This window comes from Rhinichthys klamathensis, unplaced genomic scaffold (genome assembly GCF_029890125.1).
Source record: "Rhinichthys klamathensis goyatoka isolate OS25496 unplaced genomic scaffold, OSU_Roscu_1.1 h1tg000019l_1, whole genome shotgun sequence".
Classification (NCBI taxonomy): domain Eukaryota; kingdom Metazoa; phylum Chordata; class Actinopteri; order Cypriniformes; family Leuciscidae; genus Rhinichthys; species Rhinichthys klamathensis.
In genome coordinates this window covers 6,667-150,845 of record NW_026606570.1, presented here as the reverse complement: position 1 = coordinate 150,845, position 144,179 = coordinate 6,667, and positions in this window count along the sequence as shown.

Sequence of the window (144,179 nt, the reverse complement as noted above, 5' to 3'; positions counted from 1 at the left end):
GCACACCTGACGATCTCTCACGGCACACTAGTGTGCTGCGGCACACTGGTTGAAAATCACTGCTCTATGTTACCACAGGTAATCAAGAGAATCAGGGAATCGCACAGCCCGGTGCTCCTCATAGCCCCGCGATGGGAGAACCAAACCTGGTTCCCGGAACTAACACGGCTGTCACACACAGCCCCGTGGCCGATTCCGGTGAGGAGGGACCTCCTTTCTCAAGCCTGCGGCTCGATCTGGCATCCCCACCCAGAGCGCTGGTCTCTGCACGTGTGGTTGATCAACGGATACCCGTTATCCTGCCAGAAGGAGTTATGAACACGATCACGCAATCTAGAGCCCCCTCTACGAGACGGGTATATGCGTCTAAATGATCTGTGTTCTCCAAATGGTGCACCGACAAAAATCTGGACCCCAGAACGGGTGAGGTTTCACAGGTGCTCGGTTTCCTTCAAGAGCTGCTGGATAAGGGCAGGTCCCCATCCACGCTCAAAGTATACGTGGCGGCCGTTGCAGCCTTCGCTGAGTCGAAGCAAGGCCGGTCACTAGGAAGGAACGAGCTGGTCATCCGCTTCTTGAGAGGAGCCAGAAGGATGAACCCTCCGCGCCCACCTTCGGTTCCTATTTGGGATCTCTCCGTGGTCCTAGAGGCCCTAGAGGCCCTAAAGATGCATCCCTTCGAACCATTAGATTCAACGAATCTAAAAGACCTCTCGCTCAAAACCGTTTTTCTTTTGGCTCTGTCATCAGTTAAACGTGTGGGGGACTTACACGCGCTATCTGTTAGCGCAGCGTGCCTTGAGTTTGGCCCGAATGACTCTAAAGTCATCCTCAAACCGAGACATGGCTATGTCCCGAAGGTGATTGGCACTCCCTTCAGAGCGCAGGTCATTTCTCTGTCGGCTCTGCCAGCATCCGACAGCGTGAGCAGCGACAGCCTCCTCTGCCCTGTCAGGGCACTGAGAGCTTACGTTACGCGCTCCGCCCCCTTCAGACGCTCCGAGCAGCTCTTCGTTTCGTTTTGCGGGCGCACCAAAGGTCTCGCCGCCTCGAAACAGTCCCTATCCAGATGGATAGTGGACGCGATTTGTGCTGCCTACGCGTCAAAAGGTCTGCAATGCCCTCTGGGCATCAGGGCTCATTCCACAAGAGGCATGGCCTCGTCGTGGGCATGGTCCAGTGGAATTTCCATTCACGACATCTGTATGGCGGCGGGCTGGGCCTCCCCGTCTACATTTGTGAGATTCTATAATCTGAAAGTTCCCGCCTTGCAGGCTAGACTTCTATCAGTCTAATGTGTGTATGATCTGCCCACATCACTGGTGCGCAGGCTACCTCAACGTTAGCTCTCCTGGTTGAGCTGCACTAATATGGGTTGGCGCCGGCGCTCTGCATTCCCCATGGGTGCTTATGTTTATACATGTGTCGGCCCGCTTGCTGGCCGCCTGAATTTCCCACTTTCAATGTTCCCCGGGTTGGGACTCATAGAGTGGATGCTGGGCGCGTACGGCGTTGACAAAGTGTTGCCGTAGCGTAAGCTAAACTTACGCAATACGAGAGAACCTCTCGTAAGAGAACGTACTCGGTTATCTAACGTAACCTCGGTTCTCTCTAGAGAGGGAACGAGTATTGCGTAACCGGCCGTGCTAAGCGCCACGAGCGATTTTCGCTTCAGATCTTGAAAACCAGGGAAGCAGCCTCTGAGCCCCGCTTTTATACGCTAAGCCACACCCCCTTGCGTGGGTTGTGACGCGTAGTGGGCGCGAAGCGCCACCATTGGGCGTGACGTCACGCCAGGCTCACTGGTAGGCTGCTGCAGTTGCCGCAAGGCAGCCAATGAGCACGCTAGACAGCCTGCTCTAGGTCTGCAGCTGCTGCACTGCGTTGACAATATATACAAAATTAAGGATAATTTTGGCTTCAATATCTCGAGCAAAGATGAACTTTACCCGTAGCGTAAGCTAAACTTAGGCAATACTCGTTCCCTCTCTAGAGAGAACCGAGGTTACGTTAGGTAACCGAGAACGTTTTATTTAGTTATCGTCTCATTTTCGTCTGTGAAAAAATGTCGTTGACGAATAATTTTCGTCATTAATTTCGTCAACGAAATTAACACTGTACCCTTGTTACTTACCTACACTTTAATTTAATTAATTTCATTATTTCATTATTTAATACTGCACAGTGTTGCCATATGGCAACATACCCTTTCTTTGGACATTTCTTGAAATTTGAAAACAAACATGAGCTCTGATTGATCTTAAATTCATAATAGAACCTGGTGGTAACCAATGATATGCTTTGATGACATCAAGACACTACACACACCCTTGCAACGTCATTCTTTTCACACACTTTTGATGACTCCAGCTGCTGAAAAAGTGCTCGTGTATATGTGAAGATTTTCCTCATTTATTTCATATTTCTTCGGAATAAAAAAATACATCAAGCATCTGGGATAAGTTCTAATCTTTTTTCAATCATTGTCACATTGTTTTGATACTTATATTACCTTTTTATTTAATAAAATAGGTATGTTGCCATATGGCAACATTGTGCGGTAATGGAACAATATTTTGCCCATGCTAATGCAGAGTAGCTTTGTATGAATGACAATGTATGGATGCACTGATATAGTTGGATGGTTGTATTCTACTCATATATTTATATATATTTGTATATATTTATAAAGTAAAGTAAAAGTAAAGTTTAAAAGTAAAATATATATCCGTCTTGACCGCTTTAAACACTGGCCAGAGATGGGTGCACCAAAAGGAAGGTGCAAGAATCCTGGCTGCAAGGGCATCGTCAGAGTTGTTTGCTCTAAGTGCAAGGTGCACCTCTGCCTTAAAGGTGGGGTATGTGATTTGCAAAACGGCCGGCAAATTTTGAAAATACACAACTCAAAAGGTCCTACCTTCTTTTCTCCAACGCTGGCCCTGACTCCACCCACTCCACCCATTCGAAGAGGGGCATGGGGGGATGGGGGGTATGGTACGACCGTTTGATTGACGCACTTACTGTCCAATGATTCTAGGTGGTCTTGGAAATGATTGGCTGGAGTTTTTCGAGTCCTGCCCGTTCCACAGATGATTAAATTTTTTCATTTTCATGTCAGTGCTTCTAACTCAGTGGCTGTAAGTGGGTTAGGCATAGGATTTCAAGTGATTTTGAAATGTTAATTTGAGTCTATTTTATATATAAAAAACACTGTAAATTTTTTTTCCATGATTGCATAATAATGCGTGCAGTAGAGGGTTAAAACCATGAAAACATAAAGTGTGAAATAAATATACATTATATGAAATGTTATTGTGTAAAAAATTATTATCATATTTTTTTTTTTACACAAATTACAACTGTCCCTCAATTATGAAGTCATTTGCACCATGAGCAACAATTTTTTCTCTAATAAAGTATTATCAAAATTAGACAGTGTTCATGAAAGGAGAACTCCGGCGCAAAATGAACCTTTGGTCTAATAAAACATTGGTACCTAGTCAACCATTCTCTGAGATTTGTTTTCATGACAATCGAATGTAAAGAGTTTTATCTCTAAAAACTGTTTAGCGTATAACCAAACCTGGTTATATTATTATATTATACCTGGTTCCCTACATGCAAAACGAAGCATTGAGAACTTTGTAAGTGTACAGACCGTTTAATAAGAAGATAAAGATAAAGACAGTCCACTTCGTGTATACAGACAGGAGCCATCCTATACACGAGTGGTTTGATTAGTCGAGACTGTTTTCCAAAGATGGCTCCTGTCTGTATACACGAAGTGGACTGTCTTTATCTTTATCTTCTTATTAAACGGTCTGTACACTTACAAAGTTCTCAATGCTTCGTTTTGCATGTAGGGACCCTCATTATGTTACTGTGTTCGTGTGGGGCTATTTTGAGCCTTGTTAGTGGTATAAACTAGCGATTTCTTTTTACTTATTATATGCCCCCATTACTAGCGTTATACGCTAAACAGTTTTTAGAGATAAAACTCTTTACATTCGATTATCATGAAAACAAATCTCAGAGAACGGTTGACTAGGTACCAATGTTTTATTAGACCAAAGGTTCATTTTGCGCCGGAGTTCTCCTTGAAGAGCTTGGGATGAAACATCAAGGTAAATATCACTTGAAATATGAACAGAATATTTTGTGGTGTTTTTATTGTTGGTGTCATTTCAAACCAACACATCATTTTGTTACAATTATGCAAAAGTAGGCTAGCAATATTGTTTCATTTTGTGTAATTAGGATAGCCTACATAAAATGCTAGTTACAATTAAGAATTACAATTAATCAAAGGAGCCATTTTTGTTTGAGATTATTTGGCATAAAAGGTAGCAATACAATTGCGTTACAACTTCTTTGTCAAGGATAACACAATAAAGTTGTATTAACTTATTTCCATTGTGGCCCTTGATTTTAGAGAGTCATTCTCATGATAACAGTTTTGTTGGCATGTATCTTCTCATATATCTGCACATATATCTGTTGTATCTGCACATACAACCAATAATAAAAAAATAACCCTGAAAAAAATATATCCATTTTATTATGACATCCTATCTAAAAACAATCTCTTCACTCTAAGGCCACATGCATCCACACGAAGCTAGAGCTTTCCCTATCCAATCTTTTTTTTTTCCTCGTTCTAAATTTTTTTTGGTAAACGGCCAAGAAATAAATGCGAACACACGAAACCACTGAAAACGATGTGGTATACATGCCAAACCAGTATGTGGCGCTGTAATTCTGCCACAGAGATACACTAAACAAGGAGAAGAAGACTTGGAGCATGCGCATAACCTTGCGCGCTCTATACGAACCCAACACGACAGCAAGGTGAAGACGTAGATTGCTCACCGTAGTAGCATAGGAGCAGAAGATTTTGCTTTAGTAAAGCTAATAGGCTCAGTAGCTTCTGCAGCACGAACACAAGCATATAGTCCGCCATTGTGGTTGCTGTTACGTGTGACGTAGCGGTGTGTGACTAATGCTGGTGTGATGACATCATCATTTCACAAAATGTACGGATTGGCCGTATACATGAAAACGCAAGTGTGTCGGTTTCAGATTTATCCACTCTGGAACCCGGTTTAAAAAAATTGTGGTTTCAGTGTCCCAAAACGCCAGATCCGTCTGGACGAAACGCCAATACGATACAAAATTTGTACGTATACAGCTAAACGCGTCTCCGTGTGGACAGGGCCTAAAACCAACACTATCCGTCCAATGGCAAATAATTCACCTGTATTCAAAATACCTTATACCATACAAAGTCTTACACCTATAGATTAAGATCCATAATACTCTGCCTAGAATAATGTCCATAAATTACATTAACCAGAGAAAAATATGAGTTAAAATACACTATTATTAATTATTTTATGTACCATTTGTAGTTTCAGGAATGCTAATCTTCTATATCCAAGCTGCCGAAAGGGTCTATTCGAGTAAACCAATGAAATCCTAAAACTATTCCAGAAAACCAGAGAGAGAGAGAGAGAGAGAGAGACAGAGACAGAGAGACAGAGAGAGAGAGAGAAATTCAGACCATATGATTTTTAGAGCTAAGAGTTATGTATACAAGTACCTCCATTCAGAACTTTAGAAGACCGCAATGAAAACCTGACACATTTAGGGTTTGATTCTTTCATATGTTCAGATTCATATGAAAAGCTAAAATGAAGCTGAAAGTTGTACTTTTCCCTAAGGCACAATTATGTGAAAAATCAGATCCTGCTGTGCCTGAGTTGAGAAAGACTGTCTGTGTTTGTCCACAGTTTCAACAATCTATTGCTCTCTACAGAGGTTGTTCCAAAGAGAATTGTAGCTGGATTCTAACCGAAATCTCTTAACATGCATTTGAGGAATGTGAGAGATAGGTTTACCAGCTGGAGGAAACAATTGAGAAACCTCTTTCACCAGCATGAAAGAAAAACACAAATGTATCCCCACTCAGTACTCAGTGACTGATATATGACTTTTATACAAAATGGTGGGATAAGAATATTCACAACCTATAAGTTTCAGGTTTTGGGTATGGACTCAAGTTCAGGAAACAAGGGTTCCCCTTCAGTCGCTCACGTTCGACGAGACGTCGACGTGACGACGTTAGGGGATCATTCCAGGGAGCCCTATCAACTTCGAGTATCTAAGAACAAGCCAATGAACGTTGGCATGCGTGAACGCGTCACGCGCCCCCGCCCCGCAGCGCGGGTATAGGAAGCACCCACCGTCTTTCATTTCGGAGCGCGAGTTTCCTGTGACTGATGTCTAAAGATTCAACGCCTTTGAAGACTTCAAGGAAGATCTCTCTGTTCCAGTGTTGGTGTGACGGCGCGATCAGCGGTGGCCGCGAGCAGTGCAGCTCTCAACTGCTGTTCTCACAGCACTATTGTTTGTGTGTGTGTGTGTGTGTGTCCACACAGTGGCTACCCCTGGGCGCCTCAGCACTGTGAGAGTAATTTCCTTTTTTATTTTTACTAAAAGAGCAACACAAGCAACACAAGCGGACCCTGCGTCTTTTTCAAGATGCTTGTGCGTTTCTGGATGCAGTCGTTCCCTGGCGCCAGCAGATGGTCACAATAGCTGCATCTCGTGTTTGGGCATTCGGCACGCTGAAGCAGCTTTTGTGGATAGTTCATGTTCCCATTGCGGGAATATGACTATCACAGCACTTAGATCGAGACTCGCTTACCTCAAGGAGGTGCAGTCCCCTTGCCTATGCCCCGATCTAGTGCTTATTCTGCCCCGCAGAATAGGCCTACTTCGGCGCATGACCAGGGTGATCTGAGGATTACCGTGAGGGCTTCCCCGCCGAGGCAATCTCCGCGGGCCCCTCACGCCTCTCATGTGCTGTTGCCATCGGCGCCCCTTTGCGAACGGCTCGGTCCTTCTCCGGAAAGACCAGTCGTTTCCTTTGGGGCACCAGCTGATGATCAGATGTCGATCGCAGCATCGGAGGGGGAGCGGTCATCTGGAGATGACGACTCGGCTGCGTTGCCCCCTTCGGGGTGTGTAGCGTTGTCCGAGCCGGATCCAGAATGGGCCGCTATGCTGTCCCGGGCCGCCGAGAAGGTCAGGCTTGCGTGGAATCCTCCACCACGTCCCGAACCTTCTCGGCTGGACGATTGGTTTCTCGGGGCGGGCCGTGCTGGTTCTCAGTGCGCCGCCCCGGTACCTTTCTTTCCGGAGGTGCATGAGGAGCTTTCTAGGACGTGGAAGGCACCGTATAGTGCCCGAAGCCGTCCTAGTGGCTCCTCTCCCCTCGCCACCCTCGACGGCGGGGCAGCTAAGGGGTATGTGGGGATCCCCCCTGTGGAGCGGGCTGTCGCGATGCAGTTGTGTCCGGCATCCGCCTCCTCCTGGCGGGGTGACCCACGCCCCCCGTCCAAGGCCTGTAAGTTCTCGTCCGGTCTAACGGCGAGGGCTTACAAGGCCTGTGGACAGGCTGCTTCCGCTCTTCATGCCATGGCGCTCTTGCAGGTCCACCAGGCCCAGGCGCTCATGGACATGAACGAGGGTGGTTCTGACCCAGAGCTCCTCCGGGAGCTCCGTGTGGCAACCGACCTCGCCCTCCGGGCGACGAAGGAAACCGCACGTTCAGTCGGTCAGGCGATGTCCACCTTGGTGGTCCAGGAGCGCCACCTTTGGCTCAACCTGGCGGACATGAGGGACACCGATAATTACCGGTTCCTGGATGCCCCTCTCTCCCAGGTTGGGTTGTTCGGCGACGCGGTCGAGAGCTTTGCCCAGCAGTTCTCGGCCGCACAGAAGCAGACGGAGGCCATCCGACACATCCTGCCCCGGCGGACCGCTGCTGCTCCCACCCGCCCGCCGGCCGCAGCTCCTCCGTCTACTCGTCGCCGAGGTCGGCCTCCTGCGGCGTCCTCCGCTCCCGCTGGGCCCCAGCAGCAGCCATCATCCAGGCCTCAGCGTGGAGCAAGCCGCAGGAAGTCGACCCCGCCCGTCCAGGCCGCTGCCAAGCCAGGAGGCAAGCGCCGGTGCAAACGTCCCTGAGACGGGCGGCCCAGAGGTGGATCAAGTTGCTCTTCAGGAGATGGCGGACGTGCCACTCCTTCCCCCGGTGGAGGGCCGGGTGGAGAATCCTTTGTTTCCTTTTCTTTTTGTTCCGCCTTTTTTTGTTCCGCCTTTTTGTCCCACCTTTTCAAAGAAAGAGCAATTTCTGAAACCTCTGGGCCCCAAGAGGGCGCGCTTGGCAGTCGACGACGCTATGCCTTGTCACTCCCGAGCCCCTCTTCCATCGCCAGCCGGCAGCAGTGGCTGTGTCCTGGACGCACTGTCGCCTCCGCACACTCACTCTGTCCTCCGGCGGAAGCAGGTACGTCTCGCACCACAAGTTCAGACCCCACTCCGGGCCGCTATGCCGCCCGAGTCGGGTCCCTGCATTCCGTCACGCTGCCCCACTCCGGGTACGTCTGTGGTGCCGTTGGTCCCGCTTGCTCGGTCTCTGGGAGCTTGGCTAACGCTTCCCAGTCCGTCTCGCTGGCTCATCCGTACTGTCAGACTCGGCTATGCGATTCAGTTCGCCCGGCGCCCCCCTGTTTTCAAGGGCATTCTGTTCACCCGTGTTCTGGCGGACAGTGCCCCTGTTCTCAGAGCGGAGATTGCAGTCCTATTGGCGAAGGACGCAATCGAGCCGGTCCCTCCAGCCGATATGAAGACCGGCTTCTACAGCCCGTACTTCATTGTACCCAAGAAAGGAGGTGGGTTACGGCCAATCTTGGACCTGCGCGTCCTGAATCGGTCCCTTCACAGGCTACCATTCAAGATGCTTACGCAGAAACGCATTTTCAAATGCATCCGTCCCCAAGATTGGTTTGCAGCGATCGACCTGAAGGACGCGTACTTTCATGTCTCGATTCTCCCTCGACACAGACCGTTTCTTCGCTTTGCGTTCGAGGGACGGGCATATCAGTACAAAGTCTTACCCTTCGGGCTGGCCCTGTCGCCCCGCGTCTTCACGAAAGTTGCGGAGGCGGCCATTGCTCCCATGTGCGAGCGTGGTGTTCGCATTCTCAACTATCTCGACGACTGGCTTATTCTCGCCCAGTCGAGAGAGCAGTTGTGCGAACACAGGGACATGGTGCTCAGTCACCTCAGCCACCTAGGGCTTCGGGTCAACTGGGAGAAGACCAAACTCACCCCCGGGCAGAGGATCTCTTTTCTCGGTATGGAGTGGGACTCGATCAACATGACAGCGCGTCTCACCGAGGCCCGCGTCCAGTCAGTGTTGAACTGCGTGAGTACGCTCAGACGCAGAACAGCGGCACCACTGAAACTGTTTCAGAGGCTCCTGGGGCATATGGCATCTGCAGCCGCGGTAACGCCGCTCGGATTGCTTCATATGAGACCGCTCCAACACTGGCTTCACGATCGAGTCCCGAGATGGGCGTGGCAGAGCGGCTCGTGCCGGGTTCCAGTAACCCCGCACTGTCGCCAAACTCTCAGCTTGTGGTCGGACCCTTCGTTCCTGCGGGCAGGTGTTCCCCTAGAACAAGTGTCCAGGCACTCTGTGGTCTCCACGGATGCCTCTATCACCGGCTGGGGGGCCACGTACAACGGGCATGCAGCTTCAGGTCTGTGTACGGGGCCTCAACTGCATTGGCACATCAACTGCCTCGAGTTGTTAGCAGTACATCTTGCGCTGGGCCGCTTCAAAACGTCGTTACTAGGCAAGCATGTACTGGTCCGTATGGACAACACTGCGACCGTTGCGTACATCAACCGTCAGGGTGGTCTACGCTCCCGCCGCATGTCACAACTCGCCCGCCATCTCCTCCTTTGGAGTCAGAAGCATCTGAGGTCGCTTCGTGCCGTTTACATTCCGGGCCTGCTCAACCGTGCAGCCGACGAGCTCTCACGGCAGCAGGTGCTACCGGGAGAATGGCGACTCCATCCCCAGGTGGTCCAGCTGATTTTCAGGCGCTTCGGGACAGCACAGATAGATCTGTTTGCCGCCCCGGACACGTCTCACTGCCAGTTGTTCTATTCCCTGACCGAGGGGACCCTCGGCACGGATGCTCTGGCACACAGCTGGCCCCGGGGTCTTCGCAAGTATGCGTTTCCCCCAGTGAGCCTTCTGGCACAGACCTTGTGCAAAGTCAGGGAGGACGAGGAGCAGGTCTTGGTAGTTGCGCCGTATTGGCCCAACCGGACCTGGTTTCCGGAACTAGTGCTCCTCGCGACAGCCCCTCCCTGGCCCATCCCTCTGAGAGAGGACCTGCTCTCTCAGAGACGGGGCACACTGTGGCACCCGCGTCCAGACCTCTGGAAGCTCCATGTCTGGTCCCTGGAACCTATTCGTTGAATGGTGTTCTTCTCACGAGGAGAACCCCCGATCATGCTCGATCAGAGCCGTGCTTTCCTTCCTGCAAGATGGGTTGGAGCGAAGGCTGTCTCCCTCCACCCTTAAAGTGTATGTTGCCGCTATTGCCGCACATCACGATGCTGTTGATGGTAAGTCCTTGGGGAAGCACGACCTGATCGTTAGGTTCCTGAGGGGAGCGAGGAGACTGAATCCTCCTCGCCCACTCTCTATACCCTCTTGGGATTTGTCTCTGGTCCTTTCGGCACTTCAGGGACCACCCTTTGAGCCTCTGCGATCAGCTGAGTTAAAAATCTTGTCCTGTAAGACAGTTCTCCTGGTTGCATTGGCCTCTATCAAGAGGGTAGGGGACCTACATGCATTTTCGGTCGACGAATCGTGCCTGGAATTTGGCCCGGATAACTCTCACGTGATCCTGAGACCCCGGCCCGGATACGTGCCCAAGGTTCCTACCACTCCCTTCCGGGACCAGGTGGTGAACCTGCAAGCGCTGCCTTTGGAGGAGGCAGACCCAGCCCTGGCTTTTCTCTGTCCCGTCCGCGCTCTGCGTTTGTACGTGGACAGAACGCAAAGCCTCAGGACCTCAGACCAGCTCTTCGTCTGTTACGGAGGCCAGCAGAAGGGGAAGGCTGTCTCCAAGCAGAGGATGGCCCACTGGATAGTGGATGCCATCGCCTTGGCTTACGAAGCCCAAGGCGTGCCTTGCCCACCCGGGTTGAGAGCCCACTCCACTAGGAGTGTCGCTTCTTCTTGGGCGCTAGCACACGGCGCCTCGCTGACAGATATCTGTAGAGCTGCGGGTTGGGCGACACCTAACACGTTCGCTAGGTTCTATAGCCTACGTGTTGAGCCGGTTTCTTCCTGTGTGCTCGCTTCAACCAGCCGGTAACACCGAAGTTCCCGCTCTAGTGTCGGCTTGCTGCGCCACTCCCCTCTACGGAGCGGATACGTGCGCTCTTTTGCTCCAGTCGAGTTCCCCACCCAGGTGAACCCTGTGAGTTCCTCCACACCCCTTCGGCAGTTGGACGTTGCGGAGCGTCCGACGCCAGGCCTAGTGCTCGTATGCTTGTGTAACTTGTACTAGGCTGGGTTCCGTATGTGTGATCCCTGCGGCGATCCCATATGAGTATTTTTCCACGATCAGCTCCCTGCGGTGAGCCCGTGTCTTCCCTTGGCAGAGCTCGCTCTGCTGTCACTGTCTGGTGTTGCCTCCCCCTCCTTAGGTGGAGCCACCGCAGTGACATTCCATATGTTGCACAGCCCCAACTGGCCAGTCCATATGTGTATTCTCCACATGGTACCTCCCTTCGGGCAGGATGTGGCTCCGCAGCGTCCCTCTCCCCTGGAGAGGCACGCTTCCCAGTGTTATTCAAGAGTTCACTGCGTGGGTATGTGGAACAGCAGGTTCTCCCTCTACGCAGGTCTTCCGCCCCAGCTTTGGGGGTCTGAGAGTCTTGCGTAGGGCACTGGATGTGGCAGCAACCGGTGGCGTTTTCCATGGGATCCCCTAACGTCGTCACGTCGACGTCACGTCGAACGTGAGCGACTGAAGGGGAACGTCTCGGTTACTGATGTAACCCTCGTTCCCCGAAGGAGGGAACGGGAGACGTGACGTCCCGCCGCCACAGTTGCTGACCATCGCTGTACGGCCGTCATTAAACTCGGCTCCTCAGTGAAAAACGGTGGGTGCTCGCGCCCGCTTCCTGTTTTATACCCGCGCTGCGGGGCGGGGGCGCGTGACGTGTTCACGCACGCCAACGTTCATTGGCTTGTTCTTAGATACTCGAAGTTGATAGGGCTCCCTGAAGTGATCCCCTAACGTCGTCACGTCAACGTCACGTCTCCCGTTCCCTCCTTCGGGGAACGAGGGTTACATCAGTAACCGAGACGTTTTTTATTAATAATAAAATAAAACAAAATACAATCAAAAACTACCCAGAGGGGGATGATTTGACACAGGAGGAACATAACAGGGTAGATTTACGACGTACATACGACAACGAACCAGCATAGGACTGCAAACACAGGGAGAATAAATAGGGAGAGCAAACAAAGCAGGTAACGAGGGAAGACAGGTGGGGCAAATGAATCAATCTGGTTTAGTGACACCACAAGTGACAAAATCACAAGCACATGGCCAGTAAAAAAAATCACAAGCCATGTGCTCCCACAAAACGAGACATGAAACCACACAGCTAGTGTAAAACACAAGCTGCGTGCTACACAGTACAAGACAAAACATGACATGAAAGCACATGCAACAAGGCACACAGACAAGAAAAAACAGGAGTGTCAGGGCTCTGTCACAGAACCAAGAAATCGACTAGACAGAAGTGACAGAACCCTGACACTACCCCTCCTCCCCACCTGGCGTCCCTAAGGAGGAACACCAAAAAACAAGACAGGAACATGACAACTCACCAACAGAAAACACAAGACGGGCAGATCAAAACACAGACAAAGAGGGGAGGGAGGGAAGCCAAGACAGGGCCATCATGACAGTCCAGGAAGTCTTTAGCAGAGACCAGGGAGGGGCGGGAAGGTTGAGCCAGGGAGGCTGAGGTAGGGCTAGAGTCCTGGCAGAGGGCCAGGGCTGTGTCGGAGGGACGGACCAGGGGGACTCCGGCGGGTCTGGGTTCCTAGCTGAGTGCAAGGGCGATGCCGGAGGGACAGACCAGGCAGGCTTCGACAGGTCTGGAGTCCTGGCTGAGTGCCAGGGTGGTGCAGGGAGTTTGGGTGAAGCAGGCAGGACAAGACACTCGGGCTGCTCTGGAACGGCCTCCTTGGCTGTTTCTGCGAGAGCGGACAGCTCTGGGACGTCCTCCATAGCAGTTTTTTGAGAGAGCGGATGGCTCTGGGACATCACAGGCTGCTCTGGGACATCCTACATAGCAGCTTCTGTGAGAGCGGGCGACTCTGGAACGACAGCAGGCAGCTCAGGGATGGCAGCAAACTGCCCTGGAATGGCAGTGGGCTGCTCAGGGATGGCATCCAGGGTGCCAACAGGACTGGAGGAAGCCATTTTTGAGGTGTGCTGCCCAGGCACGCAGGACATCAACTACATAAAACGTGAAAATCACCCTCTTGGCCAAGGCAGGACTGACAGGAACAGCCTCAGTGGCTGAGACAGGGACAGTTGGCGGCCCTGGGATGGGCTTCTCGGGGACGGCTTCCAGAGTGCCAACTGGACTGGAGAAAGCCAGTCTTGAGGTGTGTACTGCCCAAGTACGCAGGACAGCAACTACATAACAGGTGAAAACCACCCTCTTGGCCAAGGCAGGACTGACGGGAATAGACTCAGTGACTGAGACAGGGAGAGTTGGCAGCCCTGGGATGGCCTCCGGGCCTTGTGATGAGGAGGAAGCTTTCTTCCTCTTCCTCCGTTTATGAAAGCGAGGCAGTAACAAGGAACTTACCGCCTCAGGGGGCGCTGCAGCCACTTCGGCACCAACTGGGGGTGCTGCAGTCACTTTGGCCGCCTCTGGATAGTAGGCAGATGAGGACCTGTTCTTCCTCCTCCCTTTCCCCGAAGGGGTCATCGGAGGACTGGGGACTTGGCAGTTTGTGAGGTGAATGGGAGGTGGGTCTAGAGGCGGAAGGCCACCCTCCTCTCCACGGTTATATACATACCCCATAAACTGCCAGAATGACAGTATCCCCATCTCCCTGGCACGGACAGGTTTATTTGTTGAATACGTCCTTGAGCACTGAGTCGCTAATGTTGAGCCCCTCCGCTACAAAAACAAACTGGTGAGCAAACTCCTTCACACTGGCTCCCCCTTGTCGATGAGAAAGGAGTTTGCATCAACGTCCACCTTAAGTAAGGCATATCAGTAATATTGTTGAATATTAAATGTCCCCAACTAAGCAAGCCAAAAGCCAAGGCAACAGTGGCAAGGAACCAAAACTCCATCAGGTGACAGAATAGAGAAAAAAACATTGGGAGAACCCAGACTCAGTCGGGGGCCAGTTCTCCTCTGGCCAACGAAGGAACAGTGTATGATTCGGGCAGCATTACAAGTCAGATTGGATCGGAACATTTAGAGTATTTATCCATTTCCATCTGGTTGGAAGTCGAAGTAATCACGCCGGTATGGAGACGAGTTGTTGAGGATCAGTGTCGATGGCTGTCGTGTCGATGAGGCTGGCACTTCAGGATGAGTTGGGATGGGTCCAGGCGCAGGTCCACCATAGAAGGTCCCTCGGGATAAACAGAGAGACTAATATTAGCGTGGACGCCATCCTTCTTATGATGTACCAAGTACATCAGGATTTACGGGACGTGTTCCTGGTTCCGGCTGATCTAAACTATGCAGCCTAATTTTGAATTAAGGAAGTCTATAGTGTGTTATGTGTATGCTAGGCCAAAGAGATGTGCTTTTAGTCTAGATTTGAACTGACAGAGTGTGTCTGCTTCCCGGACAATGTTAGGAAGATTGTTCCAGAGTTTTGGTGCTAAATAGGAAAAGGATTTACCGGCAGCAGTTGATTTTGATATTCTAGGTATTATCAACTGGCCGGAATTTCGAAAACGCAATAGGCCTATAATGCGTTAAGAGCTTGCTCAAGTACTGCGGAGCTAAACTATTTAGTGCTTTGTAAGTAATCAGCAATATTTAAAAATGTATATGATGTTTAATAGGCAGCCAATGCAGTGTTGACAGAACCGGGCTAATATTGTCACGGATTGGCCAGGTTCTTCCACCACAATCACCCAGCGATCACAGTCACCTGAGTTCTAACGAGACACACCTGCACCCCATCAACCACTCTGCTTCATAAGCACACACCACGCACCTCTCATTGTCCGGGCTCGTTCATACGAAGCGGACTCATAGTGCTTCTCTCTACGAGTGTCACTAACCAAACTAACCTGTGTTTACTTACCAGTTCTCTGTGCCGAATTCCAGTCTGTTCCAGTCTGTCCAGATCTTCTCTTCAGCGGTGTGCGAGCCGTAAGCCATTCAGTCCAGCCAAGTGGTGCGTGAGTGTGTGCCGTCAGCCTCTTCTAACGGAGTGTGTATCCACTCTGGAAATCTCCTCCCGCCGTTCCTGCAAAGGAAACATCGATTATCCATTCACGGATTTCACTCAAGATTTATCCATATCTGAACTCTGATACTTACCCATTTCTGCACGTTGAGTTATTCTGATACTCTGCTGTTTAATTAAAACTTCATCTTCACTACTTACCTTGTTGTCCGTCTGCTTCCGTAACAAATATGGTCATATTTCCTGGTTCTGGTAAGAACTCGAGCTGCTGCGTTTTGAACTAGCTGCAGTTTGTTTATTAAGCGTGCAGGGCAACCACCCAGTAGAGCATTGAACGCATTGAACGCAGTCATGAACGCATGAACTAATTGTTCCGCATTTGTCAATGAGAGCATGTGGCGTAATTTAGATATATTTTTAAGATGGAAAAATGCGGTTTTACAGATACTAGACACGTGATTTTCAAATGAAAGATTGGTATCAAAGAGCACACCAAGGTTCCTAACCGACGACAAAGACTTAACAGAGCAGCCATCAAGTGTTAGACAGTATTCTAGGTCATTACGTGTGGATGGAAGTTTTTTGTCCAATAATTAGAATCTCTTTTTTCAGAATTTAGTAGTAGGAAATTACTAGTCATTCGTACAAACAAAAACTACCCTGAGGGGGATGACTTGACACAGGAGGAACAACAGGGTAGAGTTACGACGTACATACAACTAGTGATGCCATCACTGTGATGGCAATTTCAAAACTCTGCTTCATGAAGCTTCGAAGCCTTTACAAATCGTTTATTCCGAATCAATGGTTCGGAGCGTGTATCAAACTGCCAGAGTCACGTGATTTCAGTAAACGAGGCTACATTACGTCATAACTGTTTCGAAACGTTCGGAACACTTCGGAATTTCAATGGTTCACCACTGGGGGCGAGGATCTCTGTCAATCCATAGACTAGACAGAATTGACCTTTCACTGGCCCCTCCCCCAAAACGGCCATTGTCCAATCACACATCATAGCAACCGTTACTATGTGAGCAGGTCCGTCAAACATTGACTCCAAGCAAGATGGTGAAGCGGTGCGCCCACGGCGTTTGTAAATCGGACACTAGGTACCCCGAGAGATTGTCTGGAGGAGTTGTGTTCTTTCCGTTTCCAAAGCCTAAAACACAACGTGAGCGGTGCCTACAATGGATAAAAACAGTGTGGACAGCCCCACTCCCAGTTAAATGTGTCGAACATGGTTAACTCGCGTGCAGCGTGCGTGAGACTGAGACACTGAGATTAGTCAAAGAAACAGGGAGAAAGCAGATCAAGAGGATCCACAAAGGAATTACGTTTTCTAAAGGGTTGTTGTTAACATGATATTTTCGGGGGGAAATGAGCAGCAGTCAACTAGCAGTGCAGCACCCGTAGACTACAGTTTAGAGGAGTGCACGTTCGCAACGGGCGAAAGCATGAAGCTTACTTGACAACATCAGTTCATATATCAATATCGTAAGGAATAGAAATAACCTTAAATAAAGTAACTTATGGTTATCTGCATCTTTCCGTCTCTTATGTATAGTTACTTTTTAAAAACGAAAATCGCATTCAGCATGACACGCAAGCTGTTGCCGTGGTAATGAACAACCTGCTTGTTAAAGCGAATGTATAACATTAATCCTGTATCTGAGGCAACATTACTAAATATGCAGCGCAAGTTATATATTTCTAACTCCAAACAATTAGCCACTGAACCAGCTGATAAAATCTTCTTCAAGGCTGTGCTGGTTGCATTTGAGGTACAGGTCAGGGGGTTTCTCAGATTTCGCTTGAGACCGGTAAGCATTAGCCTCGATAGTAGTCGTGTCTCCTTCATTGCGTATTTTTATATTTTGAATATATCCCTCCACTGCATACTGTAACCCCTTTTGCCTCGATCTGGAGGATATCACTGAGGTATTGCTCCAAAAAAGGTCACTGACACGCACGTGTATACCTCTTCCCGTCATGGCAATCTGTCGCGCTGGTCGTGTTTGACCATTTGTTTGATGGGCGTAGTAACAATAACTAGGGGGTGTGGCTTTTGCAAACGGTCAATAGACCAACGCTACTTTTGCGTCATCGAAAGGTAACGCCCCTTTTTGGGGGAAACAAACGGATTCCCCTGAGAACAGAACTCGCTCTAGATCTGCTAGGTTTCTTGATAGCAAAAATGGCACAAACATACACACTCTCTTTGCCGGCCGAGGACCGTGAGCGGTATTTAAAGAAGCTACTGGATACGGGGTTACAGAGGTGTCCCTTTGAAATGGTCGAAAACTGGATTAATGACCCCACGCAGTGGCCAAATATGGACTATTCAGACATCTAACGTTACCACTATCTCGTGGAATCACCAAGTAAGTAGCCTATTTTTTTTGTCATTAACACTCACAGTATGACAAACTAGACGATGAGGCCATGTCTGTCACGGTTTGTAAATCCTAGGTCTCCTCCTTGTCATGTGCTTTTGTTGTGTTTTGAGTGAGTGCGGATGTGTGTGTGGGCGGGTCTACTCGTTACCATGATCCAGCAATCAGCTGCAATCACTTCTCTCCACCAGCTGCAACTCATTCCATCTTTGATCCCTCTACGTTCCAGTTTCACTCCTTCATTGTTCCTGTCGTGTTCCCGTGGATGTTCTGGATTTGTCGTGTTTGTTCATCACCTCTCATCACTTCCTGCACCTGTTTCATCTGACCATCGGAGTCCCTGCGCCGCTAGCCTGTCTCACCTGGACTGATTTATATTTATACTTCTTCTATTAATAAACTGAGTAACTTGCACTTGCTTCCGATTGTTATTCGTTACAGAGTCACTTGGATAACTTGATTTAAGCTATTGACATAGTTTTGTTGTCGATTAGCTTTACTGTACTGTTGAAATAGTGGCAGGCTAGGACTAAAGTGGACTTGGCTGGTTTCTGCTTGTGTCTAGAAAGTGCTAGGACTTCGAAAGTTGTGAAAAGGTTTACAGTGTACGGCAAAATATGTATAGGACCTATGTATGTATGGGGCTATCAAATTGGATGTTGTGACATTACGCTATCCTATCTAGCCTAGAAGGCCTGATCTACTGCCGTTCGTGTTGTTACATGTAGCCCAGAGCAGTGGTCGTCGAAAAGTCATATAGGCCTAAAGCACTTTCTAGACACAAGCAGAAACCAGCCAAGTCCACTTTAGTCCTAGCCTGCCACTATTTCAACAGTAAAATCAGTTAACAGCCAAGGTAGCGTGCCTAGTGAGAGCTAATCACGTAACGTTAGCTGCTAGCAGCTTCGTCTTTCTACCTAGTATAGCTAGTCGACAACAAAACTGTCAATAGCTTAAATCAAGTTAAATATGATCCAAGTGACATGGCCTCGCCGTCTAGTTTGTCATACTGTGAGTGTGTTAATGACTAAAAATAATAGGCTACTTACTTGGTGATTCCACGAGATAGTGGTAGATGTCTGAATAGTCCATATTTGGCCACTGCGTGGGGTCATTAATCCAGTTTTCGACCATTTCAAAGGGACACGTCTGTAACCCCATATCCAGTAGCTTCTTTAAGTTTGTGCCATTTTTGCTATCAAGAAACTTTGCAGATCTAGAGCGAGTTCTGTTCTCAGGGGGATCCGTTTGTTTCCCCCCAAAAGGGGGCGTTACCCTTCGATGATGCAAAAGTAGCGTTGGTCTATTGACAGAACCCTGACAATAAGACACCAAAAAAAAGACGTCCATATATATATATATATATATATATATATATATATATATATATATATATATATATATATATATATACCTCCTCTCGTGCTAATTAGGTTTATCTGAATGTGCTCCTCCCGAACTTTGTTAATAAAACATAATTTATGTTCATTTATCAACTTTGTTTCAGATATTAAAAACAGTTTTTTTTATTTTTCTTTCCTATGCATGAGATGCTACACAAGATCAAATAAGAATCAAACAGTCAAACTGGATTAAACAATATGCACAATTCTCTTTTTATTTTCCCACAATTTCAGTTTATTCAGTATCTTAGCAGATTCTTATTTGATCGCTTTAGGATTGTTTCCAAACTATGCTAAAAAATTCATTTGCATAATTTTTTTGCCTATTAAAACCTTTGACAACGTATTGTAATGGGAGACATTCAGACCAGTTTTAGAAGCTATATGTGTGTTGTAATGGAAAGTACTTTCAAGACTTGACAAACTTAATGTTTTCAAACTTTTTCAAGTTTCCAAACATCTATCATACTGTTGGCCTATAAGCCATGTTCTCAAGAACTGTCAACAAATCACTAGCAACCTCTGGGACACTGAGTAGCTTCAAAAACGTCAGTCCTCCTAAACCAGCAACAAGGTTCTCCCAAAGCACAATGCCATTACTATTTTCCCTGGTTTAAAAATAGCATGTCTATTAGCCAAAGAGTATGTGCAAGACCTTCTCAAACGGCACTGTTTCTAACACTCACAGCTCCAGGGGCTTAAAACAACATTTCCCCACCCAGAATTCACAGTGTGTCTTGTGTGTGGTCATTCATGCTGGCAGTGTTTGGTTGGGGATCAGATTTACCCAACCTTAATTAATTCTTCCTTCGCTTTATGGAGAGACGAGTCGGATGCTGATTGAGTCTTTGGCTCATCACCTGACCCCCTCCACTTTTCCATGACCTGTGAGAAGCTCTGTGTATTTGCACCGAAGTGTCACATATGAAGATAAATAATGATATACACTTGCACACATACACACACACACACACACACACACACACACACACACACACACACACACACACACACACACACACACACACATTCACCGCTTACAGAAGCTGCCCGACAATGATTTTTTTCCTTCTAAGAATCTAATCCTCACTCTGCTTATAATTATTTTGTGTTGTGAAAAGCAGTGTTTGGCTTTTCTTTCGTAAAACCACATGCAAGTTATTCCGGATTAAAGTTAGAACAAATGCTTTAGGTTCATTTTCTGAAGATAATGTTAGTGGTGCTTGTCCATACAAAACTCACATGGTGCTAGTGTGTTGTGGTTGATTGCCAGGGTGTTTGTGGTTGCCTAGCCTGAGACTTATTATTAAAATGAGAGTAAATAATGCTAAATTACTTTATAGATAGTGAATTTAAGGACATTTTTGTAGACAAAAGCTTTTGGTTTGCTCAGTTGGGGTTTGATCAGTTGGGGTTTAACTGTCACCGTCCTAACTTTACTTCACTATATTTCTATTAAATCCTAATCTAATTATGACAAATTATATATCGTTGGAAAGGTCAAAGACTTCTAAATAGATATTCTACCCCTGTTTTGTGTTACAAATTATGTAGGAAGAGTAATTAATGAATTTATGACAAGAGTGCACCTCAAAAAATCTGCATCATAATAGGAGGTCTGACCTTTGTCACAAAAAGTCGATACACCCACTTTTAATGATTGAAACTTCTGTTTTTATGCTAAAAGTTCATAATAAAACATATAATCTAGTATTTTTCAATGAAAAATTATAATATAATATTATCCTCTAAAAATTATAATATATATATATTATCCTCTAAAATATAATATTATCTTTTTTATCGCCTTTTTTATTATATCACAGTTATCATAAATTAGGTATCATTTGAAAGCTTATAAACTCAGAATTCATCCTGTGAAAACCGTTTTATAATTGAACGTTGCGTTACCATAGAAACGGTACTCTAAATTATTTTATCAGGCTCCTCCCCTTTTAGGCATCATTATATTTCATAATTTATGATCAAAACCTTTTCTAATCTTGACAAAACACATATTGTCAGAAAGGTCTGTGTCTCAAGGTTCCAAATTTTGTGCCAGAATTGATATTTGGACAGAAATTTATTAATTTGTTAAGGCAGAATGTATACAACTAAATTCAATGGAATTCAATGGCACCCGGTGGCTATTTTTGGTACTACGCCTAAACAAAATCTCATGGGAACTTCAATTTTTGTGATATCAACTTCAAATTTGGAACATAACTTGGTTAGATTTATGGCTTTGATTTTATAGTAATTTTAGACTAAAAATATTTTGTAAAATATATATTATATAAAATAAAAAATATATAGTACAGTATATTTGATTTACTGTAAATTTAAACATCCATAACTTTTTCATACTTTAATTTTTTGAAGTGTTCTCACTTCAGCAATAATCTGCTGAGTGTTTTCTTTAAAACAAGACCAAACTTGGGTATATATTCCAAAGCATTCTTGAATTACAACCATTTAAGTTTGAATAGTGCATTTTAACCCCCATTCTCAAAAAGGGGGGTGACAGCTAAGGGGTTAAAATACAATTAATATTCAATAATATTATTGATTGAAATGAAAGCTTTAGCATAAATTTCTGCCAGGAAGACTCAATGTTACGTCACTCATTACTTTCTGGTCTATCTAATCACTATCTAATACTTGGAGACTAAAAGATCGTTGAATTAAATAAATTGAATTTCAATTTCATAATTGAAAAACTTTGATCAACATTGATCAACAACTTAATCAACATTGAACATTGTCATAACTAATGAATTCTGCAACATTAACAGCTTATTTTCTTGTTTATTACTGTGAAGCTGCTTTAAAAATCTGTATTGTATGCTATATAAATTATTGACATTTTTGCAGTGGTTTACTACACGAGCATTTGGAATTGATAAGTGCATATGATCCGCTTTGATATCAAGTATTTGAACTGTAGCACAGTGAGTGTGAGGGGGAAGAAATGTAGATTAGGATTGTTAGTTTCACAAGAGAGAGTTCAAATGGTAATTTTCAGCAAGGTTCTTTGTCCTCTCAGGGTCTGGTCGCTCCTCAACCAGACTGCCCGGCAGTTTCTAGTCTTTCCAGTCTTACAGTTCCAAAAACCACCAATTTGTAAAGTTGACATGCCCCCAACAATTTTTTTTCCAACAAAATCATTCACATTGCAGCTGTTCCATGAACATCTCATGGAACAGCTGCAATGTGAATGATTTTGTTTCTTCCTGCTTGTGTTTGTTTTGAGTACACTACATCACAACAATGTTTGACCAAAATCCACAGTTCATATAGATAAATTGTTAGCACTGATTGCTTATAATTAGATTTGTTATTTTTATTTTTGTAGGAAAATACAACTTAAGCTGGTAGCCTTTTTAGTGTGTATATAGTATATATATATGTGTGTGTGTGTGTGTGTGTGTGTGTGTGTGTGCGTGTGTGTGTGTGTGTGTGTGTGTGTGTGTAAAAAGGCTACCTGCTGGAAAAGCAGCAGGTCTGTTTTTGATAGGATCGCAGATAGCAGAAAAAACTGTGCTAAATGCAAATTATGCAACTAACCACATATTTGTGCATAGTTAGGGTAGCAAAATAGCCTCATAAGCTTTTTTTGTTGTTGACGGCAATAAGTCTAATTAAATTCTACAGTAATGGAACAGTATTTAAGTGCATGATTAGGTAGATTCTGATTCCTTCATCCTCAAAAACCATAATTTGAATGACTTTTTCTGTTTACATTTTTACAACAAACAATTCTTGTAGTGTGCTGAGTCCACTTGATGACCAACGTAAAATGAACCAAAACCAAATGAGCATTAGCGTTTCCATCAATGTAAATGGACATTCAATTTTGAATATGCCTCCTGTTTGATTTTAGAGTCTCTGGATTCCATCGATGAAGGTTACACAAACATTATTGAGCAAACTGGAAAGCATAAATCTTGGAAAAGTATTTTACAACTTCACTATACACCGCTGTGTTACCTTTTCAGGCAGAACATATAAATTACTTTGCTCTCTTTTTACATTTCATAGATTTTGAGATGTCAAAACTGTCACAATTATTGAAGAATCATAAAATGTGGTCCCTATCCCAGCTGAGGCAGCAAACTACTTAGAGCTGTCAAAACATATACCCCCTATAAACATAACTTTATTTCACCCTTGAAGGACACGGCTGCTTATTGTTAGCCTCGTGAGACCATCCTGATCTCGCGAGCTTTCAAGGTTTCACTCGCAGATCAGTCTGGATACTTTCCGTTAAAGAAAATTTGGGAGCAGTTCACCAAACGAACGTCCAATCAGCGTTGGCTTTGAGGCGGGTTGAGGTGTGACGCAACGAGAAGCGCGTCAGATTAGTCTAAAGAACATGTCGGCTTCAGCGGATGAAACTAGCATCAGCGTGGCTATCGAGCAAGTTTTATCGGAATTACTGAGTATTTCTTCACTGAAAGAAGAGCAAAACACTGCTCTGGAGGCTTTTCTCAGAGGAAAAGATACGCTCTGTTAGTACGTCATATGCTTCGTTGATCTGATTGGTTGATTTGGCCCGTCTATCACCAACATAGGCCAATCAGCTAACCAGTATTTTCGCCCCTTACCAAAACTACTTCAACGGAAGGTTTCCAGATGGATATGCGGAGCAAATCCATCTGGCGGAGTCAGGTTAGCTTATTGTGTCTTCAAATATGATCAGAAAGTGAATAAAACCTGAACATAAAAGTTTGATAATTTCTATCCGTATTGGCTTTTAGCAAACTGCCATACAAGAATCTCAGGAACATAATTGAATTTGTGGCTGTTAATATGTGCTATTCATCACACGGAAAAGGGAGCTCTATTATTTACCTAGCTGGAATAACACTTCAGCTCGGACGATGGTGCGGGCTGCTTCTTCATGTTGTTTTAACAAAGTTCTGCAGCCGTGGGCCGAGTGGTGGCTCAGGTTATGTGAGAAGCACTGTCTCCTCTCCAAGTGAGGCTAAGTTGCCTTTCCTCCAGCCCCTGAGCCAGGGTTTTGTGCTTTGCTTGGCAGCTACTGGTATAATCAGCTGGTGTGCACATTTCAGAGCAGAGTGTACGACCTCGGAAACTCTTTTCTCTGGTCGGGATGGTGAGGTGTGGTGGCAAGGTTAACTGGGCGATTCTATAGCACACAAACACCTTTAGCTGCAGTCAGTGAGTGCTCAGGGTCCCAGGGAAAGAAGAACTGAGAAAGACAAACTGGTATTTGTTTAATTTGAAACAAGGTTTAATCATAAAAAATAGCTGTGCATTAGTTAAAGAGCAGAAATATGCAAGTGCTTGTATGTGTTGTTGCATCGCTTTAGGGGTGACAAGACAACCATACACAGAACATGACGGTTTAGTGGCGTTAGTAACACAAAAATTACAGACTTCACCTTTAAAATCTACATTCTGACCTCTAAACAGATTGCAGTGCCCTGCTTCCAGTTATGTTCAATAGAGGGAGGGTTACAGTCCAGTTGGATAAAGACAAACGAAGCATGGTTAAAATTCTTCAACTGTTCCATCCTCAATTTATAGTTGTAGAAACAGCTCTGTTATGAGCATATGGCCTGCAGCTGTCCTTAAATAACCAAAAACCGACCCATAAACACCTGCCCAAGACACACACACACACACACACACACACACACACACACACACACACACACACACACACACACACACACACACACACACACACACACACACACACACACACACACACACACTCTCTCTCTCTTTTAAACATACCGAAAGATGTTGTGACAACAGTAACCATAACATGCCTTGATTCACAGGGGTCTGTACCTGTAAACCTCCACAACCAACAAATCTATCTGACAAATGAGCCATTCAAAGTAGATTATTACATTTTCAGAAGAAAATGTGAATAGTGTTTGCCCCTGCAAAACACATGATGTCATTGCCATAGTGTTGTTATATAACTACTAGGACATTAGGAGGTTGCTAGGTTGTTCTGGGTGGTTGCTAGGTAGTTACATACATAAGTAAAAAAAGAAAAGCCGACCCCAAGTATGTTGTTTGATATGTCTCCCACCTTCAGTGGAAGTCAAGTTGCATCCTAAATGGTTAATGCGATGTTAAGGTGTTTTGTCATTGGATGGTGATAAAAATATATTTATATTTGAATTATTATAACACTGGTTGACAGCCAAAATGCTTCTGAAATAAATGTAGTCAAACTTTACGGTAACACTTAATTTCGATAGTCCACTTTAGACATTCTACTAACTATAAGTAACTTTGAAACTACATGTCAACTAACTCTCATGAGATTATTAGTCGACTGCATGCTTAATATCTGCAAACACTTTATTTTGATGGTCCCCTAACAGACACTCTACTGACTATTAGTAACTTGGCAACTACATGTCAACTTATTCTCCTAACCCGAACCCTTACACCTAACCCTAACCTAACAGTCTACTGCAGCCTACTAATACTCTAATGAGAGTTAGTTGACATGTAGTTGCAAAGTTACTTAGTAGAATGTCTAAAGTGGACTATCGAACTTAAGTGTAACCAACTTTACTAATTCTGGGTCACTGAAAATGAAAATGATGCTTAAAATGGTTGATTGGCTAAGATATGCTATCCGGTCAGTATTAAGACACTTGATTTGGGAATCGCTGCGAATAAGTGAGTTGTAAAGGGAAGGGATCATGTTTTAAACCAGAAATGACTAAAATACATCTTTGACTGGATCTATGAATAAATCTATGAATGGGTTTGGACAGTACTTGATTTTTAGGCAAAACAATGAATAGATGATGCAATCATAATGAAGCTTACATCACTCTGCTTATATCGTCTCTAGAAATCATACAGCAGGGGTGCAAAACTCAATTCATGGAGGGCCACAGCTCTGCAGAGTTTGATTTTGCAAAGGGACACATTTCTGTTTAGCCAAAGTAAGCAGAGATGCCACTTATGTGAACAGTGCAGATAATGGTAACACTTCAGAATACTGTTCCTTCATTAATGAATAACTACACAGGAACAAATGAGTAAAGCACTATTAACATTTCAATGTTAAAAAAATAGTAGTTACTGATTAGTTAATAGTGAACTACCACATTCAACTGAGTGCTATTACTTACTAATTTGTTAATCAGAGTTTCTTGTTAGTTAGTTACTAGAATGTTAATAGTGTTTTACTCATTTGTTCCTGTGTAGTTATTCATTAATGAAGGAACAGAATTCTAAAGTGTTACCCAGATAGCTTTGGAGCCCATCAATGCTTGCAGATTATTGCTGGATGGTGACAAGAGATGCTACAATTTATGAATACAAGAGTCGAGCCAAAAAGAACTGTTTAGACACTGAATAGGACTAAACGTCTAGGTTATGACTGTAACCTCTGTTCCCTGAGAACAGGGAACGAGACACTGCGTCAATGACGCTATGGGGAATGCCATCCACGTGAACTGGTGTCTGAAAAGCTATCCAATCACGGCAATCGATATTGACCGGCGACAGCCTATGACGTCACTATTAGTGCGACCCGGAAGTATAAAAGGGGCGCCTAGAGAACATGTCATCCCCTTATCGTCTAAAGGGACTGTTCAGCAGGCATCCCCGGGCATGACGAACGACGTGTCTCGTTCCCTGTTCTCAGGGAACAGAGGTTACAGTCGTAACCTAGACGTTCCCTTTCGAAAGGGAACTCGCACTGCGTCGATTATGATTTGGGGAACAATGTACAATTTCACCATGCTGAGGGGAGTGCATATGGGGTCAGATCCTGTTCCCCAATGGCATCTTCTGAAGACTTATTAAGCAAAAGCCTCCTGACCCACTCGAGGCATATGTACCCCTCAGGTCTCAGCAAGATCTCACCATGGTGGTAGGGTACAGCGAGCAATTTCGACACTTAAAGGGATACTTCAGGATTTAGCATTAAGCTTTGTATCAGTAGAAAACTAGTTGTATTTTCGAATTACCGTGCTCCCCCCACCTCATATCCCCCTGATATGAGAGAAAAATTAATTTTTAGTCTGGAAAAAATCCTCCGATGACGCAAAAATCGCCATTTTGTGTCATCGGAGGATTTTTGTGCCAGAGGCTAAAGACTACAGCCAGTGTTCCGCATGTTTTCACCACGCCCATATGGGGCGGGATCTCACTCACAGAATGTAAAGAGAGTGTCAGCCATCTTTCTGTAGAAGCTAAGCTAACAGGCTCTTGCCTCTTGGTCTGTGTAAAAAGTTTGTATAGTAGGCTAATCACGATGGCAGAAGGTATTTTTGAAGTTGAAATGGCAGAAGGGGATTTCGAAGATCTGTTGCGAAAATCTGATGCTTGCGTCTACCTGTACGAGCCGCAATACAGCGATTAACAGTTGCGGGAGATGGAGGAACAAGAGCCGGAGCAGCTGCTGCAGCAGGGGAGCGAGACCTGAGCCCAGCCAGACTCGAGCTGGGGCGGACTGGTGGTGTCAGTGCTCTCGCTGTGCGCCTATGGTAACATACATAGCGTCCTATTGCTGTCGCGAATCTCAGCGATGCCATTTTCTTCTGGACGAGATCGCTGAATCCGCAGATCTTTGAGTGTAAAAGTGTTAATATTAATAATTTTTTAATTAAAAGTTATATGACTCACATTGGTTGTGGTTCTTTTTATAAACCTTTATGGTGTGTTCAAACGCGAATTTAATTATTTGCGCGAGTAGATTACATACATACAAAGTCAATGCAAAGACACGAATAGACGCGTCATTCGCGCCGAATTGGGCGACGCGTTTGCCGCGAACGTCTTCCGCGCAAGTTGAAAAATTTGAACTCGAGCAGAAGATTCAAGCGTCTAACTAGACGCGTATTTGACGCTCTATTCACGTTCAGTGTGAACACACCATTAGTGTTACTAGAGTATGGATTAGCCTAGATAATGCATTAGCTTAGAGAAATGGTGATTTCAATTGGGGGAAAACAGTTCATATGCAGAGCTACTAAGCTAGGCTACTCTGTTGACATGGTCCTGCCTTGCATCATATTTTTAATGTGAAAGTCTAAGTCGTGTTATACATTAGGCTAGTACATCCCGGTACAACGTACGCAATAGCACCATTTCTATGGAAATGTATCAAATAACTCACGATGTATCAAAGCAAGCCTAGTTGTATCCATTTTTCGGATTCTGCCGCCTGTAACCGGTAGGCGTGGTTTGGGAGTGGCCTCGTAAGGGCAGCAAAGCAAGTGCTTTCTGGGAGTTGTTGTCTTTCAGCCACATGAGTAAAAAATACATTTTCTGCCTTTTCTCAGTCTAGAATGCTTCAATTTCAAAAATAATTTCACATTTCTACTATATAAATGACCAATATTAAATACACATTCATCTTCCCAGAGGTGAAGTATCCCTTTAACATACCTTGTTTATTTGTGTAGCCTGCCTTCCAGAGAATATATATGCACACGCTCTGGAATTCATCCATTGAGTTATCATGCAGTTAAACTAATCAAGAGTTCTAGGCTTTGATGGGTTGTTCTTATTTATTTAGTGGTGCTTGCCTATGGCGAAGCAACACTATTGTTATCTCACATACTTATTAGTGGTGCTTGCCTATGGCAGAGCAACACTATTGTTATCTCACATACTTATTAGCGGTGTCTAGCACCACGATCACTCGTCCGCGACCCCAGCGTCCTGAAGAAGAGGATGACACGGACACTTCTCCATCTGGAAGCTGCATGTTTGCGTCTAAAGCCGCACAACCACAGCGTCCTGAAGAAGAGCATGGGAAAGCCCAGAGGCAAGAAGAAAGTAGGAAGTTGAGACGGGAGGCTGCTCAAAAGGCAATGAACGAAGCTAGGACAACACTCAAGCCGGTGTGGGATCTTTTGAACGACCCCCAAGCCTCCTTTGACAGCTTGTCAGCGCTACTGACAGAGTGTAAGTTGTCCATCGATGACTACGATAAGAACGTCGAAGCATTGTCCAATGCCAACGTGATTCTGCTGAAGCGTGATCCAAAGGAGTCCTGGGTGAATGGATACAATCCCGATTTGTTGAGGGCATGGAATGCTAATATGGACATTCAGTTCGTTCTAGACGCTTTTAGCTGCGTTATGTATATGCTTTCGTATATTTCCAAGCCGGAGCATGAAATGGGCGATTTACTTAAAAACGTAATCAAGAGTGTGCGCGAGACGAACGTTAGCGAGGAAGATGAGATGAAGCAGATAATGCAAGCATATTCCAAACACAGGCAAGTTAGCGCTCAGGAGTCTGTGGCACGAACATGCAGCTTACCGTTGAAGAAGTGTTCACGAAGTGTTGTGTTTCTACCGACGGATGATGACGCGCTAAAGATGAGTCTTCCCTTAAGCGTCCTACAAAATAAAAATCCTGATTCCGAGGATGTGTGGATGTCAGGGATGATCGATAAATACAGAGCAAGGCCTCTAGCGCGTGATTTTGAAAAGATGTGCCTGGCAGATTTTGCTTCGGAGTGCCGCATCGTGTATGGTCAGCAAACGGAAGGCAAAAATGTTCACCGGCTGCTGAACGGCATGGGTTTTTTTCAGAAAAGAACGTCTGGGAAGGCTGCAGTCATTAGATTTGCACGTTATTCTGAGGAAAAACAACCGGAAAAGTTTTACTGTAGATTACTGAAGCTTTATATGCCACATCGGAACAACGAACAGCTAAAACCTCCAGGATTTCCAACATACGAGACGTTTTACAAAGGTGCAAAGGTGGAACTACCTACTCACCCTGGTTTGCTGATCCCTGTCTGTGCCATAGTTCAAGCACACAAGGAGAAGTTTGAAAAACACAGCGAAGAGTTGGACAAGGCATTCGATCAGCTGCAAGAGCAAGGACCGTCTGAGAACGCATGGAACGCTTTTGCACCTGAAGTAGAAGTGGATCGCTTGGAGTGCATTGCTGAACGACAAGACATCATTCCGGATGATGAGGACGTACAAGATGATGTCCCAGAATTCCAGGTTCTTGAACACGGAGATGGGGTCGTGCCACAAATCGAGGCACCGCAGATGAGCGTCGAATTCATTAGGAGTTTGTTTAGGAGTCTAAACGAGACGCAGGCAGCCATATTCTACACGGTCTGCCAGTGGTGTCAGAAGCGTGTCTGGGGTCATAATCCAGAACAGTTTTTCTACTTCGTGTCAGGTGGTGCTGGATGTGGCAAATCACACGTCATCAAGTGCATATACACGGAAGCGACCAAGATTCTGCGTCAACTGCCTCGACTGCGGGAGGAAGGAGATCTGTCCGTGCCTACGGTGCTCTTGAGTGCGTTTACCGGAACCGCGAGCTTCAATATTAACGGAAAAACGCTACATTCAATTTTAAAACTTCCTAGGAATCTGAAGCCACCGTATCAAGGACTTGGAAATGCCCTAGACGAACTACGAGCAAGACTACGCGACGTGGAGATTCTTATCATCGATGAAGTGTCCATGATTTCAAAGGATCTTTTTGCCTACATAAACTGGAGATGTCAACAAATCAAAGGCAGCAAGAAACCTTTCGGGGGAATCTCTGTCCTCGCCGTGGGAGACTTTTATCAACTGCCACCTCTGGGTAAAGCCAAACCACTCTGCGTGTACGAAGACGATGTTTTGGACTTCTGGAAAGACCATTTCCAAATGGTTACTCTCTCCGAGATCATGCGTCAGAAAGAAGACCTGGCTTTTGCCCAACTTTTAAACCGCCTACGGGTAAAGCAGAAGACAGACGATCTTGCCGAAGAAGATAGAGCTTTGTTACTCCAGGCTGTGAAGGACCCCAACGACTGCCCGTGTGATGCACTCCACGTATTTGCCACCAACAAGGAAGTTCATGGACACAATACTAAAACAATCCATGCTCTTCATACTGACATCATTACCATCGATGCCGAAGACTACAGGAAAGACCCAAGAACAGGAGGGATGAAGAGACAAAGGAAGCCCATCACCGGAAAAAAGGACGACTTGCCTGACAGCATACAAATTGCGTTGGGAGTACGCATAATGCTGACTAGGAACCTGGATGTGGAATGTGGAATGGTGAACGGGAGCTTTGGAAAAATTTCAAACATTGTCCGTAAGACAAAAGATGGAATTGACACCGTACAAATGCTAGGACTTCAGCTTGACAATCCAAGCGCAGGCAAGAACCACCGCAAAAGGGTGCAAGGTGAAGAAGACGACTTGGCGTACATTGAGAGATCTGAAGAACCTCTTAGAAAAGGAGCAGTTCGTCGACAATTCCCCATCAAGCTAGCCTACGCCTGCACAGCTCACAAAGTCCAAGGCATGACAATGGAGAATGCCGTGGTGTCACTGAAGAAGATTTTCGAGCCGGGAATGGCCTACGTTGCCCTCAGCAGAACGACCTCGCTTCGTGGATTGCACATCACGGACTTTAGTGAAAAGAAGATCTATGCTGATCCTACAGTCACCGCGTCGTTGGGAAACATGACAAGAGCAACATTCGACGGAATCATGCCACTTTTGCAGCAGGTGAGGGAAACCAACATGGATCAAACACTCACCATCATTCATCACAACACAGAAGGACTGTCAACCCACATCGAAGATATCAGATGCCATCATGAACTGCTTCTATCGGACATTCTTTGCATGACGGAAACTCACCTGACCGGATCGCTCATTACACCCCAAGTCCAATTGGAAGGATACAACGTGTTTCTGCGTAACAGACACGTCTCCTACTCGACACACCGAGAAATTGCGCAGAAAGCTGGCGGTGGAGTCGCAATATATTGCAAAGAGCATATTTCAGCTCAGCCTAGGCAGTTTATTCAAAATGTGACCGATCTGGAGTATGTCGTCATCAAAGTAGATAGCCCGATCAAAGCGACAATCGCTGCTGTGTACAGGCCTCCACACTACGGTTTCGAAGAATTTCTGAAAAACTTGAAGAGTCTGCTGGATTATTTGGACATCGTGGACGAACATCCCGTAATAATCTGTGGCGATTTTAATGAGGATCTCCTCTGCGCTGGGAATAAAACTGTTCTGGAATTGTTTCAATCTAAAGGATACACGCAACTGATCACCACAGGAACAACCAAAAAGAACACTCTATTGGATCACATTTACGTCTCTCATCCGGATTTGTGCCTTCAGTCAGGTGTGTTGCATAGTTATCATAGTTATCACAATCCTGTGTACTGTATTTTGCGTAAATGAGTTTTTGTGATGGACCGGCATTGTTGTGTGTTGCGGTAGGTAGTATGCCATACGGAACCGTTGGCCACTGAGTGCTTTTAAACGACACAAGTGGGGGCTTCGACGGCCTTAGTCAAACGGTTGGGCGCGTATGGTCGGGTTGCGGTGAGATTGTGGTGTTAGAGATTAGGGTTTGGAGATTGTGGTTAGGTCATGTCAAAGGGTTTATGCCACTGAGCTACGAGGAAGGAGCAACCGCAGCAGCAGGAAGGACGGAGGAGGAGTGTGACAGCTTCAAGGAAGACACAGACAGTCAGAGCAACAGTGGCAGTAAGTTATAAAAGACACAGCAAGGTAAAGAGAGAAGTAGCAGGGCACCAATGTAATGTATTTGATTTTGACCGTATAACATTTTACCTTGAATTTATGTTCAATCTATACAATTTGTGACAATCTATGCAGTCCTCTGCTATTCTTATGATTGATATGTGCCCTTCTGTAAAGTTGCAGGAAGAACTGGCAGACCATAGCAGTCCTGTCCGGATATGAGTGTGCAAAGCTAAAGCTAAGTGTTAAAAGATTTTGCTTTAGTCAGTGTACTACTGCTTTTCATGACCACATTTTAATGTAAATGTTATATTTTAATCTAATTTTGATTTTTATATTTTTCAGGAACTGGCCAATTAAAGTCAGATTGCCTGAGAAGATCACGTGTGCCTCAACTGGATACCAGCTTATGTGCTCATTTCTTTCCGTAAGTTTTATTTCTGAGTGTACTTTCTTGTTTTTTTTTTAGTTTATTAGTATTAGTGTATGTAGTGATTCCATTATTCATTTATTAGTTTCATGCCCAGAGGACGGGAACAAATGTCTATGACATTGAGGACAATGCTGAAGAATAAAGAAGCACACTGAGGTAAAGTTTGTCAATATTTCTGGTAAGGTCTAGTGTTTCAGTGCATTTTATTATACAATGGTTTGTTTAAAAGCTTAGATTTTAAAGTGTATGATGTTCTTCTAAGTGAGAGTTCAAAAATTGTCTCTTGCGAGACATACATCTAACCTTAAACTTTATGCTCCATAAGTCTTGGAGAATCAGAAAACAATTCAAATAAATTCACTAATATTATCATATCTGTTTTACCTCCTCTACCTCAGGGTATCCAGCCTGTATGCAGGGTCAGATCCAGTGGCTAGATGGCGGGAGATGCTTCATTACACCACATTGCATATCATCATTGAATTAATTTGAATATATTTATTAATGGTTTTACTATCATTAATCATTTACTATCAATTAAATAATTGCTTACAATGTCTAGATATATTAATATATCAAATATTAGCTTAAATAATAAAGTTATTATAATGTGTACGCCGTGCCAGAGGAGAATGGGCCCCCCCTGATGAGTCTGGTTTCTCTCAAGGTTTTTTTTGTAATCTCCCTTAAGGAGGTTTTTTTTCCTTGCCACTGTCGCCACTGGCTTGCTCACTGGGGGTGTTGTGCCAGGTCCTGTCCCCCCCGGGTCCCTACCGACCAGGGTTTCCAAAACAACGGTTTGCGAATTGACGAATATGTTATTATTTAAATCATAGAAATGTAAATTAAATTAATTTGAAATCAAAATTAAATCATGGTATAGCTTAGTCTCTTACAATAAAGCTCGTGTGAGCCCTGTGAAGCCATTGTATATAGTGATTTCAGAACAGCTAAGGGGCGTTGTTAAAATGTTCTGAAATCAGTGTAAATCATGACTTCACAGGGGTTATGAGATTATTCCTTTTATAAATGCATACGCAGCAATACACCAAATCATCGACAATAAAACAGAGTATTTTATTTAAAATGTACTTTAGTGAGTAGAAACTTTTACCAGTATTATGCCAAAATTAAAGTTGAGGGTTAGAAATTTGAAAGTGAAGGATTTACAACATATTGTGTATAAGTTATCAGATACGGTATGTTATCATCAAATACTAATTGTATTAATTCCTTAGAGTTAATGCTGTACAAATAATTTTAATATGAATTAGATCTAATAACTAGTACAACACAATAGGATCGAATCCATTTGCTGGGTGGGATTTGGCACAACAGGCGTTTTTCTAAATCTTTTAAATAAACATTTTGGTTGAATTGGCAAATCCAGCATTTTTGTCTTTATTGAATTTTACACATTAAGAATATTTTCTTGTGAACTTCAGAGAAGACAGGTAAGATGGTAAGAGGGTCATTTAAAAGCTTACATTTAAATTATCTTTATATACTTAAAAATCAAGACCACAACATTTACAGGATATCAACAATCAAAGTTTGATGTTTTTAAAAGAATGACAACATGCATATATGCAGATACGTTTGTTCCTGTTTGTGCCTTCACTGAACAGCATCCATATGTTTTATAATCCAGAAGTGTGCATAATTGGAGGAATTTCAATACATTTAGACAGAATCATTATTTCTATTCGTATTCCAATAAATTGTGACCTGATGAGCATTGGTGGCTTCCAGCGATCGCTGTTATGACCAGGTGGTGTGGTATGGTATTGTAATAATTTTCTTAATTATTAACTTTAAAATACTCTTATTTTATATTTCAACTACAAATCAAAATGAAATTGAGAAAGAATGAATATAATTTAACAATTTATTATATCAACTAAAATAAAATAAATGCTAATGTGCAGCGCGATCAATAGTGATGTCAGAGTTAAGTGCCTGTGCGCATGCGTCCTCTTCTGGATCCTTCACAGAAACGAGTGAGCTGTGCCATTTAAAACAATACAAATAATATAATACGCACTGTTGCTCAGTATTAAATTATAGCTTGAGATGCATGATATTTTAATTTGCTACCAGCAGGATATACAAGAAGCGCGTGCGGGGACGCGCGGACGGTTGTTGTGGTAACGAACATAGACATCGATGTCTATGGTAACGAACAACCACATCAATCCGTGCTGAACTTCCGGTTAAATCACAAAACAAAATGTAAACTAAAGTGTCACTGCTTGATATAAAACCACTGATGAGCATATTCTGTTTGGATGAGTAAAAAAAAAATATATATATATTAGTGTGGATTAGAACCCCGAACCTTTGACACGCTTGGCAAAAATTCTACCACTGGCCCATCAATGAAGACAAGAGTTTGACGCGGATCTATTAATTTATTCACGTGAAATCTCTCGGCATTAACAATGTATACTAGTAGATCTCATTAAACGATAATTTCAACCCAATGTTCTATTTCTAGATTTCTGGACATCGTAACGTTATTATTATTTTTTTGGGAAAATTGTTATTGTACATATATTCACAGATGGTACTTTAAGATAGTGGGAGGTTCATTTAAACGCTTAAAATCAGTCTAAACCATATTACCATATAAACACAAATCATAACATTAGTTCACAAGCAATCAGTTGGCATAAATGTGCGATAATAATTCATTGATTGCTCTTAAGTGCTGTTGGGTGGGGCCTGTAGAATGCGCAACAGTCAATCAAATATGCAGCACTCATCATCATAAATACTGGCGGTAAAACGCAGTTCCCTCACTCTTCTTTGAGATGGCACCACGAATTTGGATAGTTGGCAGTTCACTCATCCGCAGGCTGCATGCTCACATCTGTGAGCAGGGCCTGGACGGAAACCTTGGACTTCAATGTGAGATAACCTGGGACGGCAGAGGAGGCAGACTCTGGGAGCAGCTGCTTCCAGCTCTGCGCTCTCTCCGGGCCAGAGCTCCAGCTCCCGACATCCTGGTCATCCACCTGGGTGGGAACAGCCTGTTACGGGAGGGCCGCGATCGCCTGGGTTTCCTTCGGGAAATGAAACGTGACCTGGCCAAATGCTTCGTAATGTTTCCCTGTACCAGGCTGGTTTTTTCTCACATTCTGCCCCGTCTGGTTTGGAGAGGTCAGACTGGCAGGACTGGCTACGGCGTGGAACGCGGCCGGCGGTGGATCAATGAGAAGGTGTCTGGCTTCTTGGCGGAGAGACAGATGCGCTCCATTCGCCACCACAACATCTGCCTCTCCCATCTGTGCAGAGATGGAGTCCACCTGAGCCCAGAGGGAAACCAGCTTCTGCTGGGCAACCTCACAGAAGGTCTGCGGGTGGAACTCCAAAGTTGAAGCCACCAAATGCCCTTTTAAAGGCAACAACGGCTCTTTTAAGAGCCACCCACTCATTCACATAAAGAGTATTTTTAGAAGAGTGTGACATTCTTTGTTCTTCACATTACTTGAGGTAATTTATCGGATTCTTGTTATAAAATAAAAATTTCGATGGCAGACACATTTAAAAGCGCGGTCACAGAATTTTTTTATTTTTTAAACCATTTCAAGCGGGAAAGGACTCGCGCGCGCTGCACACACCCAAAACCTTTTAATATGATTTTAAACTATTCAAGACTCGTGCGCTGTTTCCTGTGCTGCACACACATACAAAACGTGCATACAAAAAAAGGTGATTTTAATCTGTTTTTAAACCATTTGAGCGGGAGAGGACTCGCGTGCTGGTTTCAGTGCTGCAGGCATTTTGGAAACGAGCAACTCTTAAAGTGACAGACACATTGTTTCCTACAAATCATTTGATTTGCAAAAATATCACAGACAATGATAGGAAATGGTGTTATGCTTGATATACAACCACTGAAAAACATATTTGGTTTTGATGCAAAAAAAAAAAAAACATACGTGTGCGGATTAGAACCCAGACCGTCTCACATGCTCGTTGCTCGGCAAAAAATTTACCACTGGGCCATTAAAGAACACAGATGAAATTGTGCAGATTAAGGATTTATTCACGACAAAATTCTCTGCACTAATAAAATAGGCTAAACTAGTAACTTAGTTTAAATATATCAATATAATGTTCACTCAGAACACCATGGCAACTGTATAGAGCCACCTAGAAACCATATTGCAACATCTTTTGACTCGGCCTATTAAGTAGCTAATGATTTTTTTTTTTTGGCGGCCACCAAAGCCTTATTTGAATGATAACTGACTGCAGCGCTCGTGACAAGCCATATCTCAGCACCAGAACATCGTACAGACATGGTTGTTGGCTCGTATGCAATCATGTACAACACCCTAGCAACCGAGCGGCGAATTTTGCCACTGCAAGCACCACTTCACATTTTCTTCTGGAAATGTACATTCTAGTATTGTGATTACTATTCACCTAGACAAAACTTCGGCACGCTACTCCTCCCGCATTTTTTGTCGTAGACCCATGAATGAAGTGTCAAATCGACCGGCTCATTGAGGAGAGGTGTGCTATGACTTTTCTAAGTAATCGGTTGTACGCTGTTCGTTCAGCGGGCGATAAATCGGACGAAAAAATTCCCATAGACTTAACATTGGCACAACATTTGTGAGATCATATCTTTTGACTAGAAGGTCATAGAGACTTGGGGTTGGGATCTTTTGACTCGGCCTATCAAGAAGCCAATAAGTAGGGGCATAACAACTTCGTGGCCACGCCCTAGCAACCACTTATGCCACCCTAGCAACCATAAAACAACATTTACAAGCTATATTTCAGCTCCAGAAAATCGTAGAGATGTGGAGTTCGGCTTTTTTGACTCAGACTGTCAACTAGTCTTCTAATATCATCTAATAAACTGTATAAGCACACCATAGCAACCATATAGGGTACCCTAGTAACCATACAAACACATGAATAAGCCATATCTCAGCACCAGAATATCATACAGACATGGTTCTTTGCTCGTATGCAATCATTTACCACACCGTAGCAACCGAGCGGCGAGTTTTGCCACTGCAAGCACCACTTCACATTTTCTTCTGGAAATGTACATTCTAGTTCTTATTCTTCTTATTCTTATTCTTCTGGCCACTTTTTGACGCGCTACTCCTCCCGCAGTTTTTGTCACAGACCCATGAATGAGGTGTCAAAACGTGCGGCCTGTTCGGGAATGGTGTGCTATGACTTTTCTAAGAGATCGGGGGTACGATGGTCGCCCCAGGGGCGAAAAACGGCCCAAAAAAATCCCATAGACTTAACATTGCGAAAAACTTTGACGAGTCGTAGCTCGGAACGAGGATGTCGCAGAAACGTGAAATTTGCCACATTTGAAGAGGCTGACAGACTCTGTAAGAACATACCACACAATGGGGTAAAAGTTGCACCCCTGTGGGGCAGGAGCTGCCCAAAGTTTCCCCATTGACTTACTATGGTGTAGGACGGCCCATGAAATGGGCCGTCCTACACCATAGAAACCGCTTTAATATTGAACATAACTCTGGATCACAGTGTCATAGAGACAAGGGGGCGGGCTCATTTTACTCAGACGACCAATCAGTCTCTCAGGATCATTGTGAAGCTATCAAGCCACGCCCTAGCAACCATTTAGAGCACCTTAGCAACAACTCCCATAGACTTCCATTGAAAGACATCGAAGGGATATATCTGGACTGAATTGTCATAGAAACATGAGGGTGGTCTCGTTTGACTCGGGGCAGCAAACAGCCAATCATGAATCACCTCAACACTTCCTAGCCACGCCCTAGCAACCATTGTCGAGCACCTTAGCAACCAAAATCCAAAGAGGGATATCTTCCATTCTGAATGTCACAGAGGCATGGGAGTTGGTTTATATCATTCATACTGACAAGCAGCCTTTGAAGTTTCATGATTGGCAGCTGCCAAGCCAGTCCCTAGCAACCAAACAGAGTACCCTAGCAACCGTTTTGCAAGACCAATATCTCTGCATCAGAACATCGTATAGAGATGGGGGTTGGTTTATACATTCACATTGACTTTGGAGCTTCATGATTGGCAGCTGCCAAGCCACTCCCTAGCAACCAAACAGAGTACCCTAGCAACCGTTTTGCAAGACCAATATCTCTGCATCAGAACATCGTATAGAGATGGGGGTTGGCTCTTTTGACTCATGCTAGCAAACAGGACTTGCTATATGCTACACATGCTAGCAGTGAATAGCTACATGCTAATATTGATTAGCTAAGTGCTAAATCATGCCAATAAAATGCTACAAACTCAATAGTAACCATCTTTGACAACTACCAACCACCTAGTAACACCATAGCAACCACCCAGATTAACCTAGCAACACCTTAGCAACCACCCAGAACACCCTAGCAACTGCCTAGCAACGCCCTTGCAACCACCCAGAACACCCTAGCAACCGCCTAGCAACCACCCAGGATACCCTAACAACCACCTAGCAACGCCCTAGCAACCACCCAGATTACCCTAGCAACCGCCTAGCAACGCCCTAGCAACCGCCTAGCAACCACCCAGAACACCCTAGCAACTGCCTAGCAACCACCCAGAACACCCAAGCAACCTCCTAGCAACCGCCCAGGATACCCTAGCAACTGCCTAGCAACGCCCTAGCAACCACTCAGAACACCCTAGCAACCACCTAGCAACACCCTAGCAACCACCCAGAACACCCTAGCAATCGCCTAGCAACACCATAGCAACCACCCAGAATACCCTAGCAACCGCCTAGCAACACCCTAGCAACCACTCAGAACACCCTAGCAACCGCCTAGCAACACCCTAGCAACCACCCAGAACACCCTAGCAACCAACTAGCAACACCCTAGCAACCACCCACAATACCCTAGCAACCAACCAGAACACCCTAGCAACCACCCAGAACACCCTAGCAACCACCCAGAACACCCTAGCAACACCCTAGCAACCACCCAGAACACCCTAGCAACTGCCTAGCAACACCCTAGCAACCACCCAGAATACCCTAGCAACCGCCTAGCAACACCATAACAACCACCCAGAATACCCTAGCAACCGCCTAGCAACCACCCAGAACACCCTAGCAACCGCCTAGCAACACCCTAACAACCACTCAGAACACCCTAGCAACCACCTAGCAACCACCCAGGGTACCCTAGCAACCACCTATCAACGCCCTAGCAACCACCTAGATTACCCTAGCAACACCCTAGCAACTGCCTAGCAACCACCCAGAACACTCTTGCAACTGCCCTGCATCATCATAGCAAACTCCAAGAACACCCTATGTGCAAGTGGATGTAAGCCCGTAGGCAGGGGGGGTTCGGGTGGTTCGAACGAACCCCCCTCACTGCCAAAGGTCCAGAATTTAAGTCGTTAAAAAAAAAAAAATGTTTATGTGATTATTGTCATCATTGTTTTAATCAATGCTTGTGACAAATATTCTTGGTTGCTGTTTCAAATTAATATGATTATTGTAGCTGGACGTGTGTGTGTGTGCGCCGCGCGTGCAGTTCAGAGAGAGTTCTCGCAATACACTTTTCAAAGCAACGGTGAAGAAGCATCGCATCTGAATGATAGGGCTGGGGATCGAGTCCAAAAAGAATCGATTCCTCGATTCCGAGGCGTTGGGAATTGAGAGTCGATTCCAAAGGTTCAAAATGCAATGGTTGGAATCGATTCCGGGGAATGATCTTACCCGTTGTAGTTTAGGACAAGTAATACATCTGATTTATGAAATCAATCGACAAAAACAATCAAATTAACTTTAAGTTATTAAATTCAAGTTCACGCAAACGTTTCCGTCTGCTGCGGCTGTCTGTCATTCATTCTCCATTCAGCGTTCAAACAGCGCGTTGCGTTCGGTTACGACAGTCAACATGATGAAACTCCCTCCAAGATGATTCACTGTTACTATTATTAGGCTATACTTGATCTGTAGATAAAGCTCTATGGTTTCGCATAAAATGACTATATTGCTGGACTGCATTGCTGTATCTTAACCATGTTCCTTTGTTAGAACACAGGAGAGCACTATCATTCTTCACGCGCACAGTAACTGACATTTAAAACTGTTAAAAGAAAAGGCTCAATAAACTATTTTATAGATAGATGGCAAAAAATGCATCTCAAAATGCATCAGATTGATGCTTTAAAATATGGAATATTTAAAATTTTCTCACGGGGGAGCATGCCCCCGGACCCCCCTAGGCGGAATATCCTTCTCACCTGGGGGAGGATATATATATATATATATATATATATATATATATATATATATATATATATATATATATATATATATAGATGTATATATATATATATATATATATATATATATATATATATATGTATATATACAGTATATATACTGTATGTATTTTTTATTATTATTTTTTATTAAAAGGATTTCTATATTTTATCCACGCAATAGACTACAATATAATAGCCATATAAACGTAGAGTAATTATAATAATAAAATATTTTAGGTGCATCAAAAAGCGTGCTCATTAACCAGCAGACAAGCTAATCCAGCACAAATTAGTGCATAAAAGGTCACCAAAATTAAGTATTTGAACCTCATAATTAAATACAAAAGGAGGAAAAAAACTGCAAAAATGTCCACTTTTTGGAAAAAAGAACCCCCCCTTTCAATAGGCTGGCTACGGACCTGGGATGTGTTTCGTTGTTTAAACACCTTCATAGTTGAGCTGTGTGTGCGATGGGCGGTGCCATGTTAGTTTACAACACGTCATTTCCTCAACTTCTCACGAAATACATGAAAGTAAGTGGCCGGTGAAATGGGAGAAGAATAGGGTAAAATGTAAAGCTACTTACACAATGTGTATGAATAATTAAACTGAATGAATAAAACGTGTCGTCTTTTTATAATGGAAAGGATTATTATTGCCGCTTCCATAGACATCAGTGTGTGTATTTTACAAACTGAAAATAATTTATTTTGCTGGTACTTATGTGTATTTAAATGTCTGAAACCTAAAATACACATTATGTGGTTGAAAACACAGTTGTGATATATGACAGCAATGTTTCGGGCACAGCTACTTCACTTCATTTCGTTCACTTCTTGCAGATATAGTGCACCCAGATCATGCCATAACGTTACATATACTTAGTGGATTAACGTTAGTGAATGAGCGAAGGGAGTGGTTTCGGACACATTCGAGACAACTCGGTATTCCCGAGTCATATTAAAGATTTGTTCACAATGAAGGAATCGTTCATGACCGATTCATCACTACAAGGTGTGATTTTATTGGTTGTACAATCAAAGCTCGCTGCTGATTGGCTGCAAGTTCAACTCTTCACGGGAGCCGAACTGATGAACTTCCCGCACTATTCTCTTCTTGAGGTAAGTGGAGGTGGTCGATTTCATATATGCTGTTTTATAAAGCCTTGTATTGTCAAATGCAGCTCTTTGCAGGTCATTTTATTCGTATTATCATATGAGTTGTAGTTAATATTGTTTTTGTTTACACTGAAGCTACCTTTTTCTCTTTAAAGAGGGTAATAATGTATGATAAGTTATGACTACAGCTAGCCACACTTCTATTTTTGTGTGAAAACGTAACATGATATTTTGTGTGTCTGATGGATATTACTCTCTTAGATTTTTTGCTGTTTGTGTAGCTTATATTAGCTTAATCGCTGTGTGACGAGTTAATTTTGGCGCTTATTTTAAGCTAACTACAGCATCACTAGTAGCTTATTTGGTGATGTTGTACAAGTTAATTGTATACCTATGGTACTCGCTGTTGTATTTTACATTCATGCATAGATATTTGAATGAAAATTGTCGACTGATGCTGGTCGCTTCATGTCAATCAAAGGCAGCGTCGAAGTTTCCGCATCTAATCAAATGTGGTTAACAGTCACGGTGAAGAAATCCGGTGAGAACCGATTCCAGTGTACGGTCACTGACAGAATTCTCTTATCATAAACAACAATGTGCAAAAATAATGTGTTGTAAGAAATTCATTTTGCTCTGTAGTTGGCTTTATTTAATATAACGGGAGTTCCATGAGTGTTTTACTGGTATTACTCGTGAGTTAACTGAGGGAACCGTGCTTTTGCGCCTTGCGGTCACGTGGTTGATGTTACACAAATCCGCGCTGACAATCTGTTAGATTGGGTTTAAGTAGGATAGAGACGGCAGCGTCACTATTTGCAGTGATTCTTGGTAAATATTAACGCATGATGTGACGCATAACGCATCGATTACTACGTTGACGACCTTCACAGTATTTTGAGGAGTGATGGAGACGGAACATTACTATGTTTTTCTTGTGTTTAACCCTCAGACATTACTTATAGATTATGCGTCAGACTCAAAACTGACCAAACACCTTAAGTGTATATTTTATCAATTAAAAATAAATTCACTATATTTTGGTTCAGTTATATTTAGAATGTATTTTATGGTACTAAAGAATTATGATAATGTCGATTGATTCATTACATCAACGTTCATGTCACTCAAATCATGCGTTGAGCCAATCACATGCGTTTCTGCTGAGTTTAAAAAATGCAACGTCCAATCAAAGGCGGTTAGATCAGTCTCAAGTGAAGAATTCCGGTGAGAACTGATTTCAGTGCGCGCTCACTGACAGAATTATCTAATCATAAACCACAAAGTGGAAATATAATGTAAGAAATTCATTTTACACTGTAGACCGCTTTATTCATGTTTTTTTCCTGTATTGAAATTATTTTATTTTCCTTATAAAAGCCTTATTTGATGATTGGTGATCACTTATGGTGATTTCATCTAGATGACTGCTGCGCATGTCTCTGTGCACTGAGAGAACGAGCAGAGGGAGAGAGAGAGCCTCGGCCGCGCGCGCGCTCCTGCCGTCTTCAAAGCGCTGCCTTGCTCTCTCTCTCCCTCGCGCAATTAATCAAAATCAAATGACGCGATGGTAAAAGGTCGGATATTTATATAAGGTTATTTATGACAATGTGTAGATTTTTCTAGAAAATTACTAAAAATGTAGAAATTACCCAAAAAATCATTTAGTTTAGACTGGAGTGAGTTGAAAATGTTCAGCAATGAAAGTTCAAGTTAAATGGGTTGTGAGTGTGATGATGAGTTTTATGACACTATTGTTTCTCTGTTTCAGAATACTGTTTTCATTCCATACTGCATTTTGAGGTAAAGGTTTAATTTAGGGACATGGCCACATACAAAAACTTTAAAATATGATTAGGATTAGGGATGTCCCGATCCGATACTCAGGATCGGTATCGGCTCCGATACTGCCATTTTTGCGGGATCGGGTATCGATCAGCATCGATCAGACGAGGCCGATCCAAATCCGATATTGTGGGTATACTATTATGTGTTATTGTTAAGCACCACAAAAGGCACAAAAACATTCTAAAGTACCATAACGTTTTCGTGCACTCTATTATAAGTGTTCTGAAGCCATTATGTGAGAGAGAAATTAATATTTAAGTCATTAAATTCAAGATCACGTAAACTTTTCCCTCTCGCGGCTGTCAGTCATTCTCCATTCAGCATTCAAACAGCGCGTCGCGTTCGGTTACAGTCCATGATGAAACTATCTTCAAGATGATTCAATGTTAATACTATTATACTTGATCTGTAAGATAAAGGTCTATGTTTTCGCATAAAACAACTTTATCTTGCTGGACTTTATTGCTGTAACTCAATCGTGTTACTCTCTACCGGGTGTCGGACGCTGTCGGTTTGATCACAACACTAGAGTCAGAGCACTAATTGTTCTTCACGCGCACAGTAACTGAAATTTAAAACTGTTAAAAGAAAAGGCTCAATAAACGATTGCATGGATAGATACTGTATAATACACTGTCCATCAATATGTATCTCCGTTGTGCTTTGAACTTTTCAAAGCGGACTCGACGCGCTGCGTGCTGTAACTCCACGTGGCTTCAAGCGCATCATTCTCCGCTCGGGATGCGCATAAGCGCTTTGTGCCGCACTGTATTGGAGCCTTTCATATCATAATGCAGTGACGCAATTAAAGCTTATTAACATTAATAATTATTAATGTTGCTGCCTCATTAAATAGCTGTGCAATACACTTAAAACACGTCTCAATTTTATAGCAGATTTAGCTATATCTAAAATAATTATCTTTTTCATTTTTGTTATCTTGTTTTTCATGAATGTATTTTACAACAATAAAAAGAGCCATGTGTATTATCCACTAATCTAGTTTATAATAGCATTTTTGTCATAGATTATGATCATATATTTTGGGGATTTGTTGTTTATCTTTATAATGAAGCTGTCTGTATTAAGTAGATTGTGTTTAACACACACAAGAGTGATAATCAGTTTAACACACAGTTATAGAAATTCTACTTGATTTAAAAAACAAAAACTGTACTGGTATTTACAATGTAGAATGCTGCTGTTTAAATTGTTTTAACTTTAAACCTGTTGGTAGCTAGCTAGCTTTAAGTACTGAAGTACCTGTATTTTCTTTCATTTATATATTTCTTTATTTTTTTTGTAGTGTTTGAATAAAGGGTGGCAATCTTTCATAATCAACTGTTGTTGTGGACTATATAGGAGGTATATTTTAGCTGGCTAATTGAGAAAATTGCTATATTTTTTATTAGTTTAAGAATAAAATAAAAATATCGGATTAATATCGGTATCGGCAAAAGCCAAAGCTGCGGCATCGGTATCGGTATCGGAAGTGAAAAAGTGGTATCGGGACATCCCTAATTAGGATCATAGAAGCTATTAAAAAAACTGTTTTATTTATGCAACAAATAATTAATTACCCATCCATTGTCCAAACCACTTGTCCTATGTAAACCTGGATGGATGGCCAGTCCATCACAGGTTTTAGGCCACATATTTTACAGAAACTCTGCTTCTTGAAAATATGAGAGAATGTCAAGAAAAAACATTATTGCGATACATTCCTAAATTATATTCTACATATAGATAAAAATAATGAACATAGAACATGCAAAGAAGTTATGCATAGTTGACTCAAGTTTAGTAATTTTTCATTATGTTGTCATTGTTGTTTTTTCAGACTGACTGATCAGACCTGCATTTTCTGCTGCACTTTTCTCCTTGGTTAGTGTTAATGTTAATATGGTTTCTTAATCTTTACCATGACATTTTCATCACATCACCATAATTGTAGTCGCTGTGCTCTAATATGTCTGGTTCTGTTTTGTTTCTTTACAGGTTCCTTGTGTTTTGGCGTTTTCCACAGAGAGCAGTTCATTTCATTTCTTACCCCCACCCCCCCCCCCCCCAAAAAAAAAAAAAAAAAAAAAAACATTTTACAAGTTTACACAGTGTCTCTTTCATTGTTGTTTAACTGTTTGTTTTTCTTCCTGAGAGTACTACAGGTTTTATCTTTTCAGGCTCAACAGCTGTGACACCAGGTGAACTTTCAAAGTATGTGCATATCAAAGGGAGAATGTCCTTTTAAAATTATTTTGACTAGCAATTAAGTGTATTTTATTAATGTATTACTTTGAAGTAAAAGTAAAATCTCTACTTTTAAAAGTTATTCACACAAATTAGTGAGTTAGTCAGATATATTTGACAAAAAATATATTTTTTTCTTTTTATCTCTTCATATTTTAAAGGATGCCGCGGAGAGGAAAGAGATCACAGGCTCAAAAAATTCGTTGGAGGAAGTTCGACCTGGAGGATGAACAGACCAGACCCTCCAGGATTAACCAGGTACTATTGGGTACTATTGATATCTGTGTCTTGCAACATGCTCATTTCAGGGCACCCTTACGGCCGTTTCACACCGCAAGCATGAGCAGCACGTCAGCACAACTACGTCGTCACCGCAGCTGCAGACGCGTGCGAGTATTAACACTGGAAGCGTTTGTACAGCGTCACAACAGCGGCTCCCAGGCTACATATAAGCAAGCATTTCTTTACAAAGACTTTTGTTAAATTTGTTTTTAGAAGTTGGTCATAAACACATTTGAAGTTTGTTCAAAGCCCAAACTGAATAATTAAAAACAAGTTTAATGCGTAGGCCTACATTTTCTATAAAATTGTATTTTCTTTATGCTAGTCTTCATTTCCTTTTCTGACATAGGCCTACTGCAGTTCTTGTTAAAACACACTAGACATGCAAATTCTGTGCGTTTTGGGCACTTTTTATGTGAAATCATATTAATTTTGTCCATCAAAAGTGTGCTTCACTTTAATTGAGCGTGAGCAGCGCAGCAAAAATAGACTCCAAGCCGAAACCCCCGCTTCACTGCTGCTCACTTCATTTTTCCAGTCATACATTTCGTCAAAGATTTTTTTTTAAATAGTGTTAAAATATCATCTGATCTTGTTCTTTAAAGATTTCTTAACAATAGTGTTAAAATATCATCTAATCTTGTTCACGTGAACCCATATGTATCGGCAAGTGTTAGATAAGTGTATAATAAAACGCAATTTTCAAACAACAATTTTTGCATTTGTCTTTTGTGCACACTTGCTGTGTACAAATGCCCTTTTCTTTAGTTTTTTAGTTACGTTTTTTTTTTTTTTGAACTGTTTAGTAAAAATGCCTTTGTCCCAAACAGTATGAAGTGCAATTTAAAATTTAACACAGATTCTGTAACACTAATTGTGACTTAATTTCATGAATGATTATTTACAGGTTGAACAGGCAAGCACCAGTGCAGCTGTAGCTCAGTTCTCAGGTAGAACGTATGCAGAAGGGGGTGATATCGCACCCAGGGTTGTGTCTGTGCAGGCATCTCATTGTCAGGGTGATGTTAGGTATGACAGTTTCTCTAGAAATCACCAGTGCACGTGTGTAGCGTTGACATTTTTGGCAAACCAGAGTGAAGGTTTTGCGTTCAAGATGCCTGACCTTGATAGAGTTTTAGAGGAGGGAGATGCGTTATTTGTCGGCATTAAATTGCAGCTTATTGCTGAAGGACGGTTTAAATTCAACCACCTGACCATGGAGGAAGTACCGTTGAGGGTTTCATCATTTAACTGGACATACGATGTGCTGAAGTCAGGAGTGATGCATGGATACCTCAGAGCCCCTGGCACTGAAGAGTGGTGCATTCCTCTCACTGAAAGGCTACAGTGTCTCTCCACAGATGTCAGTCATGCACTGCTCCTCGTTGCTCCAGAGTGTATCGCTGTGTTCAGAGACAGATCTGGAAGGTATGGATACTTTGATTCTCACTCGAGGACTGCTGCAGGCTTGCCCCATCCTAATGGAACTGCTGTCATGTTGACTTTCACCCACCTGAGTGACATGGCAGACAGAGTGCTCAAGATATTCTGGGATCGTGGTGCTGAGACCAGCTATGAATTCATGCCTGTATCATTTGAAACTGAGCAACAGTCTGTCCAACTGCCTTCACCATCTGTTTGTGAACAGGCGTCACAAGTGATTTCAGCACTACCAGAACCAGTAACAAATGTTGGAGCCAAAGTACATTTTGTTTGCACAGGAACTAAAAACCAAGATGCGGTAGAAAAAACAAATAAGCACAGGAGAAGGAAAGAAATGCGTAAAACATTTAAAATGTCAAAACAAGGTGGAGATCCTAACGACACGGCTGCACCTTATGTCACCAGAAAACATAAAAGACGGGTTTGTGAGAGACGGAGGTATGCTACTTCTTTGCAATACCAATCAAAGAAAAAAGAAGCATTTAAGGTGAAGTATAATAAAGATTGTCTCTTCCGAATACAAAGGCAACGGTCTCTAGTGAGAAGATACAGCACAGATTCTCTCTTTCAGACGAAGATGAAAGAATACAGTAAGAAGAGGTACAGCACAGATTCTCTCTTTCAGACAAAGCAGAAAGCATACATGAAGAGGTACAGCAACGATTCTCTCTTTCAGACGAAGATGAAAGAATACAGTAAGAAGAGGTATAGCACAGATTCTCTCTTTCAGACAAAGAAGAAAGAATACAGCAAGAAGAGGTACAGCACAGATTCTCTCTTTCAGACAAAGAAGAAAGAATACATGAAGAGGTACAGCACAGATTCTCTCTTTCAGACGAAGATGAAAGAATACAGTAAGAAGAGGTACAGCACAGATTCTCTCTTTCAGAAAAAGAAGAAAGAGTGCATTACGAAGAGATACAGGACCGATACTCTATTCCAGAGGAGAATGAAACAGTACATGATGAGAAGATATGCAGGCGACCCAGAGTTCAGAGCACATCACATCCTGCGATGTACCCTGCGCAAGACCCAGAAATGTGCCAGTGATACTTCATATCACATTCTTCATCGATTGCGATGCGCACTGCGGATCAAAAATAAATATAAACCTTACATCCGTTCCAGCCAGGAAAGACCCCAGCCTTTGGTTAGCAAAGAGATGGAAAGTGCCATACATGCATTCCGGTGTAAGATTCAGCATGGCCCTACACATGTCTGCACAGTCTGTCACAGAGCCCTGTTTCCTAACCAAGTCAGGGTCTGTAATAGAACGAGATACGACAAAAACGTTCATGTTGCAGCGACTTGCCTAACCGGGAAGTATGTTCATGCTTGTGACAGTGCCTGCTCAGGTTCCTGCGTAGTTCCTGAAGAGAGAAGACAGGAGTGGATTTGCCACACTTGTGACTGCCATCTTAAGAGAGGACAGATGTCTTCAATTGCAGCAGCCAACAAACTGGAGTTGCCACCAATCCCTGCGGAATTGGATGAATTAAATGTCCTTGAGCGTCAACTAATTGCAAAAATTTTACCGTTTGCAAAAATAGTTTCATTACCCAAAGGACAGCAGAGAGCAGTACGTGGTGCCGTTGTGTGCGTGCCCTCCGAGATGGAGAACACTGTCAACTCTCTGCCAAGACCAAGAAGTGAGGCCCAGCTGCTGCAGGTGAAGCTGAAGAGACACGTTAAGTTTAAAGGATACCAGCAGTTCCAGACTGTGAATATGCGCAACGTGCTTGCAGCTTTATCGAAGCTGAAAGCAATGCATTCAGAATACAGGGATATCTCCATAAGAGAAGATGCTGTATTTGAAAGTGCCCTAGATGAGGAAGCGGATGTCTCTGAAAGTCACCTGGACGCGGAAGCTGATGCCTCTGAGAAGCAACAAGAAGTTGATGTTGCTGAGCAGAATGAGCAACAAGTTAGCGTTGAGGAAAAGGATGAGCTTCGACCCGGCCTCACATTAGACACGTGCATGCAGCCGCCTGACATCGGACAGGAGATCTTGTCGTACGGTGAGGGAATATTTAGTATCGCACCTGCACAAGGACAAAAGCCTGTTGGATTTTTCAAAATCCCAAAGTTGGAAGCCATGGCGTTCCCTGTTCAATTCCCCACTGGACAAAATTCCATTGATGAGGAAAGACAAATTTCAATATCTCCCAGTATGTATTTCAACGCCAGATTGTTCAGCGTGGACACGCGTTTTGCAAAAGATCAGAGTTATCTTTTCTTTGCACAGTTTGTAACGGAAACGCAACTGGCTAGAAACAGCATGTCTATCCAGTTGCGAAAAGGCAAACCCATCACAAGAGATGGCCGGAAAATTTCCAACAGACTGCTTCAAGACAACCGGGAGGTTGAAAGATTGGTACACAACAGAGACGCCACACGGTTCATGCAACCACTGAGAGGCACTCCATCGTATTGGGAGAAAACTTTGCGAGATCTACAGGCTATGATAAGACAGTTAGGAACCCCTACGTTTTTTTGCACGTTCAGCGCAGCCGAAATGAGATGGCCTGAAGTAATAACCGCAATCAAGGCCCAACAAGGTGAACACGTCGACTTTTCCGAGCTTGACTGGACGACAAAGTGTGAAATCCTCCGAAGCAACCCAGTCACTGTCATGCGCATGTTTGAGAAACGGGTGGATGCGCTAATGACTCATCTGCTTTTGTCGCCTGCCCAACCCATTGGTGAAGTTGAGGACTACTTTTACCGAGTGGAGTTTCAAGCTAGAGGAAGCCCACATATCCATCTTCTTGTTTGGATAAAGGACGCACCCGAGTTTGAAAATGACTCTGACAAGGATGTCTGTGACTTTATCGACCGCAACATAACCTGCCAGTTGCCCGACTCCTCGGCTGATCCTGAGCTTCACCGGATCGTCACAGAGGTCCAGCTTCACAGCAGGAACCACTCAAAGTCCTGTAAGAAGGGAAATGTATTGTGTCGATTTGGGTTCCCCAAACTACCGGTGTCTAGCACCGAGATCACTCGTCCGCGACCACAGCGTCCTGAAGAAGAGGATGACACGGACACTTCTCCATCTGGAAGCTGCATGTTTGCGTCTAAAACCACACAACCACAGCGTCCTGAAGAAGAGCCTGAGAAAGCACAAAAACAAGCAGACAGAAAGAAGTTGAGACTGGAAGCTGCTCGAAAGGCAATGTGCGAAGCCAGGACCAAACTCAAGCCGGTGTGGGATCTATTGAATGACCCCCAAGCCTCCTTTGACAGCTTGTCAGAGCTACTGACAGCGTGTAAGATGTCCATCAAGGATTACAGTGACAACGTCGAAGCATTGTCCAATGCCAACGTGATTCTGCTGAAGCGTGATCCAAAGGAGGCTTGGGTGAATGGATACAATCCCGATTTATTAAGGGCATGGAACGCCAATATGGACATTCAGTTCGTTATTGACGCTTTTAGCTGCGTTATGTACATGCTTTCGTATATTTCCAAGCCGGAGCATGAAATGGGCGATTTACTTAAAAACGTAATCAAGAGTGTGCGCGAGACGAACGTTAGCGAGGCAGATGAGATGAAGCAGATAATGCAAGCATATTCCAAACACAGGCAAGTTAGCGCTCAGGAGTCTGTGGCACGAACATGCAGCTTACCGTTGAAGAAGTGTTCACGAAGTGTTGTGTTTCTACCGACGGATGATGACGCGCTAAAGATGAGTCTTCCCTTAAGCGTCCTACAAAATAAAAATCCCGATTCCGAGGATGTGTGGATGTCAGGGATGATCGATAAATACAGAGCAAGGCCTCTAGCGCGTGATTTTGAAAAGATGTGCCTGGCAGATTTTGCTTCGGAGTGCCGCATCGTGTACGGTCAGCAAACGGAAGGCAAAAATGTTCACCGGCTGCTGAACGGCATGGGTTTTTTTCAGAAAAGAACGTCTGGGAAGGCTGCAGTCATTAGATTTGCACGTTATTCTGAGGAAAAACAACCGGAAAAGTTTTACGGTAGATTACTGAAGCTTTATATGCCACATCGGAACAACGAACAGCTAAAACCTCCAGGATTTCCAACATACGAGACGTTTTACAAAGGTGCAAAGGTGGAACTACCTACTCACCCTGGTTTGCTGATCCCTGTCTGTGCCATAGTTCAAGCACACAAGGAGAAGTTTGAAAAACACAGCGAAGAGTTGGACAAGGCATTCGATCAGCTGCAAGAGCAAGGACCGTCTGAGAACGCATGGAACGCTTTTGCACCTGAAGTAGAAGTGGATCGCTTGGAGTGCATTGCTGAACGACAAGACATCATTCCGGATGATGAGGACGTACAAGATGATGTCCCAGAATTCCAGGTTCTTGAACACGGAGATGGGGTCGTGCCACAAATCGAGGCACCGCAGATGAGCGTTGAATTCATTAGGAGTTTGTTTAGGAGTCTAAACGAGACGCAGGCAGCCATATTCTACACGGTCTGCCAGTGGTGTCAGAAGCGTGTCTGGGGTCATAATCCAGAACAGTTTTTCTACTTCGTGTCAGGTGGTGCTGGATGTGGCAAATCACACGTCATCAAGTGCATATACACGGAAGCGACCAAGATTCTGCGTCAACTGCCTCGACTGCGGGAGGAAGGAGATCTGTCCGTGCCTACGGTGCTCTTGAGTGCGTTTACCGGAACCGCGAGCTTCAATATTAACGGAAAAACGCTACATTCAATTTTAAAACTTCCTAGGAATCTGAAGCCACCGTATCAAGGACTTGGAAATGCCCTAGACGAACTACGAGCAAGACTACGCGACGTGGAGATTCTTATCATCGATGAAGTGTCCATGATTTCAAAGGATCTTTTTGCCTACATAAACTGGAGATGTCAACAAATCAAAGGCAGCAAGAAACCTTTCGGGGGAATCTCTGTCCTCGCCGTGGGAGACTTTTATCAACTGCCACCTCTGGGTAAAGCCAAACCACTCTGCGTGTACGAAGACGATGTTTTGGACTTCTGGAAAGACCATTTCCAAATGGTTACTCTCTCCGAGATCATGCGTCAGAAAGAAGACCTGGCTTTTGCCCAACTTTTAAACCGCCTACGGGTAAAGCAGAAGACAGACGATCTTGCCGAAGAAGATAGAGCTTTGTTACTCCAGGCTGTGAAGGACCCCAACGACTGCCCGTGTGATGCACTCCACGTATTTGCCACCAACAAGGAAGTTCATGGACACAATACTAAAACAATCCATGCTCTTCATACTGACATCATTACCATCGATGCCGAAGACTACAGGAAAGACCCAAGAACAGGAGGGATGAAGAGACAAAGGAAGCCCATCACCGGAAAAAAGGACGACTTGCCTGACAGCATACAAATTGCGTTGGGAGTACGCATAATGCTGACTAGGAACCTGGATGTGGAATGTGGAATGGTGAACGGGAGCTTTGGAAAAATTTCAAACATTGTCCGTAAGACAAAAGATGGAATTGACACCGTACAAATGCTAGGACTTCAGCTTGACAATCCAAGCGCAGGCAAGAACCACCGCAAAAGGGTGCAAGGTGAAGAAGACGACTTGGCGTACATTGAGAGATCTGAAGAACCTCTTAGAAAAGGAGCAGTTCGTCGACAATTCCCCATCAAGCTAGCCTACGCCTGCACAGCTCACAAAGTCCAAGGCATGACAATGGAGAATGCCGTGGTGTCACTGAAGAAGATTTTCGAGCCGGGAATGGCCTACGTTGCCCTCAGCAGAACGACCTCGCTTCGTGGATTGCACATCACGGACTTCAGTGAAAAGAAGATCTATGCTGATCCTACAGTCACCGCGTCGTTGGGAAACATGACAAGAGCAACATTCGACGGAATCATGCCACTTTTGCAGCAGGTGAGGGAAACCAACATGGATCAAACACTCACCATCATTCATCACAACACAGAAGGACTGTCAACCCACATCGAAGATATCAGATGCCATCACGAACTGCTTCTATCGGACATTCTTTGCATGACGGAAACTCACCTGACCGGATCGCTCATTACACCCCAAGTCCAATTGGAAGGATACAACGTGTTTCTGCGTAACAGACACGTCTCCTACTCGACACACCGAGAAATTGCGCAGAAAGCTGGCGGTGGAGTCGCAATATATTGCAAAGAGCATATTTCAGCTCAGCCTAGGCAGTTTATTCAAAATGTGACCGATCTGGAGTATGTCGTCATCAAAGTAGATAGCCCGATCAAAGCGACAATCGCTGCTGTGTACAGGCCTCCACACTACGGTTTCGAAGAATTCCTGAAAAACTTGAAGAGTCTGCTGGATTATTTGGACATCGTGGACGAACATCCCGTAATAATCTGTGGCGATTTTAATGAGGATCTCCTCTGCGCTGGGAATAAAACTGTTCTGGAATTGTTTCAATCTAAAGGATACACGCAACTGATCACCACAGGAACAACCAAAAAGAACACTCTATTGGATCACATTTACGTCTCTCATCCGGATTTGTGCCTTCAGTCAGGTGTGTTGCATAGTTATCATAGTTATCACAATCCTGTGTACTGTATTTTGCGTAAATGAGTTTTTGTGATGGACCGGCATTGTTGTGTGTTGCGGTAGGTAGTATGCCATACGGAACCGTTGGCCACTGAGTGCTTTTAAACGACACAAGTGGGGGCTTCGACGGCCTTAGTCAAACGGTTGGGCGCGTATGGTCGGGTTGCGGTGAGATTGTGGTGTTAGAGATTAGGGTTTGGAGATTGTGGTTAGGTCATGTCAAAGGGTTTATGCCACTGAGCTACGAGGAAGGAGCAACCGCAGCAGCAGGAAGGACGGAGGAGGAGTGTGACAGCTTCAAGGAAGACACAGACAGTCAGAGCAACAGTGGCAGTAAGTTATAAAAGACACAGCAAGGTAAAGAGAGAAGTAGCAGGGCACCAATGTAATGTATTTGATTTTGACCGTATAACATTTTACCTTGAATTTATGTTCAATCTATACAATTTGTGACAATCTATGCAGTCCTCTGCTATTCTTATGATTGATATGTGCCCTTCTGTAAAGTTGCAGGAAGAACTGGCAGACCATAGCAGTCCTGTCCGGATATGAGTGTGCAAAGCTAAAGCTAAGTGTTAAAAGATTTTGCTTTAGTCAGTGTACTACTGCTTTTCATGACCACATTTTAATGTAAATGTTATATTTTAATCTAATTTTGATTTTTATATTTTTCAGGAACTGGCCAATTAAAGTCAGATTGCCTGAGAAGATCACGTGTGCCTCAACTGGATACCAGCTTATGTGCTCATTTCTTTCCGTAAGTTCTGAGTGTACTTTCTTGTTTTTTTTTTAGTTTATTAGTATTAGTGTATGTAGTGATTCCATTATTCATTTATTAGTTTCATGCCCAGAGGACGGGAACAAATGTCTATGACATTGAGGACAATGCTGAAGAATAAAGAAGCACACTGAGGTAAAGTTTGTCAATATTTCTGGTAAGGTCTAGTGTTTCAGTGCATTTTATTATACAATGGTTTGTTTAAAAGCTTAGATTTTAAAGTGTATGATGTTCTTCTAAGTGAGAGTTCAAAAATTGTCTCTTGCGAGACATACATCTAACCTTAAACTTTATGCTCCATAAGTCTTGGAGAATCAGAAAACAATTCAAATAAATTCACTAATATTATCATATCTGTTTTACCTCCTCTACCTCAGGGTATCCAGCCTGTATGCAGGGTCAGATCCAGTGGCTAGATGGCGGGAGATGCTTCATTACACCACATTGCATATCATCATTGAATTAATTTGAATATATTTATTAATGGTTTTACTATCATTAATCATTTACTATCAATTAAATAATTGCTTACAATGTCTAGATATATTAATATATCATATATTAGCTTAAATAATAAAGTTATTATAATGTGTACGCCGTGCCAGAGGAGAATGGGCCCCCCCTGATGAGTCTGGTTTCTCTCAAGGTTTTTTTTGTAATCTCCCTTAAGGAGGTTTTTTTTCCTTGCCACTGTCGCCACTGGCTTGCTCACTGGGGGTGTTGTGCCAGGTCCTGTCCCCCCCGGGTCCCTACCGACCAGGGTTTCCAAAACAACGGTTTGCGAATTGGCGAATATGTTATTATTTAAATCATAGAAATGTAAATTAAATTAATTTGAAATCAAAATTAAATCATGGTATAGCTTAGTCTCTTACAATAAAGCTCGTGTGAGCCCTGTGAAGCCATTGTATATAGTGATTTCAGAACAGCTAAGGGGCGTTGTTAAAATGTTCTGAAATCAGTGTAAATCATGACTTCACAGGGGTTATGAGATTATTCCTTTTATAAATGCATACGCAGCAATACACCAAATCATCGACAATAAAACAGAGTATTTTATTTAAAATGTACTTTAGTGAGTAGAAACTTTTACCAGTATTATGCCAAAATTAAAGTTGAGGGTTAGAAATTTGAAAGTGAAGGATTTACAACATATTGTGTATAAGTTATCAGATACGGTATGTTATCATCAAATACTAATTGTATTAATTCCTTAGAGTTAATGCTGTACAAATAATTTTAATATGAATTAGATCTAATAACTAGTACAACACAATAGGATCGAATCCATTTGCTGGGTGGGATTTGGCACAACAGGCGTTTTTCTAAATCTTTTAAATAAACATTTTGGTTGAATTGGCAAATCCAGCATTTTTGTCTTTATTGAATTTTACACATTAAGAATATTTTCTTGTGAACTTCAGAGAAGACAGGTAAGATGGTAAGAGGGTCATTTAAAAGCTTACATTTAAATTATCTTTATATACTTAAAAATCAAGACCACAACATTTACAGGATATCAACAATCAAAGTTTGATGTTTTTAAAAGAATGACAACATGCATATATGCAGATACGTTTGTTCCTGTTTGTGCCTTCACTGAACAGCATCCATATGTTTTATAATCCAGAAGTGTGCATAATTGGAGGAATTTCAATACATTTAGACAGAATCATTATTTCTATTCGTATTCCAATAAATTGTGACCTGATGAGCATTGGTGGCTTCCAGCGATCGCTGTTATGACCAGGTGGTGTGGTATGGTATTGTAATAATTTTCTTAATTATTAACTGTAAAATACTCTTATTTTATATTTCAACTACAAATCAAAATGAAATTGAGAAAGAATGAATATAATTTATAATTTAACAATTTATTATATCAACTAAAATAAAATAAATGCTAATGTGCAGCGCGATCAATAGTGATGTCAGAGTTAAGTGCCTGTGCGCATGCGTCCTCTTCTGGATCCTTCACAGAAACGAGTGAGCTGTGCCATTTAAAACAATACAAATAATATAATACGCACTGTTGCTCAGTATTAAATTATAGCTTGAGATGCATGATATTTTAATTTGCTACCAGCAGGATATACAAGAAGCGCGTGCGGGGACGCGCGGACGGTTGTCGTGGTAACGAACATAGACATCGATGTCTATGGTAACGAACAACCACATCAATCTCTTGCGCGTCCGTGCTGAACTTCCGGTTAAATCACAAAACAAAATGTAAACTAAAGTGTCACTGCTTGATATAAAACCACTGATGAGCATATTCTGTTTGGATGAGTAAAAAAAAAAATATATATATATTAGTGTGGATTAGAACCCCGAACCTTTGACACGCTTGGCAAAAATTCTACCACTGGCCCATCAATGAAGACAAGAGTTTAACGCGGATCTATTAATTTATTCACGTGAAATCTCTCGGCATTAACAATATATACTAGTAGATCTCATTAAACGATAATTTCAACCCAATGTTCTATTTCTAGATTTCTGGACATCGTAACGTTATTATTATTTTTTTGGGAAAATTGTTATTGTACATATATTCACAGATGGTACTTTAAGATAGTGGGAGGTTCATTTAAACGCTTAAAATCAGTCTAAACCATATTACCATATAAACAGAAATCATAACATTAGTTCACAAGCAATCAGTTGGCATAAATGTGCGATAATAATTCATTGATTGCTCTTAAGTGCTGTTGGGTGGGGCCTGTAGAATGCGCAACAGTCAATCAAATATGCAGCACTCATCATCATAAATACTGGCGGTAAAACGCAGTTCCCTCACTCTTCTTTGAGATGGCACCAAGAGTTTGGATAGTTGGCAGTTCACTCATCCGCAGGCTGCATGCTCACATCTGTGAGCACGGCCTGGACGGAAACCTTGGACTTCAATGTGAGATAACCTGGGACGGCAGAGGAGGCAGACTCTGGGAGCAGCTGCTTCCAGCTCTGCGCTCTCTCCGGGCCAGAGCTCCAGCTCCCGACATTCTGGTCATCCACCTGGGTGGGAACAGCCTGTTACGGGAGGGCCGCGATCGCCTGGGTTTCCTTCGGGAAATGAAACGTGACCTGGCCAAATGCTTCGTAATGTTTCCCTGTACCAGGCTGGTTTTTTCTCACATTCTGCCCCGTCTGGTTTGGAGAGGTCAGACTGGCAGGACTGGCTACGGCGTGGAACGCGGCCGGCGGTGGATCAATGAGAAGGTGTCTGGCTTCTTGGCGGAGAGACAGATGCGCTCCATTCGCCACCACAACATCTGCCTCTCCCATCTGTGCAGAGATGGAGTCCACCTGAGCCCAGAGGGAAACCAGCTTCTGCTGGGCAACCTCACAGAAGGTCTGCGGGTGGAACTCCAAAGTTGAAGCCACCAAATGCCCTTTTAAAGGCAACAACGGCTCTTTTAAGAGCCACCCACTCATTCACATAAAGAGTATTTTTAGAAGAGTGTGAAATTCTTTGTTCTTCACATTACTTGAGGTAATTTATCGGATTCTTGTTATAAAATAAAAATTTCGATGGCAGACACATTTAAAAGCGCGGTCACAGAATTTTTTTATTTTTTAAACCATTTCAAGCGGGAAAGGACTCGCGCGCGCTGCACACACCCAAAACCTTTTAATATGATTTTAAACTATTCAAGACTCGTGCGCTGTTTCCTGTGCTGCACACACATACAAAACGTGCATACAAAAAAAGGTGATTTTAATCTGTTTTTAAACCATTTGAGCGGGAGAGGACTCGCGTGCTGGTTTCAGTGCTGCAGGCATTTTGGAAACGAGCAACTCTTAAAGTGACAGACACATTGTTTCCTACAAATCATTTGATTTGCAAAAATATCACAGACAATGATAGGAAATGGTGTTATGCTTGATATACAACCACTGATAAACATATTTGGTTTTGATGCAAAAAAAAAAAAACATACGTGTGCGGATTAGAACCCAGACCGTCTCACATGCTCGTTGCTCGGCAAAAAATTTACCACTGGGCCATTAAAGAACACAGATGAAATTGTGCAGATTATGGATTTATTCACGACAAAATTCTCTGCACTAATAAAATAGGCTAAACTAGTAACTTAGTTTAAATATATCAATATAATGTTCACTCAGAACACCATGGCAACTGTATAGAGCCACCTAGAAACCATATTGCAACATCTTTTGACTCGGCCTATTAAGTAGCTAATGATTTTTTTTTTTTGGCGGCCACCAAAGCCTTATTTGAATGATAACTGACTGCAGCGCTCGTGACAAGGCGCTTGTTACTGAAAGAACGAGCATAGAGAGAGACAGAGCCGGTCGCGCGCGCACTATCACTATCACTGCATTCAAACTGCCTCCCTCCATGGCGCATATTAATCAAAAATCAATCATTAACATGTAGCCGCCCTTTCTCAAAAACCATTCACCCTTTTCTGACAAAACGTATACGAATATATGCTTTATGCTGACATTGTGTGTATTTTCACAAACGTGCCATAGCCTATCGATCGCAAAGGATACGAGTTGACAGACATTTTACACATGGCGTAGCAAGTGAATACAAAGAACTAAAGCCCCGCCTCACCCAGATCGGGTACCGGACCTGGTTGAAACACTAATGCATGAGTGTTTCAACCAGGTCCGGTACTCGAACTGGGTGAGGCGGGGCTTTAGTTCTTTGCATTGTCGTCTAGGTAGACTAAAACGCGCTCCCTACTGAGTCTCAAAGGGAAAAGCACTAGCTGCGTTTTTTCTCGAACGTGAGGAGTGACACCTTTGAACACGAATCCCACGAAGTGCCTGTGATGAGAGCTATCTGAATGTGAAAGTATGCGACTTTCGTCTGTACATGCATGTGGTAATATACATTTTCCATTCTGTCCAAGACAAAACACAAAACATTAAACTATAATCACCCAATTGAATAAATTGGACGAAAAAAGTCCCATAGACTTAACATTGGCACAACATTTGTGAGATCATATCTTTTGACCAGAAGGTCATAGAGACTTGGGATTGGGCTCTTTTGACTCGGCCTATCAAGCAGCCAATAAGTAGTGACATAATAACTTCATATTCCCGCCCTAGCAACCACTTAGGGCAGCCTAGCAACCATAAAACAACATATTCAAGCCATATCTCAGCTCCAGAAAATAGAAGAAACATGGAGTTTGCTTTTTTTGACTCAGACTGTCAACTGGTCTTTAAATATCATCTCATAAACTGTATAAGCACACCATAGCAACCATATAGGGAACCCTAGTAACCACCTGAACACATGAATAAGCCATATCTCAGCACCAGAACATCGTACAGACGTGGTTGTTGTCTCGTATGCAATATTGTACCACACCCTAGCAACCGAGCGGCGAGTTTTGCCACTGCAAGCACCACTTCACATTTTCTTCTGGAAATGTACATTCTAGTTAGTGGTGCTTGCCTATGGCGAAGCAACACTATTGTTATCTCACATACTTATTATTCTTCTTATTAGTGGTGCTTGCCTATGGCGAAGCAACACTATTGTTATCTCACATACTTATTATTATTCTTCTTATTATTATTCTTCTGGCCACTTTTTGACGCGCTACTCCTCCCGCAGTTTTTGTCACAGACCCATGAATGAGGTGTCAAAACGTGCGGCCTGTTCGGGAATGGTGTGCTATGACTTTTCTAAGAGATCGGGGGTACGATGGTCGCCCCAGGGGCGAAAAACGGCCCAAAAAAATCCCATAGACTTAACATTGCGAAAAACTTTGACGAGTCATAGCTCAGAGTGTGAATTTCGCAGAAACGTGAAATTTGCCACATTTGAAGAGGCTGACAGACTCTGTAAGAACATACCACACAATGGGGTAAAAGTTGCACCCCTGGGGGGCAGGAGCTGCCCAAAGTTTCCCCATTGACTTACTATGGTGTAGGACGGCCCATGAAATGGGCCGTCCTACACCATAGAAACCGCTTTTATATTGAACATAACTCTGGATCACAGTGTCATAGAGACAAGGGGGCGGGCTCATTTTACTCAGACAACCAATCAGTCTCTCAGGATCATTGTGAAGCTATCAAGCCACGCCCTAGCAACCATTTAGAGCACCTTAGCAACAACTCCCATAGACTTCCATTGAAAGAGATCGAAGGGATATCTCTGGACTGAATTGTCATAGAAACATGAGGGTGGTCTCGTTTGACTCGGGGCAGCAAACAGCCAATCATGAATCACCTCAACACTTCCTAGCCACGCCCTAGCAACCATTGTCGAGCACCTTAGCAACCAAAATCCAATGAGGGATATCTTCCATTCTGAATGTCACAAAGGCGTGGGAGTTGGTTTATATCATTCATAGTGACAAGAAGCCTTTGGAGTTTCATGATTGGCAACTGCCAAGCCACTCCCTAGCAACCAAACAGAGTACCCTAGCAACCATTTTGCAAGACCAATATCTCTGCATCAGAACATCGTATAGAGATGGGGGTTGGTTTATACATTCACATTGACTTTGGAGCTTCATGATTGGCAGCTGCCAAGCCACTCCCTAGCAACCAAACAGAGTACCCTAGCAACCGTTTTGCAAGACCAATATCTCTGCATCAGAACATCGTATAGAGATGGGGGTTGGGTCTTTTGACTCATGCTAGCAAACAGGACTTGCTACATGCTACACATACTAGCAGTGAATAGCTACATGCTAATATTGATTAGCTAAGTGCTAAATCATGCCAATAAAATGCTACAAACTCAACAGTAACCATCTTTGACAACTACCAACCACCTAGTAACACCATAGCAACCACCCAAATTACCCTAGCAACACCCTAGCAACCACCCAGAACACCCTAGCAACTGCCTAGCAACGCCCTAGCAACCACCCAGAACACCCTAGCAACCGCCTAGCAACACCCTAGCAACCACCCAGAACACCCTAGCAACCGCCTAGCAACCACTCAAAACACCCTAGCAACCACCTAGCAACACCCTAGCAACCACCCAGAACACCCTAGCAACCACCCAGAACACCCTAGCAACGCCCTAGCAACCACCCAGAACACCCTAGCAACCGCCTAGCAACCACTCAAAACACCCTAGCAACCGCCTAGCAACACCATAGCAACCACCCAGAATACCCTAGCAACCGCCTAGCAACCGCACAGAACCACCTAGCAACACCCTAGCAACCACCCAGAATACCCTAGCAACCACCTAGCAACACCCTAGCAACCACTCAGAACACCCTAGCAACCGCCTAGCAACACCCTAGCAACCACCCAGAACACCCTAGCAACCGCCTAGCAACACCCTAGCAACCACCCAGAATACCCTAGCAACCACCCAGAATACCCTAGCAACCACCCAGAACACCCTAGCAACCACTCAGAACACCCTAGCAACCACCTAGCAACACCCTAGCAACCACCCAGAACACCCTAGCAACCGCCTAGCAACACCCTAGCAACCACCCAGAATACCCTAGCAACCACCTAGCAACACCCTAGCAACCACTCAGAACACCCTAGCAACCACCTAGCAACCACCCAGAACACCCTAGCAACTGCCTTGCATCATCATAGCAAACTCCAACAACACCCTAGCAACCGAGCGGCGAGTTTTGCCACTGCAAGCACCACTTCACATTTTCTTCTGGAAATGTACATTCTAGTTAGTGGTGCTTGCCTATGGCGAAGCAACACTATTGTTATCTCACATACTTATTATTCTTATTCTTCTTATTCTTCTGGCCACTTTTTGACGCGCTACTCCTCCCGCAGTTTTTGTCACAGACCCATGAATGAGGTGTCAAAACGTGCGGCCTGTTCGGGAATGGTGTGCTATGACTTTTCTAAGAGATCGGGGGTACGATGGTCGCCCCAGGGGCGAAAAACGGCCCAAAAAAATCCCATAGACTTAACATTGCGAAAAACTTTGACGAGTCGTAGCTCGGAACGAGGATGTCGCAGAAACGTGAAATTTGCCACATTTGAAGAGGCTGACAGACTCTGTAAGAATATACCACACAATGGGGTAAAAGTTGCACCCCTGTGGGGCAGGAGCTGCCCAAAGTTGCCCCATTGACTTACTATGGTGTAGGACGGCCCATGAAATGCATGCGTTTCTCCTACTATGGTAAATTACATAGGGATTTTGTATTGAACATAGCTGTGGGTCACAGTGTCATAGAGACAAGGGGGCGGACTCATTTTACTCAGACAACCAATCAGTCTCTCAGGATCATTGTGAAGCTATCAAGCCACGCCCTAGCAACCATTTAGAGCACCTTAGCAACAACTCCCATAGACTTCCATTGAAAGAGATCGAAGGGATATCTCTGGACTGAATTGTCATAGAAACATGAGGGTGGTCTCGTTTGACTCGGGCCAGCAAACAGCCAATCATGAATCACCTCAACACTTGCTAGCCACGCCCTAGCAACCATTGTCGAGCACCTTAGCAACCAAAATCCAAAAAGGAATATCGTCCATTCTGAATGTCACAGAGGCATGGGAGTTGGTTTATATCATTCATACTGACAAGCAGCCTTTGGAGTTTCATGATTGGCAGCTGCCAAGCCACTCCCTAGCAACCAAACAGAGTACCCTAGCAACCATTTTGCAAGACCTATATCTCTGCATCAGAACATCGTATAGAGATGGGGGTTGGTTTATACATTCACATTGACTTTGGAGCTTCATGATTGGCAGCTGCCAAGCCACTCCCTAGCAACCAAACAGAGTACCCTAGCAACCGTTTTGCAAGACCAATATCTCTGCATCAGAACATCGTATAGAGATGGGGGTTGGCTCTTTTGACTCATGCTAGCAAACAGGACTTGCTACATGCTAAACATGCTAGCTGTGAATAGCTACATGCTAATATTGATTAGCTAAGTGCTAAATCATGCCATGAACATTATAAAAACTCTATAGTAACCAAATGTAAACACTACCAACCACCTAGTAACACCATAGCAACCATCCAGAATACCATAGCAACCACCTAAAACACCCTAGCAACTGCCTAGCAACACCATAGCAACCACCCAGAATACCCTAGCAACCGCCTAGCAACACCCTAGCAACCACCCAGAATACCCTAGCAACCACCTAGCAACCACTCAGAACACCCTAGCAACCACCTAGCAACACCCTAGCAACCACCCAGAACACCCTAGCAACCACCTAGCAACACCCTAGCAACCACTCAGAACACCCTAGCAACCACCTAGCAACACCCTAGCAACCACCCAAAACACCCTAGCAACCCCCTAGCAACACCCTAGCAACCACCCAGAACATCCTAGCAACCGCCTAGCAACCACCCAAAACACCTTAGCAACCACCCAGAACACCCTAACAACCGCCTAGCAACACCCTAGCAACACCCTAGCAACCACTCAGAACACCCTAGCAACCGCCTAGCAACACCCTAGCAACCACCCAGAACACCCTAGCAACCGCCTAGCAACACCCTAGCAACCACCCAGAATACCCTAGCAACCACCTAGCAACACCCTAGCAACCACTCAGAACACCCTAGCAACCGCCTAGCAACACCCTAGCAACCACCCAGAACACCCTAGCAACCGCTTAGCAACACCCTAGCAACCACCCAGAATACCATAGAAACCACCTAGCAACACCCTAGCAACCACTCAGAATACCATAGCAACCACCTAGCAACACCCTAGCAACCACTCAGAACACCCTAGCAACCGCCTAGCAACACCCTAGCAACCACCCAGAACACCCTAGCAACCGCCTAGCAACGCCCTAGCAACCACCCATAATACCCTAGCAACCCCCTAGTAACACCTTAGCAACCATGCTAGCATCATGCTAATCATGCTAGCATCATGCTATCAACATGCTAGCAAAATGCTAATCATGCTAACATGCTAGCAAAACATGCTAATCATGCTAGCAACATGCTAATCACGCTAGCATAATGCTAACAACATGTTAATCATTCTAGCATGATGCTAGCAACATGCTAATCATGCTAGCATCTTGGTAAAAACTAGCTAACCGCACGCTAGCAACCGAGCGGCGAGTTTTGCCACTGCAAGCACCACTTCACATTTTCTTCTGGAAATGTACATTCTAGTGTTGTGATTACTATTCACCTAGAAAAAAATTCGGCACGCTACTCCTCCCGCACCTTTTGTCGTAGACCCATGAATAAGGTGTCAAATCGACCGGCTCATTGAGGAGAGGTGTGCTATGTCTTTTCTAAGCGATCGATTGTATGATGTTCGTCCAGCGGGCGATAAATCGGACGAAAAAAGTCCCATAGACTTAACATTGGCACAAAATTGTGAGATCATATCTTTTGACCAGAAGGTCATAGAGACTTGGGGTTGGGCTCTTTTGACTCGGCCTATCAAGCAGCCAATAAGTAGTGACATATTACCTTCATATTCGCACCCTAGCAACCACTTAGGGCAGCCTAGCAACCATAAAACAACATTTACAAGCCATATCTCAGCTCCAGAAAATAATAGAAACATGGAGTTTGCCTTTTTTGACTCAGACTGTCAACTAGTCTTTAAATATCATCTCATAAACGGTATAAGCACACCATAGCAACCATATAGGGTACCCTAGTAACCATACAAACACATAAATAAGCCATATCTCAGCACCAGAACATCCTACAGACGTGTTTGTTGTCTCGTATGCAATCATGTGCCACACTCTAGCAACAGAGCGGCGAGTTTTGCCACTGCAAGCACCACTTCACATTTTCTTCTGGAAATGTACATTCTAGTTAGTGGTGCTTGCCTATGGCAAAGCAACACTAGTGTTATTGTGCATACTTATTATTCTTATTATTCCACACAAAGTTTGGCGCGCTACTCCTCCCGCAGCTTTTGTCACACACACCTGAGTGAGGCGTCAAATCGACCGGCTCATTGAGGAGAGGTGTGCTATGACTTTTCTAAGAGATCGGGTGTACGATGTTCGCACAGCGGACGAAAAAGCGGCCAAAAAAGTCCCATTGACTTAACATTGCGGAATTTTCAGAAATTTAAATCTCAACTGCCACTTTCACACACACCCACAGAAAAGGGCCTGACAGCCCTGCTGTCAGGCCCTCTCTCTCTCCCTCAGAGGATTTATTTTATCAAGCAGCCAATAAGTAATGGCCTAACATCTTCATAGCCACACCATAGCAACCAGTTACAGCACCCTAGCAACCGTAGGCCATAGGCACGAGGCCGCAGGCCGAGTGCCATACTAAATATCTCTATAAAAACTCTATAAAAACTCCATATAAAACTCCATAGTAATTATCTGTAAATAAATACATGCCGACATCACAGACCCCTGAGTGAGGCGTCAAATTGTGCGGATTATTGAGGAGAGGTGTGCTGTGACTTTTCTTACCGATCGGGGGTACGGTGTTTGCCCCAGGGGCAAATAATTGGCTGAAAAAAGTCCCATAGACTTAACATTGGCACAAAATTTGTGAGATCATATCTTTTGACCAGAAGGTCATATAGACTTGGGGTTGGGCTCTTTTGACTCGGCCTATCAAGCAGCCAATAAGTAGTGACATAATACATTCATATTGCCGCCCTAGCAACCACTTAGGGCAGCCTAGCAACCATAAAACAACATATTCAAGCCATATCTCAGCTCCAGAAAATAGTAGAAACATGGAGTTTGCCTTTTTTGACTCAGACTGTCAACTACTCTTTAAATATCATCTCATAAACTGTATAAGCACACCATAGCAACCATATAGAGTACCCTAGTAACCACCTGAACACATGAATAAGCCATATCTCAGCACCAGAACATCGTACAGACATGGTTGTTGGCTCGTATGCAATAATGTACCACACTCTAGCAACCGAGCGGCGAGTTTTGCCACTGCAAGCACCACTTCACATTTTCTTCTGGAAATGTACATTCTAGTGTTGTGATTACTATTCACCAAGACAAAACTTCGGCGCGCTACTCCTCCCGCACGTTTTGTCGTAGACCCATGAGTGAGGTGTCAAATCGACCGGTTCATTGAGGAGAGGTGTGCTATGTCTTTTCTAAGCGATCGGTTGTACGATGATCGTCCGGCGGGCGATAAATCGGCCGAAAAAAGTCCCATAGACTTAACATTGGCACAAAATTTGTGAGATCATATCTTTTGACCAGAAGGTCATAGAGACTTGAGGTTGGGCTCTTTTGACTCGGCCTATCAAGCAGCCAATAAGTAGTGACATATTACCTTCATATTCACGCCCTAGCAACCAATTAGGGCACCCTAGCAGCCATAAAACTACATTTCCAAGCCATATTTCAGCTCCAGAAAATAGTAGAAACATGGAGTTTGGCTTTTTTGACTCAGACTGTCAACTAGTCTTTAAATATCATCTCATAAACTGTATAAGCACACCATAGCAACCATATAGGGTACCCTAGTAACCATACAAACACATGAATAAGCCATGTCTCAGCACCAGAACATCGCACAGACATGGTTGTTGGCTCGTATGCAATCATGTACAACACTCTAGCAACCGAGCGGCGAGTTTTGCCACTGCAAGCACCACTTCACATTTTCTTCTGGAAATGTACATTCTAGTTAGTGGTGCTTGCCTATGGCAAAGCAACACTAGTGTTATTGTGCATACTTATTATTCTTATTCTTATTATTCTTCTGGCCACTTTTTGACGCGCTACTCCTCCCGCAGTTTTTGTCACAGACCCATGAATGAGGTGTCAAAACGTGCGGCCTGTTCGGGAATGGTGTGCTATGACTTTTATAAGGGATCGGGGGTACGATGTTCGCCCCAGGGGCGAAAAACCGGCCGAAAAATCCCATAGACTTAACATTGCGTCAAACTTTGACGAGTCGTAGCTCGGAACGAGGATGTCGCAGAAACGTGTAATTTACCACATTTGAAGAGGCTGACAGGCTCTGTAAGAATATACCACACAATGGGGTAAAAGTTGCACCCCTGTGGGGCAGGAGCTGCCCAAAGTTGCCCCATTGACTTACTATGGTGTAGGACGGCCCATGAAATGGGCCGTCCTACACCATAGAAACCGCTTTTATATTGAACATAACTCTGGATCACAGTGTCGTAGAGACAAGGGGGCGGGCTCATTTTACTCAGACGGCCAATCAGTCTCTCAGGATCATTGTGAAGCTATCAAGCCACGCCCTAGCAACCATTTAGAGCTCCTTAGCAACAAGTTCCATAGACTTCCATTGAAAGAGATCAAAGGGATATCTCAGGATATAAGTGTCATAGAAACATGAGGGTGGGCTCGTTTGACTCGGGCCAGCAAACAGCCAATCCTGAATCACCTCAACACTTACTGCCCACGCCCTAGCAACCATTGTCGAGCACCTTAGCAACCAAAATCCAAAAAGGGATATCTTCCATTCTGAATGTCACAAAGGCGTGGGAGTTGGTTTATATCATTCATACTGACAAGCAGCCTTTGGAGTTTCATGATAGGCAGCTGCCAAGCCACTCCCTAGCAACCAAACAGAGTACCCTAGCAACCATTTTGCAAGACCTATATCTCTGCATCAAAACATCGTATAGAGATGGGGGTTGGTTTATACATTCACATTGACTTTGGAGCTTCATGATTGGCAGCTGCCAAGCCACTCCCTAGCAACCAAACAGAGTACCCTAGCAACCATTTTGCAAGACCAATATCTCTGCATCAGAACATCGTATAGAGATGGGGGTTGGGTCTTTTGACTCATGCTGGCACACAGGACTTTCAACATGCTAAACTTGCTAGCTGTGAATAGCTACATGCTAATATTGATTAGCTAAGTGCTAAATCATGCCATGAACATTATAAAAACTCTATAGTAACCAAATGTGAACACTACCAACCACCTAGTAACACCATAGCAACCATCCAGAATACCATAGCAACCACCTAAAACACCCTAGCAACCACCCAAAACACCCTAGCAACCGCCTAGCAACACCATAGCAACCACCCAGAATACCCTAGCAACCGCCTAGCAACACCCTAGCAACCACCCAGAACACCCTAGCAACCGCCTAGCAACACCCTGGCAACCACCCAGAATACCCTAGCAACCACCTAGCAACACCCTAGCAACCACCCAGAATACCCTAGCAACCACCTAGCAACACCCTAGCAACCACTCAGAACACCCTAGCAACCACCCAGAACACCCTAGCAACCGCCTAGCAACCACCCAAAACACCTTAGCAACCACCCAGAATACCCTAGCAACCGCATAGCAACAACATAGCAACCACCCAGAACCGCCTAGCAACACCCTAGCAACCACCCAGAACACCCTAGCAACCGCCTAGCAACACCCTAGCAACCAACCAGAACACCCTAGCAACCCCCTAGCAACACCCTAGCAACCACCCAGAACACCCTAGCAACCGCCTAGCAACCACCCAGAATACCCTAGCAACCGCATAGCAACACCATAGCAACCACCCAGAACACCCTAGCAACCGCCTAGCAACCACCCATAATACCCTAGCAACCACCTAGTAACACCTTAGCAACCATGCTAGCAACATGCTAGCAACATGCTAAACATGCTAGCATGATGCTAGCAATATGCTAATCATGCTAGCATCTAGCTAAAACATGTTTGCAACATGATTATTTTTGCTAGCATCATGCTAGCAACATGCTAATCATGCTAGCATCATGCTAGCAACATGCTAATCATGCTAGCATGTTGGTAGCATGATGCTAACAACATGCTAATCATGCTAGCATGATGCTAGCATGATGCTAACAACATGCTAATCATGCTAGCATGATGCTAGCAACATGCTAATCATGCTAGCATCATGCTAGCAACATGCTAGCAACATGCTAATCATGCTAGCATCATGCTAGCATCATGCTAGCAACATGCTAATCATGCTAGCAACATGCTAATAATGCTAGCATAATGCTAACAACATGCTAATCATGCTAGCATGATACTAGCAACATGCTAATCATGCTAGCATCTTGGTAAAAACTAGCTAACCGCACCCTAGCAACCGAGCGGCGAGTTTTGCCACTGCAAGCACCACTTCACATTTTCTTCTGGAAATGTACATTCTAGTATTGTGATTACTATTCACCTAGACAAAACTTCGGCACGCTACTCCTCCCGCACCTTTTCTCGTAGACCCATGAATGAGGTGCCAAAACGTGCGGCCTGTTCGGGAATGGTGTGCTATGACTTTTCTAAGAGATCGGGTGTACGATGTTCGCACAGCGGACGAAAAAGCGGCCAAAAAAGTCCCATTGACTTAACATTGCGGAATTTTCAAAAATTTAAATCCAAACTGTCACTTTCACACACACCCACAGAAAAGGGCCCTATCTGTGAAACCAGGCCAGAGTAGTTGATTAGTGAGTGGAACTCAAGGTAAAGGAGCAATAAAAAAATGGACGACAGCCCTGCTGTCAGGCCCTCTCTCTCTCCCTCAGAGGATTTATTTTATCAAGCAACCAATAAGTAATGGCCTAAAATCTTCATAGCCACACCCTAGCAACCAGTTACAGCACCCTATTAACCGTAGGCCATACTAAATAACTCTATAAAAACTCCATATAAAACTCCATAGTAATTATCTGTAAATAAATACATGCCGACATCACAGACCCCTGAGTGAGGCGTCAAATTGTGCGGATTATTGAGGAGAGGTGTGCTGTGACTTTTCTTACCGATCGGGGGTACGGTGTTTGCCCCAGGGGCAAATAATTGGCCGAAAAAAGTCCCATAGACTTAACATTGGCACAAAATTTGTGAGATCATATCTTTTGACCAGAAGGTCATAGAGACTTGGGGTTGGGCTCTTTTGACTCGGCCTATCAAGCAGCCAATAAGTAGTGACATAATAACTTCATAGCCGTGCCCTAGCAACCACTTAGGGCACCCTAGCAACCATCAAACTACATTTCCAAGCCATATTTCAGCTCCAGAAAATAGTACAAACATGGAGTTTGGCTTTTTTAACTCAGACTGTCAACTACTCTTTAAATATCATCTCATAAACTGTATAAGCACACCATAGCAACCATATAGAGTACCCTAGTAACCACCTGAACACATGAATAAGCCATATCTCCGCACCAGAACATCGTACAGACATGGTTGTTGGCTCGTATGCATTAATGTACCACACTCTAGCAACCGAGCGGCGAGTTTTGCCACTGCAAGCACCACTTCACATTTTCTTCTGGAAATGTACATTCTAGTTAGTGGTGCTTGCCTATGGCAAAGCAACACTAGTGTTATTGTGCATACTTATTATTCTTATTCTTCTTATTCTTCTTATTAGTGGTGCTTGCCTATGGCGAAGCAACACTATTGTTATCTCACATACTTATTATTATTCTTCTTATTATTATTCTTCTGGCCACTTTTTGACGCGCTACTCCTCCCGCAGTTTTTGTCACAGACCCATGAATGAGGTGTCAAAACGTGCGGCCTGTTCGGGAATGGTGTGCTATGACTTTTCTAAGAGATCGGGGGTACGATGGTCGCCCCAGGGGCGAAAAACGGCCCAAAAAAATCCCATAGACTTAACATTGCGAAAAACTTTGACGAGTCATAGCTCAGAGTGTGAATTTCGCAGAAACGTGAAATTTGCCACATTTGAAGAGGCTGACAGACTCTGTAAGAACATACCACACAATGGGGTAAAAGTTGCACCCCTGGGGGGCAGGAGCTGCCCAAAGTTTCCCCATTGACTTACTATGGTGTAGGACGGCCCATGAAATGGGCCGTCCTACACCATAGAAACCGCTTTTATATTGAACATAACTCTGGATCACAGTGTCATAGAGACAAGGGGGCGGGCTCATTTTACTCAGACAACCAATCAGTCTCTCAGGATCATTGTGAAGCTATCAAGCCACGCCCTAGCAACCATTTAGAGCACCTTAGCAACAACTCCCATAGACTTCCATTGAAAGAGATCGAAGGGATATCTCTGGACTGAATTGTCATAGAAACATGAGGGTGGTCTCGTTTGACTCGGGGCAGCAAACAGCCAATCATGAATCACCTCAACACTTCCTAGCCACGCCCTAGCAACCATTGTCGAGCACCTTAGCAACCAAAATCCAATGAGGGATATCTTCCATTCTGAATGTCACAAAGGCGTGGGAGTTGGTTTATATCATTCATAGTGACAAGAAGCCTTTGGAGTTTCATGATTGGCAACTGCCAAGCCACTCCCTAGCAACCAAACAGAGTACCCTAGCAACCATTTTGCAAGACCAATATCTCTGCATCAGAACATCGTATAGAGATGGGGGTTGGTTTATACATTCACATTGACTTTGGAGCTTCATGATTGGCAGCTGCCAAGCCACTCCCTAGCAACCAAACAGAGTACCCTAGCAACCGTTTTGCAAGACCAATATCTCTGCATCAGAACATCGTATAGAGATGGGGGTTGGGTCTTTTGACTCATGCTAGCAAACAGGACTTGCTACATGCTACACATACTAGCAGTGAATAGCTACATGCTAATATTGATTAGCTAAGTGCTAAATCATGCCAATAAAATGCTACAAACTCAACAGTAACCATCTTTGACAACTACCAACCACCTAGTAACACCATAGCAACCACCCAAATTACCCTAGCAACACCCTAGCAACCACCCAGAACACCCTAGCAACTGCCTAGCAACGCCCTAGCAACCACCCAGAACACCCTAGCAACCGCCTAGCAACACCCTAGCAACCACCCAGAACACCCTAGCAACCGCCTAGCAACCACTCAAAACACCCTAGCAACCACCTAGCAACACCCTAGCAACCACCCAGAACACCCTAGCAACCACCCAGAACACCCTAGCAACGCCCTAGCAACCACCCAGAACACCCTAGCAACCGCCTAGCAACACCCTAGCAACCACCCAGAACACCCTAGCAACCGCCTAGCAACCACTCAAAACACCCTAGCAACCGCCTAGCAACACCATAGCAACCACCCAGAATACCCTAGCAACCGCCTAGCAACCGCACAGAACACCCTAGCAACCACCTAGCAACACCCTAGCAACCACCCAGAATACCCTAGCAACCACCTAGCAACACCCTAGCAACCACTCAGAACACCCTAGCAACCGCCTAGCAACACCCTAGCAACCACCCAGAACACCCTAGCAACCGCCTAGCAACACCCTAGCAACCACCCAGAATACCCTAGCAACCACCCAGAATACCCTAGCAACCACCCAGAACACCCTAGCAACCACTCAGAACACCCTAGCAACCACCTAGCAACACCCTAGCAACCACCCAGAACACCCTAGCAACCGCCTAGCAACACCCTAGCAACCACCCAGAATACCCTAGCAACCACCTAGCAACACCCTAGCAACCACTCAGAACACCCTAGCAACCACCTAGCAACCACCCAGAACACCCTAGCAACTGCCTTGCATCATCATAGCAAACTCCAACAACACCCTAGCAACCGAGCGGCGAGTTTTGCCACTGCAAGCACCACTTCACATTTTCTTCTGGAAATGTACATTCTAGTATTGTGATTACTATTCACCTAGACAAAACTTCGGCACGCTACTCCTCCCGCATTTTTTGTCGTAGACCCATGAATGAGGTGTCAAATCGACCGGCTCATTGAGGAGAGGTGTGCTATGACTTTTCTAAGCGATCGGTTGTACGATGATCGTCCGGCGGGCGATAAATCGGCCGAAAAAAGTCCCATAGACTTAACATTGCCACAAAATTTGTTATATCATATCTTTTCACCAGAAGGTCATAGAGACTTGGGGTTGGCCTCTTATGACTCAGCCTATCAAGCAGCCAATAAGTAGTGACACAATAACTTCATATTCGCGCCCTAACAACCACTTAGGGCAGCCTAGCAACCATAAAACAACATATTCAAGCCATATCTCAGCACCAGAAAATAGAAGAAACATGGAGTTTGCCTTTTTTGACTCAGACTGTCAAGTAGTCTTTAAATATCATCTTATAAACTGTATAAGCACACCATAGCAACCATATAGAGTATCCTAGTAACCACCTGAACACATGAATAAGCCATATCTCAGCACCAGAACATCGTACAGACATGGTTGTTGTCTCGTATGCAATCATGTACCACACCCTAGCAACCGAGCGGCGAGTTTTGCCACTGCAAGCACCACTTCACATTTTCTTCTGGAAATGTACATTCTAGTTCTTCTTCTTATTCTTCTGGCCACTTTTTGACGCGCTACTCCTCCCGCAGTTTTTGTCACAGACCCATGAATGAGGTGTCAAAACGTGCGGCCTGTTCGGGAATGGTGTGCTATGACTTTTATAAGGGATCGGGGGTACGATGTTCGCCCCAGGGGCGAAAAACCGGCCGAAAAATCCCATAGACTTAACATTGCGTCAAACTTTGACGAGTCGTAGCTCGGAACGAGGATGTCGCAGAAACGTGAAATTTACCACATTTGAAGAGGCTGACAGGCTCTGTAAGAATATACCACACAATGGGGTAAAAGTTGCACCCCTGTGGGGCAGGAGCTGCCCAAAGTTGCCCCATTGACTTACTATGGTGTAGGACGGCCCATGAAATGGGCCGTCCTACACCATAGAAACCGCTTTTATATTGAACATAACTCTGGATCACAGTGTCGTAGAGACAAAGGGGCGGGCTCATTTTACTCAGACGGCCAATCAGTCTCTCAGGATCATTGTGAAGCTATCTAGCCACGCCCTAGCAACCATTTAGACCTCCTTAGCAACAAGTCCCATAGACTTCCATTGAAACAGATCAAAGGGATATCTCAGAATATAAGAGTCATAGAAACATGAGGGTGGGCTAGTTTGACTCGGGGCAGCAAACAGCCAATCATGAATCACCTCAACACTTACTGGCCACGCCCTAGCAACCATTGTCGAGCACCTTAGCAACCAAAATCCAAAAAGGGATATCTTCCATTCTGAATGTCACAGAGGCATGGGAGTTGGTTTATATCATTTATACTGACAAGCAGCCTTTGGAGTTTCATGATTGGCAGCTGCCAAGCCACTCCCTAGCAACCAAACAGAGTACCCTAGCAACCATTTTGCAAGACCTATATCTCTGCATCAAAACATCGTATAGAGATGGGGGTTGGTTTATACATTCACATTGACTTTGGAGCTTCATGATTGGCAGCTGCCAAGCCACTCCCTAGCAACCAAACAGAGTACCCTAGCAACCGTTTTGCAAGACCAATATCTCTGCATCAGAACATCGTATAGAGATGGGGGTTGGCTCTTTTGACTCATGCTAGCAAACAGGACTTGCTACATGCTAAACATGCTAGCTGTGAATAGCTACATGCTAATATTGATTAGCTAAGTGCTAAATCATGCCATGAACATTATAAAAACTCTATAGTAACCAAATGTGAACACTACCAACCACCTAGTAACACCATAGCAACCATCCAGAATACCATAGCAACCACCTAAAACACCCTAGCAACCACCCAAAACACCCTAGCAACCGCCTAGCAACACCATAGCAACCACCCAGAATACCCTAGCAACCGCCTAGCAACCGCCTAGCAACACCCTAGCAACCACCCAGAACACCCTAGCAACCACCTAGCAACACCCTAGCAACCACCCAGAACACCCTAGCAACCGCCTAGGAACACCCTAGCAACCACCCAGAACACCCTAGCAACCACCTAGCAACACCCTAGCAACCACCCAAAACACCCTAGCAACCACCTAGCAACCCCCTAGCAACCACCCTGAACACCCTAGCAACCACCTAGCAACACCCTAGCAACCACCCAGAACACCCTAGCAACCACCTAGCAACACCCTAACAACCACCCAAAACACCCTAGCAACACCCTAGCAACCGCCCAGAATACCTTAGCAACCGCCTAGCAACCACCCAGAACACCCTAGCAACCGCCTAGCAACACCTTAGAAACCACTCAGAACACCCTAGCAACCACCTAGCAACACCCTAGCAACCACCCAGGACACCCTAGCAACCACCTAGCAACACCCTAGCAACCACCCAAAACACCCTAGCAACCACCTAGCAACCCCCTAGCAACCACCCAGAACACCCTAGCAACCGCCTAGCAACCCCCTAGCAACCACCCAGAACACCCTAGCAACCACCTAGCAACACCCTAGCAACCACCCAGAACACCCTAGCAACCACCTAGCAACACCCTAGCAACCACCCAAAACACCCTAGCAACCACCCAGAATACCCTAGCAACCGCCTAGCAACCACCCAAAACACCCTAGCAACCACCCAGAATACCCTAGCAACCGCATAGCAACACCATAGCAACCACCCAGAACACCCTAGCAACCGCCTAGCAACAACATAGCAACCACCCAGAACACCCTAGCAACCGCCTAGCAACACCCTAGCAACCACCCAGAATACCCTAGCAACCACCCAGAACACCCTAGCAACTGCCTTGCATCATCATAGCAAACTCCAAGAACACCCTAGCAACCGAGCGGCGAGTTTTGCCACTGCAAGCACCACTTCACATTTTCTTCTGGAAATGTACATTCTAGTATTGTGATTACTATTCACCAAGACAAAACTTCGGCACGCTACTCCTCCCGCATTTTTTGTCGTAGACCCATGAATGAGGTGTCAAATCGACCGGCTCATTGAGGAGAGGTGTGCTATGACTTTTCTAAGTGATCGGTTGTACGATGTTCGTTCAGCAGCCGATAAATCGGACGAAAAAATTCCCATAGACTTAACATTGTCACAAAATTTGTGAGATAATATCTTTTGACCAGAATGTCATAGAGACTTGGGGTTGGCCTCTTTTGACTCGGCCTATCAAGAAGCCAATAAGTAGTGATATAATAACTTCATAGCCGTGCCCTAGCAACCACTTAGGGCACCCTAACAACCATAAAACTACATTTCCAAGCCATATTTCAGCTCCAGAAAATAGTAGAAACATGGAGTTTGCCTTTTTTGACTCAGACTGTCAACTAGTCTTTAAATATCATCTTATAAACTGTATAAGCACACCATAGCAACCATATAGAGTACCCTAGTAACCACCTGAACACATGAATAAGCTATATCTCAGCACCAGAACATCGTACAGACGTGGTTCTTTGCTCGTATGCAATCATTTACCACACTCTAGCAACCGAGCGGCGAGTTTTGCCACTGCAAGCACCACTTCACATTTTCTTCTGGAAATGTACATTCTAGTATTGTGATTACTATTCACCTAGACAAAACTTCGGCACGCTACTCCTCCCGCACGTTTTGTCGTAGACCCATGAATGAGGTGTCAAATCGACCGGTTCATTGAGGAGAGGTGTGCTATGACTTTTCTAAGCGATCGGGTGTACGATGTTCGCACAGCGGACGAAAAAGCGGCCAAAAAAGTCCCATTGACTTAACATTGCGGAATTTTCAAAAATTTAAATCTCAACTGTCACTTTCACACACACAGACACAAAAGGGCCTGACAGCCCTGCTGTCAGGCCCTCTCTCTCTCCCTCAGAGGATTTATTTTATCAAGCAGCCAATAAGTAATGGCCTAAAATCTTCATAGCCACACCCTAGCAACCAGTTACAGCACCCTAGCAACCGTAGGCCATAGGCACGAGGCCGCAGGCCGAGTGCCATACTAAATAACTCTATAAAAACTCTATAAAAACTCCATATAAAACTCCATAGTAATTATCTGTAAATAAATACATGCCGACATCACAGACCCCTGAGTGAGGCGTCAAATTGTGCGGATTATTGAGGAGAGGTGTGCTGTGACTTTTCTTACTGATCGGGGGTACGGTGTTTGCCCCAGGGGCAAATAATTGGCCGAAAAAAGTCCCATAGACTTAACATTGGCACAAAATTTGTTATATCATATCTTTTCACCAGAAGGTCATAGAGACTTGGGGTTGGGCTCTTTTGACTCAGCCTATCAAGCAGCCAATAAGTAGTGATATAATAACTTCATATTCCCGCCCTAGCAACCACTTAGGGCAGCCTAGCAACAATTAAACAACATATTCAAGCCATATCTCAGCTCCAGAAAATAGAAGAAACATGGAGTTTGCCTTTTTTGACTCAGACTGTCAACTGGTCTTTAAATATCATCTCATAAACTGTATAAGCACACCATAGCAACCATATAGGGTACCCTAGTAACCATACAAACACATGAATAAGCCATATCTCAGCTCCACAATATCGTACAGACATGGTTGTTGGCTCGTATGCAATCATGTACAACACCCTAGCAACCGAGCGGCGAGTTTTGCCACTGCAAGCACCACTTCACATTTTCTTCTGGAAATGTACATTCTAGTTAGTGGTGCTTGCCAAAGGCAAAGCAACACTAGTGTTATTGTGCATACTTATTATTCTTATTCTAATTTTTATTATTATTATTCTGGACAAAGTTTGACGCGCTACTCCTCCCGCAGTTTTTGTCACAGACCCATGAATGAGGTGTCAAAACGTGCGGCCTGTTCGGGAATGGTGTGCTATGACTTTTATAAGGGATCGGGGGTACGATGTTCGCCCCAGGGGCGAAAAACCGGCCGAAAAATCCCATAGACTTAACATTGCGTCAAACTTTGACGAGTCGTAGCTCGGAACGAGGATGTCGCAGAAACGTGTAATTTACCACATTTGAAGAGGCTGACAGGCTCTGTAAGAATATACCACACAATGGGGTAAAAGTTGCACCCCTGTGGGGCAGGAGCTGCCCAAATTTGCCCCATTGACTTACTATGGTGTAGGACGGCCCATGAAATGGGCCGTCCTACACCATAGAAACCGCTTTTATATTGAACATAACTCTGGATCACAGTGTCGTAGAGACAAAGGGGCGGGCTCATTTTACTCAGATGACCAATCAGTCTCTCAGGATCATTGTTAAGCTTTTAAGCCACGCCCTAGCAACCATTTAGAGCACCTTAGCAACAAGTTCCATAGACTTCCATTGAAAGAGATGGAAGGGATATCTCCGGATAGAAGTGTCATAGAAACACGAGGGTGGTCTCGTTTGACTCGGGGTAGCAAACAGCCAATCATGAATGACCTCAACACTTCCTAGCCACGCCCTAGCAACCATTGTCGAGCACCTTAGCAACCAAAATCCAAAGAGGGATATCTTCCATTCTGAATGTCACAGAGGCATGGGAGTTGGTTTATATCATTTATACTGACAAGCAGCCTTTGGAGTTTCATGATTGGCAGCTGCCAAGCCACTCCCTAGCAACCAAACATAGTACCCAAGCAACCATTTTGTAACAGCTATATCTCAGCATCAGAACATTGTATCGCGATGGGGGTTGGTTTATATCATTCATACTGACAAGCAGCCTTTGGAGTTTCATGATTGGCAGCTGCCAAGCCACTCCCTAGCAACCAAACAGAGTACCCTAGCAACCATTTTGTAACAGCTATATCTCAGCATCAGAACATTGTATCGCGATGGGGGTTGGGTCTTTTGACTCATGTTAACACACAGGACTTTCAACATGCTAAACATGCTAGCTGTGAATAGCTACATGCTAATATCGATTAGTTAAGTGCTAAATGATGCTAGCAACATGCTAATCTTGCTAGTATCTGGCTACAAACATGCTAGCAAACATGCTAATCATGCTAGCATGATGCTAGCAACATGCTAATCATGCTAACATGATGCTAGCAACATGCTAATCATGCTAGCATGATGCTAGCAACATGCTAATCATGCTAGCATGATGCTAGCAACATGCTAATCATGCTAGCATGATGCTAGCAACATGCTAATCATGCTAACATGATGCTAGCAACATGCTAATCATGCTAGCATCTAACTACAAACATGCTAACAAACATGCTAATCATGCTAGCATGATGCTAGCAACATGCTAATCATGCTAGCATGATGCTAGCAACATGCTAATCATGCTAGCATGATGCTAGCAACATGCTAATCATGCTAGCATGATGCTAGAAACATGCTTATCATGCTAGCATGATGCTAGCAACATGCTAATCATGCTAGCATGATGCTAGAAACATGCTAATCATGCTAGCATGATGCTAGCAACATGCTAATCATGCTAGCATCTAGCTACAAACATGCTAATCATGCTAGCATGATGCTAGCAACATGCTAATCATGCTAGCATGATGCTAGAAACATGCTAATCATGCTAGCATGATGCTAGAAACATGCTAATCATGCTAACATTATGCTAGCAACATGCCAATCATGCTAGCATGATGCTAGCAACATGCTAATCATGCTAGCATGATGCTAGAAACATGCTAATAATGCTAGCATGATGCTAGCAACATACTAATCATGCTAGCATAATGCTAGCAACATGCTAATCATGCTAGCATGATGCTAGCAACATGCTAATCATGCTAGCATGATGCTAGCAACATGCTAATCATGCTAGCATCTAGCTACAAACATGCTAGCAACCTGCTAATCATGTTAGCATCATGCTAAAGACACGGTAGCATGATGCTAGCAACATGCTAATCATGCTATCATTATGCTTATTTTGTTAGCATCTTACTAAAAACTAGCTATACACACCCTAGCAACCGAGCGGCGAGTTTTGCCACTGCAAGCACCACTTCACATTTTCTTCTGGAAATGTACATTCTAGTATTGTGATTACTATTCACCTAGACAAAACTTCGGCACGCTACTCCTCCCGCATTTTTTGTCGTGGACCCATGAATGAGGTGTCAAATCGACCGGCTCATTGAGGAGAGGTGTGCTATGACTTTTCTAAGTGATCGATTGTACGATGTTCGTTCAGCAGCCGATAAATCGGACGACAAAATTCCCATAGACTTAACATTGGCACAACATTTGTGAGATCATATCTTTTGACTAGAAGGTCATAGAGACTTGGGGTTGGGCTCTTTTGACTTGGCCGATCAAGAAGCCAATAAGTAGTGATATAATAACTTCATAGCCGTGCCCCAGCAACCACTTAGGGCACCCTAGCAACCATAAAACTACATTTCCAAGCCATTTTTCAGCTTCAGAAAATAGTAGAAACATGGAGTTTGGCTTTTTTGACTTAGACTGTCAACTAGTCTTTAAATATCATCTCATAAACTGTATAAGCACACCATAGCAACCATATAGAGTACCCTAGTAACCACCTGAACACATGAATAAGCCATATCTCAGCACCAGAACATCGTACAGACATAGTTGTTGGCTCGTATGCAATAATGTACCACACTCTAGCAACCGAGCGGCGAGTTTTGCCACTGCAAGCACCACTTCACATTTTCTTCTGGAAATGTACATTCTAGTATTGTGATTACTATTCACCTAGACAAAACTTCGGCACGCTACTCCTCCCGCACCTTTTGTCGTAGACCCATGAGTGAGGTGTCAAATCGACCGGTTCATTGAAGAGAGGTGTGCTATGTCTTTTCTAAGCGTTCGGTTGTACGATGTTCGTCCGGCGGGCGATAAATTGGACGAAAAATGTCCCATAGACTTAACATTGGCACAAAATTTGTGAGATCATATCTTTTGACCAGAAGGTCATAGAGACTTGGGGTTGGGCTCTTTTGACTCGGCCTATCAAGCAGTTAATAAGTAATGTCCTAAAATCTTCATAGCCACACCATAGCAACCAGTTACAGCACCCTAGCAACCGTAAAACTACATTTCCAAGCCATATTTCAGCTCCAGAGAATAGTAGAATCATGGAGTTTGGCTTTTTTGACTCAGACTGTCAACTAGTCTTTAAATATCATCTCATAAACTGTATAAGCACACCATAGCGACCATATAGGGTACCCTAGTAACCATACAAACACATGAATAAGCCATATCTCAGCACCAGAACATCGTACAGACATGGTTGTTGGCTCGTATGCAATAATGTACCACACTCTAGCAACCGAGCGGCGAGTTTTGCCACTGCAAGCACCACTTCACATTTTCTTCTGGAAATGTACATTCTAGTATTGTGATTACTATTCACCTAGACAAAACTTCGGCACACTACTCCTCCCGCACTTTTTGTCATAGACCCATGAATGAGGTGTCAAATCGACCGGTTCATTGAGGAGAGGTGTGCTATGTCTTTTCTAAGCGATCGGTTGTACGATGTTCGTCCGGCGGGCGATAAATCGGCCAAAAAAAGTCCCATAGACTTAACATTGGCACAAAATTTGTGAGATCATATCTTTTGACCAGAAGGTCATAGAGACTTGGGGATGGGCTCGTTAGACTCGGCCTATCAAGCAGCCAATAAGTAGTGATATAATAACTCCATAGCTGTATCCTAGCAACCACTTAGGGCAACCTAGCAACCATAAAACTACATTTCCAAGCCATATTTCAGCTCCTGAAAATAGTAGAAACATGGAGTTTGGCTTTTTTGACTTAGACTGTCAAGTAGTCTTTAAATATCATCTCATAAACTGTATAAGCACACCATAGCAACCATATAGGGAACCCTAGTAACCATACAAACACATGAATAAGCCATATCTCAGCTCCACAATATCGTACAGACTTGGTTGTTGGCTCGTATGCACTCATGTACCACACCCTAGCAACCGAGCGGCGAGTTTTGCCACTGCAAGCACCACTTCACATTTTCTTCTGGAAATGTACATTCTAGTATTGTGATTACTATTCACCTAGACAAAACTTCGGCACGCTACTCCTCCCGCACGTTTTCTCGTAGACCCATGAATGAGGTTTCAAATCGACCGGCTCATTGAGGAGAGGTGTGCTATGTCTTTTCTAAGCGATCGGTTGTACGATGTTCGTCCGGCGGGCGATAAATCGGCCAAAAAAAGTCCCATAGACTTAACATTGGCACAAAATTTGTGAGATCATATCTTTTGAACAGAAGGTCATAGAGACTTGGGGTTGGGCTCTTTTGACTCGGCCTATCAAGCAGCCAATAAGTAGTGACATAATAACTTCATATTCCCGCCCTAGCAACCACTTAGGGCAGCCTAGCAACCATAAAACTACATTTCCAAGCCATATTTCAGCTCCAGAAAATATAAGAAACATGGAGTTTGCTTTTTTTGACTGAGACTGTCAACTGGTCTTTAAATATCATCTCATAAACTGTATAAGCACACCATAGCAACCATATAGGGAACCCTAGTAACCATACAGACACATGAATAAGCCATATCTCAGCTCCACAATATTGTACAGGCGTGGTTGTTGGCTCGTATGCAATAATGTACCACACTCTAGCAACCGAGCGGCGAGTTTTGCCACTGCAAGCACCACTTCACATTTTCTTCTGGAAATGTACATTCTAGTTAGTGGTGCTTGCCTATGGCAAAGCAACACTAGTGTTATTGTGCATACTTATTATTAGTGGTGCTTGCCTATGGGCAAAGCAACACTAGTGTTATTGTGCATACTTATTATTCTTATTCTAATTAGTGGTGCTTGCCTATGGCAAAGCAACACTAGTGTTATTGTGCATACTTATTATTCTTATTATTCTTATTCTTCCGGCCACATTTTGACGCGCTACTCCTCCCGCAGTTTTTGTCACAGACCCACGAATGAGGTGTCAAAACGTGCGGCCTGTTCGGGAATGGTGTGCTATGACTTTTATAAGGGATCGGGGGTACGATGTTCGCCCCAGGGGCGAAAAACCGGCCGAAAAATCCCATAGACTTAACATTGCGTCAAACTTTGACGAGTCGTAGCTCGGAACGAGGATGTCGCAGAAACGTGTAATTTACCACATTTGAAGAGGCTGACAGGCTCTGTAAGAACACACCACACAATGGGGTAAAAGTTGCACCCCTGGGGCGCAGGAGGGGCCCAAAGTTGCCCCATTGACTTACTATGGTGTAGGACGGCCCATGAAATGGGCCGTCCTACACCATAGAAACCGCTTTTATATTGAACATAACTCTGGATCACAGTGTCATAGAGACAAGGGGGCGGGCTCATTTTACTCAGACAACCAATCAGTCTCTCAGGATCATTGTGAAGCTATCAAGCCACGCCCTAGCAACCATTTAGAGCACCTTAGCAACAACTCCCATAGACTTCCATTGAAAGAGATCGAAGGGATATCTCTGGACTGAATTGTCATAGAAACATGAGGGTGGTCTCGTTTGACTCGGGCCAGCAAACAGCCAATCATGAATCACCTCAACACTTGCTAGCCACGCCCTAGCAACCATTGTCGAGCACCTTAGCAACCAAAATCCAAAGAGGAATATCGTCCATTCTGAATGTCACAGAGGCATGGGAGTTGGTTTATATCATTCATACTGACAAGCAGCCTTTGGAGTTTCATGATTGGCAGCTGCCAAGCCACTCCCTAGCAACCAAACAGAGTACCCTAGCAACCATTTTGCAAGACCTACATCTCTATATCAGAACATTGTATAGAGATGGGGGTTGGTTTATATCATTCATACTGACAAGCAGCCTTTGGAGTTTCATCATTGGCAGCTGCCAAGCCACTCCCTAGCAACCAAACAGAGTACCCTAGCAACCAATTTGCAAGACCTACATCTCTGCATCAGAACATCGTATAGAGATGGGGGTTGGGTCTTTTGACTCATGCTAGCACACAGGACTTTCAACATGCTAAACATGCTAGCTGTGAATAGCTACATGCTAATATTGATTAGCTAAGTGCTAAATCATGCCATGAACATTATAAAAACTCTATAGTAACCAAATGTGAACACTACCAACCACCTAGTAACACCATAGCAACCATCCAGAATACCATAGCAACCACCTAAAACACCCTAGCAACCACCCAAAAGACCCTAGCAACCGCCTAGCAACACCATAGCAACCACCCAGAATACCCTAGCAACCACCTAACAACACCCTAGCAACCACCCAGAATACCCTAGCAACACCATAGCAACCACTCAGAACACCCTAGCAACCGCCTAGCAACACCCTAGCAACCACCCAGAACACCCTAGCAACTGCCTAGCAACACCCTAGCAACCACCCAGAATACCCTAGCAACCGCCTAGCAACACCCTAGCAACCACCCAGAACACCCTAGCAACTGCCTAGCAACACCCTAGCAACCACCCATAATACCCTAGCAACCGCCTAGCAACACCCTAGCAACCACTCAGAACACCCTAGCAACCGCCTAGCAACACCCTAACAACCACCCAGAACACCCTAGCAACCGCCTAGCAACACCATAGCAACCAGCCAAAAACCCTAGCAACCGCCTAGCAACGCCCTAGCAACCACCCATAATACCCTAGCAACCACCTAGTAACACCTTAGCAACCATGCTAGCATCATGCTAGCAACATGCTAGCATCATGCTAGCAATATGCTAATCATGCTAGCATCTACCTAAAACATGTTTGCAACATGCTTATTTTTGCTAACATCATGCTAGCAACATGCTAATCATGCTAGCATGTTGGTAGCATGATGCTAACAACATGCTAATCATGCTAGCATGATGCTAACAACATGCTAATCATGCTAGCATGATGCTAACAACATGCTAATCATGCTAGCATCATGCTAGCAACATGCTAATCATGCTAGCATCATGCTAGCAACATGCTAATCATGCTAGCAACATGCTAGCAAAATGCTAATCATGCTAGCATCATATTAGCAACATGCTAATCATCATGCTAGCAACATGCTAATCATCATGCTAGCAACATGCTAATCATGCTAGCAACATGCTAATCATGCTAGCATCATGCTAGCAACATGCTAGAAACATGCTAATCATGCTAGCATCATGCTAGCAACATGCTAGCAAAATGCTAATCATGCTAACATCATGCTAGCAACATGCTAATCATGCTAGCAACATGCTAATAATGCTAGCATAATGCTAACAACATGCTAATCATGCTAGCATGATAATAGCAACATGCTAATCATGCTAGCATCTTGGTAAAAACTAGCTAACCGCACGCTAGCAACCGAGCGGCGAGTTTTGCCACTGCAAGCACCACTTCACATTTTCTTCTGGAAATGTACATTCTAGTTAGTGGTGCTTGCCTATGGCGAAGCAACACTATTGTTATCTCACATACTTATTATTCTTCTTCTTCTTCTTCTTCTTATTATTATTCTTCTGGCCACTTTTTGACGCGCTACTCCTCCCGCAGTTTTTGTCACAGACCCATGAATGAGGTGTCAAAACGTGCGGCCTGTTCGGGAATGGTGTGCTATGACTTTTCTAAGAGATCGGGGGTACGATGGTCGCCCCAGGGGCGAAAAACGCCCCAAAAAAATCCCATAGACTTAACATTGCAAAAAACTTTGACGAGCCGTAGCTCGGAACGAGGATGTCGCAGAAACGTGAAATTTGCCACATTTGAAGAGGCTGACAGGCTCTGTAAGAACATACCACACAATGGGGTAAAAGTTGCACCCCTGAGGGGCAGGAGGGGCCCAAAGTTGCCCCATTGACTTACTATGGTGTAGGACGGCCCATGAAATGGGCCGTCCTACACCATAGAAACCGCTTTTGTATTGAACATAACTCTGGATCACAGTGTCATAGAGACAAGAGGGCGGGCTCATTTTACTCAGACAACCAATCAGTCTCTCAGGATCATTGTGAAGCTATTAAGCCACGCCCTAGCAACCATTTAGAGCACCTTAGCAACAACTCCCATAGACTTCCATTGAAAGAGATCGAAGGGATATCTCTGGACTCAATTGTCATAGAAACATGAGGGTGGTCTCGTTTGACTCGGGGCAGCAAACAGCCAATCATGAGTCACCTCAACACTTCCTAGCCACGCCCTAGCAACCATTGTCGAGCACCTTAGCAACCAAAATCCAAAGAGGAATATCGTCCATTCTGAATGTCACAGAGGCATGGGAGTTGGTTTATATCATTCATACTGACAAGCAGCCTTTGGAGTTTCATGATTGGCAGCTGCCAAGCCACTCCCTAGCAACCAAACAGAGTACCCTAGCAACCATTTTGCAAGACCTACATCTCTGCATCAGAACATCGTATAGAGATGGGGGTTGGTTTATACATTCACATTGACTTTGGAGCTTCATGATTGGCAGCTGCCAAGCCACTCCCTAGCAACCAAACAGTGTACCCTAGCAACCGTTTTGCAAGACCGATATCTCTGCATCAGAACATCGTATAGAGATGGGGGTTGGGTCTTTTGACTCATGCTAGCAAACAGGACTTGCTACATGCTACACATGCTAGCAGTGAATAGCTACATGCTAATATTGATTAGCTAAGTGCTAAATCATGCCAATAAAATGCTACAAACTCAACAGTAACCATCTTTGACAACTACCAACCACCTAGTAACACCATAGCAACCACACAGATTACCCTAGCAACTGCCTAGCAACGCCCTAGCAACCACCCAGAACACCCTAGCAACCGCCTAGCAACCACCCAGAACACCCTAGCAACTGCCTAGCAACGCCCTAGCAACCACCCAGAACACCCTAGCAACCGCCTAGCAACCACCCAGGATACCCTAGCAACTGCCTAGCAACACCCTAGCAACCACCCAGAACACCCTAGCAACTGCCTAGCAACGCCCTAGCAACCACCCAAATTACCCTAGCAACCGCCTAGCAACCACCCAGGATACCCTAGCAACTGCCTAGCAACCACCCAGAACACCCTAGCAACCGCCTAGCAACCACCCAGAACACCCTAGCAACCATCCAGAATACCTTAGCAACAACCTAGCAACACCCTAGCAACCACCCTGAACACCCTAGGAATGCCCTAGCAACCACACAAATTACCCTAGCAACCGCTTAGCAACCACCCAGGATACCCTAGCAACTGCCTAGCAACGCCCTAGCAACCACCCAGAACACCCTAGCAACCACCTAGCAACACCCTAGCAACCACCTAGTAATACCTTAGCAACCATGCTAGCAACATGCTAAACATGCTAGCATCATGCTAGCATAATGCTAGCAACATGCTATTCATGCTAGCATGATGCTAGAAACATGCTAATCATGCTAGCAACTAGCTACAAACATGCTAGCAACAGGCTAATCATGCTAGCATCATGCTAGCAACATGCTAATCATGCTAGTAACATGGTAGCAACATGCTAATCATGCTACAAATATGCTAGAAACATGCTAATCATGCTAGCATCATGCTAGCATCATGCTAGCAACATGCTAATCATGCTAGCATCATGCTAGCAACATGCTAATCATGCTAGCATCATGCTAGCATCATGCTAATCATGCTAGCAACATGCTAGCAATATGCTAGCAACATGCTAATCATGCTAGCATCATGCTAGCAACATGCTAATCATGCTAGCATCATGCTAGCAACATGCTAGCAACATGCTAAACATGCTAGCATCATGCTAGCAACATGCTAATCATGCTAGCATCATGCTAGCAACATGCTAGCAACATGCTAGCAACATGCTAAACATGCTAGCATCATGCTAGCAAGATGCTAGCAACATGCTAGCAACATGCTAAACATGCTAGCATCATGCTAGCAACATGCTAAACATGCTAGCATGATGCTAGCAATATGCTAATCATGCTAGCATGATGCTAGCAATATGCTAATCATGCTAGCATGATGCAAATAATGCTAGCATCTAACTAAAACATGTTTGCAACATTCTTATTTTTGCTAGCATCATGCTAGCAACATGCTAGCATAATGGGAGAATCTAACTAAAACATGCTAGTAACATGCTTATAATGCTAGCATGATGCTAGCAACATGCTAATCATGCTAGCATGATGCTAGCAACATGCTAATCATGCTAATCATGCTAGCATCTTGGTAAAAACTAGCTAACCGCACGCTAGCAACCGAGCGGCGAGTTTTGCCACTGCAAGCACCACTTCACATTTTCTTCTGGAAATGTACATTCTAGTTTTTATTATTATTATTCTGGACAAAGTTTGGCGCGCTACTCCTCCCGCAGTTTTTGTCACAGACCCATGAGTGAGGCGTCAAATCGACCGGCTCATTTAGGAGAGGTGTGCTATGACTTTTCTAAGAGATCGGGTGTACGATGTTCGCACAGCGGACGAAAAAGCGGCCAAAAAAATCCCATTGACTTAACATTGCGGAATTTTCAGAAATTTAAATCCAAACTGTCACTTTCACACACACCCACAGAAAAGGGCCTGACAGCCCTGCTGTCAGGCCCTCTCTCTCTCCCTCAGAGGATTTATTTTATCAAGCAGCCAATAAGTAATGACCTAAAATCTTCATAGCCACACCCTAGCAACCAGTTACAGCACCCTAGCAACCGTAGGCCATAGGCACGAGGCCGCAGGCCTCGTGCCATACTAAATAACTCTATAAAAACTCCATATAAAAACTCCATAGTAATTATCTGTAAATAAATACATGCTGACATCACAGACCCCTGAGTGAGGTGTCAAATTGTGCGGATTATTGAGGAGAGGTGTGCTGTGACTTTTCTTAGTGATCGGGGGTACGGTGTTCGCCCCAGGGGCAAATAATTGGCCGAAAAAATTCCCATAGACTTATCATTGCCAAAAAAGTCCCATAGACTTAACATTGCCACACACTTTGACGACTCGTAGCACTGACCGATGATTTCTCAGAAACTTGTAATTTACCACATTTGAAGAGGCCCTGTTAGAACATACCTCACAATGGGGTAAAAGTTGCACCCCTGGTGGACAAGAGCTATACTAGTAGTTATAGCACCCTAGCAACCTAACGACTAACTAAATGTTAAATGAGCAATATCACACTCTTAGCCATGCGCTATTGCTGCATTTCGGCCCTAACCCTACGCCAGGATGCTGATATACACTTAGAGCTCCATAGCAACCACCCCACATCACTAACTAAGTGTTAAATGAGTAATATCAAACTCGTAGCAATGCATTATTGCTGTATATCAGCACAGCTGTTATTCGGTTGTGGCCTCGTGCCTTAGGTAATCACAGGATGCTGATATACACTAAGAGCTCCCTAACCACCCCAAATGTCTAACACAACATAGTTAATCACAGCCGTAGGTAATTACGGCGTGCTGATAGACAGCGATATCGCACAACTACGAGTGTGATATTGCGTTTATAGTTTGACGGCACACGTGAGTAAATAAATAAGAAACAACAACGGACACCTAGTTTTAGGGTTTTTTTCTTCCTTTTTTATTAATCATTACTTGAATAAAACATTAAAATATAGAGACAATATTATATAGATTTTAAAATTAAATGAAATTACATTAATAAGGTAAATTATATAGGTATATTATTTTTATTATTAAAATATGTAATTTAAGCATTAACTCAATTTCATGTGTTTTACTAACAGCCAGGGCCCGTATTCATAAAGATTCTAAGAATCCTCTCAGAAAACTCTTAATTTAGCTTAGAAACTTTTATGTAGGAGTCTTAGCTTAAGAGCGATTCGGGACCAACTCTGAGTAAGGAAAAGACAAAAACTTTCATCTAAGTGAGGAGGCGGGGTTGACCCCGTTGCTATGTATGACACAATCTTTTGAAGACTGTGATTGGTTGGTTGGTTGTTCAAGAAGGCAAAAAAAAGAGTGATTTTAAGTATAGGGTCTAAGCCTTCATTTTGAAATTACATGCAGAATTTTTCCTATTTGACCATTCTCACACACACACACACACATTATATAATGTGTATATAAATCCTTTTTTTATTTACCATGCTGTTAATTTCCTATAAGGTATTTGATTGGCTTAGAATGATAAAAATTGTTCCACTCTTTCCAATTACACTGATTGCTGTCTATTTAAGTGGTGGTTTGAATGTTGGTTTTAATGTAACAAACATGGAATCAAAACCAAGAAGGACGAGAAAGGCCGATTGGACAGAGGAACAGTGTTCACTGTTAGTCCAGTTAGTGGATGAACACAAGGCCATCCTTAAAGGAAAATTCGGGCCGGGTGTCAATCTATAGCATTTTATTAACTCACTGTCATCCATTGTCTGCATCACATTTCTTCTCCCTCTTCGTCTTTCTGCCATCTCTCCTCTGCTAAAGAAACTCTTAAGCCTCTTAAAAGTCCTCGTCCGTACTCCTAACAAATTTGACCTTAAGACTTCTTTTAAGGGTTAAGAGGCTTTCTGAATTACTTTTTTCTTTACTAGGATTTTTTCCTTAAATTTAAGAGTAAACGCCCACATTTCTAAGAATTTTCTTAGAATTTTGTCACTAGGAGCTACTCTTTGCATTAAGATTCTTTATGAATATGGGCCCAGGTGTTTTAATAATTCATGGAATTGTTGTTTACTCGTTAAACTGCAAGAAAGAGATGATAATTTGGTGGATTATTTAAAAATATTCGTAGATTATCTGTAGGTTGCGTAGTCATTTGAATGCAATCATAACCATAGATATACATAATAAAGGCCTTTATTATGTATATCTATGATCATAACGGTCGCCTGAGGGCGCTCAACGACCACATCATCCGTGAGCGTGAGTTTCTAACAAAAAAAAACAATTTACTAAAAAGAATAAATACATACAATAATTTACCATTGTTAATTTGTGTTTTTTTCGTTTGTTATTTTTGTATTTAACCCTTTCACACGTAAGTTTAAAATATTCTAACTGATCCCCCCAGCGTGAGTTTTTCTAGGCGACCTTTACTGTCACTTTAATGTTTCCATGGTGACGCGTCATTGCTTGTCACGTGACACAGCGCAACCACGACACAGTGCTGAATGAATGATGATCTGCTTTCATGTCATTTTCCCTTTTCTATTAAAAATATTCACAAATGTATTAGCTATAACATGAAACACTGATATTCCGATTGTCAAATATGTGCAAGTGGATGTGTTTTGTTGTTTAAACACCTTCATAACGATCGCGTTATTTGAGCTGTTTGTGCGATGGGCGGCGCCATGTTAGTTTATAACACAACAGAACTCAACTTCTCTCGAAATACATGAAAGTGGCCGGTGAACTGGGAGAAGAATAGTGTAAAATATAAAGCTACTTACACAATGTGTATCTGATATGAATAAAACGTGTCGTCTTATTATAATGGAAAGGATTATTATTGAAACAAATTTTTTTTTTTTTTTTTTTTTTGCTGGTACTTATGTGTATTTAAATGTCTGAAACCTAAAATAAACATTATGTGGTTGAAAACACAGTTGTGATATATGACAGCACTGTTTCGGACAGCTACTTCACTTCATTTCGTTCACTCTTGCAGATATAGTGCACCCAAATGCCATACACTATACTATAAGGATTAGTGAATGAGCGAAGGAATGAGCGGTTTCGGACACATTCGAGACAACGGGATTTTCGAGTCATTTTAAAGATTTGTTCACAATAAACGAATCGTTCATGGCCGATCCATCACTACAAGGTGTGATTTTATTGGTTGTACAATCAAGCTCGCTGCTGATTGGCTGCGAGATCGACTCTTCAAGGAGCCGAACTGATGAACTTCACACATTATTCTCCTGAGGTAAGTAGAGGCGGTCGATTTCATATATGCTGTTTTATAAAGCCTTGTATTGTCAAATGCAGCTCTTTTTTAAAATTAAATGTACGTAATATTATTCGTATTATCATATGAGTTGTAGTTAATATTGTTTTTGTTTACACTGAAGCTACCTTTTTCTCTGTAAAGAGGGTAATGTATGATAAGTTATGTCTACAGCTAGCCACACTTCTATCTTTGTGTGAAAACGTAACATGATATTTTGTGTGTCTGATGGATATTACTCTCTTTGATTTTTGCTCTTTGTATAGCTTATATTAGCTTAATCACTGTGTGACGAGTTAATTTTGGCGCTTATTTGGTGATGTACAAGTTACTTGTATACTTATGGTACTCGCCGTTGTATTTTACATGATTCATGCATAGATATTTGAATGAAAATTGTCGACTGATGCTGGTCGCTTCAGCGTCGAAGTTTCTGCATCTAACGTTAATCAAAGGCGGTTAACGTTAGTCACGGTGAAGAAAGCCGGTGAGAACCGATTAAAGTGCTCACTGACAGAATTCTCTAATCATAAACAACAAAGTGCAAATATAATGTATGTAAGAAATTCATTTTGCTCTGTAGTTGGCTTTATTTAATATAACGGGAGTTCCATGAGTGTTTTACTGGTAACTTATTACTCGTGAGTGAACTGAGGGAACCGTGCTTTCGCGCCTTGCTGTCACGTGGTTGATGTTACACAAATCCGCGCGATTGGGTTCAAGTAGGATAGAGACGTCAGCGTCACTATATTTGCAGTGATTTCTCTATTAACGCATGATGTGATGCATAACGCATCGATTACTACGTTGACGACCTTCACAGTTGAGGAGTGATGGAGACGGAACATTAATATATTTTTCTTGTGTTTAACCTGAAACTGACCAAACACCTTAAGTGTAACTTTTATCAATTAAAAATAAATTCACTATATTTTAGTTCAGTATAATTTAGAATGTATTTTATGGTACTAAAGAATTATGATAATGTCGATTGATTCATTAAATCATTGTTCATGTCACTCAAATCATGCGTTGAGCAGTACAGCCAATCTCATGCGTTTCTGCTGAGTTTAAAAAATGCAACGTCCAATCAAAGGCGGTTAGATTAGTCTCCGGTGAAGGATTCCGGTGAGAACTGATTTCAGTGCGCGCTCACTGACAGAATTATCTAATCATAAACCACAAAGTGCAAATATAATGTAAAAATTTCATTTTACACTGTAGACCGCTTTGTTTCATGTTTTTTTCCTGTATTTAAATTATTTTATTTGCCTTATAAAAGCCTTATTTGATCGATGATTGATGACTGCTGCGCATGTGACAAGGGGAGAACGAGCAGAGAGAGAGAGAGAACCTCGGACGCGCGCGCGCTCTCACCGTCTTCAAAGCGCTGCCTTGCTTTCTCTCCCTCGCACAATTAATCAAAATCAAATGACGCTATGGTAAAAGGTCGGATATTTATATAAGGTTATTTATATGACAATGTGTAGATTTTTCTAGAAAATTACAAAAAATGTAGAAATTACCAAAAAAATAATTTAGTTTAGACTGGAGTGAGGTGAAAATGTTGAGTTGTGAGTTGATGAGGTTTATGACACTCTTGTTTCTCTGTTTCAGAATACTGTTTTCATTCCTTACTGCATTTTGAGGTAAAGGTTTAATTTAGGGACATGGCCACATACAAAATGCTTCAGATTTGACTTCTTGATAAGAAAATCGTTATGGTTAAAAAAATTATCAGGATCATAGAAGCTATTAAAAAAAACCTGTTTTGTTTATGCAACAAATAATTAATTACCCATCCATTCTCCAAACCACTTAGTAAACCTATATAGTAAACCTGGATGGATGGCCAGTGCATCACAGGTTTTAGGCCACATATTTTACATAACTCTGCTTCTTGAAAATATGAGAGAATTTCAAGAAGAAAAAAACATTATTGAGATACATTCCAAAAATATATTCTACATATAGATAAAAATAATGAATATAGAACATGCAAAAAGTTATGCATAGTTGACTCGAGTTTAGTAATTTTTCATTATGTTGTCATTGTTTTTTTTTTTTTCAGACTGACTGATCAGAGTACAACCTGCATTTTCTGCTGCACTTTTCTCCGTGGTTAGTATTAATATGGATTCTTAATCTGTACTAAGACATTTTCATCACATCACCATGATTGTAGTCCCTGTGCTCTAATGTCTGGTTCTGTTTTGTTTCTTTACAGGTTCCTTGTGTTTTGGCGTTTTCCACAGAGAGCAGTTCATTTCATTTCTTACCCCCCCCCCCCCCCCCCAAAAAAAAAAAAAAAAAAAAACATTTTACAAGTTTACACAGTGTCTATTTTCATTGTTGTTTAACTGTTTGTTTTTCTTCCTGAGAGTACTACAGGTTTTATCTTTTCAGGCTCAACAGCAGTGACACCCGGAGAACTTTAAAAAGTATGTGCATATCAAAGGGAGAATGTCCTGTTAAAATTATTTTGACTAGCAATTAAGTGTATTTTATTAATGTATTAGTTTAACTTTTAAAAGTAGATATTTTACTTTTACTTCATTCACACAAATTAGTGAGTTAGTCAGATATATTTGACAAGAACATTTCTTTTTTCTTTTTTTTAAAGGATGCCGCGGAGAGGAAAGAGATCACAGGCTCAAAAAACTCGTTGGAGGAAGTTCGACCTGGAGGATGAACAGACCAGACCCTCCAGGATTAACCAGGTACTATTGATATCTATGTCTTGCAACATGCTCATTTCAGGGCACCCTTATTCTTGGGACTAGGGCTGTCACGATTGCGCTTTATTAATCCCTTATATGGACAAAGACAATCCAGTTGTAGCTGAATTAATGTGAATTTGAAACATTATTAAAGACAAGTAAGCAGTCAGTAATAATATAAGAAATTAATCAAATCGTTTTTAGAGTTTTTCGGGTAGATCCGACATGTACAGAAATTTGACAAAAGTAATCAAATGTGAAAAAAAACACTGCATATCCATTACTGTATAAATAAAATATAGATTGATCTTTTTGTAATGTTACAAAAGGTAGCCTATTTAGTCAAGTCATGTATTTGTCCTTTGTTTGATTAACATTAAAATACTTGCCAAGACAGGCGTTTTTTTTTTAGTAGGTAAATAGGTGTTTCAGCTGAACACCAGTAACACCGACTATCGCAGCAAACCTAGTGACTGTTTCAGATTAGATAAACATTTCTAAAAACTAGATATTTAAAAATGCACCTACATTGTTTTGCATTTTGTGACTTTAAGTCGGATAAAAGACCATTTTTCCAGTCATACATTTTGTCAAAGATTTTTTTAAAATAGTGTTAAAATATCATCTGATCTTGTTCTTTAAAGATTTCTTAACAATAGTGTTAAAATATCATCTGATCTTGTTCACGTGAACCCATATGTATCGGCAAGTGTTAGATAAGTGTATTGTTACACCCCTAATAAAACGCAATTTTCAAACAACAATTTTTGCATTTGTTTTTTGTGCACACTTACTGTGTACAAATGCCCTTTTCTTTAGTTTTTTAGTTATGTTTTTTTTAGAACTGTTTAGTGAAAATGCCTTTGTCCCAAACAGCATGAAGTGAAATTTAAAATTGAACACAGATTCTGTAACACTAATTGTGACCAGCAGCCTAATTTCATGAATGATTATTTACAGGTTGAACAGGCAAGCACCAGTGCAGCTGTAGCTCAGTTTTCAGGTAGAACGTATGTAGAAGGTGGTGATATTGCATCCAGGGTTGTGTCTGTGCAGGCATCTCATTGTCAGGGGGATTATAGGTATGATAGTTTCTCTAGAAATCACCAGTGTACGTGTGTAGCGTTGACATTTTTAGCCAACCAGAGTGAAGGGATTGCATTCAAGATGCCTGATCTTGATAGAGTTTTAGAGGAGGGAGATGCGTTATATATCAGCATTAAATTGCAGCTTATTGCTGAAGGACGGTTTAAATTCAACCACCTGACCATGGAGGAAGTACCGTTGAGGGTTTCATCATTTAACCGGACATACGATGTGCTGAAGTCAGGAGTGATGCATGGATACCTCAGAGCCCCTGGCACTGAAGAGTGGTTGATACCTCTCACTGAAAGGCTACAGTGTCTCTCCACAGATGTCAGCTATGCTCTCCTCCTTGTATCTCCAGAGTGTATTGCTGTGTTTAGAGACAGATCTGGAAGGTATGGATACTTTGATTCTCACTCGAGGACTGCTGCAGGCTTGCCCCATCCTAATGGAACTGCTGTTATGTTGACTTTCACCCACCTGAGTGACATGGCAGACAGAGTGCTCAAGATCTTCTGGGATCGTGGTGCTGAGACCAGCTATGAATTCATGCCTGTATCATTTGAAACTGAGCAACAGTCTCTCCTACTGCCTTCACCATCTGTTTGTGAACAGGCGTCACAAGTGATTTCAGCTCTACCAGAACCAGTAACAAATGTTGGAGCCAAAGTACATTTTGTTGGCTCAGGAGCTGAAAACCAAGATGTGGTAGATAAAACAAATAAGCACAGGAGAAGAAAAGAAATGCGTAAAACATTTAAAATGTCAACACAAGGTGGAGATCCTAACGACACGGCTGCACCTTATGCCACCAGAAAACATAAAAAACGGGATTGTGAGAGACGGAGGTATGCCACTTCTTTGCAATACCAATCAAAGAAAAAAGAAGCAAATAAGGTGAAGTATAATCAAGATGCTCTCTTCCGAATACAAATGAAACGGTCTATAGTGAGAAGATACAGCAGAGATGCTCTTTTTCAGAAGAAGATGAAAGAATACATGAAGAAGAGGTACAGCACAGATTCTCTCTTTCAGACGAAGACGAAAGAATACATGAAGAAGAGGTACAGCACAGATTCTCTCTTTCAGAGGAAGACGAAAGAATACATGAAGAAGAGGTACAGCACAGATTCTCTCTTTCAGACGAAGAGGAAAGAATACATGAAGAAGAGGTACAGCACAGATTCTCTCTTTCAGACGAAGACGAAAGAATACATGAAGAAGAGGTACAGCACAGATTCTCTCTTTCAGACGAAGAGGAAAGAATACATGAAGAGGTACAGCACAGATTCTCTCTTTCAGACAAAGATGAAAGAATACAGTAAGAAGAGGTACAGCACAGATTTTCTCTTCCGGAAGAAGAAGAAAGAGTACATTAAGAAGAGGTACAGCACCGATACTCTATTTCAGAGGAGAATGAAACAGTACATGATGAGAAGATATGCGGGCGACCCAGAGTTCAGAGCACATCACATCCTGCGATGTACCCTGCGCAAGACCCAGAAATGTGCCAGTGATACTACATATCACATTCTTCATCGATTGCAATGCGCACTGCGGATCAAAAATAAATATAAACCTTACATCCGTTCCAGCCAGGAAAGACCCCAGCCTTTGGTTAGCAAAGAGATGGAAAGTGCCATACATGCATTCCGGTGTAAGATTCAGAAAGGCCCTACACATGTCTGCACGGTCTGTCACAGAGCCCTGTTTCCTGATCAAGTCAGGGTGTGTAATAGAGCGAGATATGACAAAAACGTTCATATTGCAGCGTCTTGCCTAACCGGCAAGTATGTTCACGCGTGTGATAGTGCCTGCTCAGGTTCCTGTGTAGTTCCGGAAGAGAGAAAACAGGAGTGGATTTGCCACACTTGTGACAGACACCTCAAGAGAGGACAGATGTCTTCAATTGCAGCCGCCAACAAACTGGAGTTGCCACCCATCCCTGCGGAATTGGATGACTTAAATGTCCTTGAACGTCAACTCATTGCAAAAATTTTACCATTTGCAAAAATAGTTGCGCTACCCAAAGGACAGCAGAGAGCAGTACGTGGTGCCGTTGTGTGTGTGCCCTCCGAGATGGAAAACACTGTCAACTCTCTGCCGAGACCAAGAAGTGAGGCCCAGCTGCTGCAGGTGAAGCTGAAGAGACACGTGAAGTTTAAAGGATATCAGCAGTTCCACACGGTGAATATGCACAACGTGCTTGCAGCTTTATCAAAGCTGAAAGCTATGCATTCGGAATACAGGGATATCTCCATAAGAGATAGTGCTGTATTTGAAAGTCCCCTAGACGAGGAAGCTGATGTCTCCGAAAGTCACCTAGACGAGGAAGCTGATGTCTCCGAGATGCAAACGGAAGCCGATGCTGCCGAGCAGGATGAGCAACACGTTAGCGTCGAGGAAAAGGACGAGCTTCGACCCGGCCTCACATTAGACACGTGCATGCAGCCGCCTGACATCGGACAGGAGATCTTGTCGTACGGTGAGGGAATATTTAGTATCGCACCTGCACAAGGACATAAGCCTGTTGGATTTTTCAAAATCCCAAAGCTGGAAGCCATGGCGTTCCCTGTTCAGTTCCCCACTGGACAGAATTCCATTGACGAGGAAAGACAAATTTCAATATCTCCCAGTATGTATTTCAACGCCAGATTGTTCAGCGTGGACACGCGTTTTGCAAAAGATCAGAGTTATCTTTTCTTTGCACAGTTTGTAACGGAAACGCAACTGGCTAGAAACAGCATGTCTATCCAGTTGCGAAAAGGCAAACCTGTCACAAGAGACGGCCGGAGAATTTCCAACAGACTGCTTCAAGACAACCGGGAGATTGAAAGATTGGTACACAACAGAGACGCCACGCGGTTCATGCAACCACTGAGAGGCTCTCCATCGTATTGGGAGAAAACGTTGAGAGATCTACAGGCTATGATACGACAGTTAGGAACCCCTACGTTTTTTTGCACGTTCAGCGCCGCCGAAATGAGATGGCCTGAAGTAATAACAGCCATCAAGGCCCAGCAAGGTGAACACGTCGACTTTTCCGAGCTTGACTGGACGACAAAGTGCGAAATCCTCCGAAGCAACCCAGTCACTGTCATGCGCATGTTTGAGAAACGGGTGGATGCGCTAATGACTCATCTGCTTTTGTCGCCTGCCCAACCCATTGGTAAAGTTGAGGACTACTTTTACCGAGTGGAGTTTCAAGCTAGAGGAAGCCCACATATCCATCTTCTCGTTTGGATAAAGGACGCACCCGAGTTTGAAAAGGACTCTGATAAGGATGTCTGCGACTTTATTGACCGCAACATAACCTGCCAGTTGCCCGACTCCTCGGCTGATCCTGAGCTTCACCGGATCGTCACAGAGGTCCAGCTTCACAGCAGGAACCACTCGAAGTCCTGTAAGAAGGGACATTTATTGTGTCGATATGGGTTCCCCAAACTACCGGTGTCTAGCACCACGATCACTCGTCCGCGACCCCAGCGTCCTGAAGAAGAGGATGACACGGACACTTCTCCATCTGGAAGCTGCATGTTTGCGTCTAAAGCCGCACAACCACAGCGTCCTGAAGAAGAGCATGGGAAAGCCCAGAGGCAAGAAGAAAGTAGGAAGTTGAGACGGGAGGCTGCTCAAAAGGCAATGAACGAAGCTAGGACAACACTCAAGCCGGTGTGGGATCTTTTGAACGACCCCCAAGCCTCCTTTGACAGCTTGTCAGCGCTACTGACAGAGTGTAAGTTGTCCATCGATGACTACGATAAGAACGTCGAAGCATTGTCCAATGCCAACGTGATTCTGCTGAAGCGTGATCCAAAGGAGTCCTGGGTGAATGGATACAATCCCGATTTGTTGAGGGCATGGAATGCTAATATGGACATTCAGTTCGTTCTAGACGCTTTTAGCTGCGTTATGTATATGCTTTCGTATATTTCCAAGCCGGAGCATGAAATGGGCGATTTACTTAAAAACGTAATCAAGAGTGTGCGCGAGACGAACGTTAGCGAGGAAGATGAGATGAAGCAGATAATGCAAGCATATTCCAAACACAGGCAAGTTAGCGCTCAGGAGTCTGTGGCACGAACATGCAGCTTACCGTTGAAGAAGTGTTCACGAAGTGTTGTGTTTCTACCGACGGATGATGACGCGCTAAAGATGAGTCTTCCCTTAAGCGTCCTACAAAATAAAAATCCTGATTCCGAGGATGTGTGGATGTCAGGGATGATCGATAAATACAGAGCAAGGCCTCTAGCGCGTGATTTTGAAAAGATGTGCCTGGCAGATTTTGCTTCGGAGTGCCGCATCGTGTATGGTCAGCAAACGGAAGGCAAAAATGTTCACCGGCTGCTGAACGGCATGGGTTTTTTTCAGAAAAGAACGTCTGGGAAGGCTGCAGTCATTAGATTTGCACGTTATTCTGAGGAAAAACAACCGGAAAAGTTTTACTGTAGATTACTGAAGCTTTATATGCCACATCGGAACAACGAACAGCTAAAACCTCCAGGATTTCCAACATACGAGACGTTTTACAAAGGTGCAAAGGTGGAACTACCTACTCACCCTGGTTTGCTGATCCCTGTCTGTGCCATAGTTCAAGCACACAAGGAGAAGTTTGAAAAACACAGCGAAGAGTTGGACAAGGCATTCGATCAGCTGCAAGAGCAAGGACCGTCTGAGAACGCATGGAACGCTTTTGCACCTGAAGTAGAAGTGGATCGCTTGGAGTGCATTGCTGAACGACAAGACATCATTCCGGATGATGAGGACGTACAAGATGATGTCCCAGAATTCCAGGTTCTTGAACACGGAGATGGGGTCGTGCCACAAATCGAGGCACCGCAGATGAGCGTCGAATTCATTAGGAGTTTGTTTAGGAGTCTAAACGAGACGCAGGCAGCCATATTCTACACGGTCTGCCAGTGGTGTCAGAAGCGTGTCTGGGGTCATAATCCAGAACAGTTTTTCTACTTCGTGTCAGGTGGTGCTGGATGTGGCAAATCACACGTCATCAAGTGCATATACACGGAAGCGACCAAGATTCTGCGTCAACTGCCTCGACTGCGGGAGGAAGGAGATCTGTCCGTGCCTACGGTGCTCTTGAGTGCGTTTACCGGAACCGCGAGCTTCAATATTAACGGAAAAACGCTACATTCAATTTTAAAACTTCCTAGGAATCTGAAGCCACCGTATCAAGGACTTGGAAATGCCCTAGACGAACTACGAGCAAGACTACGCGACGTGGAGATTCTTATCATCGATGAAGTGTCCATGATTTCAAAGGATCTTTTTGCCTACATAAACTGGAGATGTCAACAAATCAAAGGCAGCAAGAAACCTTTCGGGGGAATCTCTGTCCTCGCCGTGGGAGACTTTTATCAACTGCCACCTCTGGGTAAAGCCAAACCACTCTGCGTGTACGAAGACGATGTTTTGGACTTCTGGAAAGACCATTTCCAAATGGTTACTCTCTCCGAGATCATGCGTCAGAAAGAAGACCTGGCTTTTGCCCAACTTTTAAACCGCCTACGGGTAAAGCAGAAGACAGACGATCTTGCCGAAGAAGATAGAGCTTTGTTACTCCAGGCTGTGAAGGACCCCAACGACTGCCCGTGTGATGCACTCCACGTATTTGCCACCAACAAGGAAGTTCATGGACACAATACTAAAACAATCCATGCTCTTCATACTGACATCATTACCATCGATGCCGAAGACTACAGGAAAGACCCAAGAACAGGAGGGATGAAGAGACAAAGGAAGCCCATCACCGGAAAAAAGGACGACTTGCCTGACAGCATACAAATTGCGTTGGGAGTACGCATAATGCTGACTAGGAACCTGGATGTGGAATGTGGAATGGTGAACGGGAGCTTTGGAAAAATTTCAAACATTGTCCGTAAGACAAAAGATGGAATTGACACCGTACAAATGCTAGGACTTCAGCTTGACAATCCAAGCGCAGGCAAGAACCACCGCAAAAGGGTGCAAGGTGAAGAAGACGACTTGGCGTACATTGAGAGATCTGAAGAACCTCTTAGAAAAGGAGCAGTTCGTCGACAATTCCCCATCAAGCTAGCCTACGCCTGCACAGCTCACAAAGTCCAAGGCATGACAATGGAGAATGCCGTGGTGTCACTGAAGAAGATTTTCGAGCCGGGAATGGCCTACGTTGCCCTCAGCAGAACGACCTCGCTTCGTGGATTGCACATCACGGACTTTAGTGAAAAGAAGATCTATGCTGATCCTACAGTCACCGCGTCGTTGGGAAACATGACAAGAGCAACATTCGACGGAATCATGCCACTTTTGCAGCAGGTGAGGGAAACCAACATGGATCAAACACTCACCATCATTCATCACAACACAGAAGGACTGTCAACCCACATCGAAGATATCAGATGCCATCATGAACTGCTTCTATCGGACATTCTTTGCATGACGGAAACTCACCTGACCGGATCGCTCATTACACCCCAAGTCCAATTGGAAGGATACAACGTGTTTCTGCGTAACAGACACGTCTCCTACTCGACACACCGAGAAATTGCGCAGAAAGCTGGCGGTGGAGTCGCAATATATTGCAAAGAGCATATTTCAGCTCAGCCTAGGCAGTTTATTCAAAATGTGACCGATCTGGAGTATGTCGTCATCAAAGTAGATAGCCCGATCAAAGCGACAATCGCTGCTGTGTACAGGCCTCCACACTACGGTTTCGAAGAATTTCTGAAAAACTTGAAGAGTCTGCTGGATTATTTGGACATCGTGGACGAACATCCCGTAATAATCTGTGGCGATTTTAATGAGGATCTCCTCTGCGCTGGGAATAAAACTGTTCTGGAATTGTTTCAATCTAAAGGATACACGCAACTGATCACCACAGGAACAACCAAAAAGAACACTCTATTGGATCACATTTACGTCTCTCATCCGGATTTGTGCCTTCAGTCAGGTGTGTTGCATAGTTATCATAGTTATCACAATCCTGTGTACTGTATTTTGCGCAAATGAGTTTTTGTGATGGACCGGCATTGTTGTGTGTTGCGGTAGGTAGTATGCCATACGGAACCGTTGGCCACTGAGTGCTTTTAAACGACACAAGTGGGGGCTTCGACGGCCTTAGTCAAACGGTTGGGCGCGTATGGTCGGGTTGCGGTGAGATTGTGGTGTTAGAGATTAGGGTTTGGAGATTGTGGTTAGGTCATGTCAAAGGGTTTATGCCACTGAGCTACGAGGAAGGAGCAACCGCAGCAGCAGGAAGGACGGAGGAGGAGTGTGACAGCTTCAAGGAAGACACAGACAGTCAGAGCAACAGTGGCAGTAAGTTATAAAAGACACAGCAAGGTAAAGAGAGAAGTAGCAGGGCACCAATGTAATGTATTTGATTTTGACCGTATAACATTTTACCTTGAATTTATGTTCAATCTATACAATTTGTGACAATCTATGCAGTCCTCTGCTATTCTTATGATTGATATGTGCCCTTCTGTAAAGTTGCAGGAAGAACTGGCAGACCATAGCAGTCCTGTCCGGATATGAGTGTGCAAAGCTAAAGCTAAGTGTTAAAAGATTTTGCTTTAGTCAGTGTACTACTGCTTTTCATGACCACATTTTAATGTAAATGTTATATTTTAATCTAATTTTGATTTTTATATTTTTCAGGAACTGGCCAATTAAAGTCAGATTGCCTGAGAAGATCACGTGTGCCTCAACTGGATACCAGCTTATGTGCTCATTTCTTTCCGTAAGTTTTATTTCTGAGTGTACTTTCTTGTTTTTTTTTTAGTTTATTAGTATTAGTGTATGTAGTGATTCCATTATTCATTTATTAGTTTCATGCCCAGAGGACGGGAACAAATGTCTATGACATTGAGGACAATGCTGAAGAATAAAGAAGCACACTGAGGTAAAGTTTGTCAATATTTCTGGTAAGGTCTAGTGTTTCAGTGCATTTTATTATACAATGGTTTGTTTAAAAGCTTAGATTTTAAAGTGTATGATGTTCTTCTAAGTGAGAGTTCAAAAATTGTCTCTTGCGAGACATACATCTAACCTTAAACTTTATGCTCCATAAGTCTTGGAGAATCAGAAAACAATTCAAATAAATTCACTAATATTATCATATCTGTTTTACCTCCTCTACCTCAGGGTATCCAGCCTGTATGCAGGGTCAGATCCAGTGGCTAGATGGCGGGAGATGCTTCATTACACCACATTGCATATCATCATTGAATTAATTTGAATATATTTATTAATGGTTTTACTATCATTAATCATTTACTATCAATTAAATAATTGCTTACAATGTCTAGATATATTAATATATCAAATATTAGCTTAAATAATAAAGTTATTATAATGTGTACGCCGTGCCAGAGGAGAATGGGCCCCCCCTGATGAGTCTGGTTTCTCTCAAGGTTTTTTTTGTAATCTCCCTTAAGGAGGTTTTTTTTCCTTGCCACTGTCGCCACTGGCTTGCTCACTGGGGGTGTTGTGCCAGGTCCTGTCCCCCCCGGGTCCCTACCGACCAGGGTTTCCAAAACAACGGTTTGCGAATTGACGAATATGTTATTATTTAAATCATAGAAATGTAAATTAAATTAATTTGAAATCAAAATTAAATCATGGTATAGCTTAGTCTCTTACAATAAAGCTCGTGTGAGCCCTGTGAAGCCATTGTATATAGTGATTTCAGAACAGCTAAGGGGCGTTGTTAAAATGTTCTGAAATCAGTGTAAATCATGACTTCACAGGGGTTATGAGATTATTCCTTTTATAAATGCATACGCAGCAATACACCAAATCATCGACAATAAAACAGAGTATTTTATTTAAAATGTACTTTAGTGAGTAGAAACTTTTACCAGTATTATGCCAAAATTAAAGTTGAGGGTTAGAAATTTGAAAGTGAAGGATTTACAACATATTGTGTATAAGTTATCAGATACGGTATGTTATCATCAAATACTAATTGTATTAATTCCTTAGAGTTAATGCTGTACAAATAATTTTAATATGAATTAGATCTAATAACTAGTACAACACAATAGGATCGAATCCATTTGCTGGGTGGGATTTGGCACAACAGGCGTTTTTCTAAATCTTTTAAATAAACATTTTGGTTGAATTGGCAAATCCAGCATTTTTGTCTTTATTGAATTTTACACATTAAGAATATTTTCTTGTGAACTTCAGAGAAGACAGGTAAGATGGTAAGAGGGTCATTTAAAAGCTTACATTTAAATTATCTTTATATACTTAAAAATCAAGACCACAACATTTACAGGATATCAACAATCAAAGTTTGATGTTTTTAAAAGAATGACAACATGCATATATGCAGATACGTTTGTTCCTGTTTGTGCCTTCACTGAACAGCATCCATATGTTTTATAATCCAGAAGTGTGCATAATTGGAGGAATTTCAATACATTTAGACAGAATCATTATTTCTATTCGTATTCCAATAAATTGTGACCTGATGAGCATTGGTGGCTTCCAGCGATCGCTGTTATGACCAGGTGGTGTGGTATGGTATTGTAATAATTTTCTTAATTATTAACTTTAAAATACTCTTATTTTATATTTCAACTACAAATCAAAATGAAATTGAGAAAGAATGAATATAATTTAACAATTTATTATATCAACTAAAATAAAATAAATGCTAATGTGCAGCGCGATCAATAGTGATGTCAGAGTTAAGTGCCTGTGCGCATGCGTCCTCTTCTGGATCCTTCACAGAAACGAGTGAGCTGTGCCATTTAAAACAATACAAATAATATAATACGCACTGTTGCTCAGTATTAAATTATAGCTTGAGATGCATGATATTTTAATTTGCTACCAGCAGGATATACAAGAAGCGCGTGCGGGGACGCGCGGACGGTTGTTGTGGTAACGAACATAGACATCGATGTCTATGGTAACGAACAACCACATCAATCCGTGCTGAACTTCCGGTTAAATCACAAAACAAAATGTAAACTAAAGTGTCACTGCTTGATATAAAACCACTGATGAGCATATTCTGTTTGGATGAGTAAAAAAAAAATATATATATATTAGTGTGGATTAGAACCCCGAACCTTTGACACGCTTGGCAAAAATTCTACCACTGGCCCATCAATGAAGACAAGAGTTTGACGCGGATCTATTAATTTATTCACGTGAAATCTCTCGGCATTAACAATGTATACTAGTAGATCTCATTAAACGATAATTTCAACCCAATGTTCTATTTCTAGATTTCTGGACATCGTAACGTTATTATTATTTTTTTGGGAAAATTGTTATTGTACATATATTCACAGATGGTACTTTAAGATAGTGGGAGGTTCATTTAAACGCTTAAAATCAGTCTAAACCATATTACCATATAAACACAAATCATAACATTAGTTCACAAGCAATCAGTTGGCATAAATGTGCGATAATAATTCATTGATTGCTCTTAAGTGCTGTTGGGTGGGGCCTGTAGAATGCGCAACAGTCAATCAAATATGCAGCACTCATCATCATAAATACTGGCGGTAAAACGCAGTTCCCTCACTCTTCTTTGAGATGGCACCACGAATTTGGATAGTTGGCAGTTCACTCATCCGCAGGCTGCATGCTCACATCTGTGAGCAGGGCCTGGACGGAAACCTTGGACTTCAATGTGAGATAACCTGGGACGGCAGAGGAGGCAGACTCTGGGAGCAGCTGCTTCCAGCTCTGCGCTCTCTCCGGGCCAGAGCTCCAGCTCCCGACATCCTGGTCATCCACCTGGGTGGGAACAGCCTGTTACGGGAGGGCCGCGATCGCCTGGGTTTCCTTCGGGAAATGAAACGTGACCTGGCCAAATGCTTCGTAATGTTTCCCTGTACCAGGCTGGTTTTTTCTCACATTCTGCCCCGTCTGGTTTGGAGAGGTCAGACTGGCAGGACTGGCTACGGCGTGGAACGCGGCCGGCGGTGGATCAATGAGAAGGTGTCTGGCTTCTTGGCGGAGAGACAGATGCGCTCCATTCGCCACCACAACATCTGCCTCTCCCATCTGTGCAGAGATGGAGTCCACCTGAGCCCAGAGGGAAACCAGCTTCTGCTGGGCAACCTCACAGAAGGTCTGCGGGTGGAACTCCAAAGTTGAAGCCACCAAATGCCCTTTTAAAGGCAACAACGGCTCTTTTAAGAGCCACCCACTCATTCACATAAAGAGTATTTTTAGAAGAGTGTGACATTCTTTGTTCTTCACATTACTTGAGGTAATTTATCGGATTCTTGTTATAAAATAAAAATTTCGATGGCAGACACATTTAAAAGCGCGGTCACAGAATTTTTTTATTTTTTAAACCATTTCAAGCGGGAAAGGACTCGCGCGCGCTGCACACACCCAAAACCTTTTAATATGATTTTAAACTATTCAAGACTCGTGCGCTGTTTCCTGTGCTGCACACACATACAAAACGTGCATACAAAAAAAGGTGATTTTAATCTGTTTTTAAACCATTTGAGCGGGAGAGGACTCGCGTGCTGGTTTCAGTGCTGCAGGCATTTTGGAAACGAGCAACTCTTAAAGTGACAGACACATTGTTTCCTACAAATCATTTGATTTGCAAAAATATCACAGACAATGATAGGAAATGGTGTTATGCTTGATATACAACCACTGAAAAACATATTTGGTTTTGATGCAAAAAAAAAAAAAAACATACGTGTGCGGATTAGAACCCAGACCGTCTCACATGCTCGTTGCTCGGCAAAAAATTTACCACTGGGCCATTAAAGAACACAGATGAAATTGTGCAGATTAAGGATTTATTCACGACAAAATTCTCTGCACTAATAAAATAGGCTAAACTAGTAACTTAGTTTAAATATATCAATATAATGTTCACTCAGAACACCATGGCAACTGTATAGAGCCACCTAGAAACCATATTGCAACATCTTTTGACTCGGCCTATTAAGTAGCTAATGATTTTTTTTTTTTGGCGGCCACCAAAGCCTTATTTGAATGATAACTGACTGCAGCGCTCGTGACAAGCCATATCTCAGCACCAGAACATCGTACAGACATGGTTGTTGGCTCGTATGCAATCATGTACAACACCCTAGCAACCGAGCGGCGAATTTTGCCACTGCAAGCACCACTTCACATTTTCTTCTGGAAATGTACATTCTAGTTCTTATTCTTATTATTATTCCGGACAAAAGTTTGACGCGCTACTCCTCCCGCAGTTTTTGTCACAGACCCATGAGTGAGGTGTCAAAACGTGCGGCCTGTTCGGGAATGGTGTGCTATGACTTTTCTAAGAGATCGGGTGTACGATGTTCGCACAGCGGACGAAAAAGCGGCCAAAAAAGTCCCATTGACTTAACATTGCGGAATTTTCAAAAATTTAAATCTCAACTGTCACTTTCACACACACCCACAGAAAAGGGCCTGACAGCCCTGCTGTCAGGCCCCTCTCTCTCTCCCTCAGAGGATTTATTTTATCAAGCAGCCAATAAGTAATGGCCTAAAATCTTCATAGCCACACCATAGCAACCAGTTACAGCACCCTAGCAACCGTAGGCCATAGGCACGAGGCCGCAGGCCTCGTGCCATACTAAATAACTCTATAAAAACTCTATAAAAACTCCATATAAAACTCCATAGTAATTATCTGTAAATAAATACATGCCGACATCACAGACCCCTGAGTGAGGCGTCAAATTGTGCGGATTATTGAGGAGAGGTTTGCTGTGACTTTTCTCAGCGATCGGGGGTACGGTGTTTGCCCCAGGGGCAAATAATTGGGTAAAAAAAATCCCATAGACTTAACATTGCCACAAACTTTGACGACTCGTAGCACTGACCGATGATTTCTCAGAAACGTGTAATTTACCACATTTGAAGAGGCTGGAAGGCTCTGTAAGAACATACCACACAATGGGGTAAAAGTTGCACCCCTGGGGGGCAGTAGGGGCCCAAAGTTGCCCCATTGACTTACTATGGTGTAGGACGGCCCATGAAATGCATGCGTTTCTCCTACTATGGTAAATTGCATAGGGATTTTGTATTGAACATAGCTGTGGGTCACAGTGTCATAGAGACAAAGGGGCGGGCTCATTTTACTCAGACGACCAATCAGTCTCTCAGGATCATTGTGAAGCTATCAAGCCACGCCCTAGCAACCATTTAGAGCTCCTTAGCAACAAGTTCCATAGACTTCCATTGAAACAGATCAAAGGGATATCTCTGGACTGAATTGTCATAGAAACACGAGGGTGGTCTCGTTTGACTCGGGGCAGCAAACAGCCAATCCTGAATCACCTCAACACATCCTAACCCCTCCCTAGCAACCATTGTCAAGCACCTTAGCAACCAAAATCCAGACAGGGATATCTTCCATTCTGAATGTCACAAATGCATGGGAGTTGGTTTATATCATTCATACTGACAAGAAGCCTTTGGAGTTTCATGATTGGCAGCTGCCAAGCCACTCCCTAGCAACCAAACAGAGTACCCTAGCAACCATTTTGCAAGACCTATATCTCTGCATCAAAACATCGTATAGAGATGGGGGTTGGTTTATACATTCACATTGACTTTGGAGCTTCATGATTGGCAGCTGCCAAGCCACTCCCTAGCAACCAAACAGAGTACCCTAGCAACCGTTTTGCAAGACCTATATCTCTGCATCAGAACATCGTATAGAGATGGGAGTTGGCTCTTTTGACTCATGCTAGCAAACAGGACTTGCTACATGCTACACATGCTAGCAGTGAATAGCTACATGCTAATATTGATTAGCTAAGTGCTAAATCATGCCAATAAAATGCAACAAACTCAATAGTAACCAACTTTGACAACTACCAATCACCTAGTAACACCATAGCAACCACCCAGAACACCCTAGCAATGCCCTAGCAACCACCCAGAACACCCTAGCAACTGCCTAGCAACGCCCTATCAACCATCCAGAACACCCTAGCAACCGCCTAGCAACCACCAAGGATACCCTAGCAACCACCTAGCAACACCCTAGCAACCACTCAGATTACCCTAGCAACCGCCTAGCAACCACCCAGGATACCCTAGCAACTGCCTAGCAACCGCCTAGCAACCACCCAGAATACCATAGCAACCGACTAGCGACACCCTAGCAACCACCTAGAACACCCTAGCAACCACCCACAATACCCTAGCAACCAACCAGAACAAACCTAGCAACTGCCTAGCAACCGCCTAGCAACCACCCAGAATACCATAGCAACCGACTAGCGACACCCTAGCAACCACCTAGAACACCCTAGCAACCACCCACAATACCCTAGCAACCAACCAGAACACCCTAGCAATGACCTAGAAAAACCCTAGCAACCACCCATAACACCCTAGCAACAACCTAGCAACCACCCAGAATACCCTAGCAACCACCTAGCAACCACCCAGAACACCCTAGCAACTGCCTTGCATCATCATAGCAAACTCCAAGAACACCCTAGCAACCGGGTGGCGAGTTTTCGGATTTTTTCATGTGTTTTACTAACAGCCAGGTGTTTTAATAATTTGTGGAATTGTTGTTGTTTACTCGTTAAACTGCAAGAAAGACATGATAATTTGGTGGATGATTTAAAAATATTCGTAGATCATCTGTAGGTTGCGTAGTCATTTGAATGCAATCATAACCATAGATATACATAATAAAGGCCTTTATTATGTAGAAAAGGAAAATCGCCGGTGCAACACATAAATCTTCTTATTAATCTATTAATCTATTTATTTGAGGTACATAACAGTGACTAACGTTTCGATGTGAAGTTACATCTTCATCAGAGTCAAGGACTCAAGGACTCTGATGAAGATGTAACTTCACATCGAAACGTTAGTCACTGTTATGTACCTCAAATAAATAGATTAATAAGAAGATTTATGTGTTGCACCGGCGATTTTCCTTTTCTGCCTTGTCTTGTCCTGCCCTGGTTGCACCGGGTTGTTTGGGAATCACAGTAGCGCAGCAAGCCTTCCTTCTCATTTTGAGGCCTTTATTATGTATAGATCTATGATCATAACGGTCGCCTGAGGGCGCTCAACGACCACATCATCCGTGAGCGTGAGTTTCTAACAAAAAAAAACAATTTACTAAAAAGAATAAATACATACAATAATTTACCATTGTTAATTTGTGTTTTTTTGCGTTTGTTATTTTTGTATTTAACCCTTTCACACGTAAGTTTAAAGTCCCCATGAATTCAAAATTGACCATACTTACTTTGTTTGCCTAAATTGATCGTTTTGTGGTGAACAATTCATCCATGCAAGTCAATCCACACAAAAAAATTTTTTGGCTTCATAATCTTTAATCAAAATCTGAAATTTCCCCTCCCCTCTGCGTTGGAGGACCTTGCCTGATGACGTAGGTTTGACGGTTTGGGTGTCTGCTTAACATCCGTAACCACGCCCCTCTAACTGACAGTAGACAGGCTGAATGAAAACACCTACTTTTCTAGATCCAATCAGGTGCTAGTTGAGAAAAAAGCCACGCCCACCATTTTGCCTCATTTAGTATTCCGTTTCTCTCGGAAATACGTCACAACACTGGAGAAAAGTCGTTTGCAACTTCCGGTTCACGGGGACTTTAAAATATTCTAACTGATCCCCCAGCGTGAGTTTTTCTAGGCGACCGTTACTGTCACTTTAATGTTTCCATGGTGACGCGTCATTGCTTGTCACGTGACACAGCGCAACCACAACACAGCGCTGATGAATGAAGATCTGTAATTTTCCCTTTTCTTTTCAAAATATTCACAAATGTATTAGCTATAACATGAAACACTGATATTCCGATTGTCGAATATGTACAAGTGGATGTGTTTTGTTGTTTAAACACCTTCATAACGATCGCGTTAGTTGAGCTGTATGTGCGATGGGCGGCGCCATGTTAGTTTACAACACGTCAATGCAATTTCTCACGAAATACATGAAAGCAACTGGGAGAAAAATAGGGTAAAATGTAAAGCTACTTACACAATGTGTATCTGATATGAATAAAACGTGTCGTCTTATTATAATGGAAAGGATTATTATTGACATAGACATCAGTGTGCATTTTACAAACTCAAAATATATATATTTTTTGCTTGTACTTGTGTACTTAAATGTCTGAAACCTAAAATAAACATTATGTGGTTGAAAACACAGTTGTGATATATGACAGCACTGTTTCGGACACAGCTTCACTTCATTCCTTCACTCCTTGCAGATATAGTGCACCCAGATGCCATAACGTTACACTATACTATAGGGATTAGTGAATGAGCGAATGAATGAGCGGTTTAGGACACATACGAGACAACTCGGTATTCCCGAGTCATATTAAAGATTTGTTCACATGAACGAATCGTTCATGACCGATCCATCACTACAAGGTGTGATTTTATTGGTTGTACAATCAAAGCTTGCTGCTGATTGGCTGCGAGATCGACTCTTCACGGGAGCAGAACAGATGAACTACCCGCATTGTTCTCTTGAGGTAAGTAGAGGCGGTCGATTTCTTATATATGCTGTTTTATGAAGCCTTGTATTGTCAAATTCAGCTCTTTATTTGAATTAAATGTTTACAGTATTCGTATTATCATATGAGTTGTAGTTAATACTGTTTTTGTTTACTGAAGCTACCTTTTTCTTTGTAAAGAGGGTAACAGTTAATATATGATCATTTATGTCCACAGCTAGGGCCTAACAGTTAAGTTAGCCACAATTCTATCTTTGTGTGGAAACGTAACATGATTTGTTGTGTGTGTCTGATGGATATTACGTGCTTTGTATTTTGCTGTTTGTGTAGCTTAACTTACACACTGAGCGAGGAGTGTATTCATTTTGGCGCTTATTTTAAGCTAAGCATCCTCACATAGCTTATGTGGCGATGTACAGGTTAATAGTATACTTATGCAAAAATATTTGAATGAAAATTGTCGATTGATGCTGGTCGGTTCATGTTCGAAGGCAGCGTCGAAGTTTCCGCATCTGTGGTTAACGTTAGTCACGGTGAAGAAATCTGGTGAGAACCGATTCCAGTGCTCACTGACAGAATTCTCTAATCATAAACAACAAAGTGCAACTATAATGTATGTAAGAAATAAATTTTGCTCTGTAGTTGGCTTTATTTAATATAACGGGAGTTCCATGAGTGTTTTACTGTTATTACTTGTGAGTGAACCGTGCTTTCGCGCCTTGCGGTCACGTGGTTGATGTTACACAAATCCGCGCTGACAATCTTGTTAGATTGGGTTCAAGTAGGATAGAGACGGCAGCGTCACTATATTTGCAGTGATTCTTGGTAAATTAACGCATGATGTGACGCATAACGCATCGATTACTACGTTGACGACATTCACAGTATTTTGAGGAGTGATGGAGACGGAATATTAATGTTTTTCTTGTGTTTAACCCTCAGACATTCCTTATAGATAATGCGTCAGACTCAAAACTGACCAAACACCTTAAGTGTAACTTTTAGCAATTAAAAATAAATTCACTATATTTTAGTTCAGTAATATTTAAAATGTATTTTATGGTACTAAAGAATTATGATCCAATAATGTAGATTGATTCATTACATCTTTGTTCATGTGAATCAAAGGCATGCGTTGAGCAGTACAGCCAACCACATGCGTTTCTGATGAGTTTAAAAAATGCAACGTCCAATCAAAGGCGGTTAGATTAGTCACCGGTGAAGAAATCCGGTGAGAACTGATTTCAGTGCGCGCTCACCGACAGAATTATCTCATCATAAACCTCAAGAAATGTATTTTGCAATGTTCAGCTTTGTTTCAGGGTTTTTACTGCACTGAAATTATTTTATTTGCTTTATAAAAGCTTTATTTGATCGGTGATTGATGTAGATTGTAGATGACTGCTGCGCATGTGACGGGGCGCGCACTGAGAGAACGAGCAGAGAGAGAGAGAGAGCCTCGGCCGCGCGCGCGCTCTCACCGTCTTCAAAGCGCTGCCTTGCTCTCTCTCCCTCGCGCATTTAATCAAAATCAAATGACGCGATGGTAAAAGGTCTGTTATTTATATGACAATGTGTAGATTTTTGTAGAAAATGACCAAAAAATCATTTAGTTTAGACTGGAGTGAGGTTAAAATTGTCAGGGTTTTTTTTTCCAGTGTTACCATTATTTGCAATGTAAGTTCAAGTTAAATGGGTTGTGAGTGTGGTGTTGAGTTTTTTTGACACTCTTGTTTCTCTGTTTCAGAATACTGTTTTCATTCCTTACTGCATTTTGAGGTAAAGGTTTAATTAGGGACATGGCCACATACAAAATGCTTCAGATTTGACTTCTTGATAAGAAAATCGTTATAGTTGAAAAATGATCAGGATCATAGAAGCTATTAAAATAAAAACTATTTTGTTTATGCAACAAATAATCCATTCTCCAAACCACTTGTCCTATATAGTAAACCTGGATGGATGGCCAGTCCATCACAGGTTTTAGGCCACATATTTTACATAATTCTGCTTCTTGAAAATATTAAATAATTTCAAGAAAAAGACATTATTGAGATAAATTCCTAAATTATATTATATTCTAGATAAAATAATGGATATTGAACATGCAAATAAGTTATGCATAGTTGACTCCAGTTTAGTAATTTTTCATTATGTTGTCGTTGTTATTTTTTCAGACTGACTGATCAGAGCACAACCTGCATTTTCTGCTGCACTTTTCTCCTTGGTTAGTGTTAATATGGTTTCTTAATCTGTACTATGACATTTTCATCACATCACCATAATTGTAGTCCCTGTGCTCTAATATGTCTTGTTCTGTTTTTTTTCTTTACAGGTTCCTTGTGTTTTGGCGTTTTCCACAGAGAGCAGTTCATTTCATTTCTTACCCCCACCCCCCCCCCCCCCCCCCCCACAAAAAAAAAAAAAAAAAAACATTTTACAAGTTTACACAGTGTGTCTTTCATTGTTGTTTAACTGTTTGTTTTTCTTCCTGAGAGTACTACAGGTTTTATCTTTTCAGGCTCGACAGCTGTGACACCGGGAGAACTTTCAAAGTATGTGCTTATCAAAGGGAGAATGTCCTGTTAAAATTATTTTGACTAGCAATTAAGTGTATTTTATTAATGTATTACTTTAACTTTTAAAAGTAGAGATTTTACTTTTACTTCATTCACACAAATTAGTGAGTTATTCAGATATATTTGACAAGAATAATTGTTTTTCTTTTTATCTCTTCATATTTTACAGGATGCCGCGGAGAGGAAAGAGATCACAGGCTCAAAAAACTCGTTGGAGGAAGTTCGACCTGGAGGATGAACAGACCAGACCCTCCAGGATTAACCAGGTACTATTGATATCTGTGTCTTGTAACATGCTCATTTCAGGGCACCCTTATTCTTGGGACTAGGGCTGTCACGATTGCGTTTTATTAATCCCTTATATGGACAAAGACTATCCAGATGTAGCTGAATTAATGTGAATTTGAAACATTATTAAAGACAAGTAAGCAGTCGGTAATAATATAAGAAATTAATCAAATCGTTTTTAGAGTTTTTCGGGTAGATCCGACATGTACAGAAATTTGAAAAAAGTAATCAAATGTGAAAAAAACACTGCATATCCATTATAAAATAAAATACAGATTGATCTTGTTGTAATGTTACAAAAGGTAGCCTATTTAGTCAAGACCCGTTAGTCATGTATTTGTCCTTTGTTTGATTAACATTAAAATTAGGGGTGTCACGATTCTCCAAATCCTCGATTCGATTAAGTTTTCGATTCTAAGGTCACGATTCGATTCGATTCTCGATAAAAAAAAAAAAAAATTAAAGCGCAGATTGCTATGCAATTTTTAGACTACACGTTTATGCATTATGCAATATAAATTTGTTCACAATGTACACTACACCATTGCCAAATTTAAAATATAACAAAAACAAGTAACATCATAAATGTAACAATAACTTTATTAAGTCAATTGGAAACTTAAGAGAAACTAAATGGCAGGTTACTTTGCTTTTGTAACTGCAGTCTTCTCAGAAGATGACATTTATGTTCATTAATATAATGTGCTGTGACAGTCATGAAGCTCTGTGTTGCCCTGGAGGTCCAGCAATCTGTAGTCAAGGCTACTAAATGTGCACTTCTCAGACCTTCAATAACTTTCTCCTTTACATTGTTGTACAATGAGGGTATCACCGTAGTTGTGAAATGCGTTCTACTTGGGATTTCGTAGCGCGGTTCTAGCACGCTAATTAAATGCCTAAATCCGGAGTTTTCCACCACCGAATAAGGTCGCATATCTGCAGCGATGAATACTCCTAAGGCGCTTGTAATTGCATTTGCACGAGTTGAGTTACTTGGAAATTTAATTCCAAATGAAGACGGGAGAGTAGTTTGTACAGTTGTTGGTTTGACCGACAAATCTATATTTTTGTGCTGTCTGCGGAGATGCGCAGCCATGTTAGTCGTGTTGCCAGTGGACGAATATGGTACACGCACATAGCAGAGCTTGCAAACTGTGGCTTTTTTGTCGACAACGCGAACGTTGTCAACATACCGCACTGCAAATCCAAAATACCTCCACACCGGCGACTTCAGAGAAGCAGGAGGGTGTTCAAGTTCCGTTGATGGGTCTTCGATATCTGCAGTTGCCATGATGTGTCAGTTAGAGGACTCGCAGCCTTTCAACAGGTGTTTTGTTTTCCGCACCGTGATGAGTCGTTCATCATGAATGAGTCATTCATCATAAACGATCTGTTCATTGCCTCTGTCACGCGACAAATGAACAAAAGACTCGGAAGGTAAAGTAATTATTTGTTCCCTGTAGTGTAAATTAGTTTTCACTGCATTCATTATGTACATCTTCTTAATGTTCGGGGAATTTGCATGTTAATAGTATAACATTTAAAGCCCCTGAAATGACTAGAAAAAAAGTCTAGTTAATTTTGATGAAGGAGATTGAACAATAGAGTCTGTAAAACGATCCGAACTTTCCATCACGGACGCGACATGGGGTGTGGCAGTATCGACGATACCATTTTTTATTTCGATTTCGATACCATTGAATTAATTTCGATCGATTTCGATTTAATATCGAAATCGTGACACCCTTAATTAAAATACTTTCCAAGACAGGCGTTTTTTTTTTTTAGTAGGTAAATAGGTGTTTCGGCTGAACACCAGTAACACCGACTATCGCAGCAAACCTAGTGACAGTCTCAGATTAGATAAACATTTCTAAAAACTAGATATTTAAAAATGCACCTACATTGTTTTGCATTTTGTGACTTTAAGTCAGATAAAATACCATTTTTCCAGTCATACATTTCGTCAAAGATTTTTTTAAAATAGTGTTAAAATATCATCTGATCTTGTTCACGTGAACCCATATGTATTGGCAAGTGTTAGATAAGTGTATTGTTACACCCCTAATAAAACCCAATTTTCAAACAACAATTTTTGCATTTGTCTTGTGCACACTTGCTGTGTACAAATGCCCTTTTCTTTAGTTTTTTAGTTACGTTTTTTTTTTTTACTGTTTAGTAAAAATGCCTTTGTCCCAAACAGCATGAAGTGCAATGTAAAATTTAACACAGATTCTGTAACACTTGTGACCTAATTTCATGAATGATTATTTACAGGTTGAACAGGCAAGCACCAGTGCAGCTGTAGCTCAGTTTTCAGGTAGAACGTATGTAGAAGGTGGTGATATTGCATCCAGGGTTGTGTCTGTGCAGGCATCTCATTGTCAGGGTGATATTAGGTATGACAGTTTCTCTAGAAATCACCAGTGTACGTGTGTAGCGTTGACATTTTTGGCCAACCAGAGTGAAGGGATTGCATTCAAGATGCCTGATCTTGATAGAGTTTTAGAGGAGGGAGATGCGTTATATATCAGCATTAAATTGCAGCTTATTGCTGAAGGACGGTTTAAATTCAACCACCTGACCATGGAGGAAGTACCGTTGAGGGTTTCATCATTTAACCAGACATACGATGTGCTGAAGTCAGGAGTGATGCATGGATACCTCAGAGCCCCTGGCACTGAAGAGTGGTTGATACCTCTCACTGAAAGGCTACAGTGTCTCTCCACAGATGTCAGCTATGCTCTCCTCCTTGTATCTCCAGAGTGTATTGCTGTGTTTAGAGACAGATCTGGAAGGTATGGATACTTTGATTCTCACTCGAGGACTGCTGCAGGCTTGCCCCATCCTAATGGAACTGCTGTCATGTTGACTTTCACCCACCTGAGTGACATGGCAGACAGAGTGCTCAAGATCTTCTGGGATCGTGGTGCTGAGACCAGCTATGAATTCATGCCTGTATCATTTGAAACTGAGCAACAGTCTGTCCAACTGCCTTCACCATCTGTTTGTGAACAGGCATCACAAGTGATTTCAGCTCTACCAGAACCAGTAACAAATGTTGGAGCCAAAGTAAATTTAGTTGGCTCAGGACCTGAAAACCAAGATGTGGTTGATAAAACAAATAAGCACAGAAGAAGAAAAGAAATGCGTAAAACATTTAACATTTCAAAACCAGGCGGAGAACTTATGGACACGGCTGCATCTTATGCCACCAGGAACCATAAAAAAAGGGATTATGAGAGACGGAGGTATGCTACTTCTTTGCAATTCCAATCAAAGAAAAAAGAAGCAATTAAGGTAAAGTATAATCAGGATGCTCTCTTCCGAAACAAAATGAAAGGGTTCATAGCGACAAGGTACAGCACTTCTGTCTTCCAGAAGAAGATGAAAGAATACATGAAGAAGAGGTACAACACAAATGCTGTCTTCCAGAAGAAGATGAAAGAATACAGTAAGAAGAGGTACAGAACAGATGCTATATTCCAAAAAAAGAAGAAAGATTACATTAAGAAGAGATACAGCACCGATACTCTCTTCCAGAGGAGAATGAAAGAATACAGTAAGAAGAGGTACAGTACAGATGCACTTTTCCAAAAGAAGAAGAAAGATTACATTACGAAGAGGTACAGGACCGATACTCTATTCCAGAGGAGAATGAAACAGTACATGATGAGAAGATATGCAGGCGACCCAGAGTTCAGAGCACATCACATCCTGCGATGTACCCTGCGCAAGACCCAGAAATGTGCCAGTGATACTACATATCACATTCTTCATCGATTGCAATGCGCACTGCGGATCAAAAATAAATATAAACCTTACATCCGTTCCAGCCAGGAAAGACCCCAGCCTTTGGTTAGCAAAGAGATGGAAAGTGCCATACATGCATTCCGGTGTAAGATTCAGAAAGGCCCTACACATGTCTGCACGGTCTGTCACAGAGCCCTGTTTCCTGATCAAGTCAGGGTCTGTAATAGAGCGAGATATGACAAAAACGTTCATATTTCAGCGTCTTGCCTAACCGGCAAGTATGTTCACGCGTGTGATAGTGCCTGCTCAGGTTCCTGTGTAGTTCCGGAAGAGAGAAAACAGGAGTGGATTTGCCACACTTGTGACAGACACCTCAAGAGAGGACAGATGTCTTCAATTGCAGCCGCCAACAAACTGGAGTTGCCACCCATCCCTGCGGAATTGGATGACTTAAATGTCCTTGAACGTCAACTCATTGCAAAAATTTTACCATTTGCAAAAATAGTCGCGCTACCCAAAGGACAGCAGAGAGCAGTACGTGGTGCCGTTGTGTGTGTGCCCTCCGAGATGGAAAACACTGTCAACTCTCTGCCGAGACCAAGAAGTGAGGCCCAGCTGCTGCAGGTGAAGCTGAAGAGACACGTGAAGTTTAAAGGATATCAGCAGTTCCACACGGTGAATATGCACAACGTGCTTGCAGCTTTATCAAAGCTGAAAGCTATGCATTCGGAATACAGGGATATCTCCATAAGAGATAGTGCTGTATTTGAAAGTCCCCTAGACGAGGAAGCTGATGTCTCCGAAAGTCACCTAGACGAGGAAGCTGATGTCTCCGAGATGCAAACGGAAGCCGATGCTGCCGAGCAGGATGAGCAACACGTTAGCGTCGAGGAAAAGGACGAGCTTCGACCCGGCCTCACATTAGACACGTGCATGCAGCCGCCTGACATCGGACAGGAGATCTTGTCGTACGGTGAGGGAATATTTAGTATCGCACCTGCACAAGGACATAAGCCTGTTGGATTTTTCAAAATCCCAAAGCTGGAAGCCATGGCGTTCCCTGTTCAGTTCCCCACTGGACAGAATTCCATTGACGAGGAAAGACAAATTTCAATATCTCCCAGTATGTATTTCAACGCCAGATTGTTCAGCGTGGACACGCGTTTTGCAAAAGATCAGAGTTATCTTTTCTTTGCACAGTTTGTAACGGAAACGCAACTGGCTAGAAACAGCATGTCTATCCAGTTGCGAAAAGGCAAACCTGTCACAAGAGACGGCCGGAGAATTTCCAACAGACTGCTTCAAGACAACCGGGAGATTGAAAGATTGGTACACAACAGAGACGCCACGCGGTTCATGCAACCACTGAGAGGCTCTCCATCGTATTGGGAGAAAACGTTGAGAGATCTACAGGCTATGATACGACAGTTAGGAACCCCTACGTTTTTTTGCACGTTCAGCGCCGCCGAAATGAGATGGCCTGAAGTAATAACAGCCATCAAGGCCCAGCAAGGTGAACACGTCGACTTTTCCGAGCTTGACTGGACGACAAAGTGCGAAATCCTCCGAAGCAACCCAGTCACTGTCATGCGCATGTTTGAGAAACGGGTGGATGCGCTAATGACTCATCTGCTTTTGTCGCCTGCCCAACCCATTGGTAAAGTTGAGGACTACTTTTACCGAGTGGAGTTTCAAGCTAGAGGAAGCCCACATATCCATCTTCTCGTTTGGATAAAGGACGCACCCGAGTTTGAAAAGGACTCTGATAAGGATGTCTGCGACTTTATTGACCGCAACATAACCTGCCAGTTGCCCGACTCCTCGGCTGATCCTGAGCTTCACCGGATCGTCACAGAGGTCCAGCTTCACAGCAGGAACCACTCGAAGTCCTGTAAGAAGGGACATTTATTGTGTCGATATGGGTTCCCCAAACTACCGGTGTCTAGCACCACGATCACTCGTCCGCGACCACAGCGTCCTGAAGAAGAGGATGACACGGACACTTCTCCATCTGGAAGCTGCATGTTTGCGTCTAAAGCCGCACAACCACAGCGTCCTGAAGAAGAGCATGGGAAAGCCCAGAGGCAAGAAGAAAGTAGGAAGTTGAGACGGGAGGCTGCTCAAAAGGCAATGAACGAAGCTAGGACAACACTCAAGCCGGTGTGGGATCTTTTGAACGACCCCCAAGCCTCCTTTGACAGCTTGTCAGCGCTACTGACAGAGTGTAAGTTGTCCATCGATGACTACGATAAGAACGTCGAAGCATTGTCCAATGCCAACGTGATTCTGCTGAAGCGTGATCCAAAGGAGTCCTGGGTGAATGGATACAATCCCGATTTGTTGAGGGCATGGAATGCTAATATGGACATTCAGTTCGTTCTAGACGCTTTTAGCTGCGTTATGTATATGCTTTCGTATATTTCCAAGCCGGAGCATGAAATGGGCGATTTACTTAAAAACGTAATCAAGAGTGTGCGCGAGACGAACGTTAGCGAGGAAGATGAGATGAAGCAGATAATGCAAGCATATTCCAAACACAGGCAAGTTAGCGCTCAGGAGTCTGTGGCACGAACATGCAGCTTACCGTTGAAGAAGTGTTCACGAAGTGTTGTGTTTCTACCGACGGATGATGACGCGCTAAAGATGAGTCTTCCCTTAAGCGTCCTACAAAATAAAAATCCTGATTCCGAGGATGTGTGGATGTCAGGGATGATCGATAAATACAGAGCAAGGCCTCTAGCGCGTGATTTTGAAAAGATGTGCCTGGCAGATTTTGCTTCGGAGTGCCGCATCGTGTATGGTCAGCAAACGGAAGGCAAAAATGTTCACCGGCTGCTGAACGGCATGGGTTTTTTTCAGAAAAGAACGTCTGGGAAGGCTGCAGTCATTAGATTTGCACGTTATTCTGAGGAAAAACAACCGGAAAAGTTTTACTGTAGATTACTGAAGCTTTATATGCCACATCGGAACAACGAACAGCTAAAACCTCCAGGATTTCCAACATACGAGACGTTTTACAAAGGTGCAAAGGTGGAACTACCTACTCACCCTGGTTTGCTGATCCCTGTCTGTGCCATAGTTCAAGCACACAAGGAGAAGTTTGAAAAACACAGCGAAGAGTTGGACAAGGCATTCGATCAGCTGCAAGAGCAAGGACCGTCTGAGAACGCATGGAACGCTTTTGCACCTGAAGTAGAAGTGGATCGCTTGGAGTGCATTGCTGAACGACAAGACATCATTCCGGATGATGAGGACGTACAAGATGATGTCCCAGAATTCCAGGTTCTTGAACACGGAGATGGGGTCGTGCCACAAATCGAGGCACCGCAGATGAGCGTCGAATTCATTAGGAGTTTGTTTAGGAGTCTAAACGAGACGCAGGCAGCCATATTCTACACGGTCTGCCAGTGGTGTCAGAAGCGTGTCTGGGGTCATAATCCAGAACAGTTTTTCTACTTCGTGTCAGGTGGTGCTGGATGTGGCAAATCACACGTCATCAAGTGCATATACACGGAAGCGACCAAGATTCTGCGTCAACTGCCTCGACTGCGGGAGGAAGGAGATCTGTCCGTGCCTACGGTGCTCTTGAGTGCGTTTACCGGAACCGCGAGCTTCAATATTAACGGAAAAACGCTACATTCAATTTTAAAACTTCCTAGGAATCTGAAGCCACCGTATCAAGGACTTGGAAATGCCCTAGACGAACTACGAGCAAGACTACGCGACGTGGAGATTCTTATCATCGATGAAGTGTCCATGATTTCAAAGGATCTTTTTGCCTACATAAACTGGAGATGTCAACAAATCAAAGGCAGCAAGAAACCTTTCGGGGGAATCTCTGTCCTCGCCGTGGGAGACTTTTATCAACTGCCACCTCTGGGTAAAGCCAAACCACTCTGCGTGTACGAAGACGATGTTTTGGACTTCTGGAAAGACCATTTCCAAATGGTTACTCTCTCCGAGATCATGCGTCAGAAAGAAGACCTGGCTTTTGCCCAACTTTTAAACCGCCTACGGGTAAAGCAGAAGACAGACGATCTTGCCGAAGAAGATAGAGCTTTGTTACTCCAGGCTGTGAAGGACCCCAACGACTGCCCGTGTGATGCACTCCACGTATTTGCCACCAACAAGGAAGTTCATGGACACAATACTAAAACAATCCATGCTCTTCATACTGACATCATTACCATCGATGCCGAAGACTACAGGAAAGACCCAAGAACAGGAGGGATGAAGAGACAAAGGAAGCCCATCACCGGAAAAAAGGACGACTTGCCTGACAGCATACAAATTGCGTTGGGAGTACGCATAATGCTGACTAGGAACCTGGATGTGGAATGTGGAATGGTGAACGGGAGCTTTGGAAAAATTTCAAACATTGTCCGTAAGACAAAAGATGGAATTGACACCGTACAAATGCTAGGACTTCAGCTTGACAATCCAAGCGCAGGCAAGAACCACCGCAAAAGGGTGCAAGGTGAAGAAGACGACTTGGCGTACATTGAGAGATCTGAAGAACCTCTTAGAAAAGGAGCAGTTCGTCGACAATTCCCCATCAAGCTAGCCTACGCCTGCACAGCTCACAAAGTCCAAGGCATGACAATGGAGAATGCCGTGGTGTCACTGAAGAAGATTTTCGAGCCGGGAATGGCCTACGTTGCCCTCAGCAGAACGACCTCGCTTCGTGGATTGCACATCACGGACTTTAGTGAAAAGAAGATCTATGCTGATCCTACAGTCACCGCGTCGTTGGGAAACATGACAAGAGCAACATTCGACGGAATCATGCCACTTTTGCAGCAGGTGAGGGAAACCAACATGGATCAAACACTCACCATCATTCATCACAACACAGAAGGACTGTCAACCCACATCGAAGATATCAGATGCCATCATGAACTGCTTCTATCGGACATTCTTTGCATGACGGAAACTCACCTGACCGGATCGCTCATTACACCCCAAGTCCAATTGGAAGGATACAACGTGTTTCTGCGTAACAGACACGTCTCCTACTCGACACACCGAGAAATTGCGCAGAAAGCTGGCGGTGGAGTCGCAATATATTGCAAAGAGCATATTTCAGCTCAGCCTAGGCAGTTTATTCAAAATGTGACCGATCTGGAGTATGTCGTCATCAAAGTAGATAGCCCGATCAAAGCGACAATCGCTGCTGTGTACAGGCCTCCACACTACGGTTTCGAAGAATTTCTGAAAAACTTGAAGAGTCTGCTGGATTATTTGGACATCGTGGACGAACATCCCGTAATAATCTGTGGCGATTTTAATGAGGATCTCCTCTGCGCTGGGAATAAAACTGTTCTGGAATTGTTTCAATCTAAAGGATACACGCAACTGATCACCACAGGAACAACCAAAAAGAACACTCTATTGGATCACATTTACGTCTCTCATCCGGATTTGTGCCTTCAGTCAGGTGTGTTGCATAGTTATCATAGTTATCACAATCCTGTGTACTGTATTTTGCGTAAATGAGTTTTTGTGATGGACCGGCATTGTTGTGTGTTGCGGTAGGTAGTATGCCATACGGAACCGTTGGCCACTGAGTGCTTTTAAACGACACAAGTGGGGGCTTCGACGGCCTTAGTCAAACGGTTGGGCGCGTATGGTCGGGTTGCGGTGAGATTGTGGTGTTAGAGATTAGGGTTTGGAGATTGTGGTTAGGTCATGTCAAAGGGTTTATGCCACTGAGCTACGAGGAAGGAGCAACCGCAGCAGCAGGAAGGACGGAGGAGGAGTGTGACAGCTTCAAGGAAGACACAGACAGTCAGAGCAACAGTGGCAGTAAGTTATAAAAGACACAGCAAGGTAAAGAGAGAAGTAGCAGGGCACCAATGTAATGTATTTGATTTTGACCGTATAACATTTTACCTTGAATTTATGTTCAATCTATACAATTTGTGACAATCTATGCAGTCCTCTGCTATTCTTATGATTGATATGTGCCCTTCTGTAAAGTTGCAGGAAGAACTGGCAGACCATAGCAGTCCTGTCCGGATATGAGTGTGCAAAGCTAAAGCTAAGTGTTAAAAGATTTTGCTTTAGTCAGTGTACTACTGCTTTTCATGACCACATTTTAATGTAAATGTTATATTTTAATCTAATTTTGATTTTTATATTTTTCAGGAACTGGCCAATTAAAGTCAGATTGCCTGAGAAGATCACGTGTGCCTCAACTGGATACCAGCTTATGTGCTCATTTCTTTCCGTAAGTTTTATTTCTGAGTGTACTTTCTTGTTTTTTTTTTAGTTTATTAGTATTAGTGTATGTAGTGATTCCATTATTCATTTATTAGTTTCATGCCCAGAGGACGGGAACAAATGTCTATGACATTGAGGACAATGCTGAAGAATAAAGAAGCACACTGAGGTAAAGTTTGTCAATATTTCTGGTAAGGTCTAGTGTTTCAGTGCATTTTATTATACAATGGTTTGTTTAAAAGCTTAGATTTTAAAGTGTATGATGTTCTTCTAAGTGAGAGTTCAAAAATTGTCTCTTGCGAGACATACATCTAACCTTAAACTTTATGCTCCATAAGTCTTGGAGAATCAGAAAACAATTCAAATAAATTCACTAATATTATCATATCTGTTTTACCTCCTCTACCTCAGGGTATCCAGCCTGTATGCAGGGTCAGATCCAGTGGCTAGATGGCGGGAGATGCTTCATTACACCACATTGCATATCATCATTGAATTAATTTGAATATATTTATTAATGGTTTTACTATCATTAATCATTTACTATCAATTAAATAATTGCTTACAATGTCTAGATATATTAATATATCATATATTAGCTTAAATAATAAAGTTATTATAATGTGTACGCCGTGCCAGAGGAGAATGGGCCCCCCCTGATGAGTCTGGTTTCTCTCAAGGTTTTTTTTGTAATCTCCCTTAAGGAGGTTTTTTTTCCTTGCCACTGTCGCCACTGGCTTGCTCACTGGGGGTGTTGTGCCAGGTCCTGTCCCCCCCCGGGTCCCTACCGACCAGGGTTTCCAAAACAACGGTTTGCGAATTGACGAATATGTTATTATTTAAATCATAGAAATGTAAATTAAATTAATTTGAAATCAAAATTAAATCATGGTATAGCTTAGTCTCTTACAATAAAGCTCGTGTGAGCCCTGTGAAGCCATTGTATATAGTGATTTCAGAACAGCTAAGGGGCGTTGTTAAAATGTTCTGAAATCAGTGTAAATCATGACTTCACAGGGGTTATGAGATTATTCCTTTTATAAATGCATACGCAGCAATACACCAAATCATCGACAATAAAACAGAGTATTTTATTTAAAATGTACTTTAGTGAGTAGAAACTTTTACCAGTATTATGCCAAAATTAAAGTTGAGGGTTAGAAATTTGAAAGTGAAGGATTTACAACATATTGTGTATAAGTTATCAGATACGGTATGTTATCATCAAATACTAATTGTATTAATTCCTTAGAGTTAATGCTGTACAAATAATTTTAATATGAATTAGATCTAATAACTAGTACAACACAATAGGATCGAATCCATTTGCTGGGTGGGATTTGGCACAACAGGCGTTTTTCTAAATCTTTTAAATAAACATTTTGGTTGAATTGGCAAATCCAGCATTTTTGTCTTTATTGAATTTTACACATTAAGAATATTTTCTTGTGAACTTCAGAGAAGACAGGTAAGATGGTAAGAGGGTCATTTAAAAGCTTACATTTAAATTATTTTTATATACTTAAAAATCAAGACCACAACATTTACAGGATATCAACAATCAAAGTTTGATGTTTTTAAAAGAATGACAACATGCATATATGCAGATACGTTTGTTCCTGTTTGTGCCTTCACTGAACAGCATCCATATGTTTTATAATCCAGAAGTGTGCATAATTGGAGGAATTTCAATACATTTAGACAGAATCATTATTTCTATTCGTATTCCAATAAATTGTGACCTGATGAGCATTGGTGGCTTCCAGCGATCGCTGTTATGACCAGGTGGTGTGGTATGGTATTGTAATAATTTTCTTAATTATTAACTTTAAAATACTCTTATTTTATATTTCAACTACAAATCAAAATGAAATTGAGAAAGAATGAATATAATTTATAATTTAACAATTTATTATATCAACTAAAATAAAATAAATGCTAATGTGCAGCGCGATCAATAGTGATGTCAGAGTTAAGTGCCTGTGCGCATGCGTCCTCTTCTGGATCCTTCACAGAAACGAGTGAGCTGTGCCATTTAAAACAATACAAATAATATAATACGCACTGTTGCTCAGTATTAAATTATAGCTTGAGATGCATGATATTTTAATTTGCTACCAGCAGGATATACAAGAAGCGCGTGCGGGGACGCGCGGACGGTTGTCGTGGTAACGAACATAGACATCGATGTCTATGGTAACGAACAACCACATCAATCCGTGCTGAACTTCCGGTTAAATCACAAAACAAAATGTAAACTAAAGTGTCACTGCTTGATATAAAACCACTGATGAGCATATTCTGTTTGGATGAGTAAAAAAAAATATATATATATTAGTGTGGATTAGAACCCCGAACCTTTGACACGCTTGGCAAAAATTCTACCACTGGCCCATCAATGAAGACAAGAGTTTGACGCGGATCTATTAATTTATTCACGTGAAATCTCTCGGCATTAACAATGTATACTAGTAGATCTCATTAAACGATAATTTCAACCCAATGTTCTATTTCTAGATTTCTGGACATCGTAACGTTATTATTATTTTTTTGGGAAAATTGTTATTGTACATATATTCACAGATGGTACTTTAAGATAGTGGGAGGTTCATTTAAACGCTTAAAATCAGTCTAAACCATATTACCATATAAACACAAATCATAACATTAGTTCACAAGCAATCAGTTGGCATAAATGTGCGATAATAATTCATTGATTGCTCTTAAGTGCTGTTGGGTGGGGCCTGTAGAATGCGCAACAGTCAATCAAATATGCAGCACTCATCATCATAAATACTGGCGGTAAAACGCAGTTCCCTCACTCTTCTTTGAGATGGCACCACGAATTTGGATAGTTGGCAGTTCACTCATCCGCAGGCTGCATGCTCACATCTGTGAGCAGGGCCTGGACGGAAACCTTGGACTTCAATGTGAGATAACCTGGGACGGCAGAGGAGGCAGACTCTGGGAGCAGCTGCTTCCAGCTCTGCGCTCTCTCCGGGCCAGAGCTCCAGCTCCCGACATCCTGGTCATCCACCTGGGTGGGAACAGCCTGTTACGGGAGGGCCGCGATCGCCTGGGTTTCCTTCGGGAAATGAAACGTGACCTGGCCAAATGCTTCGTAATGTTTCCCTGTACCAGGCTGGTTTTTTCTCACATTCTGCCCCGTCTGGTTTGGAGAGGTCAGACTGGCAGGACTGGCTACGGCGTGGAACGCGGCCGGCGGTGGATCAATGAGAAGGTGTCTGGCTTCTTGGCGGAGAGACAGATGCGCTCCATTCGCCACCACAACATCTGCCTCTCCCATCTGTGCAGAGATGGAGTCCACCTGAGCCCAGAGGGAAACCAGCTTCTGCTGGGCAACCTCACAGAAGGTCTGCGGGTGGAACTCCAAAGTTGAAGCCACCAAATGCCCTTTTAAAGGCAACAACGGCTCTTTTAAGAGCCACCCACTCATTCACATAAAGAGTATTTTTAGAAGAGTGTGACATTCTTTGTTCTTCACATTACTTGAGGTAATTTATCGGATTCTTGTTATAAAATAAAATTTTCGATGGCAGACACATTTAAAAGCGCGGTCACAGAATTTTTTTATTTTTTAAACCATTTCAAGCGGGAAAGGACTCGCGCGCGCTGCACACACCCAAAACCTTTTAATATGATTTTAAACTATTCAAGACTCGTGCGCTGTTTCCTGTGCTGCACACACATACAAAACGTGCATACAAAAAAAGGTGATTTTAATCTGTTTTTAAACCATTTGAGCGGGAGAGGACTCGCGTGCTGGTTTCAGTGCTGCAGGCATTTTGGAAACGAGCAACTCTTAAAGTGACAGACACATTGTTTCCTACAAATCATTTGATTTGCAAAAATATCACAGACAATGATAGGAAATGGTGTTATGCTTGATATACAACCACTGAAAAACATATTTGGTTTTGATGCAAAAAAAAAAAAAAACATACGTGTGCGGATTAGAACCCAGACCGTCTCACATGCTCGTTGCTCGGCAAAAAATTTACCACTGGGCCATTAAAGAACACAGATGAAATTGTGCAGATTATGGATTTATTCACGACAAAATTCTCTGCACTAATAAAATAGGCTAAACTAGTAACTTAGTTTAAATATATCAATATAATGTTCACTCAGAACACCATGGCAACTGTATAGAGCCACCTAGAAACCATATTGCAACATCTTTTGACTCGGCCTATTAAGTAGCTAATGATTTTTTTTTTTTGGCGGCCACCAAAGCCTTATTTGAATGATAACTGACTGCAGCGCTCGTGACAAGCCATATCTCAGCACCAGAACATCGTACAGACATGGTTGTTGTCTCATATGCAATAATGTACCACACCCTAGCAACCGAGCGGCGAGTTTTGCCACTGCAAGCACCACTTCACATTTTCTTCTGGAAATGTACATTCTAGTTAGTGGTGCTTGCCTATGGCAGAGCAACACTATTGTTATCTCACATACTTATTAGTGGTGCTTGCCTATGGCAAAGCAACACTAGTGTTATTGTGCATACTTATTATTCTTCTTCTTCTTATTCTTCTTATTCTTCTGGCCACTTTTTGACGCGCTACTCCTCCCGCAGTTTTTGTCACAGACCCATGAATGAGGCGTCAAAACGTGCGGCCTGTTCGGGAATGGTGTGCTATGACTTTTCTAAGGGATCGGGGGTACGATGTTCGCCCCAGGGGCGAAAAACCAGCCGAAAAATCCCATAGACTTAACATTGCGTCAAACTTTGAAGAGTCGTAGGTCGGAACGTGGATGTCGCAGAAACGTGTAATTTACCACATTTGAAGAGGCCGACAGGCTCTGTAAGAATATACCACACAATGGGGTAAAAGTTGCACCCCTGGGGTGCAGGAGCTGCCCAAAGTTGCCCCATTGACTTACTATGGTGTAGGACGGCCCATGAAATGGGCCGTCCTACACCATAGAAACCGCTTTTATATTGAACATAACTCTGGATCACAGTGTCATAGAGACAAGGGGGCGGGCTCATTTTATTCAGACAACCAATCAGTCTCTCAGGATCATTGTGAAGCTATCAAGCCACGCCCTAGCAACCATTTAGAGCACCTTAGCAACAACTCCCATAGACTTCCATTGAAAGAGATCGAAGGGATATCTCTGGACTGAACTGTCATAGAAACATGAGGGTGGTCTCATTTGACTCGGGGCAGCAAACAGCCAATCATGAATCACCTCAACACTTCCTAGCCACGCCCTAGCAACCATTGTCGAGCACCTTAGCAACCAAAATCCAAAGAGGAATATCGTCCATTCTGAATGTCACAGAGGCATGGGAGTTGGTTTATATCATTCATACTGACAAGCAGCCTTTGGAGTTTCATGATTGGCAGCTGCCAAGCCACTCCCTAGCAACCAAACAGAGTACCCTAGCAACCATTTTGCAAGACCTACATCTCTATATCAGAACATTGTATAGAGATGGGGGTTGGTTTATATCATTCATACTGACAAGCAGCCTCTGGAGTTTCATCATTGGCAGCTGCCAAGCCACTCCCTAGCAACAAAACAGAGTACCCTAGCAACCATTTTGCAAGACCTACATCTCTGCATCAGAACATCGTATAGAGATGGGGGTTGGTTTATATCAATCATACTGACAAGCAGCCTTTGGAGTTTCATCATTGGCAGCTGCCAAGCCACTCCCTAGCAACAAAACAGAGTACCCTAGCAACCATTTTGCAAGACCTATATCTCTGCATCAGAACATCGTATAGAGATGGGGGTTGGGTCTTTTGACTCATGCTAGCACACAGGACTTTCAACATGCTAAACATGCTAGCTTTGAATAGCTACATGCTAATATTGATTAGCTAAGTGCTAAATCATGCCATGAACATTATAAAAACTCTATAGTAACCAAATGTGAACACTACCAACCACCTAGTAACACCATAGCAACCATCCAGAATACCATAGCAACCACCTAAAACACCCTAGCAACCACCCAAAACACCCTAGCAACAGCCTAGCAACACCATAGCAACCACCAAGAATACCTTAGCAACCGCCTAGCAACACCCTAGCATCCACCCAGAACACCCTAGCAACCGCCTAGCAACACCCTAGCAACCACCCAGAATACCCTAGCAACCACCTAGCAACACCCTAGCAACCACCCAGAATACCCTAGCAACCACCTAATAACACCCTAGCAACCACTCAGACCACCCTAGCAACCGCCTAGCAACACCCTAGCAACCACCCAGAACACCCTAGCAACTGCCTAGCAACACCCTAGCAACCACCCACAATACCCTAGCAACCGCATAGCAACACCATAGCAACCACCCAGAACACCCTAGCAACTGCCTAGCAACACCCTAGCAACCACCCAGAACACCCTAGCAACCGCCTAGCAACACCCTAGCTACCAACCAGAACACCCTAGCAACCCCCTAGCAACACCCTAGCAACCACCCAAAACACCCTAGCAACCGCCTAGCAACCACCCAAAACACCTTAGCAAACACCCAGAATACCCTAGCAACCGCATAGCAACACCATAGCAACCACCCTGAATACCCTAGCAACCGCCTAACAACCAACTAGAACACCCTAGCAACCACCTAGCAACACCCTAGCAACCGCCTAGCTACACCCTAGCAACCAACCAGAACACCCTAGCAACCCCCTAGCAACCCCCCAAAACACCCTAGCAACCGCCTAGCAACCACCCAAAACACCTTAGCAAACACCCAGAATACCCTAGCAACCGCATAGCAACACCATAGCAACCACCCTGAATACCCTAGCAACCGCCTAACAACCAACCAGAATACCCTAGCAACCGCCTAGCAACACCATAGCAACCACCCATAACACCCTAGCAACCACCCAGAATACCTTAGCAACCACTCAGAATACCCTAGCAACACCATAGCAACCACCGATAAACCCCTAGCAACGCCCTAACAACCACCCAGAATACCCTAGCAACCGCCTAGCAACCACCAAGAACACCCTAGCAACCACCTAGCATCACCCTAGCAACCGCCTAGCAACACCATAGCAACCACCCTGAATACCCGAGCAACTGCCTAGCAACACCATAGCAAGCACCCAGAACACCCTAGCAACCACCTAGTAATGCCCTAACCACCCAGAATACCCTAGCAACCACCTAGCAACCACCAAGAACACCCTAGCAACCACCTAGCAACCGCATAGCAACCACCTAGCAACCACCCATAACGCCCGAGCAACCACCCACAACACCCTAGCAACCGCCTAGCAACACCATAGCAACCACCCTGAATACCCTAGCAACTGCCTAGCAACGCCCTAGCAACCACTCTGAATACCATAGCAACTGCCTAGCAACACCATAGCAACCACCCAGAACACCCTAGCAACCACCTAGCAACGTCCTAGCAACCACCCATAATACCCTAGCAACCACCTAGTAACACCTTAGCAACCTTGCTAGCATCATGCTATAAACATGCTAAACATGCTAGCAAATATGCTAATCATGCTACCATCTAGCTAAAACATGTTTACAACATGCTTATTTTTGCTAGCATCATGCTAGCAACATGCTAATCATGCTAGCATAATGGGAGAATTTAACTAAAATATGCTAGCAACATGCTAATAATGCTAGCATGATGAAAAAGCGGCCAAAAAAAATCCCATGACTTAACATTGCGGAATGTTCCGAAATTCAAATCCAAACTGTCACTTTCACACACACAGACACAAAAGGGCTTGACAGCCCTGCTGTCAGGCCCTCTCTCTCTCTCTCTCTCTCTCTCTCTCTCCCTCAGAGGATTTATTTTACCAAGGAGCCAATAAGTAATGGCCTAAAATCTTCATAGCCACACCATTGCAACCAGTTACAGCACCCTAGCAACCGTAAAATAACTCTATAAAAACTCTATAAAAACTCCATATAAAACTCCATAGTAATTATCTGTAAATAAATACATGCCGACATCACAGACCCCTGAGTGAGGCGTCAAATTGTGCGGATTATTGAGGAGAGGTGTGCTATGACTTTTATTAGCGATCGGGGGTACGGTGTTCGCCCCAGGGGCAAATCATTGGGTAAAAAAAATCCCATAGACTTAACATTGGCACACACTTTGACGACTCGTAGCACTGACCGATGATTTCTCAGAAACTTGTAATTTACCACATTTGAAGAGGCTGGCAGGCTCTGTTAGAACATACCTCATAATGGGGTAAAAGTTACACCCCTGGTGGACAAGAGCTGTGCTACTTATAGCACCCTAGCAACCAAAGGACTAACTAAATGTTAAATGAGCAATATCACACTCTTAGCCATGCACTATTGCTGCGATTCGGCCCTAACCCTAACGCCAGGATGTTGATATTAAACATTAAAATATACAGACAATATTATATAGATGCATTTTAAAATGAAATGAAATTACATTAATAAGGTAAATTATTTTATTATTAAAATATATAATTTAAGCATTAACTCAATTTCATGTGTTTTACTAACAGCCAGGTGTTTTAATAATTCATGGAATTGTTGTTTACTCGTTAAACTGCAAGAAAGAGATGATAATTTGGTGGATGATTTAACAGTCCTTCCAGAAAAACGCGGAGTTTTTTTGTGATTGTTGCGGGCAAAAATCCTTGATTACGCGGCCCGTTTTCTTTAAAAATGCGATGGAATATGCGGGATATTTATGCAATTTTTTGCGATGAAATTGCGGGAACTTGCAAAAATTGCGGGAACTTGCAAAAATTGCGGGAACTTGCAAAAATTGCGGGAACTTGCAAAAACTGAGGTTTGATGAAAAAGAGAAAAAAAAGTGATTCCCCCAACACCCTGTTCTCACTAGGCTACTACCTTAATGTAAAGAGTCCTTTCTTATTACTTCCTATGATAAGCAAGCATACTACATCACAGAAAGTGCTGGAAATATTTAATTTCTCATCTTGTTTTATTTCAGACTGTAACGAGTGGAAATAAGGTGTGGCCCCTTTAAGAGCTGCGCGCTCCCAACTGTCTGCAGTATTATATTTGTATGTGCCTATGTGCCATGCGCCTCGAACACCCCATGTGTGCGGGTAATTTCTGTTTGATGCTACTTTTATCTTATTTTGTTTATTAAGTAACGATGTGGACGGTAGAACGTGTGACAGACAGTTACGAGTTCGATTTGGGAATAAAGTGCGAGTTGTGAGATGCCAATCGCCTCCGTGAGTCTGTCTGGCCTCTGCAATAACTTCAGCTGTGAGCTATCCCTATTTTTCTTCCCGACACAACGCGTTACAAGACCTTAATAAACACATTAAACTTACAAAACATTGAGTCAAACCAGTTCTGTAGCTTTACTAGAGGAATATGCTACAGCTTCAGTAAAAATGAATAAATGAAATATTTAAAAATAAAGTGTGCTCCTGTTTTACAGCTTTTCAATGATGTTCACGTCGCGTAATTACGTCACTTCATAACGTCCCCATGGCAACAGGGGGAAGTGGCTGCTCTTGTGTGAAGCAAACGCAACATTTTCCAACTTTCTGCTAAGATATATGTGACTTTTTTGCGACGAAAATGCGGGGATTATGAAATCATGCAAGCCCCGCATATTTTGCGCGGAAATCAGCAATTTATGCGGCGAAATTGCGGAGTATTTGAAAAAATGCGACCCCCGCAAAAATATGCGGACTTTGGCTGATTTTGCATTGAATTCAGCGATCGCATAATCGCGTTTTTCTGGAGGGACTGATTTAAAAATATTCGTAGATCATCTGTAGGTTGTGTAGTCATTTGAATGCAATCATAACCATGGATATACATAATACAGGCCTTTATTATGTATATCTATGATCATAACGGTCGCCTGAGGGCGCTCAACGACCACGTCATCCGTGAGCGTGAGTTTCTAACAAAAAAAAAACAATTTACTAAAAAGAATAAATACATACAATAATTTACCATGGTTAATTTGTGTTTTTTTCATTTGTTATTTTTGTATTTAAGCCTTTCACACGTAACTTAAGTTTAAAATATTCTAACTGATCCCCCAGCTTGAGTTTTTCTAGGCGACCGTTACTGTCACTTTAATGTTTCCATGGTGACGGGTCATTGCTTGTCACGTGACACAACGCAACCACAACACAGCGCTGAATGAATGATGATCTGCTTTCATGTCATTTTCCCTTTTTTATTCAAAATATTCACAAATGTATTAGCTATAACATGAAACACTGATATTCCGATTGTCGAATATGTGCAAGTGGATGTGTTTTGTTGTTTAAACACCTTCATAACGATCGCGTTATTTGAGCTGTATGCACAATGGGCGGCGCCATTTTAGTTTGTTTTACAGTTCAGAGAATCGGATCTGTTGGATTTACAACACGTCAGTTCCTCCACTTCTCACGAAATACATGAAAGCAAGTGGCGGTGAACTGGGAGAAGAATAGGGTAAATTGTAAAGGTACTTACACAATGTGAATCTGATATGAATAAAACGTGTCGTCTATTATAATGGAAAGGATTATTATTGCCGCTTCCATAGACATCAGTGTGCATTTTACAAACTCAAAATATATATATTTTTTGCTTGTACTTATGTGTTCTTAAATGTCTGAAACCTAAAATAAACATTATGTGGTTGAATACTAGGGATTAGTGAATGAGCGAATGAATGAGCGGTTTAGGACACATACGAGACAACTCGGTATTCCCGAGTCATATTAAAGATTTGTTCACATGAACCGATCCATCACTACAAGGTGTGATTTTATTGGTTGTACAATCAAAGCTCGCTGCTGATTGGCTGCGAGATCGACTCTTCACGGGAGCAGAACTGATGAACTACCCGCATTATTCTCTCGAGGTAAGTGGAGGAGGTCGATTTCTTATGCTGTTTTATGAAGCCTTGTATTGTCAAATTCAGCTCTTTATTTGAAATAAATGTTTACAGTATTCGTATTATCATATGAGTTGTAGTTAATGCTGTGTTTTTTAATTAAGCTACCCTTTTCTTTGTAAAGAGGGTAACAGTTAATGTATGATCATTTATGTCCACAGCTAGGGCCTAACAGTTAAGTTAGCCACAATTCTATCTTTGTGTGAAACGTAACATGATATTTTGTGTGTGTCTGATGGATATTACGTGCTTTGTATTTTGCTGTTTGTGTAGCTTAACTTAAACACTGAGCGAGGAGTGTATTCATTTTGGCGCTTATTTTAAGCTAAGCATCCTCACATAGCTTATGTGGTCATGTACAAGTTAATAGTATACTTATGCAAAAATATTTGAATGAAATTTGTCGATTGATGCTGGTCGGTTCATGTTAATCAAAGGCAGCGTCGAAGTTTCCGCATCTGTGGTTAACGTTAACTTAGTCACGGTGAAGGAATCCGGTGAGAACCGATTCCAGTGCTCACTGACAGAATTCTCTAATCATAAACAACAAAGTGCAAATATAATGTATGTAAGAAATACATTTTGCTCTGTAGTTGGCTTTATTTAATATAACGGGAGTTCCATGAGTGTTTTACTGGTATTCGTGAGGGAACTGAGAGAACTGCTTTCGCGACTTGCGGTCACGTGGTTGATGTTACACAAATCCGCGCTGACAATCTTGTTAGATTGGGTTCAAGTAGGATAGAGACGGCAGCGTCACTATATTTGCAGTGATTCTTGGTAAATTAACGCATGATGTGACGCATAACGCATCGATTACTACGTTGACGACATTCACAGTATTTTGAGGAGTGATGGAGACGGAATATTAATGTTTTTCTTGTGTTTAACCCTCAGACATTCCTTATAGATTATGCGTCAGACTCAAAACTGACCAAACACCTTAAGTGTAACTTTTAGCAATTAAAAATAAATTCACTATATTTTAGTTCAGTAATATTTAGAATGTACTTTATGGTACTAAAGAATTATGATCCAATAATGTAGATTGATTCATTACATCTTTGTTCATGTGAATCAAAGGCATGCGTTGAGCAGTACAGCCAACCACATGCGTTTCTGATGAGTTTAAAAAATGCAACGTCCAATCAAAGGCGGTTAGATTAGTCACCGGTGAAGAAATCCGGTGAGGACTGATTTCAGTGCGCGCTCACTGACAGAATTATCTCATCATAAACCTCAAAGTGCAAATATAATGTATGTAAGAAATTTATTTTGCAATGTTCAGCTTTGTTTCAGTGTTTTTACTGCATTAAAATTATTTTGTTTGCCTTATAAAAGCCTTATTTGATCGGTGATTGATGTAGATGACTGCTGCGCATGTGACGGGGCGCGCACTGAGAGAACGAGAGAGAGAGAGAGAGCAGACAGAGAGAGAGAGAGAGAGAGAGAGAGAGAGCCTCGGTCGCGCGCGCGCTCTCACCGTCTTCAAAGCGCTGCCTTGGTCTCTCTCCCTCGCGCAATTAATCAAAATCAAATGACGCGATGGTAAAAGGTCGGTTATTTATATGACACTAGCTGTGTCTGAAATCGCTCCCTATCCACTATATAGTGCACTATATCGGGTGTCGGCCATTTTGTAGTGGTGTCCGAATTCTGAGTGAACGACATCATTCCCTACATTCATTCAATACTTTTACCCACAATCCTCTCTGAATTCGAGTGTACATTCGATGTACACTTGCTGAAGCACTATTTCCCACAATCCAATGCGGAGAGAACTGAGAGAGCAGTTTAAACCAGAGATTACATTACAGCTTTCTTATTCCTGCTTTAACATTTATTTCATGCTAGTTTTATTTTTCTATTAATCATTACTTGAATAGAACATATTAAAACATTGAGACAATATTATATAGCTGAATTGTAAAATTAAATTAAATTATATGTATATCGTTTTTTTTAATTAAAATATATTATTTAGGCATTAACACAATTGAATGTGTTTTACTAATGTGTTTTGATAATTTATGGCATTGTTGTTAACTCGTTAAACTGTAAAGGGAGAGATGATTATTTGGTGGATGATTTGAAAAATATCCGTTTATCATCTGTAGGAAGCGTATTCATTCGAATATAATAACGGTCGCCTGAGGGCGCTCGACGACCACGTCATCTGTGAGCGTGAGAGTTACAATTTCAGTCGATGAAACTAAAAAGCTGGCACGGAGGTATATACAATTACAAAATAAAGTCATTATGATTGTGATTGTTGTTAATATTATTTTATAAAGTAAGTAACATAAGATAAAAGGAGTTTTATCAGTACGTGTGACGAATCCTTTTCTGCGACAGCTCCAACTCTCCGACGCACAGTGTAAACGTCAGTGTCCGAATTCACTCACTTCATTTCGTTCACTCCTTGCAGATATAGTGCACTCAAATGCCATACACTATATAGGGATTAGTGAATGAGTGAACGAGTGAGCGGTTTCGGACACAGCTAATGTGTAGATTTTTGTAGAAAATTACCAAAAAATCATTTAGTTTAGACTGGAGTGAGGTTAAAATTTTCTGCTTTTTTTTTCTTTCTCAGTGTTACCATTATTTGCAATGTAAGTTCAAGTTAAATGGGTTGTGAGTGTGGTGTTGAGTTTTTTGACACTCTTGTTTCTCTGTTTCAGAATACTGTTTTCATTCCTTACTGCATTTTGAGGTAAAGGTTTAATTAGGGACATGGCCACATACAAAATGCTTCAGATTTGACTTCTTGATAAGAAAATCGTTATAGTTAAAAAATGATCAGGATCATAGAAGCTATTAAAATAAAAACTATTTTGTTTATGCAACAAATAATGAATTACCCCATCCATTCTCCAAACCACTTGTCTTATATAGTAAACCTGGATGGATGGCCAGTCCATCACAGGTTTTAGGCCACATATTTGACATAATTCTGCTTCTTGAAAATATTAAATAATTTCAAGAAAAATACATTATTGAGATACATTCCTAAATTATATTATATTCTACATCTAGATAAAATAATGGATATTGAACATGCAAATAAGCTATGCATAGTTGACTTTGAGTTTAGTAATTTTCCATTATGTTGTCGTTGTTATTTTTTCAGACTGACTGATCAGAGCACAACCTGTATTTTCTGCTGCACTTTTCTCCTTGGTTAGTGTTAATATGGTTTCTTAATCTGTACTATGACATTTTCATCACATCACCATAATTGTAGTCCCTGTGCTCTAATATGTCTTGTTCTGTTTTGTTTCTTTACAGGTTCCTTGTGTTTTGGCGTTTTCCACAGAGAGCAGTTCATTTCATTTCTTACCCCCAACCCCCACAAAAAAAAAAAAAAAAAAAAAAAAAAAAACATTTTACAAGTTTACACTGTGCTTCTTTCATTGTTGTTTAACTGTTTGTTTTTCTTCCTGAGAGTACTACAGGTTTTATCTTTTCAGGCTCGACAGCTGTGACACCTGTGAGTCCGGGAGAACTTTCAAAGTATGTGCTTATCAAAGGGAGAATGTCCTGTTAAAATTATTTTGACTAGCAATTAAGTGTATTTTATTAATGTATTACTTTAACTTTTAAAAGTAGAGATTTTACTTTTACTTCATTCACACGAGTTATTCAGATATATTTGACAAGAATAATTGTTTTTCTTTTTATCTCTTCATATTTTACAGGATGCCGCGGAGAGGAAAGAGATCACAGGCTCAAAAAACTCGTTGGAGGAAGTTCGACCTGGAGGATGAACAGACCAGACCCTCGAGGATTAACCAGGTACTATTGATATCGATGTCTTGCAACATGCTCATTTCACGGCACCCTTATTCTTGGGACTAGGGCTGTCACGATTGCGCTTTATTAATCCCTTATATGGACAAAGACAATCCAGATGTAGCTGAATTAATGTGAATTTGAAACATTATTAAAGACAAGTAAGCAGTCAGTAATAATATAAGAAATTAATCAAATCGTTTTTAGAGTTTTTCGGGTAGATCCGACATGTACAGAAATTTGACAAAAGTAATCAAATGTGAAAAAAACACTGCATATCCATTACTGTATAAATAAAATATAGATTGATCTTTTTGTAATGTTACAAAAGGTAGCCTATTTAGTCAAGACCTGTTAGTCATGTATTTGTCCTTTGTTTGATTAACATTAAAACACTTGCCAAGACAGGCGTTTTTTTTTTAGTAGGTAAATAGCTGTTTCGGCTGAACACCAGTAACACCGACTATCGCAGCAAACCTAGTGACTGTCTCAGATTAGATAAACATTTCTAAAAACTAGATATTTAAAAATGCACCTACATTGTTGTGCATTTTGTGACTTTAAGTCAGATAAAAGACCATTTTTTCCAGTCTACATTTCGTCAAAGATTTTTTTTAAATAGTGTTAAAATATCATCTGATCTTTTTCTTTAAAGATTTCTTAACAATAGTGTTAAAATATCATCTGATCTTGTTCACGTGAACCCATATGTATCGGCAAGTGTTAGATAAGTGTATTGTTACAGCCCTAATAAAACCCAATTTTCAAACAACAATTTTTGCATTTGTCTTGTGCACACTTGCTGTGTACGAATGCCCTTTTCTTTAGTTTTTTAGTTACGTTTTTTTTTTAACTGTTTAGTAAAAATTCCTTTGTCCCAAACAGCATGAAGTGCAATGTAAAATTTAACACAGATTCTGTAACACTAATTGTGACCTAATTTCATGAATGATTATTTACAGGTTGAACAGGCAAGCACCAGTGCAGCTGTAGCTCAGTTTTCAGGTAGAACGTATGTAGAAGGTGGTGATATTGCATCCAGGGTTGTGTCTGTGCAGGCATCTCATTGTCAGGGTGATATTAGGTATGACAGTTTCTCTAGAAATCACCAATGTACGTGTGTAGCGTTGACATTTTTGGCCAACCAGAGTGAAGGTATCACGTTCAAGATGCCTGACCTTGATAGAGTTTTAGAGGAGGGAGATGCGTTATTTGTCGGTATTAAATTGCAGCTTATTGCTGAAGGACGGTTTAAATTCAACCACCTGACCATGGAGGAAGTACCGTTGAGGGTTTCATCATTTAACCGGACATACGATGTGCTGAAGTCAGGAGTGATGCATGGATACCTCAGAGCCCCTGGCACTGAAGAGTGGTTGATACCTCTCACTGAAAGGCTACAGTGTCTCTCCACAGATGTCAGCTATGCTCTCCTCCTTGTATCTCCAGAGTGTATTGCTGTGTTTAGAGACAGATCTGGAAGGTATGGATACTTTGATTCTCACTCGAGGACTGCTGCAGGCTTGCCCCATCCTAATGGAACTGCTGTCATGTTGACTTTCACCCACCTGAGTGACATGGCAGACAGAGTGCTCAAGATCTTCTGGGATCGTGGTGCTGGGACCAGCTATGAATTCATGCCTGTATCATTTGAAACTGAGCAACAGTCTGTCCAACTGCCTTCACCATCTGTTTGTGAACAGGCGTCACAAGTGATTTCAGCTCTACCAGAACCAGTAACAAATGTTGGAGCCAAAGTAAATTTTGTTTGCACAGGAACTAAAAACCAAGATGCGGTAGAAAAAACAAATAAGCACAGGAGAAGGAAAGAAATGCGTAAAACGTTTAAAATGTCAAAACAAGGTGGAGATCCTAACGACACGGCTGCACCTTATGTCACCAGAAAACATAAAAGACGGGATTGTGAGAGACGGAGGTATGCCACTTTGCATTACCAATCAAAGAAAAAAGAAGCATTTAAGGTGAAGTATAATCAAGATTGTCTCTTCCGAATACAAAGGAAACGGTCTCTGGTGAGAAGATACAGCACAGATGCTCTCTTTCAGACGAAGCTGAAAGAATACAGTAAGAAGAGGTACAGCACAGATTCTCTCTTTCAGACAAAGAAGAAAGAATACAGTAAGAAGAGGTACAGCACAGATTCTCTCTTTCAGACAAAGAAGAAAGAATTCATGAAGAGGTACAGCACAGATGCTCTCTTTCAGACGAAGATGAAAGAATACAGTAAGAAGAGGTACAGCACAGATTCTCTCTTTCAGACAAAGAAGAAAGAATACAGTAAGAAGAGGTACAGCACAGATGCTCTCTTTCAGACAAAGAAGAAAGAATACAGTAAGAAGAGGTACAGCACAGATTCTCTCTTTCAGACAAAGAAGAAAGAATACAATAAGAAGAGGTACAGCACAAATTCTCTCTTTCAGAAAAAGAAGAAAGAGTACATTACGAAGAGGTACAGGGCCGATACTCTATTCCAGAGGAGAATGAAACGGTACATGATGAGAAGATATGCAGGTGACCCAGAGTTCAGAGCACATCACATCCTGCGATGTACCCTGCAAAAGACTCAGAAATGTGCCAGTGATGCTACATATCACATTCTTCATCGATTGCAATGCGCACTGCGGATCAAAAATAAATATAAAGCTTACATCCGTTCCAGCCAGGAAAGACCCCAGCCTTTGGTTAGCAAAGAGATGGAAAGTGCCATACATGCATTCCGGTGTAAGATTCAGAAAGGCCCTACACATGTCTGCACGGTCTGTCACAGAGCCCTGTTTCCTGATCAAGTCAGGGTGTGTAATAGAGCGAGATATGACAAAAACGTTCATATTGCAGCGTCTTGCCTAACCGGCAAGTATGTTCACGCGTGTGATAGTGCCTGCTCAGGTTCCTGTGTAGTTCCGGAAGAGAGAAAACAGGAGTGGATTTGCCACACTTGTGACAGACACCTCAAGAGAGGACAGATGTCTTCAATTGCAGCCGCCAACAAACTGGAGTTGCCACCCATCCCTGCGGAATTGGATGACTTAAATGTCCTTGAACGTCAACTCATTGCAAAAATTTTACCATTTGCAAAAATAGTTGCGCTACCCAAAGGACAGCAGAGAGCAGTACGTGGTGCTGTTGTGTGTGTGCCCTCCGAGATGGAAAACACTGTCAACTCTCTGCCGAGACCAAGAAGTGAGGCCCAGCTGCTACAGGTGAAGCTGAAGAGACACGTGAAGTTTAAAGGATACCAGCAGTTCAACACGGTTAATATGAACAACGTGCTTGCAGCTTTATCAAAGCTGAAAGCTATGCATTCG